The following is a 117,531-nucleotide window of genomic DNA, read 5'->3' on the forward strand; positions in this document are numbered from 1 at the left end:
GCTCAAGAAGCAGGTCCCGAGGCCTGGCCGCCCCGAGCAGGGGCCTCTCCGTCCCAGGGGTCATCCCTGGTCAGATGTGGGAAGGGGCCAGCTGGGGATACTGCTGCCCAGGTGGACACTGAGGGGGGCGAGCGAGGAGCTCACGAGGGGAAGGGACCCCCACAGAGGTGGGGTCCGGAGCACAGGGGTCACTCTCAGAGGCCGAGGAGCCTGGGACCACCCTGGAGGTGGGAGTTGAGGGAGAAGCAGGGTCCAGCTGGGACTGAGCATTTTGAATAAGCAAAGTTTGCTGAACACCCAGCCCCTCCTTCTCGGTGCTTCCTCCCCATGAAAATGAGGTGCAAGTGAAGCAATCGCGCCCCTCACCCGCATCACACGTGACTCCCTCCTCTTGGCCTTCCGGACCTGGACGAGGCCTGAAACCTCACTGACCAGCCGCCACTCCACACACCGCTGCTTCAAGCACCCCTCATCCACCAGCCTCCACCTTGCTGTCCTGCCAGGCTCCCTCCTCTGCCCTGTGCCGGGGCCTGTGGGAGAGAATGCTTGGGGCTGGAGGGCTGCTCTCAGGGGCCTCAGCTTGCGGTGCTGCTCAGGGCTTATGGCCCTAACTCTGCTCCGGCCCAGGGCCCGGCCCGGGAGCTCAGTCACAGCCCAGTCCAGCCCAGCCCACTTCCTCTTGCCTAATCTGCTCTCATCACCCTTCTTAACCCAGCTGGGGGAGCCGAGAGCTCTGCCCCGGACTTCCTTCCCCTCTCAGGGCCCGGCTTTCTGTTCCAGGTCCCACCGTGGACATTTGTGCCACCCCCTGACAACAACGGGACCCTCACCCAGGCCCTAGAACTGCCTCTGATGGCCAGTCCGGCCCAAGGCAGGAGGATGGGGGCCTCTAGGGGTTGGAGCTGAGGGGGTTCCTAGCACAAAAATAAGCCCTGGAAAAATGATTCTAAGACCACTGGGGTGGATCCTGGAGCAAGGCCTGACTGAACCTGTGGAAACAGCTTGGGAATCCTCCATGCTGCCATGCCCTGTGCCCTCAGGACTCAGCCGCCCTCCCCTCCCTCCAAGCCCTGCTGTCTCTCATCTCTCCTCCCTCATCCCTCCAGCCTTGGACCCCTCTGGGGGCCCCCCTGGCATCTCCTGCTCTTCCGATTCCCTTCCTGGGATCAGGTTCCCTCTCTGTCTGTTTGAATGCATTTTGCAAGGGAAATCCCTGTCCCTTCCCAAAGCCCCTGCACCTGTCACCTGCAGCCGGCCCTGCTCCTGTACCCAATTCCTCCCTCTGGTCCACCCTGCAGCCTTCTCTCTACTTTGGGCCTGGAAAGACAATCCCCTCTCTCTCCCTCGGCATGGGGATGGGGTAGGTGGAGGCGCTCTCATTTCACAGGATTGGGGGCGCCACAAGGAAGGCAAGGATTTCAGGGTTCTTTACTCTTTTACCCTTTCTATCTCCGGCTTTGAAGTTTGAGGCTCTGAATCCACAGAATAAAGCCTCACCCATCTTTACCCAGTGATGACACTGCCTGGACCCTGTTCTTGAGACCCCCAACTGTAGCTTCGTCTGTCCTCGCCTGCCCACATCCTGCAAAGCAGCCCTCAGAATGCAAGAAATCCAAGCAGCAAAGGGAGCTGGGAAAACCTTCATCCAACAGGGATATTTTTCTTTTAAAAATACATTTAGGTTTTTTTAAATGTGAATTGACAAAAATATTGTGTAAATAATGGTAGACTGGATACAGAGAAAATCAGAGAGATCACATGAACACACAGTTTGGGAGACTGGCTCCTGGGCTGAGCTGAAAAGAGGGCGCCTCAGACAGTCTGCCAATCTCATCCCCCCCCCCACCCCCGAGGCAGAAGGTGAAGGGCGAGGATGCCCCCTGCTGGGCGCACTGGAGAGCACGTGCCTCCTGGGGAAAGGCTGGGAACCCCGAAGGCAGACCCTTAGGGAAGTTGCCGCTGGGTCTGGATCAGTTGTGAAGATGGGTATGCTGGAGAGTTTGGCATGTCCGAGCTTTGGGCCAAGAAGGTCGTGCTGTCTCCCAGGGAGATACTGGTGGCCTGGAGCCCCGGGGGCAGGTCCCGAAGTCACTTGCTCACTTGGCACCTCTTGCTTTTTGGTTTCTCAACCTGTTCTTCAGAGAAGTTTAGCGGTGGAAGTTGAACTCAGATCTTTGGGTGGCCCAGTTACCAGACAAACAAGAGAGTCAAATGAGGTGGGTTTCTTACCTGATGCCAGCAGTGGGGTTCAGAAGCCCGGAGGCCTGTTGAGTGTCTTAGGCCAGTGGCTAGTTTACTTCTGGAATGAAGATTGGCTCAGATGTTGCATCCTCAAAGATCTGTTTCCTGGTCGGGCACAGGGAGCCAGGCTGGGCTCACTACTCTATGAACCCAGCCACTTATTAGCTGGTTTATCTTGTAACGGTCCCGTGCCTCAACTTTCTTACCTGTAAGATGGGGATAATTATGCCTCACAGGACTCTATAAGAATTAAATAATATAATGGATGTAAAGTACTTAATACCCAGCCTGCACATGAGCTCAATATTATTATTACTTGTTAGCAGACGCTGACAGGAGACAAGCAGTTTCTTATTACTTCCTCCTCGGTGTATATTGCTATTCTTTCCACAACTATCTTCACTGACTTGCTCTTTGGGTTTTTTGTGGGGTTTTTTCCAGCAGTTTGTGTGGATCAGGGCCTGGACCCACCTTCCCAGGGCAGGCTGAACTAGGGGTGCTCCTGAAGCAGGCTGTCCGCCAAGCAGCCTGAACTCGTGAAGTCACATCACGGGCAAACGCCAACCTCCCACCACCTCCACACCATCACAGCTGATGAGGCGGGCGTGACAGTGAAGACCAGGAGGTGTCCATCAGTCCGGCTGTACGTTCAGCTGCAGCTCCAGATCCAGCCACCCTCTGCATGCTGAGAGCTGAGTGTGAATGCAGGCAAGGACAAGGCTGGGTAGCAGGTGCTGAGGCTGTAATCCCTTAGGGGAAAAGGACAGGCGATCAAGAGTTCTCTGCAGAAACCCAGGAGGAAGACGTTGCCTGTCCTCCCATGCCAACCCCTCCTAGAATCATAGAAGGAACCATCCTGGACTTAGAAGTGGAAAAGAATCAGTCCCATATGTGTTTCCCTTTGAAGTATCATTTTGGATCAAACTTACCTGGAGGTGTAACTAGGGGAACACTGGATCCGTCCTCAAGAGACCTAGATTTTACTCTCAACCAGAGCAAAGTTTAGCTGTGAGATCTTGGCAAGTTACCTGAGCTCCCTGATCTGTTAAGTTTTTGATCATTTCCAAGATTCCTTCCAGCTCTAAAAATCTCTGTCCCATCAGAAGGACCAGCCTTGTCACTTTCTCTGAGAGATGACAAACCTAGAGATGAGAGCTGAAGATGGCAGGAAAAGGATCGGCTCTTCCCCCTACCGGGTGTTCTTGGACACATTACTCGTCTTCTCTGCCTCTGTTTATCTGTCTGTGAAATGGACCCATTTTCATAAGTGTGATGGAAATAAGTTAGACAACATCCTTCTCCAGGTGGGCATGGTGCATTGCACATAAGGAGTGCCCTCAGAATTGATTGATCGCTTCCCTCCTTACTCCCGTCCTGGTCCATCTGTTTATCAGGACCTGGGCAAAGCCACAGTGAACCGGCCCCTCAACTTTGTGAATAGCAGGAAGCCAGTGAGGATAGGGGAGGTGTTGAGAGACAGACTCAGGATCCCAAAACATCCTAACCTGCTGGAGCAACAGCCTGAACTTCACAAGGTAAAATGAACAGGGCTTAACTGAGAGATCCGGGCTTGGCTCCAAGGCACCGACTGTACAAGGACAGGGTGGGGAAGTAGCGGCTTAGCAGAAGCATGTGTGAATAAAACTGAGGGTTTTCACCGACAGCCAGCTTCATATGAGTCAAACGAGAAGGCTGCCAAAGAAACGGACAGACTCTTAGGCTGCTGAATTAAAGCGGAGTACTGAGCCCAGTGACTGTCCATCTTGATATCAATCAGAATCGCCTGGGAAGCTCTGGTAACACTGGATGCTCCTTGCTGTTCCCAGACCCTCTGATTCAGGACCTGGGATGGGTAGGTGGGGAGAGGGGAAGGAAGTGAGGTGTTTGGATTTCCAAAGAGCTTCAGTCTTGGTTCCAGTGTGCAGCCAGGGCTCTAGAACCAAGGAGGAGTCAGTCGCATTCTCATTCTTGGCGTGTCAGACCACATCTAATGCACTCGGGGACTTCGGTCTCGGTGGCTTTATCATGGGGAAATGCACAAGCTGGAGGGCGTTTGGTGGAAGGTGGCCAGGATGTAGGATGCACCTGACATTCTGTGAGGGCTGGTGGAGGGAACCACAGCATGGACATAAAGGTGGTCCGAGGGTCCACCTTCAAATGGATAAGACTTGTTCACGTGGGTCCTAAAGGTTGGAATCTTAGGTGACTGAGGTGACTGTCTTAGGTCAGGTTTCTCATGAAACGTTATGAAACAGAGATTTGCTTCTTGTGGGAAGTTTATTGGGAAGTGCTCTCAGAAACAACACATCTGAGGGAGTGAAGGAATCAAGACTGAGCAGAGGAAGAAATTGATCAAGGATGCAGTCACAACAAAGGACGCCTCCACAGGGAGCTCGGGGGTTGGGATGACACTTCAGAGCTGCCCCAACTGAAGTTGAACGCCCCACCCCCACCCGGCACATTGACTAGGCAGATTATCCCTCATGAAGTCAGGCAAGGCAGCTCCCTTTGAAAGCTGACGGAAATGCCCAGGGAGAGACTCAGCTGTGAGCGTTCAGCAGCCAATACTCCTAGCAACTTGGGGATAAGCTTCTTGGTCCCAGAGGCAGGATCTGGGTGGTGCACCATAGCAACCATGACAGTACCCCCTTTGCACAGCCTGGAACTCTTTGCATCATATGGTAAGCACCCTCTGCCTGGGAATAGCCCCTCCAGAATTCTAGTGATTGTTTCCTCTGAGAAACTTATAGGAAGGTAAGTAGGTTGAACTTAGCCCTCACTACTGAAGCTTGTCTTGGTGTCACACTGATATTCAGCATCCCTCCATTACCCATTCTAGATTCTCTTTACCTTCAGCTTATACCTCTCCTGGTCTAGGTGGCTTACCTGGTGGGGTGACTCAGATCCTCATTCCCCAAGGAGTCTGAGCTCCTAACCACCATGCCCTTTTCAAGCCATGCTGCTGAATTTGTCCACTTACTATCAAAATTGGGCAAGGGAGTACCAAGAGACACCCTAGAGGATCGCCTGGGTGCCAAACATCTTCTTCCCTGACCCCATTATATAGCAGCAGCCCTATCTCTTCCCAAGGATCAGGGTCAAGTACCCCTGGCAGGAAGCGACTCTTTTTTTTTTTTTTTTTTTTTTTTTGCCTGCTGGTGTCTTGGTACAAGGAATCTAAAAGGCAGGAAGCAGCCACACTTAAAGTTGATGGGATCCTTTTTCTGTGCCCTCGTGGAAGTGTTCCACCTCTGGGAACTAGATTCTCTAAACCCAGAGATCCTAGAACTGTAGGAATAGGAACCATGAGTTCCCCCCAGAGGATCACTGGGAGAGATGGTGAGTGGGGTTATTCCTACTTCAACCCCTTGTTTATTAGGCTTTTATATTCTACCTGTTGGTCATAGCACCATATTATAGTTATTGAATAGGGTACATACTTCATCCTGGAGCACGGTGTCCCATCATCTCTAAAACAGTGCTTCAGCTGCACCTTTGAAAGGCTTTTCTTTCACTCTATCAGCTCTATTCACCAGTGGATAGCGATGAATGTGATAGGCCCAGAAGATTCTACGACCGTGTGCCCATTCTTTTGCTGTAAAGTGGGACTTTTGGTCTGACGTAATGTTATGTGAGATCCCATATCTGTGAATCAAACACTCTTTAAGCTCTCAGAGAGTGGTGCTGGTTGAGGCCTTTAGCAGGAAAGAAAAAGCCGTCCAGAATACATGCTGATTCAAGTCAAGATGAATCATCGAGCCTTCCCGATTAGAACAGGTGCAATGTAGTCACCTTGTTACCAAGTACCATCAGATGTTGGTAGGTTGGAGATTTGGCAGCCTTGGTGAGCGGGAGCCCATTCTGCTGGGTGCACCCCTGCCGCCATACACTATATGCCTATGTGTAGCCTCCATCTGTGGCAACATGACCACTTTTCCATGTGCCAGTTGGGCCAGCACAAGTGGTAGATGACAGAGGCTGGCTAATGTCAACTGGCCAAGTCATTCTATCTACGTGGCTATTTAGCCTCTCCTCCATGGTGGATGCTCTCGGGTGGACATTAACATGCAATGTATAGATCTTCACACTTTGTATCCACTCCCGTAGATACATCCACGTGCCTCTTCTTCTTCCCAATTTCCCACTGTTTCCCTTTCTAGGCCTCTAACCAACTCATCAAGCCGTTTTCTACAGCCCATGAGCCTGTACATATTTTTATGTAGGGCCACTCGACCAGGCAGCCATGATGATGAGTCAGGTCTCCAGATATCAGTGTCAACTCAGACACGGCATGACCTTAAAATGTTTGGCTATTCCACTTTCCCCACTGTACAGTTACCCAAGTAAATGGCCATAGGTCCCTTTGGGGAAGGAGTAGAAAATCATTACTGTATTGCCATAGTATTACAGAAGCCTTCCTCCTGGAGACCCAACCTCTCCTTCAGTCAAAGGGTTCTGGATCTGCCACTTGCCAATGCAGGGGACACGGGTTTGAGCCCTGGTCCGGGAAGATTCCACATGCCGCGGAGCAACTAAGCCCGTGCGCCACAACTACTGAGCCTGTGCTCTACAGCCCATGAGCCACAACTACTGAGCCTGCGTGCCACAACTGCTGAAGCCCATGTGCCTGGAGCCCGTGCTCCACAGCAAGAGAAGCCACCATAATGAGAAGCCAGCGCACCGCAATGAAGAGTAGCCCCCGGGGCTTCCCTGGTGGCGCAGTGGTTGAGAGTCCGCCTGCTGATGCAGGGGACACAGGTTCGTGCCCCGGTCCGGGAAGATCCCACATGCCGCGGAGCGGCTGGGCCCGTGAGCCATGGCTGCTGAGCCTGCGCGTCCTGAGCCTGTGCTCCGCAACGGGAGAGGCCACAACAGTGAGAGGCCCGCGTACCGCAAAAAAAAAAGAGTAGCCCCCACTCGCTGCAACTAGAGAAAGCTCATGCACAGCAATAAAGACCCAACGCAGCCAAAAATACATAAAAATAAAGTAAGTAAATTTTTAAAAAAAAGTGTTCTAGATCTGAAAATTGAGTCAGGTCTGGAAACCAGACAAGGTATCGTGACTTTTTATTTGAGCAACTGTCACCAACCTCCTGATCTTTCATTCCTGATTTCTTTTCATTGTACAGCTCAGCAATTCTGTGTGTGGTCTGCAGATCGCTGGGGGGCCCTGAGACCATTTCAGGTATTTCACAATGTCAAATCTTTGCATAATAATACTAAGACATTATATGCCTTTTAAACTGTGTTGACATTTGCACTGATGGTGCAAACACAATGTTGGATAAAATTTCTGGCACCTTATCAAACCAAGGCAGTGGCACTAAACTGTTCTGGTAGTTCATTGTAAAAAAAGAAGGAAGGAAAAAGAAAAAAGAAAGACAGGACAGAGGGAGGGAGGAAAGGGGAAGGCAGGAAGGCAGCAAGGCAGGACGGCAGGAAGGTAGGAAGGAAGGAAGGAACAAAGGGAGGAAGGGAGGGAGGAAGAAAGGGAGGAGTCAGTTTCACTTAAGAATATCCTTAATGAATTTAACAAAATTTAAAATTTGTTAAATTTTATTAAATCATAACCCTTAAAAACATGTCTTTTTAATATTCTCTGTAATTAATTAGAAAGTACCGTACTGCACCCAGAAATATAATGGTTCTCTCAAGAAAAAGCAATTGTGCAATTGAGTATGAGCTAAACTAGCCATTTTTTTCACTCGACAAAATAACTGACAGGTAAACTATGGTCATTCAGACTTGGTTATCTGGCAGGTATTTTCTCAGATTCAAACCAAGTAGGCCTGTGACTTTGAGGAAAGCAACTGATAGTATTTTTTGCCAATGATACAATTTGAGCTTTCAAATGAAAATTAGAATTTTAGGAAACTTGTATGCACTATCATGAACTTGACAGATTCCCAATACTTAAAACTTTTCCTGATGATACTAACAAATATGATTTTTAGTATTGTATAATGAATTGTATCAATATTTGAAAGATCTGTATAATTCAATGAACCAATATTTTCCAAATGACCAAAGGATGTTACAAAATCATGCATAGGTAGAAGAGCTGTTCAGAATGCAAGGTAGATCAATAGATTTTAATATGATTGAGTACAAAAAGTTCACTGACATAGTTTCATATTCTACATTACAACTACCATTTAAGAAAATACTCCTTGTTGAATTTTGGTGTAGTATCAAAGGAAAATGCCCACAGTTAGCTGAAAAGTCTATTAAAATGCTCCTCTCTTTTCCAACTGTTAATACATATATTCATGAGGCTGGATTTTCTTCACATATTTTAACCAAAACAACATATTGCCACCCAAAGCAGATATGAGGATCCAGCTGTTGTCTATAAAGCCACATTTAAGTGACTTGCGAAAATGTGAAAAAAAAGGCACTCTTCCCACTAATTTGCCCCAGAGGTGCTATGACCTTTTAACCATCTGCATAGCTCTACTGTCAGGACCCTCCCCCTGACACTGCGACTTGCTGCTTATTACAATAGTATGCCAATCTCTGGCTTCTATCATTTTGCAGTCCTAACATCCCCATTGCTATTAGGGAGCCAGTTCTGTTTTGGCCTCTTGCTGTCAGCCCTGGCCTGCGTAGGACAGCCAAAACTCAGCTTCTCACCAATGCACTCCTCTTGGCTTTGATAACCAGAGTATCCTCTGGGCCCTCCTGCAGAACTTAAGTGGGTTTCTGATCTTACATAGAATACCCACTAGAGCATGCCCACTTCTCTGAGCGTTTTGAACCCTTCTTCCATCTTCTGCCATGGTACTTCTGGTATTTCCATTTCACTTGGTGAGCCTGTCTCCCAGGATCCTTGTCAGGATGTTAAATCCTGTTTCATGGGAGAGTGTTCCCATATCAATAAACTCCCCCTCATTCAACTTAGTATTCACCTCCCCCTCGATCCAGCCAATACATCCTCTCCTGCTCCTGCCAGTACATACTAGCTACTTCCGCAGCTCCTTGGGGATAGAGCCCTCCTCCTTCCCTAGCAGGAACCCTGCACATCTCTGGCTGGGTTGTGTTGCAACTTGGCCCTATTTATTGGTCTTGTAGGCCAAGAGAGAGTTACAGCTTCCTTTGGTGCCTGAGGGCAATTCTCAGGGACAGTGGCAAGCTGTGAGCCATTAGTAGCCAACATTCCTAGCAGCTGGAGGAATGAGAACCTCCATCCTGAGGGTGATGTGCGTGGTATTCCCAATATCCACTACAGAGACGAAGTTCAGCTCTGCCAGTGAGGCAGAGTAGAACAGGGATCGGTATCTAATGCTCTAGAGTCATAAAGACTGAGGTTTGAATTCTATCTAGCTATGTGACCTTGGGCAAGTTACTGAACTTTTTTTTTTTTTTTTTTTTTTGCGATACGCGGGCCTCTCACTGTGTGGTCTCTCCCGTTGCGGAGCACAGGCTCCGGACGCACAGCCTCAGCGGCCATGGCTCACGGGCCTAGCCGCTCCGCGGCATGTGGGCACGGACCAGGGCACGAACCCACGTCCCCTGCATCGGCAGGCGGACTCTCAACCGCTGCGCCACCAGGGAAGCCCTACTGAACTTTTTTGAGGCAATTTCTTCATCTCTAAAATGAAGATAAATAGTAACTACCTGATAGATTGTTGTAAGACAAATGAGACAAGGAATGTAAGTGCTTAGCATGGTGCCTAGCACATAATAAAGGTGTGGATGCTGTTACAATTGGTCAGAACCGCTGCTGTTACAATTGGTCAGAACTTTCCGAAGCCTGAAAGGGCTGCCTTAGGGAGCAGACAATAACGTACACCAACATGGAGGGTCTTTTAGCTAACGCTGGAGAGTGCTCCATAGGGATGCTGTGGGGAAGGTTCTAGGGTCCATGAGGGTATTTACAAAAGAGGACCTTTTGGGCCCATTCTATCCCCAAGCTGCCTTGATTCTCTGCTCTGACTCTGCCTACCCTTAGTCCCGGAGAGGCACTTAGAGAAGCACATTCACTTTCAGGCCACCAGGGGGCCGTTTAGTTGCCTGCAACAGGAATACACTAATGGTTTCTTAATGGCTCAGGCACGAGGGAGAACAGCCTCAATTATATCTGAAAGCATTTTGAGTTCCTAGGGTAAAAGACACTATGTAAATCCAGATAATAAATACGGCTTATTGATGACAGGTTAAAGAATCTGGCACTGTTAAGTTTGGAGAAGAATAGGGTGAGAGGAATTGAATAGGGGCTTCAAGTATATCTATTCTTCAGTATTGAAAAAAGTGACAGGCTGTTTTCCTACTCCGCTGGGAGCCAAGCAAGAAGAAAGAAGTTTAATTTGCAACAGAAGAAATTCAGAGTGCATTCAAGGAAGCAGGTGGAAGGAGGCTTTGGGTTGGCCTCACCTGGAATCTTTTAAGAATAATTCACCTTGGTACAGCTGGTATGATCGGTCCTGCCAGGAAGGCCAGAGAGTAAGGTGGAGAGAGAGTTCAACATCCAGAGGCAATTCAGGGATTTTGACTTAACAGGTCGCCCTGCTAGACAGGCTCTGGCCACCCTGGCAGCAGGTTGGGGAAGGAGTGGTTGTCTTTTCCCCATCAGACTCCAGAAGGCAATAAGCACTCCAAACTTTCAATGTCCTTAAAATCTCTCAGAAAGTAAAAAGGCAGCCTGTTCTTGGAAATAAGCATCCAGTTGGCCATTGCTAGTGGCAGACTCGCACCTGAGCTTCAGGAGTCAGGGGCTGGGCTATGGGCCTGGAGTTCCAGCCCTGATCAACACACTCAGCTCTGGTAGCCACTTGACTTCTGTGCAGTGGGGGAGGCAGGGCAGCAGTGATGGGGTGGGGCTTCTTCATCGGGGGGCATGGTGTCTGGAAGCTAAGAGTTCCTGTGGAGGAGGGGAAATGGAAAAGGCAGAGATGGTCCAGCCCCACACAGTCTGAAGCCAGGAGTCAGGAGGGGTGGTTCGCCCACAGAACCCAATTAGGACCGACCTAATTGGGCTCTCTCCCCCCCACCAAGGCAGTCTCCCACACCCACTGAGATACCCAGGAGGTCCACACACCCAGCTGTGGGAACACAGGAAGTAGAACTCAGGGAGGAGAGAACCAGAAATTCTAGAAAACCTCATAGACAGGGAATGGGGAGGAGAGAAGCCAAAAGAGAGGAGGGCTGAAGGAGGGGGAAGGCACAGGGTAAGCGGCTACTGAGAGCCCGAGCTTGGAGGAGTTCGTCAGCACCTAAACGAGGGACGACAAGCCTCACTTGGGAAGGATGGCAGGGCAACAGCCGCCCAGGCTCTGAGACCCGGAGAGGATCAGAGAAGGCAAAAGCCCTGTACTGTAAGCCGCTCCACCGGTTCAAGGGCAGCCTCTTGAGTCCATGAATCAAGCCCAAACCCGGGAGTCGGAATCCCCCCAAAGCGGGACCTGGGACCTGTTGCAAACTTCAGGACTAAGGTGGGAGGAGAAACAGCTCAGCACTTGTACTGTCCCGAAAGCTCTGGAAGGTCTGGGCAGCCGACTCGGGGATCTCCGAGGACAGAGAATCGGGAGAGCCTGAAGCACAGGCGGGATCCGGCGGCGGGTGGGGGGTGAGGGCTGGGAAAGGGCGCGACCAGCTGTAACCACAGTGCACGCTCCAGCTTCCTTGGCTGCCTACGCCAGACGACATGGTCCAGACTCGCTAGGTGTAAAGGGGTCTCAAAGCCCCGCCCGGCGGGTACGTGGAACGGGGCGCGAGTCGAGAGCACCAACGTGAAATCACTCCCACTTCTGGGGGTAAACTGAGGCCTGGGGCCTGGGAGCGGAAGCCGTTGCTGCTATACCACCTGTCACTTCGGACAGTCCGGACACAGAGGGGAGGCGCCAGAGTTGACAGCTCTGCGCTCCGACCGCCCCTCCCCGCCCCCATTCCAGTTCACCACTCCGCCCCAAACGGCGCCGTTCCCCTTTTAAAGAAGCGCCCCGGGCTCCCACCGTCGCCGCGCCAGCCCGTAAGGGGCTGCGGCGACGTTGCCCTTTTAAGAGCCAGCCTCCGTTAACTCTCTCTTAACGGGGCGTCCCGGCGGGGCTCGCGGCGCCCGCCTGCAGACCGCCTCCCCGTGCGGTACTTCCGGACCCCGCCGTCGCCCTTTTAAGAGGCAGCCCCCAGCAGCGCCCTCTCCCGCCCCTTGTTGCCGGCGCGAGAGGCGGGGGAGCCGGGCAGGAGAAGAGAGCGCTGTCCGCGCGGCCACTGGAGACCGGGCGGCCGGCGGCCGGGCAGGCGGCGGCGGCGGCGGATGGGGACTCGGAGCCGGGCGACTGTGGCGGCTGTGGCTGTGGCGGCGGCGGGGAAGCAGCTGACGGGCCGGCGGCGGCGGCGGCGCTGGCGGCGGTGACTGGTCCAGGCCCCGGCGGCGGCTGCAGCGACACGGTGGCGGGCTGCAGGCTGGCGGCGTGAGGAGCGGCGGCGGAGAGCCGAGTGTCCGGGAACCGAGGGCACCGGGCCGCCCCTTGCCCAGTCCTTGCAGGCCGCCAGGCCCCCTCCAGCCGGGGCCGTGGAGCACCGGGGCAAAGGCCGGGGCCCTCCCATGAAGGAGCGCGACGCGGCCCCGGCCGAGCGGGGCAAGCCGGCCACCTACACCGGGGACAAGAAGGCGAAGATGGCGGCCAAGACCAACAAGAAGTGGGTTCGACTCGCCACCGTGTTCGCTTACGTGCTCTCGGTGTCGCTGGCCGCCATCGTGCTCGCCGTCTACTACAGCCTCATCTGGCAGCCGGTGGGCGCCGGGACCTCGGGAGGAGCCGCCGGCCCGCCCCCCGGCGGCTCCAACGCCACCGGCCCGTCCGGGACTTCAGGGGCGGCGGCTGCGGCGGGGCCCAACACCACGGGGTCGTCCCGCCGCGAGGCGCCGCGCGACGCGCCCCCGCTGCAGGCGGCGCGGCCCGTGTCTCCTGAGCCTTCTGCCGACAGACCCCTGGCCGGGCCGCTGGAGCAGCCGCAGGGGGCCGAGGAGGACGAGAAGGAAGCGGCGGCGGCGCCCGGGAGTCGTTGAACCCCTCCGTGCCAGGGGTGGCCGGAAACCATCCTCCCCAAGCCCGGAGGCAGGACTTTGCAGCAGGACCGGGCGGGGAGCCCGCGGGAGTGACCCCCGCGGGAGTGAACGCCTCCCTTCTCCCGAAGATCGCGCGCTCGCCGCAGGGGCGAGGGACCTGAAGTCGGATCTTCAGCCAAGGGACCACGATTCTCCGGGGGTTCGGTGTTTTGTCTTCCTAGGACCGTGCTGCGCCAGGGCCCTGAGCCATAAGGGGGATGGGGGGAGCGGTGGGGAGATCCCAGCACCGAACCCTTCTGCGCCGCTAGCTCTTCGGTATCTTACGTGGAGGGGTGACTCGGGCTTTCCCCCAAGACTCAGGGGAAGGAGGGAGCTGTAGGGGCTCTTCTTTAATAAGCCGAAGCTCTCGCAAGGAGGAGGGCACCAAAAGTAGTGGAGCTCAGGTACGTCAACCTAGTTGCAGTGGCCACAGATGCATTTAATTTATAGATCCCTGTATATAGTTGTTGACATATGCACTAGAAGCTATAATTACATATAAACTACATGTATCCTCCTACACCCTGGGTAGCTACTGACTGATGGATGGGGCTAAGCAAGGGCTATTTGCTGGCCCCCAAAGTGCAGCTAGCCAGAAGGGCACAAACACTTTTTTCATTACCCACTCTTTCCCCTTTTCCCCCTCCTGTTTCAGAAAGATAGATTTATGACACATTAGGGTTAGACAAGACGAAAGTATAATCATTCTTAAACTTGTTGAAAGGACAATGGAAAACCTTTGGAGAAGTAGAAGGAGTTCAGGGAGGGTGGGGAATGTACTGCTCCCCTGCTCTCCTCTTCCCACCTTAGTCACCCCACCTAAGAGGCTTTCTGTTGCAGCCCTAAGTATCTGGATATGGGCCAGGGAAGAAGGAAGGGAAAAAGCAATGCCTCTGTGCTTCACCCCTTGGCCTTCTCACAGAGTTCTTTTAGGAAGAGCAAGCTTTTGTAAGTAGAGTGGCTCACGAGTGGTTTTTTTTTCCCTGCTCTATAAGATCTGGTCTTGTTCCAGTAATCACCTTCACCTTCCCTCTTCCCTGAGCCTGTAGTGACAGTGTAGCCCTGTGATTAGGACGAAATCCGTTGTGAAACCAGAGCTTTGAGCACACCCTCTGGTTATGAGTTGTACTGTGGAACGCAAAAGGCCGAAAGGTGGGCTTCAACCTCAGGATTGTGTTTGGATAGCCAGATAATAGACCAGCCGTAGGAAGGTTAAATTGGCTTGTCTTTACCTCTCCTGATAAGCTCTACTTATATGCAGCCTGTACTTTTATTGAGATGAGAAACATCGAGTGAAATAACATATGTAGAGCTAGCTCTGGGGCAGCAAGAATTATACATCCTCAATTTGGATTCCGTTTCCTTCCGCCACTTGCTTTTAGGCAGTTGAGTGTGGGTAGTGACAAGATATCAAACCCTTTCGTGTTTCCTTTTTGGGAAATGAGGCACTTTAAAACAATGACAACAACAACAACTTATCCACCTGAGTCCTGAAACAATTTGTCTCTCCTGTTTTCTGGCTTACACTCCAGTTAGCTCTGATCCAAGTTTACAGGACAGCAGCCTTGCTTTAAGCCATGTCCTGGTGTGGGCAAGGTAATAGCAGCTGAGCTATCATAGCCTATAGGGGCAGGCTGGTTGCACCCCCAAGGTGTCTTGGTTGAAGGAGATTTCTGAGCACTTCGGTCATTAGGAAGCCCTGAGGCCTTTTTAAATTTTTGGTGAGGGCCTGGGGGAAGAAACATAAAATGCCACTTTATAACTTAAATAATAGCCTGTAATTTATATTTACTGTGTGAATTTTTAGTCCTATATTTTAATAATTTGTAAATCGATCTCTTATTCCAAGAATCCTTTGAACTTGCAAGAGAACATCTGGGAGTCCAATCCCCTGTCCCCATCCTGACCCCTGCATTCTGGACTGTTTAATCCACGTTGGGATGGATCAGAGTCTAGAGAAACCACTCGTGTGTCCAGCTGCTGGTCTCCTGACTCTCTGACGCCTTCACTGGAATTGGGACATTAGCTCCAGCTCTAGCTGTGAGTGTGACCAGAGACATTATTTATAATCCAGCCATTTAAGATATACCTGTACTCAAAAAGTCCTGTATATTTTTTAAAAGTTTTATTTTTCAGGTGAACAAAAATACATTCTAAGAACTCTACGTCAGCCTGTGTAAGTCGATCATTTCTCTTTTCATGCTTCTTGGGGAAGGAGTAGAGGTAATAGTCTAAGGTGTGGTGGACAGGTGGTAATGAATAAGGTGTAAGAGGAAAAAGCAATTGCTCTAACGTTCTCTGTGCCTGATGGTTTGACCAAATTGAAGGGTGGCAGGAATCCATCTTATTCGGGAAGGAATCACGGGGTTGGAAGAACAGTGATATCTAGCTCAGCTACCTTTTGCCAACCTTAAAACGGTTGGGAAAAGTTCTGCCTTTAAAGGACTCTGAGCAGCTGCCCAGCTGAGGGAGCTGAGGGACCAGTAAGCACACAGATTGAGAATTATTATAAACATTGAGCTGGCTGAGAGCTGAGCTGAGGTGAGGGTCAGCCGCCATATAGCATCGCTGTTCTCGCCTTTAAACCACTGGCCCCCAGAAAGCCCAAGAAGTGCTAATACTGGGGGAGACAAGTGGATGTGTCTGCAGTGGTTGGACAGAGCTTTGTCTACAGTGGAGGATGTGAGAGAGCCACGGGGCAGAGAGAAGGTGTAGGTTGCTTCAAAGGTGAGGCTTTTTCTTCCCTAGAGCAAACAATAAAAGACATGTGGGTGGAAAGCACAAATATAAGGGATTAGTTGTGCTGCAAAATACACAGCAAGCAATTGAGCTCAGCTCATTAGACAATGTTGCCCAGTGCGAACCCGAGTGAGAGTGAGAAGCCAGTGTCGGTGGGGCCCCCTGAGGCCTGTACTTCTCAGGAGCTGTTGGGGGGTGGCTGCTGTGCTTTTCCATCACCTTGTGGTCCGCAGGGGAGCATGGAAAAAGTCCACCCTTCTTTTATTTCCCTCTTGAGCCTACACAATGGCTTTCTGTGAGAGGGCTTGGTAAGGCAGAGCAGAAGGGGAGTGAGTTTCCAAAGTTCTTCAAGCCAGCCCCTCCTTTCTGTAGACGGGGACATGTGGCTTCTGCAGTTGCACACGGCTTCACACGCTGGGCACATACAGCAGTGTGTGTGTGCAGCAGGAGCCTGCTGGCCAGTGCGAAGGTCACTGTTCCACCGGAACAGGGCCTGGTGGCAGGGAGCAGCGGTTGGAATAGCTTTATTTTCAAGGGTTAGAAATTAGCTGCAAAATTGTCCATCAGGTTTTGAGCTGGGAAGGAGAGGTCTGGGCAAAGGGGGATTATTTTCCTTTAACTGCTTTGCACTGGGACTACCTGGATCATTTCTAGGTGTTTATGTTAGAAGTGACTGTGTGCGTTTATTTCTCGACAGCCTGCATTTGATGAAATAATCCTCTTTTGAAAGCGTAGTTCTGGAGGGTGAGGGGTGAGGAGTTTGCTAAGCCATTTAGACTGGGCTTGTGTGGGTATCATTTCTTTCCCCCACTGTGCTGAGGAAGTGTTTCTGTGAAGTTTCCGGCATAAGAAATATTTTTCTTCCTAACAGCTCGAGATTTCTACACATATGATACCACAGCTTTGGAATTTTTTCTGTCTACCTTGTTTTTTGGTTTTCACTAGGGAATCCTAAGATAGTGTGTTCTTTCGTTGAGTATTTATATCCTGTTTTGAAATGCTGAGTGGAGAGCATCTACTTGTTTCTACATGTTTCTTTAAGGGGAACTGAAAGGTCACGTCCCGAGCTTTAGGGCTACCACAGCTATTTAAAAGGGATAATAATTGCCCTCCCCTTCCTGTCTGCAGAGAATGGTGGTATTTCTGGAATTGCAACGCAGTAACAAAAGGGCCACAGCTGTACATTTTGTTGTTCTCCCTGGATGGAGGGAGGGACCACAGTGGCCTTGCTCGTTTCAGAGGACCAGCACAAAGCTCAGTGCCTGGCACTGTTGATCACCTGGTTCATCACTGCGTTGGATAGCATTGGCCCTAGAGTCATCGTGGTGTCACTGTCATGATCCACTTGTGTAGCCACAGGCGAGAATCTTGGTTCAGGGAGGTGAATTGCTAGATCACAGCTGCACTGGCCGTTCTGGCTGCGGTTTCTTCACTGCCAGGTTGCGGGGCTTGGGCTTGGCCTGCCTGTTCTTGCCAGGCGCCAGGAGTCCACAGCTGTATTCCATGTGGTGCTTCAAGGAGGCAACAGAGAATATGTAACCCATTCATTGTCCCCTTTGTCCTGGCCCTGTGGCCAATTTGAGCTATAAAAATATCTGCTCTATCAACAGTTTTTGGGTCGCATCTGTTTTACTTGCTGACATAACATGTAGGTTTCTGCTGCCAGAAAACCTGTGTTATGCTCTTTGTTCCCTCCAGTAGCTAATTTAAAAATACAAAGACGAAATCTTTTTTTTAACCACACTCCCAGCCTCTACCAGGCTGTCTGTCCTAAGCGCAGAAACAGCCATGGCTCCCAGTGGCACACAGTGTCCTTGAGCCACCTGGTCAGTAAGGAGCACCAGAGCCAAACCAGCTTCCCTGTGCCGCATTCCATTCTATAAACATTTGTTAAGCTGCTCCTATGGGACCAGAAAATTACCATACAGTTCTTGCCCTCAAGGAATTTACAGTCATGCCCACAAGAATCTACCCTTGTTACTTTCCTGTTTCCTTAACTTCAGTAATCTGTTTTTACAATAGCTCATCAGTTAATCAGCAGTAAGATTCTAACCTTCCTTAGAACATTTTCTGTAAACCACTACCATTATTTCAAGAACTATTTATTTATTGCCTACAGTATATGAAGTGAGCCTCAAAAGTCCCCAAACCAACTTGTCCAAAAAAGCAGTTGCTGGTTACCAAGGATTTCCTTTTACCTCTACCTCTCTCTGCTACCTCCATGTTCAGAGGATGAGTTGAGGTCTCCTCCCACCTTGTCCTGGAGGCCACCTGTCCCTTCAGCTCCCTGCTAGTAGTCTGGGCAGTGCTGAGTCACGGCAGCCAGTCTCTGAGCTGTAGGCAGCTCACATATCACGAGGATCTGGGTTGGGGAGGCAGTGTGCTCTTCGGAGGGACCCCTGAACTGGAAGCCAGGCAGCCTACGGACTCAACGATGGCATGGGTTATCGCCCGTGCCTTCTCTCTTTCCTCCTAACCAAATGGGAATTCATGAGAGCAAATGGAGCTAATAGGTGTGACAGGGCTTCGAGATCTTGGGAATAAAAGAACAGTATATTCACATGAGGTAATTAATATATTTTCAAGGGAGGGACTGTCCCTTTGGGCAAAAATGATGCATGGAAAGGAATGTGAAGGGGCAGGGAGTAAACATTACACCAGTGCCCAGACCATCAGCATCAGCATGACCTGGGAACTTGTTAGAAACGCCATGTCTGAGGCCCCATCCCATACCGACCGAATGAGAAATTCAGGAGGAGGAGCTCTGCACTGTGTTAACCAGCCTTGCGGGTGTCGGATGCACGCTGGAATGTGAAAAGCACTGGCCCAGCCTTTCCCTCTGATTCAGTAACTTGGGGTTAGGGTATTACGGTTTGAACAGATGGTTATCCAAAGGTGACTTTTGACCCTCTTTCTTGGTTGAAGCCAGCTGCCCTGCTGAGGGAAGAGGAAACACTGTGTCCCTAGAGTTTAAAAAGCCTTCATTGTTGGTTATTCCTTTTTTTTTTTTTTTCCGGTACGCGGGCCTCTCACTGTTGTGGCCTCTCCCGTTGCGGAGGCTCCGGACGCGCAGGCTCAGCAGCCATGGCTCACGGGCCCAGCCGCTCTGCGGCATGTGGGATCTTCCCGGACCGGGGCACGAACCCATGTCCCCTGCCTCGGCAGGCGGACTCTCAACCACTGCGCCACCAGGGAATCCCCTGCCTCCTTCTTAACAAGCTCTCCTGGGCAAGCTCTCCTGCAACCTTCAAGAATAGCCAACAATGGGGCTTCCCTGGTGGCGCAGTGGTTGAGAGTCTGCCTGCCGATGCAGGGGACACGGGTTCGTGCCCTGGTCTGGGAGGATCCCGAATGCCACGGAGCGGCTGGGCCCGTGAGCCATGGCCGTTGGGCCTGCGCGTCCGGAGCCTGTGCTCCGCAACGGGAGAGGCCACAGCGGTGAGAGGCCCGCAAAAAAAAAAAAAAAAAAAAAGAAGGAGGCAGGCCTGAAAGAGTCCTCCCTCCCCCTCCCACAAAGGTACTGATGTGTTTGCATCACCTCCTGCCTTGGGGCCTGCAGCTCCTCCAGCCAGTCCTTAAAAGGAGCAGTGGGTGCCACATTTGTCCTTTCTGGTGCCAGGTCTGTGCTATTTCACTTCCCCGGCGTCAAGTGGATGCTTAACGGAAGGCTGTGACGTAGGCCGGCAGACTTGCTGAGAGAAAGCAGCCTTGGTCTGTGCCTTACGCGGCTTCTCTCATTGCCTTCCCCAGCCTCGCCTTCTCCCCCTCGGTGGGGCTGTGGTCACCCTGTGTCAGCTCTTCCTCGTAAGCCCTGATATCCCTCACTCAGGAAGAGACGCTTGCGGGGTCTGTGGACACTGATAAATGACTTAAGAGGCAGAAGTGAAGCGGTGCCTTTAGTTTCTCCTATTCCCTTGACCCCCCCCCCCGATTTAGTCCCCCAAATAAAAAGACATGTCCAAAGTGGGATTTTTGCCATTTCCTTTTTTCTTTTCAGGGTCCAGTGCCATCTTTCCCTGTTATTCCTGTCCCTGAGGCTAGGGTTTGGGGTGGAGCTGACTGGTGGTCAAACCTTCCAAACTTGGGACTTGTTAGATAGCTGGGGATCCCCTGCTTCCAGGGATCCCTAATTACCCATCTCTTGATTATAAGAAAATACCGGCATGCTGCTCCTTTGGCTGATAAAACTTTGGGAGGCATGGAGCAAACTCCACAAAGGAGTTTGTTTCTGGGGAGTGAGTTCCTGAGATTGCTGTGATGTAAACAGAAGAAAAGAGGAAACACTCTGAGCTGCAAGAGGCAGTGTGCAAAGTCGGGGGAAATGCTTAGGATATCCTTGTGATCCAGTGGGTGGATGAGGGCAGAGAACATTCCCTGTAAGAGCAGAGTCACTTCATGATGCTTTTAACCCAACCAGACTACCCCGGGGGATTAAAAGCAGCTCACTGTCCTAGAAGGCTAGGACAATCCATCCCTGTTTCCCTGAGAGTGTATTGACTCCAGTGACCATGAGACTAAAAGAGAAGACGATGGAAAAAATGGAAAACCAAGTAGACAGAGATCACAACAAATAGCTACTTTATTTATTTGACAGATATTTACTGAGTGCCTTCTGTGTGCTCCTGTGAATAGAGTGCCTATGGTGTGCCAGGTATATTTTGCATATTCTCATCTTCTTCTTAACAACCCTTCATCATAGGTATTACTAGCTCCATTTTGCAGGCAAGAAAACTGAGGCTTTTAGATGTTAAAATTGACCAGAGCCATCCAGCTAGCAGGTGGCAGACCTAGGATTCGGATTCAGTCTCTCAGATTCCAAGGCCCATGTTTGTTCCCCTCAACCATGCTGCCTATCACACAATGTGGTTACACAATGTGGTCTGCTGCTCCCCCCTGTAAGGGGATATGGGCCAGGACAGAGATGCTTTCCACCTCTTCTGCCCTCCTTGTTTTGAGGCCTTAGGTAAAGCTGTCATCTCCCTGCTGGCTCCCTACTACCCACTGCACTCTCCCTTGTCAGTTCCTCCAGCTCTGTGCCTGGGCTCCTGAAGCCGTGTCCCATGAAGAACTTCCCACCTTTGAGGAGCAGTCTTGTCTGTTGGTTGGAGAGGAGCAGGGAATCCAAGAAGAAGGCTCTCAGCCAGGCCTTTAACCAAAGGAGCCAGAAGGAAACAGAGCAGCCTTCCATGGTCCCGAGCTTTGTGGAGGGATGTCTACGCTTCCCTCCTGTTCCTTAGCTGGTTCCATCCTAGAGCAGGAGGGGTGGCCCCCAGAGCTGCTGGTTCATTGCTCCTGAAGAAGGGCTCCCCTTTTTTGAGAAAAGTTCGGTGACGCTTGCCTTGCACTACAGTCCTCCTGCAGTGAAGACGTCCTGTGCCAGACTCCATTCTCTCCAAGCCCTAGTGACTCATCCCCATGACATCCCTTTCTCCTAACACCCAGAAGGGAGAGAAGCCCTATTTCTCCATAGCCCTTTTGTCCAGCTTCCTCTCCTGCTTAGGTCTTGCTGTGAGGCCTCAACCAGAGCTCTGCCCAAGTTCTACATCCCCATCCCATAGTCAAACATGCCTTGGCACAGACCCTTTAATGAAGGCACATCTGTACACTTGGGGGCACTGGGGGCTGGGGGAAGTTTGTGAATCTTAGAATTCAAATTCTGGATCACAATTATTTGGGAGACATCTGAATTCGAGGCTGCCCGAACCTGCTCTACCCCAGCTCCATCCTTTGGGAGTCGTGAGTTGCAGAGCCAGTGCCATGTCCCAAAGCCACGCACATGTGACTGGAAGGCAAAAGGAAAGCTTGAGCTTGGACTCTTTCACCCTTGCCTTTTCATATCTCACAGGGGTCTTCTTCCCTCAGGCACAGAATGTTCCCAAGCCTTTCCAAAATTCCTCTGATCAGTCCTCACCTCTTCCAACCCCCTTCACCTCATCCCGTTCCCAACCAGCTTTCTCACTCCCCACTACAGGAAGTTGACACCACCCACTCTCAAGCATCTACCCAGTGCGTCAGTGTCCCACCCAACTCTGAGGCCAGGAAGCCCCCACCGGGCAGGGGCAGCCTGCCTCCATCCCCTACAGAGCCAGCGGCCAGCCCTCAAGGACAGTCTAGAGTCTGTCCTTGCCCCTAGCCCTCCATACACTCTAGTCCAAACCCTTACTCTCACACTGTGGTCCAGGAAGCAGCAGCAGAGGCGGCACTCGGAGCCTAGTAGAAATGCAAGTTCCCGGGCCCAGCCCAGACCTCCCGAGTTAGAATCTGCATTACTCTGCACCTTAATGTAGGAGAGGCACTGCTCTAAACAATCTGATCTGCCAAAAAGACACCCCCTCCTCATGCTTCCTCAATAGAGGGGGTGGAGAGCGGAGCAAGAGCCAGTGAGGAAGCCCAGCCTTCACACAGTTGAGCCACAGTTTAGGCCTCACTGACAGTGGAGAGATGCTGGGGATGATCCGGGCACTCCCTAGAGAGCCCAGAGAGGCTGGTGAGGCCCAGGACCCTCAGCAGAGAGGAACAACCGTGGCAGAGCCACGTGGGGAGATCCTAGCAGGGGACTGGGGGCAAAGGGTACACACGATGAGAAAGGGAGGCGCGCCTGCCTTTGCGAGCAGCGGTGGGATGGTTCCCTCTGGGCTCCTACTACCATCCCCAGCCCCTGTCGGGCACCTACAGCCAAGAACGGCTCCTGCTGCGCAGCCTGGGTCTGCCAGATGCAGGGGTTTCTTCCCTCCCTCTTGCTGGCAAAGTCACCGTCGCCCACCAGCTGCATTGCTGGTAGTGGGTGCTCAGGAAATGTTTGTTGAATTGAGAGGAAGCCACAGCTTGTGCGGAGACGTGGGCCTCAGGGGAGGGACGGGAAAGGAGACTAAGTAGGAAAGACAAGTCCTGATGTCATACTTAGCTGGAGTCGCTGTTTCTCTGCCTCTTGGGTCACTGCCTGAGACCTTGCTCTGGCGTGACACTGGGCAGGGAGGCGGTGGGAGGAGGAAGCTGGAGATGGCAGGAAACGGCCCTGGGTGGCAGGCTCCCTCTGCCCCCGTTCAGGGCGCACTCCATGTCTGACCTGGGGGTGGGGGACGAGGTCCCTGACGGCGGGCTCCTGCGCCTGCTGTGGGGAGAGGAAGCTGGCCCCTCCTTCCTCCCCCCGCCCCGCCCCATTTCAGAGACTCTCCAGAGACCCTTCCTTTCACAGAGACCTGAGCTCTACTCTTCTGTCCCCAGCTCTGTCCCTGCTGGCTGTGGCCTCCCTTTCTCTGGGCCTCAGCCTCCTCTTCCAGGAGGCTGAGGCCCAGAGAAAGGCAGGAGGCTGCCAGCTGATTGTGAGATCCCCAGGTTGGCCATCCTGTGAGTGTTGGACTGTGATTCACCTGGGTGCGAGGCAGGGGTGTAGGAAAGGGCCCGAGCCTGGGCTGGCCGTGCCAGCTGCTGAGGCTGTCTGTACCTGAGGAGCCAGGAGCCGGCAGCCGGAGGGGCAGGCCAGGCCCTGGGGGTGATGGGAGCCAGGAGAGCCAGGTGCTGAGTGCTTCCAAGCCTTGTCATCTCGCCATGGTCAGGGAGCTTGTGGCCTGGGCAGCAGTAGGCTTGGGGCAGGGCTTGCCAGCCTCACAGACCAGGTGTGGCGTGGGGCTACGCCAGGGGCTCTACCTGCAGGTGAGAGCACACACGTGCACAGGGGGGTGCCCGTGAGGTGCAGGGGTTGGTTCGTTGCCTTCACAGTGTCACTCCACCGGAGAGTCTGCCAAACTGCTCGGCCAGGCTGCCACAGCCGCCAGCCAGCGCGTGCCCAGAGCTCAAAGATTTTTGACGGTGTCTTCCCTCCTCCACTCCCCAGCCCGGCCCCCTGCCCCCGAGAGCTTTGCTCAGCATCTTCTTGCAGGGGCAGGACCCCCTGTCCTGCGCCTCATACCTCCTGTGCCCCTTGCCCTTTGGCTGCCTCCTCTGGGGGGTCTGCTTCGAGGTGCCAGGACCTGCTGGGCCCCAGCCTTGCCAGGCCTGTCTTCTCTGGGTTCCAGGGGCCCTGCTTCTTTTGGGGGCCCAGAACAAGTCTGGGCTTCTGGCTCAGCCTGGGGCTCGGTCCACCCCAGGGGCTGCTCGTGACCCTCCAGCCAGGACACAGGGCTCTCCTGGGTCCCAGGCCTTGGACTGAGCGCACACGTGCTCTCCCCGGGCCCAGGGCTACTGGCACATCCTAGAGAGAGGTCGAGGGGAAGCAAGTCCGTGTTTCGTGGAGAGCCAGGCTCAGGACTGGCTGTCGAAGCTCCTGACTCCCCTTTTGGCTCCTCTGGTGATGCTGATGCCGGAGCTGGGCTGGTTGCTGGGACACTCATGGGTCCGCCCGGCTCCATCCTGCTGGGAGTCTGCGCATGTTCCTTCTCATCTGGAGTCCTTCTGGTGCTTGGGCTTCCCTGACAACAAGAGGTCGGCTCTGCTGGTTGGTGAATTCAGGGCTCATGCCCCTAGCCCGCCCCATCCTAGGCCCAAGTACCCACCTCCTGGCTCTCCAGCTCCTCCTTGCCTCCCTTCATTTCCCACCTGCAGAAACACAGAACATGGCAGGCCCCACTACTACCCATCCCACTTCACGTCACATGCTCCATAGCCAGCAGCCCATGTCCTCCAGGGAGGAGCGAGAGCCCAAGGGTCTCAGAGGAACCTCAGAGCCAGAACGAGGCTCCAGGATGCTTCCCTTCCAGCCCAACCTTCCTCCCCAAACCCAGCCACTTCCTCTGAACACCGCCCACCGTAGCCCCGTTGCAAGTCCCCAACTGCTGTTTATGGCCAAGCCTGCAGCACCTTGAGTTCTGTGGGGACTCCGTGCGTGTCCTGGCCTGCGCTGCCTGGGAAAGGCGCGCCTGACTTCCCAGGGGAGGTAACTGCTGTAATTACCACCAGCCTCCCTGGACACCAGGCTCTCGCTGCTGCTGCTGCCTTTGCTGATGGCCTCTCCCCGCATCTCATTAACCTGCCACAAGGCAGCAGTCAGCCAAGAGGCAGAGGCCCCGGGGGCTGGAGCAGGCACCTGGGCCAGTGCTGGGCCTGACCTCCCAGGGGCAGGGGAGGGCCAGGAAATCAGGGAGCCCTGATGCCTCCCTCGATTTTGCTCCCTGCCACATGTTACCTGCGGGCCCTGCCAGTCAGCCTCTCTGTCCCCCGAGCTTTGCTGTGCGTGGCCAGCGCCACCAAAGGTCTGCTGGCTTGCCCACCCCGAGTAGTACCGCCTGCAAGAGATGGTCCACAAATCAAGAGAGAAGAGGTCCATAGCAGCCCAGCTCCTCCACCAGCCCATGGGACCTGCTCCTCCTCCTGTCCCAACTCACCTTTGCCATCAGGGGGAAATGGTGGGGGCTGTAGCTTTCGGTGGCCCCTGGGGCCTAAGTGGAAAAAGGAAATGGGGAAAGGGTGGGCATCACAAAAGACCCAAAGCAGGAACATCAGTTCTTTCGGGACCAGGAAGCCGCCAGCTGTGAGTGTTCTGGCTCCCAAAAAAGAGCCCTGGCCTGGGGGTCAGGGGAGCTGCGTCCCTGTGCTCGCTGTGTCACTCCTGACTAGGTGACCGGCAGAGCCTCTCCAGCCTCGAGCGCCCTTGTGTGTAAAATGAGGGGCCAGCGACGCAGAGTTCTGTTCCAATAACAGGCGAGGGGCAGCTGCCGCCCACAAGGGACCAACACCTCAAAAGGACTCCAGCGCTGACTTCCTGGTGAGCCCTTCTCCCCAGACCTTCTGGGGTCAGAATCCAGGACAGGGGCTGTGGGTTCGGAGGATGGGGAGTGGTGCCCTCCTCTGATAGGGAGGGAGAGGAAGGAAGATGTCCTTCCATGCTTCCTTCCAGCTCTGAAAATAAGTGGCAAACCAAGAGACAGGGAACAGAGAGGAAGAGGGGGGCAAGGGGTGAAAAAATCCAGGAAGGGTGGGTGTTGGCTCACCCCTCGTGCTGCCCACCCTGGCCGGGCCCTCTTCCCAAGGCTTGCTGGAGTCCTGTGGCCTGCGTTGCAGAGAGAGGGAGTCAGGTGGGCTGCTGGCAGGGAGCACAGAGGCTACAAGGCTGCCGGTGGGCTGACACCTCCTGCCCCAGTCCCAGCCCCAAGCCCAGCCACGGAACCAAGGACAGCATGGAGAGGGTGGGCCCGAGAAAGGTGGGAAACGCAGTGCCCACACACAGCCCTGAGCCCAGGGTGCGAACAGAGGGTCAGACAGAGCCTCACCACCCTGGGGAGGGTCCCAGCAGCCCTCCAAGAGATACCCACAGTTAGCCCGACTCAGCCCCACAAGCATGTCGACCCAGCAGGAGGCCCAGCCCTGCCACCCACGTGGGCTTGGCCTTGTCCAGGTCCCACGGGCGGCGCCAGTCACCCTGTGCGTCTCTGTGCCGCGCCAGGCGGGCCAGGTCGATCTGCTCTCGCTCCTGCTTCCACTGGGCGTAGTCCCAGCCCACCTCTGGGGGCCCCCCCACTGGCTGGCGGGGAGCTGGGCCTGGGACCAGGCCTGGACTCTGGGGCTCCCGGACACCCTGCAGGGAGAAGACACAAAGCACCACGGGGTCGAAACAGAAAGAGCCCTGAGCTTGGAAAGGGGATCCAGAATCTACTAACTCCTTCCTGTCTCAAGGCCTTGAGGTCCCCCCACCAAAAAAATTAGATCCATTCCATCTCTAACATGTTGTTTGCTATAGGCACGGTTTCCGTCCACGCGTTAGCGGTGTCTTTGGGGCAAGTTACTTAAGAGAGCTGTGTGTCATTTCCTCATCTGTAAAATGGGGATAATAACAGCATCTATCCACAGAGTTGTCGCTGGGGTGTGTGGTCAGGTGCAGGCAGGGTGGAGAGGCACCCAGCGGCTGTGAGCGAGAGCCAAGACTAGGGGCTGCTGCCACCTAGAGGTCACACCTGGCACATGGCCAGTCTCTTACACCCTCCCGACAGACCTCCAGACCCCGCCCCCAGCTTGCTACCAGATGTCCAGGTAGAGTAAGGGGCTAGGTCACACCTCTGGCTTACACTGTCTCTCACTGCAAGACCCACCCAACGTGGAGACTGGCCAGAGAAAGGAAGGAGTGGGAAATTCTTGCAGGTCCTGCCTGGGCCACGTCCTCGCAAAGGGGGACATATGTGACTCAGCTTCTATGCCTCCCCCGAAAGGGAACCACCACATTCATGTCCCCAGCCCCTCTTGAAGAGCTACCTTCCGGGCAGGATCTGAGCTGATGGCCATCTGCATGGAGGGGCTCCGGCCCAAGCCCCCTCCAGGTGACCCTTCTGCCCCCTGGCTCCTTGCTCTGGTGGGCTTCTCACTTACGATCCGCTTGGCCTGGGGAAGGTGCGGATGGGCAGTGTGGCAGAGCCAGAGAAGAAGAGGCTGCCTCCCTGGCGCCCGGCTCCCCGCACCAGCACTGCTCACCTCAGCTTTGTTTTCCATGATCACAGCCAGCTCCACCCGCTCCCCCAAGCGGAAGGCGCCCGCGTGGGCCTCTGCCTCCTCATCCTCAAGCATCTCATTGGCTGCTCCAGGTCCAAGGGGGCTCCTTGCCCAGTTCCGGCTGACCACCCGCTTCCCCTGCAGAATGAGGGGCCGTGCCGTCACGCCACATAGACAGCACTGGACAGAAGCTGGGGCTTGGGCCCTTTGGGTGGTTCCCCAGGCTGGGTTCCAGCCCTGGCCCTCCCTGGAATGCCCACAGAGGAGCTGACGCTGCGAGGCGTTCACATACCAGTGGCATTAGGTTATCCGGGCCTGGGGCCACCCAGGGGCCCAAGACTCCACAGTGGCCCATCATCTCTGAGCTGGGAAATCCAAAGCACTCAGACAATGAGGCTCTGTCCCCCAGACACTGTTCCTGGCATTCAGCCCCAACGTCTCTGTGCCCCTGGGGTTTGGGGTTTACGAGCGGCCTGTGCTTGGGGGTACGGGTGCAGAGCTCTGGGGCTGGAAAAGGGCATGAAGAGGCTTCTATCTGGTCTATCCAAAGAGCTGTGGCTATCTCTTCTATCCAAAGAGCTGTGGCTCTTTGGGTATGGGGGCCAGCAGTGGCCTGGGCTGCATGAGGTTGGGAGCTGGTAGGTATGCCCCAGAATGTAAGCGGGAGAAGCAGAGGAGCGGGGGCAGCTGTGCTCCCCTGGCACGGGCTGGGCCTCCACCTCCTTGCCACCCCACCCTGTCTGCCGGGTGGGTCTTATTCCAGGAACCTGGCTGATGGTGACAGTGAGGCCGTCAGGACGGAGGAGCTCCGGCGTGGTCCCAGCCATGCCCGCCTGCTCCGCCTGCCGACGGTCTTCCTGGATCTCCTGTGGGAGGGCCCGGGGTCAGCACAGGCCATGGCCCCCCAAGTGCACAGAGACACAGATGTCGACAGGCCTACACAGAGAGACACCAGTGGGACACCAGGGGGCAGAGGCACTACATCACAGAGTCCCCAGGACCCTCACAGAGACCCTGAGATGGAACGCACCCAACCTAACCCTGGTCCCAGGCCCAGAGCCTGCAGGGAGAGACAACTATTCAGGGTCTGCAGATCGGACAGGGAGTGCCAACCCAGTCAGTCCTCCCGGCCCATCACAGCCCACTCACCTGGTACCTGCGCAGTAAGGCCTGGTTCTTCTTGCGAAGGGCAACGATCCTCCTGTCCAGCTCTGCATCCTTCTCCTCCTGCCTGCTCACTGGGGACTCGGCCCCATGAGGCCCCTGCAGAGGCCAGGGGGCCCAAGCTCCTGACTGCTGGGCCCATCCCTTACCAGCTCCTCGACTTTCACATTCGCCCACTCTACCATACTCTTACCACCCAAGGAGCAGACTCCAGACCCAGAGCGAGGGTCACGTGGGGAGATGGCCCATGGAAGGCCCCCCAGCCCCACCCCGCTGGCCTCTGTGCCCATCTTCCTGCCACCTCTGAGGCTCAGGCCGGGGCCTCATACCCAGGCCTGCAGCTCCCAGCAGTGGCTGCCCCTCCCCCCAGCTCTCCTGGGAGCTCCACTGCAGAGCAGAGCCTGGAATGGGAGTTATAAATGGCTCTGGCAGCGGAACCTGCCGTGACTGGGAAGTTGCCAGGGTATTCAGGAGGTCGAGGGGGGTGCTGTTTGGCTCCCAGGCCAAGAACCATGGTGAAAAGAGAGGCCCCTGCTCTGTCCTCAGCTCCCAGGCCCTGGACCCCACACCCCAAAACTGTGCCCAGCCTGTGGGAAAGAGCCACTCCCACGGGCCTGGCCTCTCCAGGCCCTGAGCTGCCGACGGTCAGTCGGGGCAGGAAAGAGCCAGCTCCGAGGGCAGGCCCAGCCGGGGAGCCCCCCCGGGGCACACTGCCTCAGCACCGAGATCCCCGAGTCCCTCCTTCTCCGGCTGCAGGGACCCCGTCGTGGCTGATGCCCCTGCCCAGCCCCCCACCGGCATAGGCACGGCCCTCTTCCTCCCAGGCCCAGCTGCCCCCAGCTGCCCCCAGAGTGTGGCCGCCTGATGTCCCAGCCCCAAGAAGCCCCCCGCCAAAGGCAAGGTGCCACTCACAGCCGAGCGCATGGCAACAGCAGGCACCGAGAGATTTCCAGAGCAGCCCTGGGGGAGCCAGAGCAGGAGGGAAGCTGGAGCCACCGGAGCCGGGCCTCTGCTGGCCTCTCCCTGCCGGCTTCACCGCCCAGCACACGAGATCATGTTGTGATTACAAAAGACTCCTCTGGGCTCCCGGCCAGGAACGCAGTGGCCACCGCCCTCACCATCCACCCTCAGAGGGCGAGGATCAGGGCCCCGGCAGCCAGCTGGCCCTGCCCAGCACCTCTCCCTGCCCTGCCCCGGCATCCCCAGACGGACTGGCAGGGACTTCTCCCTGGAGGGTTGAGTCTACACAGGGGGCCCTATGCTCCAGTGGGACCCCAGCCTGGGCCTGCCTGCAGACAGATGGGCAGCCAAGTAGCCCTCTGGCCCTCTCATTAGTAGAGAAAGACCTATAGCCCAGCGCATTGTGCTCCCTGGTCCAAGGGGCCCAACTCAAATGAGCATCCCCTGTCCCCTCACTCTCCCCATCAATTCTGGTTTAAGTAATTCGAAGGGATTAAGAAGCTCCCCTCCCCTAGGCCACCAAGTACTACCACATACCTAAAATAACACCATTTGTCATTCATTCCTTTAGGTTCAACATTGTCTTCCCTGTATTTTCTTTATATATATATATATATTTTTTTTTTTTTAATATTTATTTATTTCACCTATTTTTTATTTTTGGCTGTGTTGGCTCTTTGTTGCTGCGCGCGGCTTTCTCTAGTTGGTGGTGAGCGGGGGCTACTCTTCTTTGCGGTGCACAGACTTCTCATTGCGGTGGCTTCTTTTGTCGCGGAACACGGGCTCTAGGTACACGGGCTTCGGTAGTCGTGGCTCGCGGGCTCTAGAGCTCAGGCTCAGTAGTTGTGGCGCACAGGCTTAGTTGCTCCGCAGCATGGGGGATCTTGCTGGACCAAGGCTCGAACCCATGTCCCCTGCATTAGCAGGCAGATTCTTAACCACTGCACCACCGGGGAAGCCCTTCCCTGTATTTTCAAGTACAGTTACTCCTGGGACGCTCAGCTGTCCAGGTCACCCCTTGGTGTGGGGAGCATCCCTCAGGGTCTGCGCTGCCACAGCTCAGGGCTGGCCAACAGCCTTCCTCCTTGGCTCCTAACTTGGGCCTTTCCTGGCCTTGCTCTCCAGGGATGGCCCTTTCAGCCTTTCTGATCCCGAGAAAGGAAGCAACGTTTCCTGGGAAAGTCTCTCCCCAGATCTTCCCGGTGCATCTGAGGCCGCTGTCTCTGCCCAAGGGAGCAGCTTGCCTGGCAATCCCACCCTTAGTGCCTCTGGGAGCAGGGGTGGTCTCTCCGTATCAGGAGCACCTGGGGTCTGGTTCAGTAGTAACAGATGCCCAACCTCCAGGCCCTGAAGGGCAGGTCGGAAGTCCCTGCATTTCCCCTCATCCCTGATTGACCAGGCCTATTTCTCTAATTCCATGCATGACTTGTCCCCTTCTGTCTCCAGAGCAGAAAGCCCTGCTGCCCTCTCTCCTACCCAGACCAGCCCAGGCAGTCAGAGGTCCAACCTCTGCTCCCCTTGAACTACCCCTTCCTGTCTCCCCTCCCCTCCCCCCTCCCCACCACGCTTAGCCTCTTTCCAGGCCTTGGAGCAGCAACCCTGACCCCACGGCCAGTCTCCACCACCCATAGTTCCCATCCTGCTTGGAAATGCCACTGTGCTCTCTCTTCCTTTCATGCCGGATGTTCCCACTGAGTCAGACTCGTCTACATTCCCAGTGACGGTGACGCACCCAGGCTACACACACACACACACACACACACACACACACACTTGCTTCTTCTCCCACCCTCTCCACGTGCTGCCTACTGAGCTCCAGCCTAGTCTCTGAAGGTCAGGGCAGGGCCCTGGTGGGGTGGCAGTTGGGCCCCCTGTCACCTGCCCCATGCCATGTGGTTGGAGCTGGAAGGCCCGCAGAGTACCAGCCTGGGAGGGGGAGATGCAGCTGAGACCTAACGTTCTCTGTTGTCTTTGGAACCCAGGTCCCCAGACCAGGTTTGGGGAGGGCAGGTGTAGATAGAGGAGGCTGTAGGAGCGAGGCAAGGTCTGCTGTCCCCCTTGTGCCTGTTCCCAGCCAGGGTGGGGGCAGGACAGCAGCGGGGAGCAGCAGGCACAGGTAGAAATCCAGCTCTCCTGCAGGGAGGGCGACCCAGATCGCTGGAAGGCCCTGCAGGGAAAGACTCCCCTAAACTAGTGGCAAAGGCCTCCGGACCCAGCAGGCTGGAGCCACGTGCCCAGGAGAAACCAATAGTCAGACAGCCCCACGGTTGCCGGCCATGTGCTTCCCAAGTGTTATTCACACAACAGTCACGCCTCAGAGCAGTCTCCTATTTTCCCCAGTCTCTAATGTGCCTGTCTGCTCCCCCCTGGACAGAGGCTCTCTGAGGGCAGGAATGGTGTGCCAAGGGGCTCTAAATCCCCAGGGCCTGGCCCAGTGCCCCTGCAAACTACAGAGCCTCCCTCGGTGCTTGCAGAATGAATACAGGAGTGAGGTAGCCACGCCATCCTGTGCATGGCTGTGGGTACTTGTGCATTGGCTGGGGCTGCCTTTCCCTCCACCCAGAGCACACGCAGCCTTGAGGGAGGCGGTGTCCGCTAAAGTCCCTAACCGTGAATTTCCTTTCCCTGTCTAGGGAAGGCGGGGTGTGACCAGCATTGTGTTCCCCCGGGGAGACCATGTCTCTGTTACTCTGTGTCACCACTAGGGGGCAGCAAGGTTACAAAAGCCTGGTTGGGGGGCCCTCTTCCCCTCCCTTCTGCTCCCCTCCCCTTCCCAGCGCCCCGCCCACAAGTCTCCATAACCCCCACCTCCCAACTCCGCCAGACCGGAGAAGCCACATGCGTTGTAAGAGCCTCATTTTACTGGTGATGAGACCAGAGAGGTAGCGCCCCTCTGCCTAGGCTGCTCAGCCTGTTTGTGGCTCAGATGAACCTAGCAGCCGGGCACCTGCCTCCTGACCAGCTCTTTTCCTGGCTGTCCCAACAACGCTGTTTCTCCTGATACTTCACTGTATGCCCTCCCTCTCTCTACGCAGGGATGGGCCTGTTGTCCCGGGCCGCAGGTCGGGTCGTGTCTCTTCCCTGGCTGGTCCCCCACCCTCTCAGGCAGCCTGCCGGCTGGGCCCATAGCACTGCCACCTCACTCTCAGCACCTCCCTGGATCAAGAAACTGCTGTCATGATTCCTACTGACCAGAGGTTTAGTGCAGGCCTCTCAGGTCAGGCCAGGCCTGGCCCTGGGTAGGGAGGACTCAGAGTGCATGAGGTAGGGCCAGAGGGACAAGCTCTTGGTAGGCTCCAGATGCCAGGGACGTTCTGGGCCCTACCGCTCCCAAGAACACACATACCAGAGCAGGGTGGGGCCGAAGTCCTTTGAAGCATCAGGTGGCAGAAGGATGTTTCCGGAACCCCTCCTCCATTCTGTTCTACAGGGCACACCCTGGGCTGGGGCATCCTAAGCTTTCCAGCTCCGGGCCGGCAGTGGGAGGAGAACCCTGACGTGGAACCGAACCCCTGAGCTACTTCACCCGGTCCAGTCAATGAGGGAACAAAAAGTGAAGACCCAGGCTCCACCTCAGAGGCACCTGACGATACCAGGCCACATAAGCCTGAGGCCAGGGTGACAAAAGACTCATCAATTGAGTTTTGCTTGCCGCAGGACAGGCCAATAAATCGGAGATGAGGTGTAGCCAGCAGACGGAGAAGATGGCAGACTAAAGTCTCAAAATAACCATCTTATCGGGGTTTGGATGCCAGTTTCTTTTATAGCACAGAGGGGGAGGAGAGAGGCAGTAAAGTAAAAAGGCCAGACGTTTTGCAAATATCCCCTGGAATGGCCAGCCTCCGGGAAGGGATGTGTTAAGTGTTAATTTCTTCTTTCTCTTAGCCATCCACAGGTGGACCTGGTCCGGATGTTCGCCTGAACAAAAGGCACTTGGTTTAACATTCTGGCAGAGGGGCAGAGTTCCCTGAGGCAGGCCATTATGTATACACAATATCCTTTTTTTTTTTTTTTTGCGGTACCCGGGCCTCTCACTGTTGTGGCCTCTCCCTTTGCGGAGCACGCACAGGCTCAGCGGCCATGGCTCACAGGCCCAGCCGCTCCGCAGCATGTGGGATCCTCCCGGACCGGGGCACGAACCCGTGTCCCCTGCATCGGCAGGCGGACTCTCAACCACTGCGCCACCAGGGAAGCCCTACACAATATCCTTTTACTGAACAAAAGCAGCGGAAAGCAAAGGTTAAAGCAAAAGAAGCAGATTCTACATGTAGTCATTTGGCTCTTCCCTGTTACAATTTTCCAGGAGATAACCTTGCGGGGGATGAGCAAGACTCAGCAAGGGGATGGCAGTGAGAGTGTTGCATGAAGCGGGAGTGGCATCTTACTAGTAAGAAAACGTTAGGGGACTTCCCTGCTGGTACCGTGGGTAAGACTCCGTGCTCCCAATGCAGGGGGCCTGGGTTCGATCCCTGGTCGGAGAACTAGATCCTGCATGCCGCAACTAAGAGTCCACATGCCACAACAAAGATCCCGCGTGCAGTACAACCAAGACCCGGCGCAGCCAAATAAATTTTTTAAAAAAGAGAGAGAGAGGAGACCCTTAAGTTAGGAAAGTGCAGACCAGACCAGGTAGGTCACTGAAGGGCAGACTGAGGGGACAAAGCCGTCCAGAGGGGCTCACTGAAGGTTTTACAGCAGGGGCTAAGGAGGCCATGCAGTGGTTTAGGAAGCCAGGGAGGAGGCTGAGTCCAGATCGTGGAGGGAGGGGTCTGTACCAGAGAGGGAAGAGGAGTTTCCAGGAAAGGGTGAGCAGGAGAGCCTCAGGAGGCCTCAGAGCATCAGCATGGCGGGTGGGGGGAGAGGGGCAGGGCAGCCAAGACAGCATCTAGGACTCAGGCCTGGGGTCCTCATGGATGTGGGGAGCAGGCCGGGCTTGCCTGCAGGTGCCCAGGGTGCTCCTTCCTCTAGGCAGGCAGAGAGGCTGGAAGGCTGGCTTGGGACAGACAGGCTCTCCCCATCTTGAAGCTCATCACAGGGGCCTCTCATGGGGATGAGGTGTGGGTGGGGTTACACCCTCCAGGGATAGGGAAAAGGTCTGGCACAGTTTTCAGGGGCGGGGAGGACAGAAGCCCAACAGAAGGCCGAGGGATTGCTGAGAGCTGGCCTTTGGAATGGCAGGGGGTGGATGTCCCGTCTCTGGAGGTAGTATCACCCAGCCTAGAGGCTTCAAGGCAGAAGAGGGCAACCAGGGTGAGAGAGAGCATGCTGAAATGCCTGGGACACCACAGTCATCACAGGGAAGAGGAAGCAGCCTGAGGGTGTGGAAGGGAAGTAGGGTGACCAGTTGTCCAGGTTTGCCTGAAACTGAGCCCATCTTAGCACTGAAAGTCCTGTGTCCAGAAGTCCCCCCATTCCTAGGCAAACCTGGATGTCTGGTCACTTTATGGCGAAGGAGGCTGGGGCAGGGAGGGAATCTTCACCTGTGAGTGAAATACTCTGAGTGAGGCCAGTGGCTAAAGATGTAGATGTGTCCCTCAGGAAGATCCCACTGTGAGTAAGGGGATGAACGATGAGGCCAGGAAGACAAATAGGTCGTCAGTGCTAATACTGATAATCATAATAACACCTTGCACTTACATCTAACACTGCCAAAGCCCTCACACATGTGATGTCATTTGATCTCATCAAGCTTTGAAATCTGTGGATTAGCCAGGGCTAGTGTTACTCGATTCTCTTTGGAGATCAGGGTCAGTGACCTGCCCGAGAGTCTCGTGGTCGGGTGGGGGCCTCCTGCTGCACCGGCCCCGTCCCTGCAGCACCCTCTCCAGCCCAGGTCAAGGCCGCCCACCTTTACCCTCCTGCCAGGAGAAACCTGTCCCCCCAAACCCTGCAAAAGTGCCTGGCTGTCCCACCTCCTTCCCCACCCCACCCCCCAGGACAGCCCAGGAGCAAGGGCCTTGCTGGCTCTACTGACAGGGATTGGGGGTCACAGAGAGGGCCGACATCCTGCCTTTTGGCCTTCACCATCAGTCCACACGCTCCCTGAGGCCCCCCCACCCATGGCCTCTACTGCTTCTGGAGATGCCCTCAGCCTCTCCTCTCCCTGAGCCCAGAAATGTCTCTCCTTCCTCCCAGAGTGCCTTTCTTCTCCACTTGGTGTGCCTTTCTGGCAGGGAAGGGCCACCTCTCTCTGCCAGGCAATAAACAAAAGCACTCGGTAAGCACTTACTATCTGTAAGGCACAGTGCCAGAGGGTAGAGGGGACCCACACGTGGTCGAGGCTCTGCTCACCCCCAACATCTTAGGATTGGGTAGAGGGATCCCACGGAACATCGTGCTCTGCTATAAATTGATTCCAGGACTTCCCTGGTGGCACAGTAGTTACAAATCCTCCTGCCAACGCAGGGGACACGGGTTCGAGCCCTGGTCCGGGAGGATCCCACATGCCGTGGAGCAACTAAGCCCGTGTGCCACAACTACTGAGCCTGAGCTCTAGAGTCCGTGAGCCACAACTACTGAGCTCGCGTGCCACAACTACTGAAGCCTGTGCACCTAGAGCCTGTGCTCCACAACAAGAGAAGCCACCACAGTGAGAAGCCCACGCACCCAACAAAGAGTAGCCCCCGCTCGCTGCAACTAGAGAAAGCCCGCGCGCAGCAACGAAGACCCAACCAGCCAAAAATAAATAAATAAATAAGACATTATTAAGCAAGACTAATCCATTAAAAAAAAAAACAAATTGACTCCAGTGTGCCCACCCACTGCTGTGGACATCCTCCTCACCTCCCGGAGGCTGCACCTCACCCAGACCACTCAGACTGTCCTCGCTTCTCTGTCCACCCCGTCAAGATGGGTCTACCTCTAAATTGGGACGTTGGGATTGACATATACACATTACTGTATATAACATAGATAACTAATAAGGACCTATTGTATAGCACAGGGAACTCTACTCAATACTCTGTAATGACCTATATGGGAAAAGAAGCTTAAAAAGAGTGGATATATGTATATGTATAACTGACTCACTTTGCTGTACACCTGAAACTAACACAACATTGTAAATCAACTACACTCCGATAAAAATTAAAAAAAGAAAAATGATGGGTCTACCTCCTCGGCCCAAGGCCTCCGTACCTCCTACTGCCTGCCTGCAGTGATGCAGATCCTGAGCCCAGACCCTGACTCCAGAGATGCAGAGAACCAGGGTACTGAGCCTTGAGCCCAGAGCGTGAGGCCCCACTGCCCTCCTCAGCCCTGCAGTCCCCTCTCCCCCTTGGGGGTCCATGAAGCCATAGGCCTCTCCTTTTAGCTTCCTGCCAAAGGCTGGGGCTGGGAGTGAACAGGTCATGACATCAGGGTCCCGGAAGGGGAAAAGGAGGATTCCTGGAAGAGGGGGGCTGGGAGGGCTGGGGAGGGCAGGGCGTGGTGGTCACAGGTAGTACCATTCAGGCAGCGTGGGCTGAAAGGTGTGAGCTCTGCAGACACCGCGCCTTTGTAAACCTCCGCCTGCCCTCCGTGCACTAGCTCCCCTAAGGCTCACAGCAAATATGTACATGATGGATTAATAACTCCCCATCTAGTCATAAACCAAAGTCCTTTGCCCACAGTGTTACCAAAGCAGGCGGGAATTTTTCAGAAATGCATTCCTGAAAAGAGAGACAACGTAATGTGGAGAAGGGGTCCAGGCTCTAGACTCAGATGGTCCTCGACTGGGACTAATTACACGCTGGCTGGGTGACCTCAGGCAAGTGTCTTAACTTCTCTGAATCCTGGCTTTTCCTAATCTATAAAAAAGAGGAAGATAATAACACCTATCCCCAAGAGCTTATGTGAGATAATTGGTATTTTAAAAGAAACTGACACACAAATACTTTCCTTTCTTGCGCACCAGGGAAATAAAGGAGAATCACTATTTTCCTCCCCTCCATTTTCCAAATTGTTTTCTGATGCAGTTATGTTGCTTCTGTTTTTACAGCTCTGATTGAGGCCAAAATGATATACCAGAAATGGCACAAAATGTACAATTTGATAAGTTTTGCCGTGTTTTTACCCCATGAAAACATCCTCACGATCAAGATAATGAACACATCCATGAAACCCAAAACTTTCCTCATGTCCCTTTCTAACGTCTCCCTCCAGCGCCCCCCCCCACCATGCTTTCCCCGGGCAACCACTGATCTGCTGTCATTATCAATTGGTTCACATTTTCTAGAATTTTACACCATTCTAGAATTTTATAGACACTTATGTAGTATGGATTCTTCATGTCTTGCTTCCTTCACCAGCAGTTATTTTGAGGTTCACTTATGTTTCTGTGCATATCAATAGTTCATTCCTTTTTACTGTCGTATCCAACGGAGTGCATGCACCATGATCTGTTTATTCATTCACATATTGATGGACATTTGAGAAGTTCCCCAGTTTTTAGCTATTCCAAACAAAGTTACTACATTCAAGTATAAACCTTAGTGAGACCCAGGTTTTCCCTTCTCTCCGGCAAGTCACTGTTTAAAAATGAATTTAAAGCAGTTCAGGTACATCCAGGTCAACCAGGCTTTTTATAGGAGAACCTAGAGAGAGCAGCTGCTTTAACTTCTCTTCCTCCTCCTGCATGTTCTCGATTTCACATGGTGCTTGTTCTCCTTGATCGAAACAGGACCCCTCCGAGCCCCTTCGCCTAGTTGAGGGTGGGAGTGTCAGCTGGCCTCGGTTTCACCCATCACGGTAAGCCCAGGGGTGGGCATCACGAGCTCACGTCAGCCAGGGGACTGCCATCATGGGAAAAATCCTCCTCCTTCTTCCAGAAAATAATTTTTTTTAACATGTAAAAAAGAGAGAAAAATAAACAAAATATAAACCACAGAAATGGAGACCAGTTACTACCCAACAGTAACTACACTCCAACCTTGCGTTCATTCACCAGATTTTTATTGGGCACCTGCTGAGGGCCAGGAGAGCTGCTAAGGGCCAGTCCCTGGGGATACAAAGGTGAACAGATAGTCCCACGGAGCAGGATACAGGAGAAGAAAGATGCAGGGAGAGAGGGGATGCCTTGTAACAGGGGCATCTGGTCTGTCTGCAGGGGCCTAAGGGAAGCCAAGGGGTGTGGCACAAACAAGAGGCCAGAGGATTCAGCTGGGCTGGGCCACAGGGGCTTGCAGAGCACAGAGCAAGCTGGTGGTCTGGACTGCAAAACCCCAGGCTTGCTTCCCGCTTGTCGACATTCCAACCGTAAAGTCCCCTCTTCTTTTCTTTTTTTTCTTTTTTCAGTGTCCTGGAAATTTATTAATCTTATCCCCACTTCTATTTAAAAAAAATTTTTTTACTGAAGTATAGTTGATTTACAACATTATGTTAGTTTCAGGTGTACAGCATAGTGCTTCAGTATTTTGCAGATTATATTCCATTATAGGTTATCACAAGATAATAAGTATAATTCCCGCGCTATACAGTATACCCTTGCTCCTTATCTTTTTTTTTTTCTTTTGTGGTACGCGGGCCTCTCACTGTTGTAGCCTCTTCCGTTGCACAGGCTCCGGGCATGCAGGCTCAGCGGCCATGGCTCACGGGCCCAGCCGCTCCGCGGCATGTGGGATCTTCCCGGACCGGGGCACGAACCCGCGTCCCCTGCATCGGCAGACGGACTCTCAACCACTGCGCCACCAGGAAGCCCCCTTATCTATTTTATATATAGTAGTTTTTAATCTGTTAACCCCATACCCCTAATTTGTCCCTCCCCACTTTGGTAACCACAAGTTTGTTTTTTTTCTGACTCACTCAATTTCCACTCCCAGGCGAGCTCCCTGAGCTGGGGCAGCACATGTGAGAACTCAGGCCTGGGGCTTGGTTCCCAGGGCACAGATTCCAGAGGCCCCTCCACTAGGCTCCCTGTTTCCTCCTTCACCCATGGAAGCAGGTGATAATCTCACTGTTTTGTATGCGTCAGTGGGTTCACTAAGTGTGTGAAGCACCTGGGGCCTGGCATTTAGTAGGAGCTCCATGAGTGTTTAGAGACGGCCCTCTGGGTGCTAAACAGCCTCGCCAGGGTATAGGCCCCCTGCCTTGGTTCTGTGGCACCTTGTTACCAGGCTGATGGGGTAACGGGTTCTTCCCTGCTCCTTCCCACCCACTCCACCCTTACACACACACACCCCCCACACACACACCCTGTTTCCAGCTGCTCTTTGCCCAGTTAAAGATTAGCCCAGCCCCCCTCATTCCTCCACACCTTCAGCCCATGAACCTCCCAGTGCACCTGGCCCACCCCAGCCCCTCCCCATCCTTTACAAATACACCTGAGGACAAACAGAGCCTCAGACTGCCTCCTGCCCCCTGCTCTGCGCTCCCAGGTCAGGGTCTGGCTCCGCTGGCTGTGGGCTCTGTGAGTGCTGTGGGCCTGTGTGGTCATGGTCTCCCTGAGTATGTGTGTGTGTGTACTGAATTGGTATCTGTGCCTCTGTGTCTCTTTGTGTGGGTGTCATTCGTGTGCACGCACGCGCACGTGCGTGTCTCTCATAAACGCAATGTGGGTCTGTGTGCTATGTGTCTAGGTGCCTGACCCCACCCCTGGGTCTGCGCTCTCTTCTTGAGTTAGAATTGAATTTACAGCCTCTGATGCGCCAGACACAGGGGTTTAGCTGAGGGTCCAGGAGATTGTGTTAGTTCCCTTCCAGAGCCACCAACTCCTACCCCTCAAGCACCTTGGCCTGAACTGGGAAGAGACAGTCCAAGGCCTGTCTTTTTTTTTTTAACTGAGGTATAATTAACGATAAGGTTAGATTAGTGTCAGGTGTATAGCAGCTTGTACCTTCCAACCCCCTCCGCCCATTTCACCCAGGCCCCACCCCCTGCCTCTGGCAACCACCCATCTGTTCTCAGTATCTGTGTGCTTGAGGGGTTTTTTTGTTTGGGGAATTTTTTTAGGTTCCACATATAAGTGAGATTATATGATACTTGTCTTTCTCTGTCTGACTTATTTCACTCAACATAATGCCCTCAAGGTCCACCCATGTTGTCACAAACAGCAAGATTTCATTCTTAAGGCTGAAACAATGTTGCCAAACAATATGGCTAAACAATATTCATTGTTTATAATACTCATTTTATTTATCCATTCATCTGTTGATGGACACTTAGGCTGTTTTCCTGTCTTGACTATTGTAAATAATGCTGCAATGAACATGGGGGTGCATATATCTTTTCAAATTAGTGTTTTTGTTTTCTTTGGATAAATACCCAGAAGTGGAATTACTGGATCATATGGCAGTTCTATTTTTAATTTTTTGAGGAACCAACATACTGTTTTTCATAGTGGCTGCACCAATTCACATTCCCTCTTCTCCACATCCTCGCCAACACTTATTTCTTGTCTTTTGGATGATAGCCATTCTAACAGGTGTGAGGTGATATCTCGTTGTGGTTTTGGTTTTCATTTCCATGATGATTACTGATGTTGAGCACCTTTTCATGTACCTGCTGGCCATCTGTATGTCTTCTTTGGAAAAATGTCAGGTTCTCTGCCCATTTTTTTTTAATTAATTAATTTATTTCTTTATTTTTGGCTGCGTTGGGTCTTCATTGCTGCGCGAGGGCTTTCTCTAGTTGTGGCGAGCAGGGGGTACTCTTCGTTGCCATGCGTGGACTTCTCATTGCAGCGTCTTCTCTTGTCGTGGAGCACGGGCTTTAGGTGCGCGGGCTTCAATAGTGGTGGCACATGGGCTCAGTAGTTGTGGCTCCCGGGCTCTAGAGCGCAGGCTCAGTAGTTGTGGTGAACCGGCTTAGTTGCTCCGCGGCATGTGGGACCTTCCCGGATCAGGGCTCGAATCTGTGTCCCCTGCATGGGCAGGGAGATTCTTAACCACTATGCCACCAGGGAAGCCCCTCTGCCCATTTTTTAATGGGATTGTTTTCTTTCCAAGGCCTGTCTTTTCTCTTTCTACCAAGCCAGATCCTGGCTGGCCCTAAGGTTGTCTTTGCCACTCCCTCCCCAAGCCTAGTCCCATGGATCTCTTCCATACTCATCACTCACTAAGGGGAAGAAGGAGGTAACAGGAAGGACCATGGCATAGCTCAGAGGCTGACCTCAGCTGAACATTTCTTTCATAAGTAAAAGCCAGCAAAAATGGGTGGCTCAAAAGGTGCCAGGGGGACTTCCCTGGTGGTCCAGTGGTTAAGACTCCACGCTCCCAGTGTAGGGGGCCTGGGTTCGATCCCTGGTCAGGGAAGTAGATCCCACATGCTGCAACAAAGATATAAATAAATAATTTTTTTAAAAAAAACAAAAAAACAGTGCTAGGGGCCTGTCTTGCAAGGGGCTGGGGCTGTTGTAGTACAGAAGTGTGTGTGTGAACATTTGTGCCTCTATGTTCGGCAACCATATGAGTACCAGAGTGCCCAGATGTCACGTAGTTGGTCTGTATGTCACATATTATATTCTGATTTGCGGGTCAGAAAAAAAATTAATTAATACACCACATTTGCACTGGGTCCATTCTGGAGTTGTCCATTATGACCTATGCACCAGCCCCAAGCAAGACAAGGCCAGCCTTGGCACCAGGGCACCTCAGAAGCTCCATTCTATGAGAGCACACTTATTGGCAAACGACAGATGGGCTCAGCCCCCAAGTCCTCTTCCAGTCCTGGTGGGAGGAGACAGGAACAAGCAGCTTGGATCAAGGAAGGTTTTCCATTCACTTGTGCCATGGGGGTAAAGGTCTTAGGATCCCCTGGATCCCCCAGAGGCCCCTACCCACCAACCCCATCCTCCCTGCTCTGGGTGCACCGATCTCTCCAAGTCTCCCTCCCCACCTTTATGCCAGGCGTCTACACAGGGACAAGAGTCTCTAGGGACTGAGTACTGTGACCTGACACATGGTAGGCATGCTACATGAATAATTAACATGATTGAAATTGACCCTAGTAGAAATGAATTAATAGGGAGCTTCCCTGGTGGCACAGTGGTTAAGAATCCGTCTGCCAATGCAGGGGACATGGGTTCGAGCCCTGGTCCAGGAAGCTCCCACATGACGCGGAGCAACTAAGCCCACACGCCACAACTACTGAGCCTGTGCCCTAGAGCCCGCGTACCACAACTACTGAAGCCCGCGCGCCTAGAGCCCGTGCTCCGCAACAAGAGAAGCCACTGCAATGAGAAGCCCACGCACTGCAACAAAGAGTAGCCCCCGCTCGCCGCAACTAGAGAAAGCCCGCGCGCAGCAACGAAGGCCCAACACTGCCAAAAACAAATAAATTTATTTTTTAAAAAATGAATTAATACATGATTGTGAGTCTGGGGGTGGATCTGGTGGGTCACGTGTGAGGGTGTAGGGTTCAGGGGTGCATAATGCTCTCATGTCTCTGTCTACCTACCATATGAATGAAGCCAGTGCATCCGCTCAACACCCTTGCCTGGCGCCTACTCAGTGTCCAGCTCCACAGTGAGTCCCAAGCTAAGCCACAGGGAGCAGTTTTATCCCTTTCATCCCTTGAAGGGTCTACGTGTGTACATCCTTGGGAAGAAGAAGGAGAGACCGCGATTTAGATCACAGTAAACTAAACTTTACCTGTTGACTCACAGGTGTTCTTTTTGTCACCCCCTGTGCTTGCCTCATAAAGATGGAGCCAGGTAAGTACTGCAGCGGGAGGCTGTAGGGTGGAAGAAGGAAGAGAGAAGGAAGGGGAGGGTGGTGAAGGCAGGGGCAATCAGTCAGTCACATCTACCACAAGCCGAGAGAGAGAGAGAGAGAGAGAGAGAGAGAGAGAGAGAGAGAGGGAGAGAGAGAGAGAGAGAGAGTGTGTGTGTGTGTGTGTGTGTGTGTGTGTGTGTGTGTGTGGTGGTAGGGTTCCAAAATGAAAACAAGCCCTTGAATTTTGTAATACACTCTACAGTTTAAGAAGCATGCCCACACATCCTTCATCTCACTAGATCTTCAACCTCAGGAGTAAAACAGGGAGGGGCTCCTCCTGCGTCCACATGCGCTCTGGGGAATTAGGGGTCATGCTCAGGGTGAGGCCCTGGAGGTGGGGCTGGGGCTGGAACCTTGAACACAGCTCTTGGCAGCTGTGCCATTGGCTCCCCTCAAAAGGAACAAAAGACCATGCTGCTTCCCCTCCTGTTCCCTGGTGGTCCAGTGGTTAAGATTTCGCACTACCCCTGCAGGCGGTGCAGGTTTCATCCCTGGTCAGGGAAGTTCCACATGCTGTGTGATGCGGCCAAAAGAAAAAGAGAAAAGAAATATACATCTCATCAAGGAGGCGATTCTCACCGAGGGAGCACTTCAGAACACCCAGGACCACTCAAATTGGTTACTGCAAGAATGAGCCCTCTGGGCCAGCAGCTGGGCAGTGAGGGCAGGCAGGACAGCCCAATCTAAGCAGACTTCCTGCAGGAATGCGACACAGAGTCAAGCAAGAGATAGTGCCAAGTGGCAGGAGACACGAGCAAAGGCTAAGAGCTGGGACCAGAAGGTCATTAAGCAGGAGCCAAGAAACAGCTGAGGATCTGAGCAGAGATTGGGCTGAGAAAAGTGGGATCTGGGGGGAGGAGGCAGAGGGGGAGACGGGGTGGGGCCCGCCTGAAGTTGGAAGTAGAAGAAACAGGGTTTCCACTGCAGACGCCTCCCTTAGCGTTAGGGAGTTTGGCCGAGGTTGGGAGGGCAGACAGCTGACAGAGTGAGAACAAGAACCCACACTTCCTAACTAGCCCCATCCCACCCAGGAGAACTCAGCTGGCTCTTGAGCCTTGTTGGAGGAGGGGGGTGGAAGGTGGGCACAAAATCAGCACCAGGAGGAAGACAGGATTCTTACTGCAGAACCAAATAACCAAAGCTATTTCTTTCTTTTCCCTTCCTTTCCCACAGGTCCAAAGGATAGAAAGTTCCCCAGCCGTCTCCCCCTTTTCCTCCCCGCTGCCACGTCCCCCAGACCTCCAGCCCCTTCCTAGACCCTCAGGGAGCGACCACAATGTCCCCCAGATGCAGAATAGGGAGGCCTCAGCCCCCATGGGTGGGGCGGGGCAGGGCATCACAGCGCAAGTTCACCCCCTACAGGCGTCAGCCTTCTCCTCTGCTCCTTTCCTGTTTTCCCATCTGTCTCTCTCCTTTTCTCACATCCCCTCCCTGCCCCGGCAGCCCATCCTCTCTCCTGCTGCTTCCCCTTCTGTTCCATGCTTCTCTGCATTCCTGGCTATTCACAGCCTCCCTGGATAGCTGGCTTGCTCCCAAATCCCAACCACACTGCAGGGCCCCAGTGACCTGCCTCTGCCAGAGAAGGGAGGCTGCCTGCCCTCCTCCCTGCTTCCCCCTCCCCCAGCCCCCACTGGCTACCACCAGCAGACCCAGCTCCTAGGCCCGGAACTGGCCCCACCACAAAAAGAGTCACAGAAGAGGCAAGCAGGGTGGGAAGTGGCAGTTTCCAGGCATCACTGAGCCTGGATGGGGCAGCGGCAGCCCTAACTTGGTCACAGGAAAGTCCCCTAACCATGGAGCCTGCCTCTTCCCCACTGGTTATAAGCCGTTTTCAGGCCCTAGGCGGCAGGAGCAGACTGGGGAGTTATCCACCCCCCAGAGTAGGGCCCCAGCCCTGCTCCCCCGGGGCCCCAGGTCCCCTGTGCCCAGCACCAGAAAAGCAAGGTAGCGTCTCCACTCTTCCCTAGGCCTGTGGCAAGAGGCAAAGAGACTTCTCTGGCCTTGGGGCCTCAGAAGTGGTTCCAGCCATGACAGAAGGTTAAACCACTTTTCCCAGGACTCTTCTGGCTTAGGCGATAAAGTCTTGATTTTACTTTCTATTCTTCCTGGTTTCTTGAGTCTGCCACCTCCTCAGGGACAGGCATGGGCTCACATGTACTCCCACTGTCACATACACTCAACCAGGCACATGCACCCATGCACATGTATACAGACATAGCTATGTGTATGTAAGCGCAGCACATAGCCTTGTACCTGCACACACTACCTACAGAGAGGACACGCACATCCTTACCTTGTCACCTCCTACCTTTGTCTCCTCCCACCCTCCAGCTGCCTCTCCTTCTCTTTGGCTCCCGTGTCTCCCCTCACCCTGCCTCCTGTCTCCTCCTTGCCCCTGGCCCTCACTGTGTTCCTCTGTAGCCTCCCCCAGCCCCACGTTCACTTCTAAGTAGTCAGCATGGCAAAACCTCTAATCACTCTGCATGGGTTCCTGGGTGAGGGAAGAGAGAAGATGAGATAATTCTGCTTCTTCGTTGCAGATAAAATAAACTGAGGTCCAGAGACTGGGAGTCATATCTCAGCTAAAGGAATGGAACCCAATGGATCTAGGTTCCTCCCCTTGTGTCTGCTCTGTGCTCTGGTTTCATCAAGGCAAAAGGCCCAGGGCTAGGAGCAGTCACTTGCTATCCCTGTCTCCCGACCTCCACAATGAGCCCCTGCTAGTGCCCAGGAATCCTGAGTCCCCTAGAGTAGGGGCTGGAGAGGGGGAAGGGGAAGGGAGAGGGAGAGTTGACTGCAGGTAAGATTGGCACTGACCTCTGACTCTAATATTGTTCATCCGGCTTTCCACAGGGGCCCTGCCATGGTGGCGGGCATGGTCACGGCCCTGGCCCTGGGCACTGCCATGGTGGTGGGCACCCCCTGGCATGGCAACCATCCTCCAGGTTCCCACCCTGAACCAGGGCACTGTCCTATGCGGGGCCACCCCCCAGGGCCCTGTGGGCACCCCACTGGCCCACATCACTGAGGAAGCAGAAGAAACAGGACATAAGAATGGAGAGCATGACCTGGCATGGGGCCTGAACCAGAATCTTCTGGATCTAATAAACAGCCTCCTGGAGGCCATGTTCTACCTTAAAAGAGCCTATCTTCCTTCACATCCAAACTGGCACTCAGGGGGCCCAGTGGTCTCTGAGTTCCCTAGTTGTGAAAATCGGCACCCAGTCAGGCATTCTCAATAGTGTCCATAGCATACGGTTGAATAAGGTCACCCCTCCTTTTGTTTTCACTTCTGCCCCACCCCCCATCAAAGGGTCTCAATCTCAAGTATGGTCTCATCACATCTATCCCATCATATATACCCAGACCTGGTGGGCCTTCCAAGGTTCCATCTTACATGCCTCACCCTACAGGTCAGAAGCCTTCAATGGATCCCTAACTCTCCAGATGTTATGTCTCACTATCCCCTGAAAACACATAGAAATTTCCAGCCTCTTAAACTTTGCACAGTTTCCCCACCACCACCTCCACCTCACCCCCAGGTCAGGAATGCCTTCCTTCCAAGCCAGCTGAAGCTCCACCATCAACATGAAGGCTTCCCTAAAGCCCATTAGGTTGAGTGAGGTCCTCCCTGTCTTTGCACACTGCCCCCTCCTCTGCAGCTCCTATCGACCATCACATGGGCCCAACCACACCCTACCCAGTTGGCATCAATTAACGGGCTGGCTTTTTATCTCTCTCACCAAACTAAGCTACTCAGGGCAGGGCCACCACTTCTACACCTCTAGACTCTCCCACCCTCATGCCTACTGGTCTATGCCTTGCACACGGTTTGCACACAATTTAGGGATACCCATAGTCCAATCACTCCTGGGTTCTGACTCTCCCCCCAGCCGCATGCTTCAGCCAAGGCACCTACCACACACACAGAGAGTCTGCTTACTGTAAAACCTCTTCTGCCCATCCAAGTTCCACGTCTGGGATCCTCTCCGCTCCCCAACTCCCAGGCTTCTCACAGGGCCCGTATCTGTTCTAGAGCTATGGTAACAGCCCTCTAGCCCGGCCTCTCCACCGCCCATCACACCGCCCCTCTCTCACAGCCATTCCCTAACAGGGGAAGCAGCAAGCGCCCTGGAATGAGTGGCTACTGGGTACCTTCCAGGCTAAAGTGGGGTGGTTATAAGAGAGAGTTGGGGCTTCTCTGAGTGTCTCTCTTGTCCCTCTCCCCGGCCATACTCTGCACTTGAATAACAGAATCCAGGCTCCACAACTGAGGGGCGCAGAACCAGGTCCAGACCAACGTAAAGACCCAACTTGAGCAGGTGCCTAGCCTTACTGGGAAGGAAAGGGGGGACGCTGAGCGGAGCCGAGACAAATGTGAGTCTAAAAGTAGCCCAACCTCTCAACCCCTCAGCGTCCGGAGCAGTGAAGTGCCGGCATGGAGCTGCTCCCTCTTTGGGGCTGGAAGAGTCTGTGTTACAAGTTCTGAGGCTCTTTACACGGTGCCTGGGGTCGCGTTTCCTGGTCCCTCACGGGAAGACGGATGCCCCCCAGGAAAGGCCGATGTGCGAACTACTGCACAGACTCCTAACAGCAGCTCGCAGACCTGGCCTGAGTACAAGGGCCCACAACTCCAGCCCGGGGGTCTTAAAGACAGCGAGCCTTCGGGCAGCGGCGCGGCGGGAAGCCCCTGTCCCCGCCCCCCGGTGCCGCGCCCATTGGCTGGGCTCCTCATCGGCCCCGCCCAGCGATCGACCCGCTTGGCGTCGACGCGTGCGCAGGAGCCGCCCCCCGCCGCCGCCGCCGCCGCCGCCGCCGCCGCCGCCGCCGCCGCCGCCGCCGCCGCCGCCGCCGCCGCCGCCGCTGCTACTTCAGCACCAGCGCCCGGACAGCGGCGCCGCCCACGGGCATGGACGGCGGTAGCGGCAGCGGCAGCAACGATCCGGCTCCCGGCCCGGGTCTGGAAGGGGAGCAGCGGCCCGAGGGGGAGCCTTTGGCTCCAGACGGCAGGTCCCCGGACAGGTAGGGGCGGACTGCTCCGCAGACCCAGCTCGCAAACCTTCCCAGAATCCCCGCCCCAGGTATCCCCAGTAGCCGCCATATGTCGTCCCATTCAGTCCCCAGCCCCATCTAGAGCCCCTCTGGGGCCTCCAGACTCCCTGCCCCCTGGCCACGCCCTCATTCTGCCGGGTCAATTTTCTCTCTCCCGATACCCCCTACTGTCAGCCCGCTTAGCCCTCACCGCCCCCAGGACCTGCCCCACCCACTGTTCCTACCTTTCCTCTAAGGCCCCGGTATCCCCAGCCCCTCCGGCCTCCAGAGCCCCTCCCTGTAGGCCCTGCCCCCGCGTCTTCTCTGTAAGCCCCAAGCCTGCAGCAGCCTCAGTCCAGGTTCCAGCGAGTCAATGTGGTCGAGGGTGCGCGTGTACTGTAGACGGGAGACTCGCCAAGGTGTGTCCTGGGGGGAGGGCAGACACCCGGTCTCCAAGCTAGGTAGGATCTGTCTTTGTCCATCACCGTCTGTCTCCAGTCTGCCCCACATGGCCAGCTGCGCACGTGTAGGCTCGAGTCCCCACGTGTGGCAGCCACCTGCACTCTTCTGAGGCGCTGCGTGGGCAGGCTCTGAGGCTCAGGCTGCGGTCAGTACCGTCCCTGAAGGAGCACCAGGCTGGTGGGACGGAAGGAACATCTTCCCGCTGCGGGCCCAGATCTTGGTGCCTCTCCTTTCCCTTCCTCCACCATATGTGTGAGGGAACAGCCCAGCCAGGTAGCAATATGGTGCAATTTCTGTGCCCTGCCTGGTCTGCCGCCCCCAGAATCCCTCACCTGACATGACACCGCCTCTCTCTCCTGCCTGGACTGAAATAGGAAGCATTCTTTGGGGGCAAAAGCAGAGGTGGACACATTGTCTTCAGACTGCCCCAGTTAAAATGTGCATTCTGTACCTGAGTGAAGAGGAGACCCCACAAGTGGAGGGAAATGTTTTCTTCCCACTATGTTGACACATCAGCCTGGGTAGATTTAGCCACGTTTCAGTCTGAAAGCCACAGAACTTTCTTCAACAGGATGGTACACAGGATTAATGTGTTCCCTGGACCAGGGGGCTGCCTGGAACTATGGCTTGACCAAAAAGCCAAGTATGGACAAGGCAGAGACAGTGACAGGACAGGGCAGGGGCCAGGAGCATCCCTAGAAGGGACTGGAGAGTCATTTGCTACCTTGGATATTTTGCCAAGGATCAGCCCTGTCTGGTCTGCTCACTTCCCCTGCACGTGTGGGTCATACTTGGGCACAGGAATCACTTGCTCTCTTCTAGCAACTCCCTGAGACCTCTGGCCCCTCTCTGCACTTCCCCAGAGACCCTGGACAAATCAGGCAAAGGGATTCATTTCAATCCAAGAAACAAAAATACATTCCGGCTGAACTAAGTAGCACTCTGGGGAGTGAATAAGATAGCACGTACGCGCGTGCGCGCGCACACACACACACACACACACACACACACACACACACACCCCTTTACTAATGCATTGACAACAGGGCAATTTGAAATATTTCATTCTTTGTGGTGTTTTATTTTTGTTTTTATTTTTGGGATACGCGGGCCTCTCACTGTTGTGGCCTCTCCCCTTGCAGAGCACAGGCTCAGCGGCCATGGCTCACGGGCCCAGGCGCTCCGCAGCATGTAGGATCCTCCCAGGTCGGGGCACGAACCCATGTCCCCTGCATCGGCAGGAGGACTCTCAACCACTGCGCCACCAGGGAAGCCCCATTCTTTGTGTTTTTAAAATTACCTTTTTATTTTCCTAGTGGCGTGAATTGCTCCCTCATCTGTCCTGGCCACTCCGCAGGGTCACATGGATGTCCATATGGCTACGTGTCTGTGGACTTGGGGGCATGGTTAATACACATGTACATTTTCCGCTCACGGGGCTCCCAAGAGAGGTGTCTGGGGCACTATTAGCCAGGCCCTGACTGCTGTGACTTTGGCCATGAGTGAGGCCTGTGTCATCACTTTCCATTAACCTACCTGCCTGCCTCAATCACTTAGCTTACAGACCAGTGGGCCCAGGCAGGTGGCCCAGGAAATCGCTCATCCTAGTCAGAGCCATGGAACTGAGAGGGTGAGAATGAAAGCCCCCCGGGGAGGCAAGGCGAGGGGTGCTTAACTATTACTAGGTCTTCCGAAAATAGAGGGCAGCAGCGGCTGGCAGGAGAAAGCTTTTATTCTGAGAACAGTTTGCCTCTTCTCCTTGGGAGGGTCAAGACAAACTCCCGGTTCTACAGCAGTCGGAATGTGGAAAGTTTCAAATTCTGCCACATTCACAATGATGGGCACGGTCATGAAGGGTGAGATTTGGGAGCAGCTGATCCTAGGTCCCTGGAGAGGGATAGAAGGGATTGAGAGGAAGGGGCTGGGGCCAGGGACACCCCAGTAGAAGCAAACCAATGGTGGATGCTGGAATCCCCCTTGAACAGGAGCCTGCTAAGGAAGGGGGTGGCTTATGAGATTTGGTAGACTGGTTAAGGACAACTGGAGTTCCTGTTCTCTGCCAGCACGGCCTGGAGTGCTGGCTTCCCTTAATGAAAAAGAAACTGACACTCCAAGTGGGGGCCTGGCTCCTAGGATAAGCCCAAAGCTCAGTGAGTGCTCTAAGACCATGCGCAGCTGAAATAGGCACCCTGGCTGCCCCACCCTCCTGACTGCGGAAAGCAGGCCCTGCTCTAAAGAGGGAGACCAAGACTAATGGGTCACCTTCATGCCTTCAGGATCCAACCCAGGCCAAGCACAGTGCCCAGCATGTGGCAGGTGCTCAAAAAAGACCTGCAGAATAAAAATCTTAAAGAAGTAGATGTCCACACTTATACACATGAACCCCGGTCATTTTTCCAGCTTCCCTTTGGCCCATGGTGATGGGCCCATAAGCTATTTTATCTGCAAGGACACTGGTTGCTGTGTCATTAACTTTATGGGGAATTCTGAAGTCTTGCTTGAGAACAAGTTTAGTCAAATTCCTATTTTTCTAAGTGTTGAGTTAGTAAGAAAAAAAATCAGTGGTTTATATCATGAAACAAATTCTGATGCTGCTTCTGGATAACAAAAAGAAAAGTACTTATAATTATATATGTAGTGAGATTCTCAAGGTGTGAGAAGTTCTCAAATGGAGATATATTATCTGAGGTGCCTAAAGAGGTCGAATTGTAAATATAAATATACTTCTTAAACTGCACACTCCCTGCAGCACTGAGTGTGGGAAGAGGCAGGAAAGTAAATGTCTTCCACATGCCAGGCTCCACGCCAGGCACCTCACATGTGTTACCTCAGTTAATGCCCATACTAAACCTGAGAGGGAGGCGTTATCATCGTACCCTCACTCAGCAGACAAGGACGCCAATGCTCCAAGAATTGTGTGTCTTTCCCAAGACCCCAGAGTTAAAGGATGATGGAGCCAGGACCCCACCTCCACTGCTCCCCTATTTTAGTCCAAGCATGAGAATTATACCCCACCCCCTGACTGTCTGCCATCCAGCCTTCTGGGAGGAAGAGGAGGGGCTTGCCTATTCTTTCCAGGTCCTCTACTTGGTCTCTGGGCCGAACCCAGCCTCTGTGGGCAATGTCCATGTGCCACCACAGCCAGGACTCTGGCCCACGGCCCCTTCAGCAGTGCAGCAGGCAAGACTGGAAGCCAGGGTTTGCTCGGCATAGACCTGGCTCTCCCATGGGAGCTATGCAAGTTGTAGCAGGCGGATGGAAGAAAGGAGACTCGCTGGAGGGCCCAGAACCCCTTGGGAACCCGCCATGGCCCTCAGGCACTCTGTTCTGTGGCCATCTTCTCCTATCCCAGGTCTGGCAATCCTGCCCCTGGGGTGGGACTCCACCTCTGCCTGCACCCAAGGAGTGGGGCTGGGTCCATGCACAGAGTGCTGCCCTCATGCATAATTTGGAAAGAGGAATCTATTGCTGACTCCTCCCTGGCAAGCTCCTTGGGGGTCCCAACTCCCTCTCCCAACTGTGTACACTGTTGCAGAGCAAACCTCCTGCCCCAAGGCCGAGGCTTGGTGAAAAGGAAGTGGTTGCCTCTGCAAAGCTTTCCCTGACCCCCCCACCCCTGTCAAAGTTGGGCCCTCCTCTGGGCGCCTTCAGTCCTGTGTGACTTCCCCTCTCACAACACTCAACATGGTGGCCCCTGCACATCGCCCACCTACCATGAGTGCCTGGAGGACAAGGACTGGGCTTTATTCATCCTGGTATCACTATTAGCAGCCCGTCCAGCACTCAGCCTTCACTCAGCAAACATCCCTGGGGCACCTTCGGTGTGCAAGGTGCTGCTCAAGGCACTGGGGACACAGATGAACAAATGCACGAGGCCCTGCTCTCCCGGAGCTCACGTTCCATAGGAGAGACAGGCAGTAAACATGACAATACATAATACAACGTCCAGTTGTGGAAAATGCTAGGAAGAAATATAGAGTAGGTAGGGGGATAGGAGTTGGTGGATGATTATTTAGAGAGGGTAGTCAGGGAGGGCTTCTCTAAGAAGGTAATGGTGTGAGCCGTGCAATTATCTGGGGAGGAACATCCCAAGCAGAGGGCAAAGAAAGCTCAAAGGCTCTAAGGTGGGAACAAAAGTGCAGCAGGTGCTCAATAAACGTCTGACAAGAGGATGAAGAGACAACTACAGCAGGAAGAGCACAGGTCTGCAAGTCAGAACTGGGTTCAAGGTCCAGCTCTTCAGGGCTCACTGAACCTCAGTTTTCAAATCTATAAAAGAAAGAAAGTACTTCCCTGGTATGGTTTTTAAAGGAGTAAATAAGATCATATGTGTTTTGAGGTGCATGGGCAGATGAGTGAATGAGACAGTGAACCCCAAGAAGTAGGCTGGGGGTGTAGACCCAGAGCCTCCACCCTCCTTGCCTCTCCCCAGGCCTAGGAATAGAACAGCCTGAGCTCCATCCGTCTCAGCTCACTGAGCAAGGCTGCTGCACGGTGTGGACCACCGCTGTCTCCCACCCCCTTTTTCCCTGTCTCCTCTCTCCCCAGGTCCCAGAGCAAGGCTGTGGCCCCTGAGGCAAGCCCAGAGAGAAGCGGCACCCTCCACAGCTGCCCCCTTGAGGACCCTTCCAGTTCTTCGGGACCCCCACCAGGAACTTCCACCCTTCATCCTGTGGGCCCATCCAGCCCCTTGGCCCCTGCCCACTTTACCTATCCCCGGGCACCACAGGAATACCGGGGGGGCAGCTCCCTTCCAGGGCTTGGGGACCGGGCAGCGCTGTGCTCCCATGGCTCCAGCCTCAGCCCTTCCCCAGCCCCCTCACAGCATGATGGGGCCTGGAAGCCGGCATCTGTGCAGCACCATGTGGTCAGCGTCAGGTAAGGAGGGGTCCAGCAGCCTGCCAGCTGCCCTGGAAGGTGGGGCAGGGCTTAAAAGTGGGGTCGACACCCCCCCCCCCGGACTCTGGACTCCATCACTAGGAGGCAGCCCAGGATGTCCCCTGCGTCTGATGGAGGAGGCAGCCTGGATGGAAGATGAAGGAAGCGTTGGAGCTTGGGAGTGGGAAAGCCTAAAAGGGTTGATGCCATCTTCCTCTATCCTCCACCCCCATCCCAACCTCCCACCCTACAAGAGGACTCTAGCAAGCAAGTGTCTTTTCTTCTCTTCCACAGGCAGGTACGGGCCTTCCAGATGCCAAAGAGGTAGGCCTGGCCCTTCTCTGGAGCCCTAGGGGTCACCAGGCCAGTCCCCAGTTTAGCCCCACCATCCCTTGTTGGTGGCTTCTAAGCCCCCGCATTCCCTGCTATCACACCCAATGCTAATTCATGTGGGATCTCTTCCTCTTTCCCAGCTATTCCCAGCTGATTGCTGAGTGGCCAGTGGCCGTGCTGCTGCTGTGTCTGGCTGTCATCCTCCTCTGCACCCTGGCTGGACTGCTGGGAGGCCAGCTACCCGATTTCTCCAAGCCCTTACTGGTGAGGGACCAAGGGGAGGGATGGGCCCCCAGGCCTGGCCACCTCAGCTCAGTCTGGGGCAGAAAATGGGAGTGGCGCAGCTGGGAGTGGGGAGGCAGCAATGGGCTCTCCAGAGAGAGCTGGGAGATGGTATAGAGGTGATCCTCGTGTCCAACAATCCAGGCAGGCGGGCCAGCCTTCCCTGCTCCAGGGACCCAAAGGGGCAGAGCCGAGAAGGGAGAAGGAGAACTCCCCCTCCTGCCGGCCTGATCTTCTCTGCCCTCCTCCCTGCAGGGCTTTGAGCCTCGGGACACGGACATTGGGCGCAAGCTAGTGGTCTGGAGAGCACTGCAGTCCCTCACAGGCCCCAAGAAGCTGCTTTCCCTTTCTCCAGACCTTGAGCTGAACAGGTAATGGGTTCCCATCTTTCCACTGCTGGGGGGAACCAGGGAAAGAACGAGGCCTCCAGAGAGCAGCCGAAGGCAGGTCAGAGGGCCTGGCATAGATTTTCTCTCTGCCTCAGCTCAAACCCCCATACCACTCTGAGCCCCACACCCTGGAGCAGTGCCCAGGAGGGCATGGTCCGGCCTCGGAGGATGGTGGAGCCCCTGGAGGCCAGAGGGCAGGAGAGCTTCTTCTGTGGCCCCCCTGGTAAGCTGCAGCCTGGCCAGTTCCTGGCTTTAATGGTGGTTACCCCCTCCCCACCTACGAGAACAGGAGGGCCCAGGAGAACAAATTTGGGCAAACAAGGGGAAGGAGCCTGGCCAGTCACATTCAAGCCAAGGAAGTTGAGTTACAGCTGGGAGGATGAGGCAGGTCTCAGGTGCTCCAGCCAGGTAGGGGCAAGCTGGATGGGGGTGTGCCACAGGGGAGGGATGCAGGCCCAGGATCAGGCAGGCAGGCACAGGTTTCAGGCTCCTGGGAATCTAAACCTCATATGGCCCTGGGTAAGCATCTTCCCTTTGGTGGGCCCAGGACCTGGGGCCAAAGGGTGAGCTCTGGGCGGTGTGTTGCAGAGAAGAGCTATGCACAGCTGGTGTTCATGTCCACCTCAGCGGGCAGCCTGTGGAACCTGCACGCCATCCATTCCATGTGTCGCATGGAACAGGATCAGGTGAGCTGGCTAGGGAGGTGCCAGGGGCTGGGTGGGGGAACCAGGGACACCAGGGACCTGATCATAAGGAAATACAGCTGAGCCAGGACTCCCAGCCTGGACTAGGAGAGAGCATTCCCTGCTTAGAAAATTACTGCAACCCTGCTGAGAGGTTCTGGGTTGGCAGGGAGAGAAGAGTCAGCTGTTTCCAGAAGAGCCAAGATACAGGTGCTGGAAGACAGACCCTGCAGAGCCTGGGGATTTTCGAAAGGTCCTGAAAAGGAGCCTCAAGAGCTGTTGAGGAGGCCCCGGCCCAAGGCCCCCAGCCCCCATCAACCCAAGCGCTGCAGATCCAGTCATGCTAACTGGAGAACCATGTGCTATAACATCTGCAGAAAGTTTCGCTACTAAAAACAGTGTGAACACCACTAGGCTTAAAGAACATGTGCTCTGGAGTCAGATGCCTGAATTCAAGGCCAGCTCTAATACTCCTTGGCTGTGTGACCTCAGACACATTTCTCAACCTCTCGGTGCCTTGGTCTTTGTATATATAAAATGGGAATAATGGTAGTTTCCTCATAGGGGTGTTGTGACAATGAAACAAGGTAGAATTTGTAAAAAATATAGCATAATCACTGACAATAGTGATCTCTCAATAAATGTTACTATTGTCACCATGATCTCAGGCCCAACGCCATACATCCAGTTGATGGCAGTACAGGGCCTCTGATTCCCAGGCTAGCATTCTCTGTAACTACACCAGCTATTGTAATGTCAGCATCAGGGTGGGAGAGAAAAACAGGCATGAGGTCTGAAAAAGAAACAGCCCTATCCCTCACAAGGTTTAAGCAGACCACTGGACAGAGATAGGGGGCTAGGGTTTGGCAGTGACCCTGATCCTGGAATGTTTTGGCCTCCACTTTTCCCACCTGTCCAGTTCCCTGGACACTTGGCCCCATTCCATCTGTGGCTGCCACTTCCACTCCTACTTCTGTCTCAGGCAGTGCAGAGTTGGGGTGTGTGACCTGCTGGGGCCCTTAGGGCAAGACCTCTCAGGCAGAGGCCTGGGGCCGCATTCCTGAGGCTCCTCTTTGACAGAGTCAAGACGTAGCTGCTGGAACCTGGGCCTGACCAGTCAGGTTTTGCTGGGCAGTCAAGATACCTCTCTGCCTCTGCCCTGCAGCCTGAAAGGAGGTGAGAGGGCCTCGGACAGCGCTGGGGAAACCTGGGCCCCTGCACTGCCCCTGAGCTCTCTCGTGCTGTGTGTGTCCTATAGGTCCGCTCCCATACCAGCTTTGGGGCTCTGTGCCAGCGTACAGCAGCCAACGAGTGCTGCCCCAGTTGGTCCCTGGGCAACTATGTGGCCGTGCTCTCCAATCGTTCCTCCTGCCTGGACACTACTCAAGCCGACACAGCCCGCACGCTGGCCCTGCTGCGGGCCTGTGCCCTCTACTATCACCGTGGTGCCCTGGTGCCCTCTTGTCTGGGACCCGGGAAGGACAAGCCCCCGCGCTGTGCCCAGGTTCCCACCAAGTGCTCCCGGAGCAGTGCTGTCTACCAACTCCTGCACTTCCTGCTGGACAGGGACTTTCTGAGTCCCCAGACGGCTGACTACCAGGTGCCCTCCCTCAAGTACAGCCTGCTCTTCCTGCCCACCCCGAAGGGTGCCTCCATGATGGGCATCTACCTGGACCGCCTAGCCGTGCCCTGGGGGCTCTCCGACAACTACACATCCATCACTGGCATGGACCTGGGCCTCAAGCAGGAGCTGCTGAGGCACTACCTGGCCCAGGATACGGTGTACCCCTTGCTGGCCCTGGCCGCCATCTTCCTCAGCATCGCCCTCTACCTGCGCTCCCTCTTCCTCACACTCATGGTGCTACTGGGGGTGCTGGGCTCCCTGCTGCTTGCCTTTTTTCTTTACCGAGTGGCCTTCCGGATGGCCTACTTCCCCTTCGTCAATCTGGCGGCCCTTGTCCTGCTGAGCAGCGTCTGCGCCAACCACACCCTCATCTTCTTCGACCTCTGGCGCCTCAGCAAGAGCCAGCTGCCCTCCGGGGGGCTGGCGCAGCGCGTGGGCCGCACCATGCACCACTTCGGCTACCTGCTGCTAGTCTCGGGCCTCACCACGGGCGCGGCTTTCTACGCCAGCTACCTGAGCCGCCTCCCCGCCGTCCGCTGCTTCGCGCTCTACATGGGCACGGCTGTGCTGGCGCACCTGGCGCTCACGCTGGCCTGGCTGCCCTCCTCCGCGGTGCTCCACGAGCGCTACCTAGCGCGCGGCTGTGCGGCCCGGGCGCGCGGCCCGTGGGGCGGCAGCGCGCCCCGGCGACTGGCGCTGGCGCTGCACCGGCGGCTCCGCGGGCTAAGGAGGGCGGCCGCCAGCACCTCGCGCCTGCTCTTCCAGCGCCTTCTGCCCTGCGGTGTCATCAAGTTCCGCTACATCTGGATCTGCTGGTTCGCCGCGCTGGCGGCGGGGGGCGCCTACATCGCCGGCGTCAGCCCCCGCCTGCGGCTGCCCACGCTGCCGCCGCCCCGCGGCCAGGTCTTCCGGCCCAGCCACCCCTTCGAACGCTTCGACGCTGAGTACCGTCAGCAGTTTCTGTTCGAGCGGCTGCCTCAGGGTGAGGGCGGCCACATGCCTGTGGTTTTGGTGTGGGGCATCCTGCCGGTGGACACTGGCGATCCCCTGGACCCTCGCAGCAACAGCTCTTTGGTGAGTGACCCTGCCTTCTCGGCCAGCGGTCCTGAGGCGCAGCGCTGGCTGCTGGCACTCTGCCAGGGAGCTCGGAATCAGAGCTTCTTTGGGGCCCAGCCAGAGGGCTGGCCCACGCTGTGCTTCGTGGAGGCCCTCCGGCGCTGGATGGAGAGCCCTGGTTGCGCCCGCCTGGGGCCTGGCCTCTGCTGTGGCCACTCGGGCTTCCCCTGGGCCCCCCAGCTTTTCCTGCACTGCCTCAAGATGATGGCTCTGGAGCAAGGCCCCGAGAGCACCCGGGACCTGGGAGCCCGCTTCAATATCCAGGGCGGCCTGGCTGCCCTGGTCCTGCAGTTCCAGACCAACTTCCAGTATAGTCCAGACTACAGCCAGGCCCACCACTTCTACACTGAGGTCAGCTACTGGCTGGCAGCAGAGCTGGGCAGGGCACCCCCCGGCCTGCGCCGGGGTTGGTTCACCAGCCGTCTGGAGCTGTACAGCCTGCAGCACAGCCTGAGCACCGAGCCTGCTGTGGTGCTGGGCCTGGCCCTGGCGCTGGCCTTTGCCACACTGCTGCTGGGCACCTGGAATGTTCCACTTAGCCTGTTCTCTGTGGCAGCCGTGGCAGGCACCGTGCTGCTCACGGTGGGGCTCCTGGTTCTGCTCGAGTGGCAGCTCAACACTGCTGAGGCCCTCTTTCTCTCTGCCTCTGTGGGCCTCTCGGTCGACTTCACCGTCAACTACTGCATCTCCTATCACCTGTGCCCACACCCTGACCGCCTGAGCCGCGTGGCCTTCTCGCTGCGCCAGACCAGCTGCGCCACGGCGGTGGGGGCTGCAGCCCTGTTTGCAGCCGGTGTGCTCATGCTGCCTGCCTCGGTGTTGCTCTATCGCAAGCTGGGCATCGTCCTCATGATGGTGAAGTGCGTCAGCTGCGGCTTCGCCAGCTTCTTCTTCCAATCTCTCTGCTGTTTCTTTGGACCAGAGAAGAACTGTGGACAAATCCTCTGGCCTTGTGCCCACCTGCCATGGGACGCCGGAACTGGGGAGCCTGGAGGGGAGAAGGCAGGCCGCCAACGACCAGGGCCAGTGGGAGGGGCGCCTGGGTCCTGTCCAGAGCAGTACGAGTTACAGCCCCTGGCACGACGCCGGAGTCCCAGCTTTGACACTAGTACAGCCACCAGCAAGCTGTCCCACCGGCCCTCAGTGCTCTCTGAGGATCTACAGCTGCATGATGGCCCCTGCTGCTCCCGGCTCCCACCAGCCCCTACCTCCCCAAGGGAGGTGTTCCTGGACCACCAGGCGCTCTTCAGCCAGTGCCCAGCCCTGCAGACCTCCTCCCCCTATAAGCAGGCTGGCCCCAGCCCCAAAACCCGGACCAGGCAGGACTCCCAAGGGCAGAAGGCTGAGCCCGTGCAGGCATCACCAGAAGCCCCAGCCCACTCCCCCAAGCCCAAGCCCCAGGTCGCAGAGCCTCCTGAGTGCCTCTGCTCCTCAGCCAGCACCCTGGAGGGGCTCAGTGTCTCTGACGAGACCTGCCTAAGCACCTCTGAGCCCAGTGCCCGTGTGCCAGATTCCGTGGGTGCCTCTCCAGAGGACCTGGATGAAACTGAGCAAACAGTACCTGAGCGGGGCCAGCTGAATGGGAAGCGGGACACGCTGTGGCTGGCGCTGAGGGAGACCGTGTACGACCCATCACTGCCCGCCTCCCACCAGAGCAGCTCGTCCTGGAAGGGCCGTGGCGGGCCAGGGGATGGCAGCCCTGTGGTGCTGCCCAACAGCCAGCCAGATCTGCCAGACGTTTGGGTGCGCAGGCCCAGCACCCACACTTCAGGCTACAGCAGCTGAGGGGGGCCCCGAGAGGCCGGACTGGGGCTCAGAGCCTGTCGGGGGTGACAAGGCAGGGGCAGCAGCAGGCTAGAGCCTGTTGGTGTTTCCTCACATCAGCGGGGAGGGGTCTCACTCTCCAGCTGTGGATTTTGAACCTGCCAGATGATCCAGCCTTGGTAGGGGCTTCTGCTTCCTCCCCACATCCAGAGGATTCAGTGGGGGGTGTGGGGGGGTGGTCTTTGGAGTGAAACGCCAAGCTCTCCTTGTGACCCGCTAAGGGCTCGTCTGCCCCACAGTGCCAACCAGGACCCACCCTCTGGAACGGGGAAGGCCACAGTCGTAGCTCCGTATATCAGGGGAGGCTGACCTGGCCCCCATGCCAAGTGACAAGAAGGTCAGTGGGACTAAGGGACCCAGCCAGGGCACCTCACCAACCAAAAGAGCCCTGGGAAGCCTCAGCAGCCTCCTGGACCTCACACCTTTCAGAGGCTTTTTATCAGGACACTTCCTTCTCTTTGGGGATCCTCTCTGGGCCAGAATTGGGCTGGGCCCTCTGTCCTTAACTACCTGTGCCCCTCACAGTCCTCAGTCTGACCAGGAATTTGTCAAGACCAGGCAGAGATGGCTGCTGGCAGTGAAGTGGAGGAGGAGGAATGGTCGGCCTCTGAGCACCCCTAAATTGCTGATGGTCCCTGATGGGGAGCTGCATTGACATGGAAGGGTCCTCTCCCCTGTTAACAACAATAAGAATCCTTTACGTCCTGCATCTTTTAGTTTGCAGAACACTTCTACACCCATCGTGTCCTGGGAATCTCACCACTTCTGTATGGGGTAGCCTACAGTTGGTCAGGTCCTTTTGCCGCCAGTTTACAGGTAAAGACATTGAGACTAGGTAAGGTTAAGTGATTTACACAAAGTCGCGTAGATAGTAAATGGCAGAACAGGCTTCCTGACTCATTCCACCACAACTGCCACTCTCCTCCTGTCTACCTGCCCCAGGGACGTTGGCCTGTGGCTGTCTTGATCTTTGGTCTCTGACAATCTCTAACAACCTGCCTTCGCAGATGCCTCTCGGTAAACTCCCCTCCTTCCTCGCTTTAGGCCTCCATCTCCAGAAAGAGCTACGTTCTGAGCAAGCCTGGAGTTCCTCCCCATCTCCCTCGTGCTTCCCTCCAGCTCCAGCTGAGAAGCCTACCATCCATAAGGCATCCTGGCTGTTCTGATTCCCAGGTTCAGGGTCAAGAGGAGGAGGCCTCTTCAGTGGCCACAATGTGTGGAGAGTCCCTGCCAGGAGACTCACTGAGGGCAGTAGAGGCTGAGAAGAGTTCAATTAAGGCAGGAACTCAGGGCTGCCCTCTTTAGGAGTGTGTAAGTCTGAAGCTGTTTTGCAGGTCAAGGTCCCAGCTTCCTAAGGACAGGTCTCTCTAGGGGCACTCAGCAGACCAAAGGCTGACTGCCCCCTCCCCAAAGCAAAGGGTCTCTCTGGAAGGTATTATCCCACATGAGAGCTCACGACACCTGGAGCTTCAGCAAGTTTACTGAACACCAACTCTGCCTATGGCACTACACGAGGACAGAGGCAAGGAGGGAAAATCAGACATCTGCCCTAAGGAGCTCACTCTCTAGCTGGGGAAACAGCTCACACACACATGCAGGCATGGATGGGTCACTGATAGTAGCATGCAGCACATGCTGAGGGCCATAGGCCTGTCACCATGACTATTGCTGGAGCTCAAGTACCCAGGAATGGTAACCAGGAAGGCTTCCTGGAGGAGGAACGACTTGAGCTGGGCTTTAGAAGTCCAAGTATCTCAAACTGGAAGGGACCTTAACAATCATTTATTCCAGCAGTTTTCAAACTTTGGAGCCTCAGGATCCTTTCTTCAAAGAATCCTTGTGTGGAAACAGTATATAAAGCAGATGAAAAGCAGCCATTCTGGTGGGTGCTGGGGGTGGGGGAGTACAGAGCCAGGTCAGCCTCCCTTTCTACTGTGCCTCTCAGGGGACCCTGGGGAACCCCTCAAGCTCCTGGTGGCTCTGAAGAATGTGATGCGAAACCACTGATGCAGGTCATTTTATGGACGAGTAGCACAGAGAGGAAGGACTTTTCTAGGGCCAAAGAGACAGTCTGTGGCAGAGCTGGAGGCAAATCAGGGGGTGTTTGGGTTTTTTTTCCTATATTGTTGAGCCCTACCTCCCACTCCGAGTAACCCATAAGAAGTGAGACCAGAACCCCAATGAAAATATGGGCGTTGTGGAAGAGAGAAGACCGTGGGCAGAAATGACCGGTTATGTCGGCTCCTTTGCAAGATAATGATACCCATTTGACTCCCGACACCAGGAAGGAGAGACAGTGACTAGGACTAACTTGGACCATCTCCCTGGAGGTCCACTGGGACCTCTCTCTCTTCATGTCCGAGTAGAATTCAGCCTCTCTGGCCTGGCTTCTCTGCACCATGGACTATATCCTTCTGTTATCACACAGCCAGGCTGAGAGAGCTCTGGTCTCGTCTGGGACCGTCAGCCAGAGGGAGGGCAAGGTGAGCCCTACTTACTGAGCACAAGCAGAAGTCTGGCCTTGACTCAAAAGCGAGTCCAGCGTCTTAGTGGTCTCTCAATGACGCACCGCGGCTCTTCTGCCCTGTGTTGTAGGAAGGCAGCAGGGCCCTGGATGAAAAGGACCGGCTCCTCTGCGCCCTCTTTCGTGTCTTGCAGGGGGAGACGTTGATGTCTGGGACTGGAGCTTCAGGAATCTGGCCTGAACACAACCAGTGAAACGTTCGAGAGAGCATGAAGTGGTGGCTGGGGTGGGCATCAGGGATCTGGGCACAACTGAGGGCCCTCCGCAGGGTCCCCTTCTGGCAGGCTGTGGCCACACAACCCTTCAGGAAGGCAGATGAGTCAGAGCAGCCGAGGCACCCACTGGATTTGTTCTTTACACCAGTGGGCCCAAAGGACTGGAAGAACCCAGTGGTAATCCAAAACATCACTTCACACCCAGAGTGGCCCGAACGAAGAGCAGGCTTCCCACAGCAGTGGGTAATCCCGCCCGCCTCTCTAGCCCCAACTTCGGAAAGCGGGATTTGAAGCACTTTCTATTTCCTTTGAGTTTCAGCAGATCTATTATTATCATTATGGGTGGTTACAGTGAGTGTACAGCCCTGGACACATGTGGGGAGAGGCTTAGATGCATGCTGTGAGGCAAGGGAAAACCAGTCAAAGCATTCACGATGGCTCTGGAAAATTCAAGAAATGCTTTCTTAACACTGAGACACTGCATGAACACTCATTTGGGACTTGAGGTCATTTCTCCTATTTGTGCCACAGGTCCTTGAACTCACACCCAGAGCATGAGTATGTGTACCGTATGTTTTAAGAATGTAACTTGGAATAGTTTGTCACTATGGGGAAACCCATCTTTCCATGGCTGAGGCACTTTGGTGACAATGTTAGAGATTGAATTGACGGGCAGAATCTTAGATTTTACAGGCACATCCCATACCATGATATTTAGGCAATATCTCAGCTTGAGCCTGATTCTGAAAGAGACATCTCACAGGAGATTTATAAGCCAAATGCCCTCAGCCCCTCCAACTAACTCCTTCTTCTCCCAGCGCATGACAGGACAGGGAGGTGGGGGAGGGGTACCAGGAAAGAGGACATGTTGGAGAGTTTCTGATCTTTTCTTCCATGGTGGCCTTATCTTGGCCTTTGATAATACACGTGGGCAATGACAAGCTCTCTGGCACCCATGCCATGCATCAAGATTTGCTTGAAAAAAAAAAAAAAGATTTGCTTGGGGGTGGGAAAAACAGACATTCCTTATACTTTCTAACCTCACCCTTGTTCACAGGGACAACAGTAACTCAAGGTGTAGTGGTGTTTATGCTTAAGAGAAGAAGCTGTAACTCAATTCACTGGGAAGATGAGAAACAAAAGAAAGCCACTGTGTGCTGTGTAAATGGCTGGCTGTCCCAAGCCACCTTGCACTGAAGAGCCCTGGAAGGACCTTGATAAACTTGTTATCGTGAGGCCTCTGTGTGGTTATTCATGTTAGACCTTAACATAGGGAAAAGATCAACATTTTACCAAGTTCACAGACATCAAACAAGAGCTTCAGGATTGCTAACGAATATCACTCAGCTGGGCAGACTGACGTAGATTTGAATCCATGACCTCCAACCTCACCTGCAGTCTCCGCCCTGCCTAGCTACTTCCATTCCAGTTACTAGTTTCCATTCTTTGCAATGATCATTTCATACTTTCTCTACCTGCTTCAGACATCAGATGCCCTTCACCTCCCTGCACCCCGACTTTCAGTAGACAAAAAACTCATTATTCATGAGGAAACCTGGAGGCATCAGAGTGGAATGTGCTCACCTTCAAGGCACCAAGTCCCCAACTCACCTACCGTGCTCCTACTGGCTTCTCAACCCATCCCTTCTGTTACAAAGAAAGAAGCAGTAATGGCCCCAGCAATGGCTTCACACACTTTGCATGAGAGGCCTTCAACTAGGGCTTGCATTCCCACAGAGACATGAACACTTTCTAGAAGGTAGGTGGGCACAGATAGTTTTAAGGGAATCAGTTTCAAGAGTTTCCTTCTTCATATTTTCCTCTCCTCATATTCATCAGCCTAAGAAGGAGCCTTAGGTCTGCAAGTTCGCCTCCCCAACCTCCGCTTTCCCAGTTGACCCTTCCTTCATTCTGACTCCTACTCTGGCATCTCCCTCTGCAGTATTTTCTGAAAAACAAATAAAAGGACTACTTGAGAATGCTCTGCTTGAGGAAGTCCTTGAGAGAGCAAAGCCAAGAACATACAAACATTATTATAACTGTATTCCATATGTTCACATAGCTAAGTAGAGACTTAGAAAAAAAAAATATATATATATATTTTAAATACCCAAATTGAATTTGTAGAGATGAAAACTAAAATGTCTGATTAAAAAAAAGAAAAATCCCTGGATGGAATCAACGGTTTAGACGTTTTAGAAAAAAAAAAAGGATTAGTGGACTTGAAGACATAGCAATAGATATTATCCAAAATGAAACACCAAGAGAAAAAAAAAAGTTTAGAAATGAATAAAGAGCATACACAATATACAACAAGCAGAAAATAAGTCCTTTACAACTATTTAAAATTATGAAATAATTTAGGCATCAACTAAAAATGAAGAGGGTGCATTTTAAAAATATATTCTTTGTGAGGGTACATGCACAAAGGAGTTTGAAAATGCTACCTAGGTACCATCTCCCTTGCCTCTTTCTCTATGACTTTGCTCTTTTGATCATCCCATCTCCCTTCTGAAGCGTCCTTTTCTTCCTCTCAGCTGGCTCACTCCCATAGGCACATGTACCCACTATTATCTACATCTTCAAGAAAACCCTTCCTTGACCCCCACAACCCACCTTCAGTTATTGCCCAATTGTTCTAACTCCATTCACAGACACACTCTTCTGCACCTGCCATCTCTGCTTCCTCGTCTCTCATTTACTCTTCAATTTGTTCCAGTGTGGCTTCCACTCCAGCCTCTCCACCAGAATTCCTCTTCTGATACTCAACAGTGACTTTTGTGTGTGTATGAGAAAACATATGCATGAGTTTATTCACTGCAGGATTTTGTACACACCAATGACTTCTCTGTTGCTAAATTAAATGGGTTCTTTTAAATTCTCATCTTGCTTGCCCTTTCAGTTATTTTCAATGGTTTATCACTCCCTTTTTCAGCAGTTTACCACTTCCTTCTTCCTAGCTTCTAAGACACCACCCTTTATTTATTTATTTATTATTTTTTTTAAGATGTTGGGGGTAGGAGTTTATTAACTAATTAATTTATTTTTGCTGTGTTGGGTCTTCGTTTCTGTGCGAGGGCTTTCTCTAGTTGTGGCAAGCGAGGGCCACTCTTCATCGTGGTGCGCGGACCTCTCACTATCGCAGCCTCTCCCGTTGCGGAGCACAGGCTCCAGACGCGCAGGCTCAGTAGTTGTGGCTCACGGGCCTAGTCGCTCCGGGGCATGTGGGATCCTCCCAGACCAGGGCTCGAACCCGTGTCCCCTGCATTAGCAGGCAGATTCTCAACCACTGCGCCACCAGGGAAGCCCCTCTTTATTTTCTTCTCACCTCTCTGACACCTCTTTATCAGATGTCTTGGCTGGCACCTTCTAATCACTGCAGCTTCTAAGTACTGCCATCCCTGTCCTTGGTCCTAAGGCTCTCTGTACACTTCTTCCCTGGTGATCTCATCCAATATCATAGCTTTAAATACATATGTATACCCATGACTCCCAAGAGTATATCTCCAACCCAGACTCTCCTCTGGGCTCAAGGCTTGTATTTCCAACTGCCTACTTGACAGCTCCACTTGAATGTCTCAAAGGCATTTCAGGTTTGCCGTGTTCAGAACTGAAATCTAAATCCCTCCCCAACACAAAATAATGACTCTATCCACACAATTATTCAAGCCTGGGAGTCATCCTTAAGATCTCCCTTCCCCTTATTCCTCCTTCCTCCACATAGAGTCTAGCACTAAGTCCTGAGATTCTGCCCTCAAAAGCTGTCTAAAATGTGTCCGCCTCTTTCCATCTCCACTACCACCACCACCATCCTGGCCAAGCCCCCATCATCTCTCACTTGAACGATGAGAGTAGCCTCCCAATTGTCTCTCTAATTCTGCTCTTGCTCTCCTTCAATCCATTCTCCTTGTAGTAGCCAGAGTGAACATTTTAAAATATAAATTGGGGAATTCCTGGCAGTCCAGTGGTTAGGACTTGGCGCTCCCACTGCCAGGGCCTCGGGTTCGATCCCTGGTTGGGAACTAAGATCACACAAGCTGCGCAGTGTGGCCAATATATATATATATATATATATATATATATATATATATATATTGAATGACACTCTCCTGCTCTAATACTTCAGTGATTTCTAATTACCCTTAAGAATAAAAATCTAAAAAAAAGAGAAAAAATCTCATTACGTTTGGACTACAAATCTCTTTACCTTTGGCCTACAAAGAATGCCATTTGACTTATTTCTCCAGCTTTATCAGTACCATTCGCCTCCCATCTTTCAGTCCCTCTAGGAAAAGCCCATTCCTACCTTGGGATTTTGCATTGCTCTCCTCTTCCCCATTGCTCATCTGATTAACTCCTACTCATTTTTGTCAGTCAAACATCACTTAAGATGTCTTCCCTGGTACTTCCCTGGTGGCACAGTGGTTAAGAATCTGCCTGCCAATGCAGGGGACACGGGTTTGATCCCTGGTCCACATGTCTCGGAGCAACTAAGCCTGTGTGCTACAACTACTGAGCCCGCACGCCATGACTACTGAAGCCCGCGCACCTAGAGCCCGTGCTCCACAACAAGAGAAGCCCCCGCAATGAGAAGCCCACACACCTCAAGGAAGAGTAGCCCCTACTCGCTACAACTAGAGAAAGCCCACGTGCAGCAGCGAAGACCCAACGCAGCCAAAAAAAAATGACTCTGCAATTTAAACTAGGTTTCCCTGCTTTTCTCTCATAGCACATTGTACTTTCCCTTCATAGTTTTACTATAGTTGATGAATATATATTTATTTGGGTTTTTTCCAGCTTAACTGAGATACAGTTGACAAGTTTGTGTGACTATTTGTTTGCTGTTTCCTGGATTGTAAACTCCAAGAGGGCAGAACCCAGGTTAGTGTTGATACTTGCTGCCCTCATCCCATCTGCCCACTTAGAATTGTGGTCTGGCACATAGCAGGTGCTCAATAAATATTTGTTGAGCGAAATGAATTAGTGCACTGCTTAAGAACCCTGCCCTGTTCCCTAGGAGTAGCTTTGAATCTCCGCTTAAATTCTGGATAAGTGTTATTAAAGTTAGGACTGAGGGTAGGTGTTGCAGGTATTTCAGCTCACAGACCCTCTCCAAACCTCACCTGCCACTCTCCACCCTGTAACGTGTAGTTTCCTGCCCATCCCTCTCTGTGTTCCTGGCTATCCGGTATCATGCACCATCCCTAACAATCATAGACCAAATAAAGAGAAAGATTGTGACATGGACTCTAAACGTGACTGCGTTTGCGTCCCAAGGCCGGAATAAGACGCCAATGACTCATAGCTCCGTTTAGGCCGGCAAAGCGCATCACTCCCCTCCCCCGCCCAGACCTGGGGGATTCCACATCCACCGCCAGGAAGCTCGCGCTCTTGCCTCGATTCGGATCTTCCGTACAGCATGGCAGCCCCCGAAGGCGTCGCCCACGGCCGTGCATTCCGTACAACATGGCCGCCTACAGAGAGCGCATCGCAGCCCTCCCGCCCGGCCACCGGAAGTTTCCGTTTGAAACCCGGGCGGCAGACCCGGTCTGCGGTACGGCAGTTATTGCCGAGCATCTTTCGAACCAGAGCGACGAGGCCTGCGGGCAGGAGCAGCAGGCGTCTGGGTTCGGCTCTCCCGGGGCGGGAGACTGGGCTGGATGTGGGAGGCCGATGGGATGGGCTGAGAATGGAGGATTTTCTCTCTCCCGAGTCGCGCTCTTCTGGGGCCCTCCGCCTGGCTCGGGCACCCTGGCTCACTCCTGGGTAACATTCGCCTTGTACCTTCCAGGCCCCAGCCGTGCCGCCTCGTTACGATGACCAGCGTGGTCAAGACAGTGTACACCCTGCAGCCCCCCTCTGTGCTGAGCAGCGGCCTGTCCGCAGGTGGGTGTCCACGCCCCCCCTGCCCCCGGGCATTGCGAACTGGCCCCGGGTGGTCAAGCCAGGAGTATGGGGGATCAAATCGGTGGCTGGGAGTGGAGGGCTGCGGCAAGGGAGGGGGTTCTATCGGCTCTGACATCCTGCTCTAACTCCCCTAGAACCGGGCTGTCTAGGCTTGTGATGGGAGTTAGGGGAAGGGCCACGTGGTGGGAATTTAGACTTGACCCATACCCCTGCTCCCCCAAACCGAACTCTGCTGCATTCACCAAGTAGATTTAAGTTGTTGATTATTCTACAATATTATTCCCATTAAGGTAGGAATCCCTTTTTAAACATTTACCTGTTTTATTTCCAGACGAGCTATCTGGAAGGACTGGGTTTATTGTCAGGGAGAAGAGGAGAGAGTCATATGAAAAGCAGGATACTTAGGGAGCACTAGGGTTCACACTGTGTCTGGTTCACATTTGTAACGGCACAGTGTCTCTTATATAGTACATTCTCAGTAAACATTTGTTGAGTGAAGTGAGAGAGAAGGGTCAGGCCTAACTAGTATTCGAGAATCTTGGGAGAAGAGAGATGGTTAAAAGTAATGATTGGGACTTCCCTGGCGGTTCAGTGGTTAGGACTCCGCACCTTCACTGCCAAGGGCCTGGGTTCCATCCCTGGTCGGGGAACTAAGATCCCACAAGATGCTCTGCGTGGTCAAAAACTAAAAAATTAAATAAATAAATTAATTAATTAAATAAAAGCAGTGTTTGATTGCTTTGCCATTTGCTTTGTGTTACTGGGCTTGCGGCTGAAAGTCATCCCCTAATGTCTGCAGTTGCTGAGCTGCCTAATCTAGAGATTATAGCACAGAATAGGCTTCAAACATCAGAACCTGTGGTAGGAGATTTTGAAGCAGCTATTTAAGATCCCTTCCCAGATGACTCCATGCAGTTGACTGATGGGCAGTAGCAGAATTGACCTTTGAAGTAAATAGGCTTTACTTCAAAGGCTTCAAAGGGTTCTGTTTGTCCTTTGTTGCTTCAGAACACCTGAGTGGCAATTCTGGCATCAGCAACACCTAGGAGTTGATGGAGGAAATGGAGCCGGTCTTAGCTGCCTTTCCCTTAGAAAGCAGTCTCTCGTTCAGTGGGGAGCGACTGGCATCTCCCCAGCCAAGTTGGAAGTTTTCATCTCTTTGCTTTTTTCCTTGTCCCAGCTTTATGATCATATGTAACTTCAATAGTTTAACATTTTTAGGCTGCCTCTCAGGATTTTAGATTTTAGGCATGGGTTGGTTGTTTTTTAGTTTTTTGAATAGGTAACATTCAAAATAAATAAATATCCAAAGTGGGGAAACGATATACGGTGAAAAACAAGTCTTCCCTTCCTTGACACCAGCCATCCAATTCCCTCCTTCGCGTCTCTCATTTTAAGGAGATAGTCTTTGTTAAATCCTGCTAAATTTTTCCTATGATGCAGTCCTTAGGATCTAACAAATATGGGTTATTGAAACCAATTCCAGTCAATGAAGAATGTTAATTTTGATCAATTTGCTATGGACACCTTTTTGCATGAGATAGATTTCTTATTGTGTGTAACTTATTAATACTTGAGAGAGGAGAAGGTAAATTTATGCACTCAAAGTTACCTTTTACTTCCAACAGAGACCTCAGAAAGAACCTTTTTAATACTTGTTTTGTGGGTAAGAGGGGAAAATAGGATGTAAGTGCCGATTGAGTGTACCTATAAATGAAGTAATTTGTTAGCCTGAGAAATCATATTTATTCCAAACTGTTGTGCAGCTAGAGTCATCAAAATAAATCTTTATCAAACACAAAGTTTCCTAATCCCTGTGATCCAGTGCTTTGTACCTCATTTCTTCAGCTTGATTTAATTGTTATGGCTCTTAATTTAGGTCAAGCTTAAAGGAGCCGTTTTACAATGAACAAAGTGAAAGTTAGTATAAACTAGAAGAATCCTGTGCATGTGCTGGGGGTGCGTGCTTAACTCCAGAACAAGTTACTTGAATTTGCTATCGAATGTAAGTGGTAGAAAGATTCGATAGAGGCTGTGTGGTAGAGGTCTGGCATAAGGGCTAGGGGGGAAATGCTCTCCTCTGGCGAAGAAGAATGTCATGTCAGGGCCATTTCTCTGGTTATCTGGCAGTAGCCTAGCAGGATCGGAACAGAATACCAAACAGGGAACCTAACGAGCCTCTAAACTTAACGATGGATAAACAGTTTAAAAGGGCTGGTGGTAGGGGCTTCCCTGGTGGCGCAGTGGTTGAGAGTCCGCCTGCCGATGCAGGGGACACGGGTTTATGCCCCGGTCCGGGAAGATCTCACATGCCGAGGAGTGGCTAGGCCCGTAAGCCATGGCCACTGAGCCTGCGCGTCCGGAGCCGCTGCTCTGCAACGGGAGAGGCCACAACAGTGAGAGGCCCGCATACCACAAAAAAAAAAAAAAAAAAAAGGGCTGGTGGTAAAGGCAGTCAGCATGGAAGAGGGAAAGAAGAATAGAGGAGCTAGTTTAGAGATGGTCTGTGAAATAACTCATGAAACTGTGACGTGTTTCATTTATTCAATAAGTAGGTTTTGAACCTCTGTTAATATGCCAGATACTCTCCTAGATGCTGGGGCACAAAGATGTCTCTTAGAGTACTAGTTAGGGAGCCAGTCTCGTCAAAACAACTAAGCAACTGCCGAAACTCGAAGCAGCTTGAGTGTAGCCTTAGGAGAGCGGGCAGAGTGCTTAGGAGCTGAACGACATAGTTCCTTTCAACTGCTGTGTGACGAAGGACTCAGCTGTGTTCTGCCTTGCTGACGGCCACACTGCCTCTCATCCTCTTTGCTGTATGAATCTCCACTTTCACATCTATACCCTCTGGCCATTCAGTTTGCTGTATCAGCAAGCTTTTGGCTACCCTCAAACACACTGTACTGTCACATTTAAAGAATTTTGGTTTCTATTCCCAATTGGTCTAGAGGTCTTATTCTTCCGAATTTATAGAGTTGCACTGTTGGGTCATGATGCGTGGGATTCCACCCTCTTGTTTTCCTTTGCAGATGCACAAGCTCGAGCCACTTCTAAGAGCCTATTACCTGTTAGGTCCAAAGAAGTCGATGTTTCCCGACCTCACTTAGGAGATTCAGAAAATGATGTTACAAAAATCATCAAACCAAGACGAGACAATGGGTGAGAGTCAGAGCATCGGTATCCAATTAGAACATTGGGCTAGAAATTGCTCAGTACCAAGAATTAGGGCTTTTGAGGGCACAGGGTATCTGAAGGATTGGCCTGTAGTCAGTGGCCTATAGCAGTGCAGCGTTGCTGACCTGTTTGTCAGAACCCTCTGTGTTGATCAGGTCAGAAGAGGCACAGCCAGGGTTACAATAAGAGATATTCTTTCCTCTCTCAGCATTTGCTCTGAGTGTACAAATAGCAGCAGTGCAGTCAAACCAGCCTTAAGTGGTAGTCGTGGCGGGTGGGGCCTAGTTGTTAGCCTAGGTTGCTGCTCTGAGCAGTCCAGCCCAGTGTAGTGTGCATGTGTGTCCCTCCACCCGGTGTTCAGCTCCCATGTGAGTGAGGCTGACATGAAGTAGCCACACTGTCTTGAGCCGAAGCAGGTCTGTCAGGTTGTTGAGGTGGTCAGGAGGGGAGCCCGTGCCCTATTCATAAGCTCTTTTCAGTCGTCTGGGCTGACACACAAGTGCATGGGCCCTCAGAGCTTCTCAAGCTTGTGCTGTCTGGGATTTGCCTGGCAGTCCAGTGGTTAAGACTCTGTGCTTCCACTGCAGGGGGCACGGGGTTCGATCCCTGGTCAGGGAACTAAACTCCCACATGCTGCACACGGCCTGGCCAAAAATACAAAAAAAAAAAAAAAGTAATAACAGTACCGTGATTCTCTGATTGATTTCTTTGTTGTTGTTATTGTTTTAATTGAGGTATAGTTGACATACAACATTGTGTTAGTTTCAGGTGTACAACATAATGATTTGATATTTGTATATATTGCAAAATGATCACCGCAGTAAGTCTAGTTAACATCCTGATTTGTTTTTGCTTCTCTAGGCAGCTGAGAGCTACAGACACTGCCACCAGGAGGAACATCAGGAAGAGGTGAGCGTCAGGGTAGATGAAACCTGGCCACCGTTTTAGGGTAGTGGAGCTCAATCCTGGTTGTACATCAGAATCAGTCACAGGACTTGTTTTACTGTGTTGGAGTCTGATGCCACCCCAGAAATCTAGATGGGATTTTCAGGGCTGAGGCACAGCCGATTTTGAGAACCATTGTCAGGGCAAGAATCAGTGATGCTACCATCTTGAGTACCAGACAAGAGTTTGGGGGCTCCATGCCAGGACCACTGCCCGAACCTAGCTATGGCCCATCGGCAGGAGCGGGAAGCCCTCAGGATGGGAGAGCCTGCGTGTGGTTAGTGAGTTCAAGATGAGTGTTCTGCTGCCGCTGCTGCTGCTGTTGAAATTCTGGAGAAGGATCCATCTTTCTCTGCTTGAGACTTGCTTGGACATTTTGCAATCCTGCAGACAGAAATAACATGAGCTGAAAAGTTTGTAGACATAGGTTTTAATTCCACATCTGTTATTTGGGCATGACTTAAAAGTTCTGAAGACAAAATACTATCAAGGACTCAGAACTTTGAAAAGGCTTAATATTGATGATGATAATGGCTATTACTTTTTTTGATTTTTTGCATTTTATTTATTTTTTTATACAGCAGATTCTTATTAGTTATCTATTTTATATATATTAGTGTATGTATGTCAAACCCAATCTCCCAATTCATCACAGCACCACCACCACCACCACCTTTCCCCCTTGGTGTCCATACGTTTGTTCTCTACATCTGTGTCTCTATTTCTGCCCTGCAAACTGGTACCATTTTTCTAGGTTCCACATATATGCATTAATATACAATATTTGTTTCTCTCTTTTTGACTTAATTCACTCTGTATGACAGTCTCTAGATCCACCCACGTCTCTACAAATGACCCAAGTTCGTTCCTTTTTATGGCTGAGTAATATTCCATTGTATATATGTACCACATCTTCTTTATCCATTTGTCTGTTGATGAGCATTTAGGTTGCTTCCATGACCTGGCTATTGTAAACAGTGCTGCATTGAACACTGGGGTGCATGTGTCTTTTTGAATTATGGTTTTCTCTGGGTATATACCCAGTAGTGGGATTGCTGGGTCATATGGTAATTCTATTTTTAGTTTTGTAAGGAACCTCCATACTGTTCTCCATAGTGGCTGTATCAATTTACATTCCCACCAACAGTGCAAGAGGGTCCCCTTTTCTCCACACCCTCTCCAGCATTTGTTGTTTGTAGATTTTCTGATGATGCCCATTCTGACTGGTGTGAAGTGATACCTCATTGTAGTTTTGATTTGCATTTCTCTAATAATTAGTGATGTTGAGCAGCTTTTCATGTGCTTCTTGGCCATCTGTATGTCTTCTTTGGAGACATGTCTATTTAGGTCTTCTGCCCATTTTTTGATTGAGTTGTTTGTTTTTTTGATATTGAGCTGCATAAGCTGTTTATATATTTTGGAGATTAATCCTTTGTCCGTTGATTTGTTTGCACATATTTTCTCCCATTCTGAGGTTGTCTTTTCGTCTTGTTTGTAGTTTCCTTTGCTTTGCAAAAGCTTTTAAGTTTCATTAGGTCCCATTTGTTTATTTTTGTTTTTATTTCCATTACTCTAGGAGATGGATCAAAAAAGATCTTGCTGTGATTTATGTCAAAGAATGTTCTTCCTATGTTTTCCTCTAAGAGTTTTATAGTGTCCGGTCTTACATTTAGGTCTCTAATACATTTTGAGTCGATTTTTGTGTATGGTGTTATGGAGTGTTCTAATTTCATTCTTTTACATGTAGCTGTCCAGTTTTCCCAGCACCACTTTCTGAAGAGACTGTCTTTTCTCCATTATATGTCCTTGCCTCCTTTGTCGTAGATTAGTTGACCATAGGTACGTGGGTTTATCTCTGGGCTTTCTATCCTGTTCCATTGATCTATATTTCTGTTTTTGTGCCAGTACCGTATTGTCTTGATTACTGTAGCTTTGTATTATAGTCTGAAGTCAGGGAGTCTGATTCCTCCAGCTCAGTTTTTTTCCCTCAAGACTGCTTGGGCTATGGCTATTACTTATTAAAAGTTTTGTGTCAGTAGCTGTGCTAAGAATTGTACATGTATTCTCTCTTATCCTTCATGGTAATATTATGAAATGTGTGTATTAATTCTAGAAATGAGGAAACAGCCTCAGAGAGGTTACACAACTCCCTGAAAGTCATATACCACTATGTGATGATGCCAGGATTCAAACCAACCGGACTCCATAGCCCATACTCTTTTTTTTTTTTTTTTTGTGGTACGCGGGCCTCTCACTGTTGAGGCCTCTCCCGTTGCGGAGCACAGGCTCCAGACGCGCAGGCTCAGCGGCCATGGTTCATGGGCCCAGCCGCTCCGCGGCATGTGGGATCTTCGGGACCAGGGCATGAACCCATGTCCCCTGCATCGGCAGGCGGACTCTCAACCACTGCGCCACCAGGGAAGCCCAGCCCATACTCTTAATCCCTCCACCACTTCATCTAAGTACGATTATCATTACAGCTATAAGCCACTGAGTAAAGAGAAATCAGAGGAAGAGCTCAAGGATAAGAACCAGCTCTTAGAGGCCGTCAACAAGCAGTTGCACCAGAAGTTGATTGAAACTCAGGTAAGCGATCCACCAGACCTGCCATCAGCTGCACTGGGTGATGCATGTGGAATCCTGAGGGACCACGCCAGGTGCCTGAGCGCAGGAGAAGATGCCAGGCTTGCGCTGTGGCTGCCCCTGAGGAATGGGGCAGGCCTTACCTGTCTGTATGGCACCCCTACAGGGAGAGCTGAAAGACTTGACCCAAAAAGTGGAGCTGCTGGAGAAGTTTCAGGACAGCTGTCTGGCAATTTTGGAGAGCAAGGGCCTCAACCCAGGTAAGAGATGGCACACAACTGCCTTCAAAGGAGTCAGTGCATGTGCCCCTTCCTGGGTGATTCTGGACTGTGCATCAGGGGTCTGGCATGGTGTCAGCTGACCCAGTCAGTGCAGGGGTTGCCTAGCAAAGCCCTGAAGATTTGGGGGAGCTCCACTCTGTTCTGTTGTGATGTTGACTTTGCCTGCCCAGCGGAGTTGCAGATGGTTGTGCAGAGAGGATTCTCTCTTTCTTATCTGAACACTTTATACCATTAGTTTGGTGCTGACAGGTATGATCTTGCAAATACATCAGAAATATTTTCTTTCTTTCAAGGGATATAGCATACAGGTAACCTTCACAGGTAGAGAGAGAGATAATACTGTTGAAAGGGTTCCTAAAGCTGGCTAGTTAGCAGAATCACGGTGTTTAAAATGTGATTCCTGTTCTGAGCCTGTCCCTAGAGGGCAGAGTCTGTCGCAGAGAGGAAGCGGAAGAAGGGGTTACCCCAGGACTGTAAGAGAGCCTGAATTGAGGAGCCTGAGAATGCCCCGGGAAGGAGCCCAGGCTTGTTTGAATGAAGGAGTGCTGACTTTGAATGCTGCCATTAACCTGTGCATTTTAGGATATATTCTTGATAGTCACCATATACGTTTTTGGATGATGTTAATTTCCTACATGTATGCACTGTTTTTACCAAAAATAATAAAATTTTTTAAGGCCTGAAAAGCTTTTAAAAATAGTTTTGTGTATTGTTAACGAAACCAAAAAATACAACCTATACATTTCTTTTGAACAAATTTTCCGCTGAGCTGAGGAGAAAGCAGGATGAAGTTTTGGCCATATCCATACCTAGAGAGGAAGGGGAGATAAAATCCAGCTCTGGAGGGCAGGCGTGGGTGACCTTGCCAAGGTGAGAACTCAGGGGAGAGAGTTTTCAGATGCTTAGAGAAGTTTCCCTCGTGAATACTCCTGTGGAGGGATTTTAATTTTCTTTTAAGTTGCAGTTCCCTAGGCAAGGCTGACTTTGTTGTATTTACTGGTTTTAGGCAGTGAGACCCTGGCGGCACGGCAAGACTCCACCATGGATCACATGGACTCGATGGTGAGGGTGTGGGTGTGAGTGGGCGAAGGCCCCGTGAGCGTGAGGCCCTGCAGATCTAAGCAGGTCTCTGCCGTGTGCTCGGCAAAGCCCACGAAGCAGCCTTCGGTTATCCAGGGTAGTGGAAGAGGGTGGTGGATGTGTACTCAAAGTAGCATATTTTACTTGGAAGGTGACTTTGTGCTTACAAATATGAGGGAGTCTAAGTTGAGAATGTACTAGTTTAAAACCCATAGCAGGGTGGACCGTAGAGACAGCTTTCTGGTTTCTCTATTCTTTGCTTTACCAAATTTCTCCCCTTATTCCTTTGCTGAGAACTGTGTCTTACAAAGGTCCAGCCTGAATTAAATCTGTCTTCTCTTTGGTTCCCTCCCTAAAGTAGAGGGCAATCGTTTGCACTTAAAGCCTTTTGAGCTTCTGTGATCTATTCCCCAGGAAGATCAGTTGTCATCTTAGAATCCTAGAATACTAGGTATGGAAGCCTTCCTCAGCTCCCCCAGGCGATTTGTCACCCCTTTAGTGGCTACTGCCTTTCGTTCATATTACCTGTGTAGCACAGAGCACGTGGAGGTGGGGTTCTCTGTCCATGCTGTGGACTCAGTTCTTCCAGGCCCACGAGAGAGCCCAGCACGTTTGCGGACACTCAGTCAGTGACTGAACAGATGGGATATTAGCAATCATCTAATTCAACTCCCATGAAGAGATTAGTTTATATGAAGAAAGTTCTCACATTTCAATAAAGATTTGTTACTACCTTGTACTTTTCTCTTAGCTGCTGTTAGAAACTTTGCAAGATGAACTGAAGCTTTTTAACGAAACAGCCAAAAAGCAGATGGAGGAGTTACAGGTGAGAGGCAGACATCTCCGCAAGGCAAAATTACCATTTCCTACCACAATAGGTGGATCTGTGGAGGGCTCTTTCTTATTTATCTCTTTATTCGTTTTTTTTTTTTTTGTGGTATGCGGGCCTCTCACTGTTGTGGCCTCTCCCGTTGTGGAGCACAGGCTCCGGACGCGCAGGCTCAGTGGCCATGGCTCACGGGCCCAGCCGCTCCACGGCATGTGGGATCTTCCCAGACCGGGGCACGAACCCGTGTCCCCTGCATCGGCAGGCGGACTTCCAACCACTGCGCCACCAGGGAAGCCCTCTTTATTCATTTTTAATAAACTATTTTGTAATAATTTTAGATTGCAGAAAAGTTGTAAAGATAATGGAGAATTCAACTCCCCTAATATTAACATCTTACATTATCATGCTGTATTTGTCAAGACTAAGAAACCAATATTGATGCCTTACTATTAACTAAATTCCAAGACTTTATTTGATTTCACCATTTTTTTCAACTAATTTTCTGTTCTAAAGACTCTTAGAAATGTTCACATCTGCAGGGCATGAGGCAGTGTGCAACACGCTAGGTGGCTCCAGGTTGACAGTTGACACCTGTGTGAAATCCATGCTGTAGAAACTTGATATCTCAGGGAAACCTGTAATAGGAAACCCCGATTCTTGGGTCTGGACCACTTTGGATTGCTTGGATGAACCATGGGATACTACACGGAATCCTAGAGGATTTCATTGCTCCAGTTGAGATAACAGACTCTGTAGTAGAGAGAGACAATTCCTAAAACCAACACAGATAAACAAACCTAAGATAGAAAAGACAATGTCTGTCAGTATCCCAAACAGAAGCATAATGTTCTGGTTATGGTATTGTCTTTCCTGTGAGTCAGAGTTTGGTGGTTTTTTGTTTTTTGTCTTTTTTAATGTCTTTCCATGCAGGCCTTAAAGGTAACGTTGAAGATAAAAGAAGAAGAGAGGGCCCAGTTCCTAGAACAACAGACCTTATGTAACAGTCAAGTAAATGATTTTACAACAGCCCTTGAGGAAATGGAGCAGCTATTAGAAATGTGATAAAAAGCATGTGGCCACATGGCTCCCTCTTGGGGATGAACTCTCAGAGGAAGCCCCTTAGGACATCTGCTTCTTGGCCATGACCTTCTAGGACTCACCATCCCCAGAATGAAAACAGTTTCTGCAGTTTATGCTGGAATGGCAATTCCTCCTTTAAGCAAGCATTCCCAGCCTTCAGATTGACCAGCTCTCCTGAACCTCACAATACGTAATTGAGGCCTACAAGAGAGGGGGCCTGAAAGCTTGGATCAACCTCCTAGGCAACAGAGCGGCACAGAATTAGTATCAGGAGACTAAACCAGCCACAGCCAGAGAAGCCAAAAGGTCACATTCAGACGTGTGGGAAGAAACAGTGGTGCACAGGTGCTTCACGGGAGACATCACTGAGGAGCCCTGCGGTCCCCTTGTAACTTGGAATGCATTCTGTCCCATCCTGGTTGGGCTCTATAACCTCACTGTAAATTTACAAACTGGAAGTTACCTGAAATGGTTTAATAAATGGGGTGAAGGTATAGATAGCAATAACACCTATGAAACAATACACCTTGGAGCTTTTAATCTAAATCAGTTCTGTTTTTGTTTTTATAAAGTGTTACTTTAAAAATAAATATTTCTGTAACTATTCAGACTGCAACACTGGCAAATGAAAATAGCCTTTTAACCTAAATACATCCACTGAATACTATTGAACTAATCTAGGTAACAAGTTCAAGCCTCCAGTTTCACCCAGAATATTTTTCTTCCACTCATTAGGTGCTCTGTAGCTAGTGCCCCCCCCCACACCCCCCAACCCCATCTTCCAGGAACATTAGCTAGTCTTCTGTGGTGTTCCCTGTTTGTAGCAGTGGGTGCCACACTCCGTCCACCAGGTTTGTGTCACTAGCTGCCTGCATTCCTAAGTATGCGTGTATCTCTGCTCTTGCTTTGCACGGCCAATCCTGGACCTGGCCCCCTGGATCCTTAGTCAACTGAAGTCCACAGCAGCCACACCCCACCCCTGCAACCGCCAGTCCACCAAAGGCACCGCCATATTTCATAGTCAAACTAGGCACACTTTGGCTTTGGCCAGCTCCCATTTTTTTCTGCACCTCTCCCAACTTCTTCAGCAACTCCCCCTACTCTTCAGCATTATTGGGGCTGCCCAGAGCCACCCAATCAAGTCAGGTAACGTCCCACCCTAACTTATAGGGCTAAAATTCTTTTCCTTCATACACATGCAACATTCACACAGTTGGTTATGTCCCAAATATTTTGATAGGGAAACCCAGTTAAATAATTCTCACTGGTGACAAGGGCTGAATATTTTCTTCTACCCATTTTCAGGATGTTTATCGTTTAAAAGATTTTTACCCAAGTGAATTTGTAATTGGCATTTCTGGTCCCCCCAAAAGTTCTACTTCCTTCTTGGAAGGAAAGGGTGGGAAACTCAGCTGTGAGATCCTTTCCTCCTTGTCATGCCTCCCTAGTTAACTCCTAAGAATGGAACTCTCCCAACTCCTCCATTACTCATCTTGCCCAGTGTTGAGATCCTGTTTGCTCAAGGTCTGGCCTCACAAGGGACCTTCACCTCACGGTGCTGCTTTGCACCACCAGCCAGCATTTGTGCAGTCTTGCCTTTTCTTGTCTTCCCTCTGACCTCTGCTGCTCCATCTGCCTTTTGTACGTGTGGAGGTGTTGTGCTTATTCTGATCTACAGCCTCAATGAATTCCTGCATTACGTGAACCAATGTGATCTGCACCCTCCACTTTGCTAGACGCTATAGGAAACTTTAATGTAGCATGACATTCTTAACCTCAGAAATGCTTACAGTACCTGTGGTGAAACATTGCACAGGTGATACACAAGTTGAATAACAAAGGCAATAGTTTACTAAACAGTGGGTTGTGTGATATAGTTGTGTGCTATAGTAGTTAACTCTGAGCTAGTTCGGTTGGGGGAGGCTTGATGGAAGCGGTAAACTGGGGTTGAAGGAAGAGTAATATTTAGGGAGGCTAGCTAGAGGATTGAGAACTTTCCAGGTTGGTGAACACATGGAATTTGGGGACAGTAGCGCACTCAGAGAGGGCATGGAAGCTTCACGCCCTTTCCCCATGCATCTCTTCCATCTGGCTGTTCCTGAGTTATATCCTTTTCTAATAAACCAGATCTAGCAAATAAAATATTTCTCTGAGTCCGTGAGCCATTCTAGCAAATCAGTCAGACCCAAGGAGGGGATCGTTAGAACTTCCGAGGAGAAAATAAAATTATGAGAGACTGAAGAAAAAAAAAAAAAGTTGAGGGGATATCCAGATGAGTCTTGAGGAACTCAGTAAGAACACTGGGCTTCTTCAGAAGGTTCAAGATGAGAGGGGAGGAATTCCCTGGTGGTCCAGTGGTTAGGACTCTGTGCTTCCACTGCAGGGGACATGGGTTCGATCCCTGGTCAGGGAACTAAGATCCCGCAGGTCATGTGGCACGGCCAAGATATTTTTAAAAAAAAAAAGATGAGAGGGGATTATATCTGACACTTAACCGAGCACTTGCAATATGCCACATGTGATGTTTATGTGTGTTCCTCCTTATGTTCATTCTCATTACAGTCACACAAGGTAAGCACTATTAACCCTTTTTATAGCTAAAGAAAAAGTCTCAGAGAAATTATACGAAATTAATCCATATAATTAATTAATGCAATTAGTTAATGAAATGAAGTGGATTTGCCCAAGGTCAAACAACAGGCAAGTACTGGAGAAAGATTTGAGCCAGGGAATAATGGGAGTGGAAAGTACATGGTGCTACTAGACGTTTTGAAGAAACTTAAATGCAAGCTAGGAGGTGTGGATTTTTATCATCCGGGCCAGAAGTTTACAAACTGTCTCAGTTCATGATGCTCCTGGTGTCTCAATATTTTATGACACACCAAAAGAAATACCTAAAAGTTCTAAATACCTAAAAGTTCTATTTTTAGTAGGTATTTGAAAAAATAATACAAATAAATCTAAAGAAAATATTTTTATTTTTAAATAACTACAATTATTTACTAATGGGATGTGGGGCACAGTTTAATTTCTCAAGCCTTGGAATCAAATTGGACACTACCACCTTCCTATCCTGTTTGACACTGAGAGGAACACAGCATGACCTAATGTTGAAACTGACCTACTTTGGGCTAGTACTTCACATGTTGTCTAACATGTCATGTATCACTGTGATTCCCCCAGAAGTTTATCCCGTGGCATCCCAGTGAGCTTGCTGTCTAGGGATGCCTTTCACAGTCTGAGAACCGTGAATCTAGGCAATAAGGAATCACTGATACATTTTGAGCAGATAATCACCATAATGAATGATTTAGAAAAAATGAAAGATGTGTGAAAGATGGATGGCTTGCAGGATCTTAGTTCCTGAGCCACTCCTTGGGCAGGCAGGAGGTCATGGGGCACCTTTTTTTCTTTCAGTTTTATTGAGATACAACTGACATAGCAGTGTATAAGTTTAAGGTTTACAACATAATGATTTGACTTACATACATCATGAAATGATTATCACAACAAGTTTGTTATTTTGTTTTTGGCCATGCAACGTGGTTTGCAGAATCTTAGTTCCCCGACCGGGGATCAAACCTGGGCCCCCAGCAGTGGAAATGCAAAGTCCTAACCACAGGGAATTCCCATTAATTTACTGTTCTTTTTCTAGGTTCTTAAAATAGAAGATAAGGTAATTCCATTTCAATTTTTATCTTTTCCAGTATATGCATTTACAACTATAAATTGTCCCTCTAAGGGCCAGGTAGCAGCATCCCAAATTTTGCTATGTCCTATTCTGATTATTTGTCTTTCTGTTCAAAATATGTTCTAATTTCCATTGGGATTTCTTCTTTCACCTGTGGATAATCTGGCTTCCTGTCTCATGACTCTCCCCAAACAATTTTTGATAAGGTGTGTGAAATGAAATTCACATTTTATGGCAAGACAAGAAAAATTTAAATATAAAAAAATTTCCTCTGCCCTTTAGCCTCCTGTCTCCCCTCTACTGTGCATCGTGTATCTGCATTTTGCCTCAACAAAACCTCCCCGCTGGCAGAAATACCTGCTCAACCATAAACAGCAACATCCTCCTAGCAGGAACAAGGCAACGCCTTAAAAGACAACATTTCTTCCTGATCTTGTAAAGGGGTCACAACGACCCATCAGTTTGCACTTGCCGATCTGGATTGTGTAAACTGTCAGTGATACGTCATCTAATGTACGGCTCTGTCTCACAAAACTTATGTAACTGTGTTTTGACTTCTAACAGGCAGAACAGTTCTTGGAACACAAATTTGAGGGTTACAGTACTCAGATTTGGCTCAAATAAAATTTTCCATTTCTTTCATAGATTGGCTATTGATTAATTTTTCATCGAAATATGCTTGGTGTAGTCAGCAGGATACCAGAGACAGCCACCAGAGGACACCTGGAAGATGCCTCAAACCGGCACTCAGTACCAGCATGGGTACTTTGAGCCTCACCAGCTTCTCAGCATCTCTCAGGTGTTCTGGTGAGTTCTCCTAATACCCAGATCTTGTGGTTTTTTTTGTTATGATATGCTAGTATTTATTTATTTATTTTGCGGTACGCGGGCCTCTCACTGTTGTGGCCTCTCCCGCTGCGGAGCACAGGCTCTGGACGCGCAGGCTGAGCGGCCATGGCTCACGGGCCCAGCCGTGGAAGGTGGAAGATGGACACGAACCCGTGTCCCCCGCATCGGCAGGCGGACTCTCAACCACTGCGCCACCAGGGAAGCCCCTGAGATCTTGTTGTTTTGGTGATGATCCTGAAAATTTTATTTGGGCTGGTTTTTACTTGTCTTAAGGGGCACGTAGGAATTTCCTAGGCAGGGTCCTAGGGGGATCTGGACAGGAAGTCCAGGGAAACATAGGTAGCTGGTTTTTGTTAAGTTCGGCTTAAATCAAGGGAAAAAAAGGGGTAAATTGATATCAGGTCTTAACAAAACTTTTTTGTTAGTGAAATGAGAGACTGAGTTATTCAGCTCTGAAGAATAAAGGGACATTTTGCTCCTGGCCACAAGGCATCCTCAGGTGACTGAGGACCTTGCAGAAGTGTCTGAGGATCAATCCTTACTATGTGCAGTGGTCCTACAAGGGAACCCCACTACGACCATTAAGTAAATGCTGCTTATCTGTGGGGCACAACAGAAGCTGATAATTTAGCACTCCCCGCACCCATGACAGTCTTAGACTGTCACAGGGAGAAACCGAGACACATAAGAGTCAAACCGACTGCTAGACTCAGAAGCAGTGCACATCGAGTCCACCACACTGTCCTCAGAAAATTGTTCAGATCATATCTCATACCTGAACCAGACTACCAAATTAATAATGGGAAATCATGCCTCACGGGCCAAACAGCTCCCGGATGAATAGCCACCTATGGGAACCCCAGCTGGGTTTATGTATAACCCCCATGAAACTGACACTTGCAAGCGTTTAACTTAATGGGAAGGTCTGACCAAAAATCATTTGTCCCTGAGATGGCCAAAATGGGGCACTTTCGACTTACCTAAGTTGGTAAATTTTATTTGCACACTAAATTAGAAAAAGCCGGCTTAAGATCAAACAGCTAGAATGGAGACATTTTAATTGGTACCTGGAAGCCTCAAAACGAGAGAATGATAAAATGGCTTCATTGTGAGAGACAAATCAGAAATTATCAGAAATGGTGACTAGATTAGAAAAGACCTCAGAAGTCATCACTGCTTCTCCTCCTCTCTCTCCTCCTTTGGCTCCTTCGTATCCTCTTCTTTCTGAGCTCCCCTATGCTGACCTCTCTGCTCTTCCACCTCTAATCTCAAAGGAAGAACTTGTTGAGTCTAAGGGAAAGGATAAAGACAGCCCTAAGGTAATAGCCACCCCCTTTAAGGAGAAACCTGCTCTTACCTATACACCCTTGGACTAGGACAGAACTTAAGGCCTTAACTAAGAAATTTCCAGATTGTTCACAGGATCCCTTGGGGTTTGCTAAACAATTTCATCTTACAGTAAGAACTTATGAGCCTGGATATTCAAACTTGTACCAGCTTGTACATTTACTAGTCCCTGAAAGTAAAGCAAAGGAATGGCTCCAAGAGATAAATTGGAAGGTGCCTATGGAAGATTTTCGCAAACATGAGGCTGCAGATCATCAGAAATGTAGAGAACTTGCCCACAATCTATATTAGGTTATTCCGAAAATCTTCTCCACCTGGGGGTGGGGGAACCTTTGATATGAAAGGCAGTGAGCTGAAGAAGAAAACATTTTGGTCTGGACAAGCTGACAGAGCCTGGCTCTTGTCTTAGCTGTGTTTGAGACCTTGGACTAATGAATGGGGCACTGTAAGACGGAACACCAAGTGTTGTCATTAAATATGTAACCTCCTTTATTCCTCCTTGCAATGGGTAGTATTGTTTTCATTTAAAGATGATGAAAGGGGGGACTTCCCCTTGTGGTCCAGTGGTTAAGAATCTTCCTTCCAACGTAGGGGACTCTGGTTTGATCCCTGGTCGGGGAACTAAGATCCCACATCCCACAGGGCAAATAAGCCCGCTTGTGCCTCAACTAGAGAGCCCACGTGCTGCAAACTACAGAGCCCACGCGCCCTGGAGCCCGAGTGCTGCAACCAGGGAGAAGCCCGAAGGCCACAACAAAAGATCCCATGTGCCACAACTAAGACTCGATGCAGCCAAAAATAAAATAAAATAAATAAATATTTAAAAATAAATAAATAAAGATGATGATGAAAGGGAATTCCCTGGTGGTCCAGTGGTTAGGACTGTGCACTCTTACTGCAGAGCACCCGATTCAATCCCTGGCGGCTTGGCCAAAAAAAAGAGGATGAAACAGAGTCTGAAAAGATCCAAGAAACTTGCCCGAAGTTCCACATCTAAGTAGCAGGATTGCAATGGTGTCCCTGGATTCAGGGCGCTAAACTACCTGAGATGAGTTCTTCAAGGGCATTGACCACCCCACAGAAAGGGAAATTAGCAAAGCAAGGAAGGGGATAGAAGCCGAATTCTATCAGCTCTCCTCTTTCCCCTCATATACCATTCTTCCTTTCCTGTCTCCCTGAAATGGAGCAGGACCCTGTGAGGCTCTCCTGTGTACAAATCCTTTCTGTGTCCCCATTTATTGTTTGTAGGAAAGAGGCATCAGCCTCCTAGACCTTCCCTGAGTGCCAAAGGGCAGATTCAAACAGTTGCTAAATAGAAAAAAGAGGGAATGCAGAAACAAAGGAGGAGCTGTCAAGAAACTATAGTACAACAATAAAGCAGGGTCCTGGTTCCTCCAGAAACCAGGAATATACCTAACAATATCTTTGAGTTCTTCTGCTAGAACTAAGGCCCCACCTAGGTGGAAGATGGTAACTTCAGGCTGAGCACCAGATTCCTGAAACAGCACCTTGTTACCCCACCACCAACCAATCAGAGGAAAGTCTGCACTTAGTGGAAGATAAGGAAGACTCTGATCCCCCCTCCCCAAATGATTAACTGCGAATGGCTTCCCCCCTTTCTCCCTTTAAAAACTTTCATGGTGGAGCAGACTCTTCAGAGTTGGTTCTTTGACACGACTCTGCCTTCCCCCCAGGTTGCCTTCTGAATAAAGCAACCCGTCCTTTCCAGCCAACACTTGTCTTTCCAGCAGGAAGCAGCTGAACCCGAGCAGCTGAGTTCGGTCCACCATCACCCCACCCCTGTTAAAAATAAGTCCTGACTCTTGTTCTTAGGTACATTAAATAATTTGGAAGACAGCAACTCCTTAACAACCCCTTTCCCATAAAACTCAATCAAACTCAACAAACCTTGTTACATAATAAAGCAAATTCACTGAGTTATAACCAACGTGTACCCTAGAGCAAGCGCTCTTTTCCCCGATTTGCTTTAACAATGTATTGCTAAGCAAGGGGCATTAGGAGCTTTTCCTTTTGCTTTTTTAACACTTGCTTTCCCACAGATGTTTGCAGGTAGGGACTGCTATTTTCAACGCAGGGGGAATACTTATCCTCAACTCAAAAAAGAAGACACTCTTCCTACTCGTCCACTTTAAAAAGACCCAAACTTGACATGACCCCTGCAGGTCCAGCTCCCCCAGCAAGCACACCAGCCTCGCGGGGCGTCGGTCCGCAGGCGGTCACCGCTGATTGGCTGGTGCAGTGGCCGGGGGAAGCGCGGCCTTCCTCGGACAGGGGAGGGTGATTGGCTGCTGGAGACCCACCCCCTCGCCGATTGGGTGGCGGAAGCGAAGCCGGGGATTGGTGGAGCGCCGTAGGACTCGCTCACAGCTGCTGGGGCTCAGGTTCCCAGGACAAGGCCGAGATGGCGACTGTAGCTTGGATACTGGGTCGACGCGTGGCGAGCTGGAGGCCGCGGCCGCCACTGCAGCCGCTCGCCGGCCTGATTACCCAGCGGGCCAACTCGCTGTTGCCCGTGGACGATGCAATCAATGGGCTAAGCGAGGAGCAGAAGCAGGTAGGGAGCCTGACCCCCCTCCCGGCCCATTTTCCGTGCTCGGTGGTCTCCCTGGCGCTCTTCTACCCAGCGCCCACCCAGCCGCGGCGTGTGATCCGGGGGCTGTAGGAGCGCCAGCGCGGGGGCGGCCGCGGGCCCCAGTCTCCCCTCTGTGGCGGAAGCAAGGCCCGGTTGCCGGAGTTAGACGAGGAGTCGAGGATAGGAACGCTCCTGGGAGACCGGGGATGGTGGGGCGGGGGGTGTTTTGGTGGAGGATTGGCAGGACTACCCGCGTGCGGCAAAAGGGCCCTCAATCTGTCTGAAGTCTTCTTACACCTCAATACTGTCTACGGCTGTGGTTCTCAAACCTGGTTAATCATCGCCACGGAATCTTTCAAATAAACACCTTGGGGGTGGAGTTGAAATTCACAGTGTATATAATTCTTCAACCTATCGGGTCAAACCACAAAGTTGAAAAAAAACTTGAAAGATGTTGTTACGAATGGGGCTGAACCAGAGCCATTCCTGGAGGAAGGAGACTGTTCACTTGGACACTGGCTTGGAGTTCCCGGGGAATGTGATTCTCCTGTGGCTCTAAGCAAGTGCCTGAGCTTGCCCAGAACCCCAAAGTCCACTTGTATTTACAGTCAGCAGACAGAGCTTTGAATCACCTCAGGCAGAAAGTGTTCAATCCTAGTTCTCAAACTTTCCTGCCAAAAGGAGTTTCTAATCTCTTTTGAATAATCCCTTTTACCCAAAGGCTCAGGGACAAAAAGGAGCCTGACACGTGCCAGGAACTGAAGGGGGCGTGGCTGGAGCACAGTGAGTGGGGGATGAGAAAGGTACTGGGGAAGGTTGGATAGGCTGCAGGGGTCACCTCACACAGGGCCTTCCAGTCCTGGGTAAGGAGTTTGTCTTAATTTTTTTTAAATGGTTAAAAAAAAAAAAAAGCATAGTTAATTTACAATGTGTTAGTTTCAGGTGTACAACAAAGTGATTCAGTTATACATATACATATATAAGGAGTTTGTCTTTTTTTTTTTCTTGCGGAACGCGAGCCTCTCACTGTTGTGGCCTCTCCCATTGCAGAGCACAGGCTCCGGACGCGCAGACTCAGCGGCCATGGCGCACAGTAGCCGCTCCGCAGCATGTGGGATCTTCCCGGACCGGGGCACGAACCCGTGTCCCCTGAATCGGCAGGCGGACTCTCAACCATTGCGCCACCAAGGAAGCCCAGGAGTTTGTCTTTTAAGGACAGTGGAAAGCCATGGAATGATTTATGTAGGGGAGTGACATTTAAGAAATAATCTTCAGGGACTTCCCTGGTGGTCCAGTGGTTAAGACTCTGCACTCCCAATGCAGGGGCCCGGGTTTGATCCCTGGTCAGGGAACTAGATCCCACAGGCTACAACTAAAAAATCCCCTATGCCGCAGCCAAATAAATAAATAAATAAGAAACAATCCAAATAAATAAAAGCCTAATAAATAAATAAAAGCCAAATAAATAAATAAATAAAAAGAAATAATCTTCAGAAAGAGAGGGGAAGATCATCTCTGAGGAAGCATAAACTGGTGGGGCCTCTAAGTTTCAGTTTGCTGCTCTTTGGTGAGGCTACTTGTGTCCCGTTTCCCTGAAGGTGTCCTCAGTAGTGGAGACGCTGTCCTCAGGGGCAATTATGTACCGTTTCAGCAGCATCTGTCCACATCTCTCCCTCTAGCTTCGTCAGACCATGGCTAAATTCCTTCAGGAGCATCTAGCACCCCATGCCCAGGAGATTGATCGGAGCAATGAGTTCAAGAACCTGCGAGTGCGTAGTGGGGCCCACTCTGAGGGGCACGGGGGGCAGACTGGGAGCTGGGTGGGGATGGCCTGGGAATTGTACTGCTGCCTGGCAGAGCTCTCATAGTCTTCTGGTAAATGAAAGCCCCCTAAGAATGCAGCCCCTTTCTGTGAAGCCCTTGGGTCTTGTTGTTCCAGATATGCCAGGCCCCCGTGACTGTCTGCTTTCTCACAACCCACTATACTCACTCCATTCTGTTGGCAGGAGTTTTGGAAGCAGCTGGGGAACCTGGGGGTCTTGGGTGTCACAGCCCCTGGTGAGTATGGTTTCTTTCCCTACAGAGAACTTGTCTTGCATGCCCTTTAAAACCATTCCCAAAAGAAGCAGGAAAGGAGAAGAAAGATCATACTCGGAGAAACCAGAGTCTCTTCCCACTTGGAGCTGAGAAAGTGCCCAGTGACTGTCAACCCAGAGAAGAGTAAACTCTTCTGTGTCTTTAGGCAGTGATGTTAACAAGGCAAAGAATTTAGGTCTGTGTGGTTCACTTGGGTCACCCAGTGCATGCTTAACAAGTTCCCCCAGGTGATCTGGGGAGTTTAGAAAACTCCAGATCAAGCAGTGGTCTGAGTACCTCAGTCTTACTGCCTCGCATAATCCCTAGGCTCTGCCCTACCAGTAGCATCGAGGCAATACCACTCAGGACAGTGTGTTCCTATGGGGGACGCCTGTGTTCTCTGCCCACAGCTGGGCCCTAGAGCTCATCTGGAAGCAGACGGAGGTAGAGGGGAGAGGGATGCCTGTCTGAGCCTCCACAGTGAGGTGGCCAGATGATGTATTTAACAGGTTGTCCCTGGGCCTGTCCAGAGTCCCCTGTGGGTCTTGCTACTTGTTTCCAGGGGGAGAGGGCAGGGAGCTGGTGGGCTTTGTCTCAGATGTTGGCCTCTAGAGCAAAGGCCAGGCCTGGCTTGCGGTCCCTTGTAAAGAGGTGAGCCTATGGCCTCGCCAGCCAAAGCCTGAACAGCCCACCCTACTTTGGCCTGTGTTCACTGGGCATTAGAGTAGCGGTGGACCACAGTATTCTCTCCTTACATCCTCCCCTCACCACTTGGAGACAGTTCCTGGGATTTAAGCTGATCGTACAAAGTTACATCGTGAATAATGATGTAACCACTTAAAAATTAATTTAGACTATCTTAACGTACAATAGTAGGGGGAAGGTTGCTGGGAACTCTCAAACAAGACTCTTTCTCCCCTTGTGTCTTGGGGGTTTATGAGCCCCCATAAAGAATATTCTTCTGAATCAGATGCTAGTTAATGGAAGAAAGAGGCAGTTAGGAATCAGATGAAAACCCTATCCAGGGACAACCTTGAAAAGAAAGCCAGATATGAGTTCTGGTTTCCACATGGTGTCCTGGTAGCAGTTTCTAACGTTACCCGCCCTTGGGCTTTCCTTCCTGGAGTCGTGCGGGTTGGGCTAACCCTTCCCTAGAGCCAAGGACCAGCCTGACTTCTTGGTCAGAGTGAACATACACAGAGGGCCTTGCCAGGGTTTACCCAGACAGCAGGGCGGAGGGAGGGTAGGCTGGCACCAGCCTCTCTGATTTTGATGTTTGGGATAAAGCAGGAGTTGCAATGACTGTTTTCTGAACCATGCCTCAGCTGACCAGAGGCAGCAGCAGGCAAAACCAATTCTGTGAGCTTGCGAGCAGGGTCCACAGCATCCGCCTGTTGACCTTGCTAGAGGGAACTTGGAATAGGTGCTATAAGAGTGTTCCTCTACTGCAAATAAATGTAAGATTCCTCTCAGTGTCCTCATTTAACCAGGCTGCCTTTTCCACTCCCCTGCGCCCCCCACCCCAACCCCTAGTTCAGTATGGTGGCTCTGGCCTGGGCTACCTGGAACACGTGCTGGTGATGGAGGAGATATCCCGAGTCTCTGGAGCAGTGGGTCTCAGTTACGGTGCCCACTCCAACCTCTGCCTCAACCAAATTGTTCGTAATGGAAACGAGGCCCAGAAGGAGAAGTACCTCCCCAAGGTGAGGAAATGGGGATGGAGAAACACGCTGATCGCATGGTGCAACCACCAGCCATGAGGCTTCTCCCCCATTGGGGAGGGCTGGTCAGCCTTGCTTTCTGTAGCATGCTGCTGCCCTGAAACTGATAGGGGTAGGAAGGGGTCAGGGATTTGTTTTAAAATACTTCAGTCAGGGCTTCCCTGGTGGTGCAGTGGTTAAGAATACGCCCGTCAATGCAGGGGACACGGGTTAGAGCCCTGGTCCGAGAAGCTCCCATGTGCCGTGGAGCAGCTAAGCCCGTGTGCCACAACTACTGAGCCTGCGCTCTAGAGCCCGCGAGCCACAGCTACTGAAGCCTGCGTGCCTAGAGCCCGTGCTCCGCAACAAGAGAAGCCACCGCAATGAGAAGCCCACGCACTGCAACGAAGAGTAGCCCCCATTCTCCGCAACTAGAGAAATCCCGCGCAGCAACGAAGGCCCAACTCAGCTAAAAATAAATTAAGAAAATAAAAAACTAAAATATGACACTAAAAAAAGAATAAAATACTTCAATCAAAAAAATTAAAAATAGGAACTTCCCTGGTGGTCCAGTGGTTAAGACTCCGTGCTTCCAATGCAGGGGGCGTGGATTCCATTCCTGGTCGGGGACTCTCAAGCCGCATGGCACAGCCAAAAAATAAATTAAAAATAGGGCCAGAACACCTGAGTCAGTCACTGGACAACATTTACTGAGCATTTTAAGAAATGAAAACCTAGGACTAGCTTCCCTTGCAAAGGGAATGGGCATAGAAGAGAAAGCTTCAGGCTTGTGGCTATGGGGCTTCTCTTCTAGGACTTTACCTATGCCTGGATCTGAAAGAAGTTGGAAGGGGTGTCATGTGACCAGGCAAGACATGGTATCAGTGAGCCCCTGTAGGGTATTTCTGAAGTCATAACAAGGCCCTTTGGGGTTTTCCTTGCAGCTGATCAGCGGTGAATACGTCGGAGCCCTGGCCATGAGTGAGACAAATGCTGGCTCCGATGTTGTCTCCATGAAGCTGAAAGCAGAAAAGAAAGGTGAGGATCCCCTTGATTTGAGAGCTGGAGTGGGCAGAGGGACAGACCTTCGAGGTGAGGGAGCAGTGACTGGAGGTGGCCTCTGCTGGGTTTCTAGAAGCACTTGCCAGCTGGACAGCTTTTTGGTCAACAGAAGGTCTGGAGAACTGACTGGTTGAGACAGGCCCATACAGCTTATGCAAGTAGCCAACTTCCTGTCCTTAGGAGACCACTATGTCCTGAATGGCAACAAATTCTGGATCACCAATGGCCCTGATGCTGATGTCCTTATTGTCTATGCCAAGACAGATCTGGCTGCTGTGCCAGCTTCTCGGGGCATCACAGCCTTCATTGTGGAGAAGGTGAGTGTAGGGGAGTGTATGGCGGGAGGCTTTTATCTCCTGAAAGTGGCACCAGAGATGACCTCCTTCAGGTGATTGCAAAGACCAGCAGGGTTGTGTGCTCTGCTGAGGCTCCCTCCTGGGATGGGGCTGAGGCGGGAGTGGAGACTGAAAGGAGGGTGGCCAAAAAGTGGAATTCAGGGAGGAGGGGTCAAGTCTGAGGACGGTGGAGCCATCCACAGAGCCGGGCTGTCCGGAGGTCCAGGAAGATGAGGACTGAAGGGAGGCCGCCAGCTTTGACAATCAGGGTGTCACTGGTGGACTTGGAGAGAGCAGCCGCGGGAGCCCGAGGTATGAGTGAGGATGCAGGTGGAGACCGGAGACCGCACCTTCCAAGTCTTGTCAGTAAAAGCACAAGGGAGACAGCAGGAGTTCGAATGAAAAGTTGGGAGTTTCAGTTTGCTTTTAGGAATGGGAGAGAACTGAGCAAATTTTTTGGTAAAGAGAAAAGAAAATAGGAGAAGGAGAAAGTGAGATGCATGAGAGAGAGTGAGCAAAGCACAATGGTGAGTTGAGGGAGAAGAGGCACGGGTGGGGGATGGCGATGGTGATGGTGGAGGAACCATCCGCCTAATGGTCATGAAGTAGGAGTCCAGGGCCCCTGGGAGGGCGGGGGGACCATGGGGGCAGGGGAGTTGGTAGAGAGTTTCGTGAATGAGTGTTTTAAAGATTTGCAGTACCCTCCATAGGAAGAGGGAGAGAGTGTTTCAGAATGGGACTGGAGGACAAGAAAAGTGAGTAGCCCAAAGGGCGTGGCTGAGATGGGAACTCTCCAGGTTGAGTCACGCTGCTCTCATCTCCTAGAGGAGAGGGAAGCAACACCTGGCAGTGCTCTGATGGGCATATGCCAACGCGTTCTGCATCTGATTAGTCCAGGTCAGAGCACACAGGTGGTTGAGTTGAACCCTGCGTGGGACTCCATTAGGTACAGGTGGCAGAGGAACAAGAGGGCAAAGGAATTGAGTGGGCTGGGGAGAGTGTCTTAGAAGTGATTTCCTGGGGCTTCCCTCGTGGCACAGTGGTTGAGAATCCGCCTGCCGACGCAGGGGACACGGGCTTGAGCCCTGGTCCGGGAAGATCCCACATGCCGCAGAGCAGCTAAGCCCATGTGCCACAGCTACTGAGCCTGCGCTCTAGAGCCCGCGAGCCACAACTACTGAGCCCGCGTGCTGCAACTACTGAAGCCCACGCACCTAGAGCCCGTGTTCTGCAACAAGAGAAGCCACAGCAATGAGAAGCCCACGCACCGCAACGAAGAGTAGCCCCCCTCGCCGCAACTAGAGAAAGCCTGTGCGCAGCAACAAAGACCCGACACAGCCAATAAAAATAAATTAAAATTTAAAAAAATCTTTAAAGAAAAAAAAAAGAAGTGATTTCCCCCAAGGAAAGGAACCAAAGCCAGGAAGGGTCAGAAGGGCGCCAGGGATCTGGCATTTCACTGGGAAAGAACCGGTCTCTCGAGAACTGGGGAGAATGCAGCCAGCAGCAGGGGAGGCTGGGGTGGAGTGTTAGGGCAGCGCCTCCAGAAATGGGGTGGTTGCATTCAGAGTGAGTAGACGCTGGTGTATCAGGCAAACACAGGGACTTGATGGAAAGATGGTTACTTCCCAGGGGTTTCCCTTTTCTTGGCCCCCTTGGGGACTGCTCTGTAATCAGGGCCACCTTTTATTCCCATAAAGGGTATGCCAGGCTTCAGCACCTCCAAGAAGCTGGACAAGCTGGGGATGAGGGGCTCTAACACCTGTGAGCTAATCTTTGAGGACTGCGAGGTTCCTGGTGAGTCTCTGAGAACGAGGGAGCCCCTGTCCTGACCCCATCACACGCTGAGAAAGCCCATCTCTGGCTTGGAGAGCCTCACCATCGTTAGCTCACCCATGGTACGTGGCCAGACAGTGGGCCTGCCGCTGTGCCCTTGCCCACTGGCCCATAGGTGTTGGTCTCAATCTGGACAGCTGTCCTTCCCGGCCAGAGCTCCTGCAGCTGTATGCCCTACTGTGGCTTCAGGGAAGGGTGGTGTTCCCTATGTGGACCACACACTGTGCCCGGGGCTGGTATGCCAGTATCTGGAGTAGAAAGGTAAGATCTGCCCTTACCCACTCATGTCCTTCAGACGTCCTTGTATGTACATTTGCCTGTACAGCCTGTGTGAGGTATTCATTAACAATGCTAAAAAAAAACATCTAAATAAACTGATGGAAGCTGGACTTGGTGAAGGGAAGGCAGTTCAGTTTATAGGTATTTCTCCCCTGAAGTGTAAGTGCAAGTGTGCTACATCATGAGAGAACCAGCACGCCTGTCACGCGCTGATGAGACGGAGGGCACAGATTTGATCACCAGTTAGGATGGTTCTGTGTCTCAGCCGTAAACCATCCCTCTGCCCCACGATCCGCCACCTGAGAAAAGTGTGCTCTAGTCATAAGGAGCATCTAGGGAGGGACGATCAGTGCAGAGCCTTCTTTGTCGGCAAGGAAAAAACTCCACTAGCATTAAAGACAGGTCAGTGGTGTCAACTCTTTGCACTCAGCTTCCTGCCCACACCTCCCCAGGCCATCCAGTGTCCTTGCTTCCTGGGTGGGGAGGTGTTCAGCAGTTTCTGTCACCAGCACCCAGTGGCCCATCTCCTGGACAGGCTCTTCCATGGACCACCCAGGGGAGGGTGGAGGGTAGTATTAACCAGAGCAGACTCAACCTGGGGGAAAGAGTAATTCTCTGGTTCCTTTATGGGCACAAATGTGTTAAAAAGAAAAATTGGGAGAGGTTGGATGACTTCTAGACCAAACTAGCTTTTCTTCTTTCCCATCCAAGGCAGCTCAAGGAGAGAAGGGGAGGATGTAAGGATTGGGCCTGTGTGTCTGGTCTTGGGGATGGTGTGTGTGTTGGGGGCAGGGTGAGGGGAGCATGTCCCCACTAGCAAACTCCACTTCTGACTGGAAATGGTAAACTCCATCCTTTTCCTCACCCGGAGCCCTAGTTGAAGGTCAGGTAACATATTTTAATGCCTTGTGAGAGAGCCACGTTACTAAACCCAGCAACTTCTCTAAAAGCGAGGAGGCTGTGGACAGCCCCCTTGCCCCTGACCAGCACTTTTCCCTGCAGCTGCCAACGTCCTGGGCCATCGAAGTAAGGGCGTCTACGTGCTGATGAGTGGGCTGGACCTGGAGCGGCTGGTGCTGGCCGGTGGGCCCCTCGGGTGAGTGTGAGGCTCGGGGCGGGGGGTGGAGGAGCTGGGCTCTTGTAGCCTCCTCAGCAGGTGGTGCCGCAGCCCTCCCCTCAGGGCCGATGGGAGCCTGTACCTTATCTCCTGGAGACAAAAAATTACCTTTCCTCTCACGTTTACTTTCTTTGCACTGAAGGCAAGTATCACTGGGTGACAGACACAAGGCCTGAGGAGCCACCCTGCTTAGTTACTCAGATGTGAAGCAAGACGCCTGAGCTCTAACCATCTACGAAGGGTCCCGCCACTCCGCCTGGTCTCAGGGGAAGGGGCACTGACTGCCAGCCAGTCAGTGCAGTGACTGAGCAGGGCTGACAAGGGTCCTCACGCTCCTTTTCTCCTCCCTGGGACGCCAGCTCCTTGTCTTGCTGGGCTGCCCCCCAGGCCTTTCCACACTAGCATTTGCCCCCCAACCAGCAATGGGGTAACAGCGAGGCCCCTCGCCAGTGTTCTCTCCTTCCCGCAGGATCATGCAGGCCATCCTCGACCACGCTATTCCCTACCTACACGTGAGGGAAGCCTTTGGCCAGAAGATCGGCCACTTCCAGGTGAGTGGAATGGTTTTGTTAAGATGTACTCTTTCGTTGGGTTCAGCTTTTCTTTAACAAATGAACGAATAGGGCACTTGCTGTGGGCATTTACTATCCTTCATCAAAAAAATGAGTTTGAGGGACTTCCCTGGTGGCACAGTGGTTGGGAATCCGCCTGCCAGTGCAGGGGACATGGGTTCGAGCCCTGGTCTGGGAAGATCCCACATGCCGCGGAGCAACTAAGCCCGTGTGCCACAACTGCTGAGCCTGTGCTCTAGGGCCAATGAGCCACAGCTGCTGAAGCCCGCGTGCCACAACTACTGAAACCCCAGTGCCTAGAGCCCGTGCTCTGCAACGAGAGAAGCCACAGCAATGAGGAGCCCGCACACCACAATGTAGAGTAGCACCCGCTCGCCCCAACTAGAGAAAGCCCATGTGCAGCAACGAAGACCCGACACAGCCAAAAATAAATAATAAATAAATTAAAAAAAAAAAATGAGTTTGCGGGAATGCCCTGGCGGTCCAGTGGTTGGGACTCCGTGCTTCCACTGCAGGGGGCCCAGGCTCGATCCCTGGTTGGGGAACTAATCCCGCAAGCCTCAAGCCTCGTGGCGTGGCCAAAAAAACAAAAAAATGAGTGAATGCTTGGGGCGCAGGCTTCCTCAGCATGCTACTGGCTTTGAAAGCTGTCGGGCAGTTCATCTCATGTCACCTCCCTTCCTGTTTGAGATGAATGAATGAGGCATTGTAGGGTTGAAGGGTGAAGGGAGCAGATTGTGGGGAGGGAGTAGCATTTTGAGTCACACTTTCTGGGCTGCGGGACGGTCGGTAATGAGGGTCGTGTGAGTGGAGGGCCAGGTCCACAATGCAGCAGCTGCTCTCTGGCCTTGACTCCAGACCTGCTACCATGTCTGTCATCCTAAGCAAGTCCCACCACCTCTTCTCTGTGCCCCGGGTCCCCATTCCTGGCTGTCAGGTTGCTACTGCTGACCTACTTTTGGTAACTAGGGAATGATTCTGAGAGGAGCGTGTCTCCACCACACTGACCTGTGGGCTCCCTTTGTGTGCAGTTGATGCAGGGGAAGATGGCAGACATGTACACCCGCCTCATGGCCTGTCGGCAGTACGTCTACAATGTCGCCAAGGCCTGTGATGAGGGCTACTGCACTGCCAAGGTAAGGGCTGGGCCCAGAGGAGAGCGCGCCGGGTCAGGGGTGGTTGCTGGGCCCCCTCCCCTCCGTGTGCCCCTGGCGGGGACCCTGCTGACACGGAACCTCCTCCCACAGGACTGCGCTGGGGTGATTCTTTACTCAGCCGAGTGCGCCACACAGGTAGCCCTGGACGGCATCCAGTGTTTGGGTGAGCGGCCCCCACTCCTCACCCTGTGCTTCAGCTGAGCTGCACCCTTAGGTTCCTCCTGCCCCAGTTACTGGGAGGACATGGAAAAGCAAAGAAGAAAACTGCCAGAGGCCACAGGTTGCTACTGTCTCCAGTAGTGCCCCCCTCTTACCCTCCCAGCCTCGTCCTATGGGCACTGGGGAGTGGGGAAGAGGAGACGCCTCAGAGGTGGAACAGCCTCACTTCAATGCCGCATAGTGGTTGAGAGCACAGGCTTGAGCCAGACGGCCTAGGTTCAAATCCTGGCTCTACCACTGACCAGCTTTGTGACTTGTGCAAATTACTTCACCTCTCTGGGCCTGGCCCCCAGTAAGTGCTATGCAGTAGTTTCTTGTCCCCCTTCTCCATGTTTGCCAGTGGTTCTCCCCTACCTTTGCCTGGCATCCTCAGCACTCTGAGTGGACTTCCGGCCTCCTGTCCACCCTCCCCACAATTAGGTAATCCCCACCCCATCCCTCTCACCACCTTTTTTTTTTTTTTTAATTTATTTTTGGCTGTGTTGGATCTTCGTTGCTGTGCGCGGGCTTTCTCTAGTTGCGGTGAGCGGGGGCTACTCTTCGTTGCAGTGCGCAGGTTTCTCATTGCGGTGGCTTCTCTTGTTGCAGAACACGGGCTCTAGGCGCATGGGCTTCACTTGTTGCAGCACACGGGCTCAGTAGTTGTGGCTCATGGGCTCTAGAGCGCAGTAGTTGTGGCGCATGGGCTTAGCTGCTCTGTGGCATGTGGATCTTCCCAGACCAGGGCTCGAACCCGTGTCCCCTGCATTGGCAGGCGGATTCTTAACCACTGCACCACCAGGGAAACCTCTCATCACCTTTTGCTGCTTCTCTTCAATCAGTCTCTCCTCCTAGCCCATTTCTATGTATTTGATCTTCTGTTTGCTTTCCTCGCTTTGCCCACTGCCCATCACTTTTCCTGTTGTCCTTTCTTCTGTGCCCAAACCATGGCTGCAGGTGGCAATGGCTACATCAATGACTTCCCCATGGGCCGCTTTCTGAGAGATGCTAAGCTGTATGAGATCGGGGCTGGGACCAGTGAGGTGAGGCGGCTAGTCATCGGCAGAGCCTTCAACGCAGAATTCCACTAACTCCAAGACACTTCATCCCCTTTCCCAGCACCTAGAGGCCTTTCTCTGGAAGGAGAGACGCGGCAGCTCTTCTCCAGGCAGGCCCTGCCCACCGGCCCAGGGAAAGTGTGCAGCAGCTTAACATGGACTCCTCAGGAAGCATGCTGGCTTTTCTGGGGCTCAGTGGGAGGGCTTTGGTGACTCTGCGCCCTTGCTCTCTAACTTCAAGCCTGATGCCCCACCCCCGCTCCCAGGGTGGGCACCTTTTTTCCTGGTGAGCCTCTGCCAGGGAACTCTGCTCAAGTACACAAGAAGCGTTGCCCCTCTCCTTCATTTGAACTTGGTAGCGTCTTTTCTTTCTGGGGAAAAATACCCCCCAAACCTAGCCTCTGTTTCTGCCAATTTCTAGAGGCATCAGCTCTCAGCAGCTTGTGAGTGGGCACCCCCTCTGCAGCAACCCCTCCATCCCTCATTCTTTAAGCTGAAATCCTACCACTGGGGTAGAGGTCTGGAAATAGGCATCTCAGAACACCTGTGCCACCCAGAGTCCACGGTGGGGCAGAGGTCAGCGTGCTCGTGAAGGACGGGGCTCAATGCCTCCAGCACAACGCTGCCACCGCCACCGTCCAGTCCTGGCCATGTGACAGCCCACAGCTGACTGGGCAGCAGGCCTGGGTTGGCTGGCTTAACTCCAGCCAAGGCTGCCTGCATACATTTCTCTGGACACCCTATGGCTAATTTTGTTACAACTGCACAGTGGCTGCTGCCATTTTGTATTAAACATTTCGTGAAGCAAACCCATCTGCTTCTAAACTGGTGTTTTGGGGGAGAAGCAGTCTACTTGCTACTGCCTTCTGTCTGGCTCCAGCCCTATGTCCTTGGAGAGTGGCTGGTCCAGGTCCTGCTTCTGGCCCTTCAGCCTGCTCATTGGTGATAGGGGACACAGTGGTGGAATCAGCCCTTAGGATATAGGAGTTCTCAACCTCCCTTTTCCAGATCTCCCAGTGATTTTTTAAAGAAAGGAGGGAGCGGTAAGAGTCTTGGAGCTAGAAGGAAGCTCGTAAGTTTCTGGAAACCATCCCCATGTTTAAGATCAAGACAATTTGATTTTCCCAAGGTCAGAACTGGAGCTAGAATCCAGATCAGCAGAAATAGGGGTTCTGGGAATGCCAGGCTGGGGCCCTACTACATGGCCGCCTGGATGGAGCACAGCGAGAGTGGGACAGTTTTGGGTTGTCCCACCCCATCTAATTCCCTAAAAGAGAACTGGTTTTCTTGGCCCTCAGCCCAGCAGCGCCTGTTCTGACTTTCGGTCCTGGCCTATAGCCAAGAGCTGTTCCCAGCCTGATGCTTGTGACAGGTGGAGCTAGCTCCTTACCAGCCCCAGCCCAGTCCTATCCTGAGGGGCTTGTGGCCCTGTCCCTTCACTTCCCCACCCTGCTCCCTACTACGTTGGAGATGAATGTGGCTAAAATGGTGGTCTTGCTGGTTATAAAGTGTAGCTGGAACGAACAGCCCGAAGACGTTCAGAATGGGATGCTTCATCCAGTCAGTGTGGGTAACAGAGCTCTGCCACCAACTTGGGGAGGATGATTATTCTCCCAATGCTATATGTGAAACAGAAATGTTATAAAATAAAGCCACAAAAGTGTAGCCTGAGTCATGAATGATGGGAGAGCAGGGGGCACTGGTTCTTGGTATTTGGGGTTGTTCTGTGCATTGCGCAACTCTGCAGTACCAGCTCCCAGCACCACTCCTTCCTGGGGCTGCCTCGTTCCACTCCAGTTTTAGGCAGGTCATTATCAGCCCAGCTCCCCTGTTGACTACCATGCCATTCTTTGTTCTCCTACTGTTTGCCCCGTCGGATGGCAACAGAAGCTAAGAGAATGGTTTTCCAAGTGTGGTCTGGGCACACCCTTTATCAGAATTTAGCAACCTGTAAAAAACCCAGATTCCTGGATGGGCCCCAGACCTAATCACATCCCCAGGGGTAATTATAAAGCACAGGCAACCTTTTAGAACAGCTGATCTGGGGCCTAGAGGACACACCTCCAGAGGCCTGAGTCCTAATTCTAAACCCATATAACCTGGTAATGACAATCGCTCACCTATATAGACCTCTCAAGTCTCATACTGACATATTAGCTCCTTTATCCCGACAACCCGGTGCAGGAGACAAGGTTGCGCAGGGCCCGCTTCCTGAAGACCGGTGAGTTGCCCACGGTACCCGAAAAAACGCTAGGTGAACCGGCAACGCCCAGACGTGGAGCCAGCCCTGGCGTCAGCTAGGCGTTGGGGCTGAGAAAGGGCGCCTCTTTTTTATTTGGGGGCGGACGCCCAGTCCACGCCCCGCCCGGCTAACCCAGGACCGTTAGCCGCGACCCCCAGCCTAGGACAGGTCCAGGGTCCAGGGTCCTCCCTCTGTCCCCCTCCCCCGAGGCGCCGCACTCGCGGCGGACCCCAGCTCGGGCTCGGGCGCGGTTCCGTGGGTCCTGCGTGGAGTTCGCCTGACCCCTGCCGGCCGCCCGCCGCAAAGGCAGGGTGCTCTGGACTGGAGGCTCGCAGTCTTGTATTTCAGGATGCACAGGGCTCAGCGACGTTTTCTTCTGCCAAATGAGGACATTAACGGGGGGAAAAGCCGGCTACTCTCCATCTGTATCGTTTCATACAAGAAAGGCCACTTTTAGCAATTTAAAAAGTAGAAAGGACAGAAATTCAGAACAAAGGCCAGGATTTTTTTTTGCTGGTAGGGGTGTGTGTTTGTTTTATGTGCATGGGTTTTAAACTAGGATAGTTTAAAGGCTTGTTTAAAATCAACAACAGCAACAAAAAAACAAATCTGCAAACCCTCCCCTACGCCCAGTTCCAGGATGAAACTCCTTTTGAATCTTTAAGAGATTTCGTTTGGTAATTCACTTCATGCCTTTAAGTGATATGCCGACTTATTGATTTAACTGCAGATGGATCTTTCAAGTGCACACATTTAATTTATAAGAAGCCCACTACATGCCTCATGTCCACAGGCCAGCATCTGGGGGTCCTGGAATCAGAGAGTTCAGAGCCCCATCCACATTCCTGGCTGTTGCTGCCTTTGCCCACACTCCTCATATCCAGAACCCAGAGCCACACTAGTTCCAGCGCCCTGTGGGACACACCTGGTCACTCGGCAGGGAGCTGTTTGTGAAGCTGGCCTCTCCTCCACCCACCCACCCACCGACTCTCAGACACAGCTAGCCTGTCAAAATAGTTCTCGGATCCACAACAACCTGACAACTTGCCTGCCTCCTTCCAATCCACGCACCTCAACCCTTCCTCTATACTGAGCCAGAGTGAACTATCAAGCCCCTAAATACTTTGGTGGCTCCCAACACCTATAAGATCTAAGGTTTTGCAAGGCAAATATGACCCTGATCTGCGTTGGCCTTCCCCTCCGGCTGCTCCTCTCCGCATCCCTGCTGAGTACTTGTGTTCTGGTTGCAAACAGTCCTCGTGACATTGTTTCTTACCCTGCGCCTTTGCCCCAGCCGATCCCTCTGTGGAGGATGTCTTAGCCCTTCACCTTGTTCTTGCTTCCTCATCCCTAAAGCCTCAGTTCAGGGGCTGCTTCCTTCAGGAAGGCCTCCCTTCTCCAACCTTTCCCACTCGTCTGTCCCCATCTCACCCATCCTGAGTGGAGCCCCTTCTTGCTTCTCCCTGGGCATATTTGCATCAGTGGGCTTTCCCCGCTGTCGTTTATTTATTTATTTATTTATTTTGTGGTACGCGGGCCTCTCACTGTTGTGGCCTCTCCCGTTGCGGAGCACAGGCTCCGGACGCGCAGGCTCAGCGGCCATGGCTTACGGGCCTAGCCGCTCCGCGGCATGTGGGATCTTCCCGGACCAGGGCACGAACCCGTGTCCCCTGCATCAGCAGGCGGACTCTCAACCACTGCACCAACAGGGAAGCCCCCCGCTGTTGTTTTTATCTCATCTGTGTCTGTTTCCCATGCACCAGGCTAAGAACATAAGGGTCAGGATTGTGACTGAACTGCCTTTATATGCTCACCATCCAGCACAGTTTCTGGCACATAATAGCTGTTCAACAAATGTTAATTGAAAGTGCAGATGGGAGGTCATGTGATATTTAGCTCACATTTTCCAGGTACCATAGTTACTTGTATACGTGATTACCTCTGTATACAGTACAGATCTTTGAGGTCAAAGACCATTTCTCACTTATCTGAACACTCCCAACAGCACCCAGTGCTCACAGTAAGTGCTCAGTGCCTAAGTTCATGCTGAATGAGTGAAACAACAGGTGGGCCAGAGCCCTGGCCTAATCCTCAGAGTTGGCAGAGACAGCAGAGCCAGCCGGCCTCGCCTGGCCCTGTTTCCCCCAGGCCTCCCACTCTGGAGTAGCGGGGCCCAGCTGCAGAGGGGAGGCCCTCACCTCCCATAGTCCTCTGGCCCCCCTCAGAAACAGAAAGGAACTGTGATGAGGGACCCTGGCCCCCTCTCTGCCAGCTGAGGACAAGTGCAGGGATTGGATACAAAAAGAGGGCAGAGTCGGGGCACACACCATCCTTTTTTTTCTTGTATAAAACGTAGAGTATATTTAGAAAAGTATATAACATGCATGTATGCAGTGTGAAAAACAGTAACACAAACTCCTGTGTACCCAGCACCCAGGCCAACGAAGAGAACATTCCAAGTACCTTAGAAGCCTGTGTGCCCCTCACTGACACGTTCCCCCCAGAGGAACCATGACCCTGAATTTAGTGATAATCCTCTCCCCGCATTTCTTTATAGTTTCCTACCTCTGTGTGTCTCCCTAAACACTATTATTTCGATCACCTGTTTAAGCTTTGTGCAATGGTACTCATCCTAAATATATTCTTCTGTGTCTTGCTTCTCTGGCTCACCTTTGCATAGTTTTAAAGAGTCATTCACGTTAATGAGTGGAGCTTTAATTTGCCTACTTTTTTTCTTGTATAGTATTCCATTCTGTGAAAATACTACAATTTAAGTATCCATTTTCGTGTTGATGGACATTTGGGTTGGTTCCAGTTTGGGGCTACTCTAAAACATTCCATATGTGTCTCCCAGTTTATGTGTGCAAGTCTCCAGGTACACTCCCAGAAATGGGATTTCTGTGTTGTAGGGTATACATGATCAAGTTTACTAGGTAATTCCAGACTGTTTTCCAAAGTTGTTGCGTGGCCTATATTTTTTAGAATGATGCCACCAGAAGTGACCCAGGGCAGAGGTGGCACGCCAGCCTCAGGGCCAGCCCCACGAGCTTCTTTTCAGCAAGGGGGAAAAATCAGACAACAAAAGAGTGTGCATTGGGGCTTCCCTGGTGGCGCAGTGGTCGAGAGTCCGCCTGCCGTTGCAGGGGACACGGGTTCGTGCCCCGGTCCGGGAAGATCCCATATGCCGCAGAGCGGCTGGGCCCGTGAGCCATGGCCGCTGAGCCTGTGCGTCTGGAGCCTCTGCTCCGCAATGGGAGAGGCCACAACAGTGAGAGGCCCACGTACCGCAAAAAAAAAAAAAAAAAAAGAGTGTGCATCACTGCTTCCCTGCCCAGGCCTATAAGCCACAGTCAACAAACCTTTATGGACAAGCTGAGAACCATGAGCTGGGCCAGCATTGAGTTAGTATAGACCAGCCTCAGAGAAGGACAGTTTTGTTTCCACTTACTCTTCCAGGCAGCCCAACACAGCTTTGCCCTGGAAGACATGGAAGAGTATGGGCTAGACAGGTAAGTGGGAGTTTTCTTGGAGAGAGGAACAATATTCCGAGCCCAGGGATATCTCAGCACAGGCAGTATCCTCCCCCCACAGAGGACAGGGGATCAGTGGAAGAAGTACAGTATTGCTGCTTTTGCCAGCAATAGACGGAGGGAAGAAAGAAGAGAAAACTAGGGCTATGCAGGGAACCACAGAGATAGGCACATCTCCATCCAAACACACCTGTGCCCTGTGCCCACTGGGCAAACACGGGTGCACACATACAGACACGTACACGGCTGCACGCACCAAGAGACAGGTTGTTAGGCATGCCGCAGGAGCGGAGGCAAGGAGCGTGAGCTCGCAGCTGCCAGAGGGAGATGAGCCCAGCACTGGGGGCCACCTGCCTGGCCCACCTTGAGAGTCCCCCCCGGCGCATCTGCCTGGGCTCCAAGAGGCAGCCTCTGCAAAGCTGAGTATTTTCAGGGCAACGCAGGGCCCACCCCAAATGCTTGTTCTATTTATGGGAACGGAGTAGCAGAGTCTCAGTCCATACCTGAGTACCTTACCTGATGCTGCCAGGTTGGGCAAGGTTGGGTAGACAGTAGGTCCCTTTACTTGCTGAAATAAAATTATTTACTTAAATTTATTATGAGATGAATTAAGATCTAAAATCGGAGGAGGAGGAATCTGAAGTGAGAAGAGGCTGGGAAGGTGAGACCCGATGTCCTTCATAACTGGCCTGCAGCCTACCCAGCCCTTTCTTTCTTTCCAGACTCCTGCTGTTGGCCCAGAGTGCAAGGGTGGGGTTGCGGCCATTGCAAAGTTGTTCATTAAGACTGGAGGGATGGGAATTTTGTATGACTTCAGTTACCTGGGAGAGCAGGGACCTGCTCTCCAATGTTGAGGCTACTTCCAAAGTCCAGAGCTGGCAACAGTTCAAGCTAAAGAAGCACCACCTAAAAAAAGTCTATTTTACTCTTTTCCACGAAGTTTGAATCCTGTTTTATCTCTGATTATAATTAAAACTTGTTTCTGCAAGATTAGCAAAATGATGACAATTGATGAAGTTCTGTAATGGGCACATGGATGTGTATTGCGTTATTCTCCTTTGTGTTCGAAAATTCTTATAATAAAAAGTTAAAAATTAAAAAATTTCAAAATAAAATAAAAAAAGAATCACCACCCAGATATGCAGACCCGGCCCCTCTCACTACCTCTCTCCCTGCCCCCGCCTCCTGGGTGCCTCTGGACAGAGTACACCTTGCGGTAGGTCCTGCAAGGCTGAGAAGAGGGCAGATGGGAAGCAGGTTGGCCTTTGGGATCTTCATCTGTCCCGGGTACCCCTCCTTTCCTGGGAGGCTGCCTGGCTCCAGAGTGAAGGAAGGTGAAGTCCACACTGGAAAGCGAGTGGGGCCCTGCCTTGTCTTCTCCTGTGCAGGATGCCCGGGTGCTTGGAACCCTGCCCCACACACCCCTAAGCCCCATTCACCGACCCCCGAGGAGCCTTTCGAAGTTTCATGCTGCAGTTTTTCTGCTCTCCCCACCTGATCACCCAAACTTCCAAGTGGCCTAGAGACTCATGTCCTGGACTCCTCAGCCTGGGAGAGGCCCCGGAGGTGCCTCAGAGTATGTGGAGCCTTCTGTCAATAGGCAACAGGACAATCTGTAAGTAAGGCTGTGAGCCTTCCCCAAAGAAGGCTCCCCGGTGTTAGCTCTGAGGTATCTCCCTCACTAGTGTACCCTTCCCTACTTCCCTATCCCATATTCTGCATTCCTTAAACTTCCACATTCCCCTCTGCCTTGAGGATGGGAACCCCACGTGGCCACTCCTGTGGGCTCAGGCTTCTTTCTTCCCCACAAGGTTCTCTGAGCTGTCCCTTCCCTCCACTCCCTGCCGCCCCAGCCTGCCCCACTCTCCAGGAAAAAGCCACCCAACTCATTTCCCTGCAGCCTCATAGAAACTTCATCACTCTGCACCTAGAGAGTATGCAAGGGTTTCCTGGGGTCCACCACCCAGTCACACCGCCAGTCAATGGATGGACCAGCTTATCCAGCCTCCTGCCCCTCAGCTAGAGTACCCCAGACACAGCCCACTTGAGTGACCCACCTCTCCACCCCGCCCCCAATCCCCACCTTGGTGAAGAATGACCGGCATTGAGGGGCGCCAGGATTCAAAGGCGAGGAACAGTTATGGGGCCAAAGGAGCTTACAGTTTAGTTGGGGAAATAGATGTGAAACACTGATAGACATTTAATCACGCCAGTCAGTTCTAATGTTATCCATTCTTTAAGACCCAGCATGAGCACCGCTCATCCAAACATTCTCTGTCTGGTTTGCTGCTGAATCCCCAGCATTAAGCCTGGCTTAACGGAGGTACCCACCATTAAATACTTGCATAATGAATGCCTTCCCTGGGGGGCTACAAGAGGGGACCACCTGTCCTCCTGTCACCCTTCACCAAGCTTATTTAAATGAAATCAGATTTAACTAAAACATCCAGGGCGGACTTGCAGGGGGAGGGGTATAAGAGGACAGGGGAAATCCCAAGGCTTCTCCTTGAACTAAATTCTCCGATCTTTTTAGTAGCAGCTAAAAGAGCAGGGTTCTGGGGCCACAGATTCTAGCTTCTTGGAGAAGCCATCTGGACTGTCAAAGCCAGCACCGTAACTTTTATGTCTTCAGATTTCAAAGTCTGCCCTGTCGAACCCACAACTGTTGTAATCTAGTCACTGAATTAAAGTCAGAAAATTTTATAGTAAAAATAGCAGCAGGGCCTGGTAGGCAGTGTGGCAGCAGGAGGTAGTTTTCTAAGCGGATATGGAAGGTCCAGTGCTGTGCCCACCTGGCAAAGCAGGCAGACTGCAGAGCCGCTGCAGCACAGGCAAAGGCTTGCTTTCTTTGCCAGTCATTCATTTATTCATTCATCATTCAGTAATTGCTACTGAGAACTACCGTGTGCAGGCGCCCTGCCAAGCTGTGGGGAAACGGCAGGACCCAGTGCAGGCATGGGTCTTCACCCCAGCCTCGGGTGTCAGGCCTTACCCTTGCTGGCCTGGCTTGGCTTGGGAGGGAGGGAGTATTGCCGGTTCAGGAGTGCAATTGTGGGGGTGGGGGGGCGGTGGCGCTGAGTAGGGATCAGGGAGCCTCCCAGCTAGGGCAGCCTCACTTGTCTGTCCCATATTCGGATTTTTATCCTGACAGCCAGCAGGAGCCATAGAAGGGTTTAAGCAGGAGAAGGTTGCAATGTGATCGGTTTTGGGAAGATCCCTCTGGCTGCTGCGTGGAGAACAGGCTGCAGAGTGGGGATGGGGGGATGGGGTGGGCAGGGCAGATGCAGGTGCTGGGGCTGCTGTTCTGGGGTTGGGAGGAGGTGTGAGGAGTGGAGGTAAATGACAGTCAGGCTGTGGTGATGGATTAGATATGGGTGGTGGCTGAGGAGGGAGAGCGAGGTGCCAGGGATGACTCGCAGTTTCCTGGCTTTGGAAAGTGGGTGAGGGCTGGTGCCTTTACCCCCAAATCGAAACACTGGGAGAGCGCTGGGTTTGCCTGTAGTTGGAAGTTGGTTGAAGTGTATGTGATGTCCCTGAAAGACCACATTATTTCACTGTCAACATGAGTGCAGAGGGTAAGCAAAGGGTACTTTTGATGAGGGTTTGCAAAAGGAATATTCTTTTTATAAAGAAATATGAAAATACACTCAAAACATTTTGCTTCCCTATCTAATAGTGAGATGAATGTTGCTCACAGCAACTTCATGTGTAAAATCCAAACTACTTGCTAACAGACTTTTGGAAAACACAGAAATGGAGGTTTGGGGAAGCTCATTTAGGAACAAGAGATGAAGGAACAACTAAAAGTGACAAGGCTGAGGGCTTCCCTGGTGGCAGTGGTTGAGAATCTGCCTGCCAACGCAGGGGACACGGGTTCGAGCCCTGGTCCGGGAAGATCCCACATGCTGCAGAGCAACTAAGCCCGTGCGCCACAACTACTAAGCCTGCGCTCTAGAGCCCGTGAGCCACAACTACTGAAGCCCGCGTGCCTAGAGCCCGTGCTCCGCAACAAGAGAAGCTACCACAATGAGAAGCCCATGCACCGCAAGGAAGAGTAGCCCCCACTCCCCGCAACTAGAGAAAGCCCACGCGCAGCAACAAAGACCAAACTCAACCAATAAATAAATAAATTTATGTTAAAAAAAAGTGACAAGGCTGGGATCTGAATCCTGGCTCCTCTACTTATTAGCTGTGTGACTCTGGGTAAGCGATCGAACCCCTCTCTGCCTCAGTTTCTTCATCAGTAAAATGGGAATAATAGCTACCTGTTTCATAAGACTGGCTGAAGATTAGAAGAGAGTGTATAAAGGACTCTTGTATAAGTGTATAAACCCAGTTCTGAGCTCATGGAATCTCTCCGGGAATGTTATCTATCACCACAGAACACACTCTGACAGAGAGAAACAAATGAAAAACAAAATTGCTGACTTCCCCATATGCATTTCAGTAAAGAAGAAGCATTGCCCATATAACCAATCATGATTTTTGCAAATCCCCTTGTAAGATTTTTAAAAATTAGGATAATATTCCCAAATCAGGGGAAATGATTTGTCAGACCTCATGCCTGACTCCTGGTGTCACCTGACCAGCTATTTATTCTCTGACTCAGTCTTGCCTGGGTCATATACTCTTGGCTGGGGGTTCTTGAGTGTCAGAGGGGCTCTCCTCTGATGGGTGGAGGGGTGGCTGTCCAGGTCAGACGCAATGTAATCAGCATCACCTTTCAGGTCCACTGGTGCCTGAACAGTGCCAGGTGTCAGTGGCGCTGTGGTTGGTTAGCATGGCACTTGTGGCCCAGACTTTAGTTTGGGGGCCTCTCCAGGGGGTGTCTCTGCTGGGAAAAGCTGATCTTGGGCTCCTGTTCATTCATTGAGGTTGAAGGAAGACGGCCAAAGAGCCACCAGTGACTCTCTGCCTCTGCTCTTGGTTTCAGAAGACTGGGGAGGTCAGTGGCTATGGCTAGAAGCCTGTAGGAGATGGAGGCTTGGGGAATGTGATTAGCGATGCCACCGAAAATCTTTCCAAATGCAGACGAAGATGGCTGGGGTCATGGAGACTGCCCTGGTGTTGGGAGGGTGAAGTGGGAAAGCCATGGGGAGAGAGGCTGGCTCCTCCCCCAGACGTAGCAAAGAGAGGCATCCAGCCTGACTGAGGCCAGAGGGGGACACACTGCAGCTGGGTGGACAGAATACAGCCACGGGCACCACGTAGTAGGGGCTTCCAGTGTGAGACAGGGGTGCAAACAGGGCTTGCAGGACTGGATTCCAATACCAATACAGAAACAGGGCAGATTGCAGGCATGGCAGAATGGGGGCATGATGAAGTAGACTCATAACTGCTAATGCTCTGAGGGCATTTGCTGTGGGTCAGACACTGTTCTAAGTACTTTGCATGTTTTAAGAAGCTATAGAGCCAGGACTCCAACTCGGGGAGTCTGGCTAAAGCTTGTATTCTTTAACTACTACACTACATGACATGTGAAAAGAGCAAAGGTTTTAGACCTACAAAGGGTGAGACCTCTGTTAACCCTTTACGCTAAGTGCCATATTTATGTTTTTACATTTTATTTATTTATTTATTGGCTGCGTTGGGTCTTCGTTGCTGCACGCGGGCTTTCTCTAGTTGCGGTGAGTGGGGGCTACTCCTCATTGTGGTGCGTGGGCTTCTCATTGCAGCGGCTTCTCTTGTTGCGGAGCACCGGCTCTAGGCGCACGGGCTTCAGTAGTTGTGGCACGCGGTCTCAAGAGCGTGTGGCACACGGGCTTAGTTGTTCCTGGCATGTGGGATCGTCCCGGACCAGGGCTTCAACCCGTGTCCCCTGCATTGCGCCACCAGGGAAGCCCTAAGTGCCATATTTTAAAAAGCAAAGGTAGGAACCACTCCAAGCCTGTGTGATCTTGAGCAGTTACTTAGACTCTTCAGGTCTCAGTGTCCTTATTCATTTGTAAACTTAAGAATAATATTAACCTAAAAGGGCTGTTGAAGATTAAAGAAAGAAATGCGTGTTGAGTGCCTGCCCAGGCCTTCTGTAAGACCCCTGGCTTTGGAAGACATGGCCCATTCCAGATCTGGGTTTCCTCATGGTCCCAGGAGTCTGCGGGTCTGGGTTCAAGGAATCACAGTGGGTACACTCCTGGATTTCCAGTCCATAGCCCCCTGGGTTCCTCAAAGGAGGGATCCCCTTAACATACTCCTATTTTGATATCTGAGTGGACAAGTGTCTTGATAGCAGTGACCCCAAGGAAGCTGAGGTCCCAAGCGACCCACACCCAGATCATCACAGACGTTTCGCGTTTCTTGGAACCATCCTCCCCACTCCATTAATTTATTTATTCAGTTGCCATTTACCATTTACTATTCAGCTCATCAAACATTATTAGGCACCTACTATTTGCCAAGCATTACACCATGTCACCCAGAAGAGCCCACACACTCTGGACCACATTTCATTTCCCTTTTCATCTGCAGCCTGGGCCCGTGAATCTTGGAGCATGCTCAGTAAACAATAATAAAGGTATTATGAGAAATAGGCTATGAGAATGTAATGAGGATCTCCAAGTAAGGCCCAGGGAGGCAGACACTCCAAAGGCCTGGACCATGACACCCATCTGTGTCTCTGAGGCCAGAGTGCAAGGATCACAAACCTGAAGACCTTCAGGGGTCAGACACACATAAATGGTGGAAGAGGGCAAGGTGGAACCACGGCACACTGGAGCATGCCTGCCATGTAAAGATGGCATTTGCTACTTGGCACCAGCCTAACTGTTGCACGTGGAAACATGGGCCAAAGGTAGCCAGATCTTCTGATTTTTCAAGAGAAACTGTAAATCTGGATTTTTCTTTTAAATTTCCAAACATTTCAGCATTGACTCCTAATTTTAATCTTTTTTGAAAGCCCTGTGAGAAAAAAAGCTTGTCAAACAGAACTTGTCTGCCTGCTGAATTCTGCTCAGAGGTTGCCAAATTGGGACCCCTGAGTGGATCTGTTCAAGGAGAGAGGTAGAGGGCTATCCTGGAGCTAGGTTCTGAGGGGCCTATAATGCCATCCTTCCTTGGATCCAAGGATATGCGAGACACACAGGAAACCATAAAGAGGAAGTTGAAGCCACAGTCCTGTCTTCCAGGGTTTACAGACTCATCACAGAGACCCAGGCAAAGCAGGAGATGGTCAGGAAGGCATAGCAGGAGGCTGTGTGGGACCCCTGGGAGTCCATAACATCAGGGAGTGAGGTGGACCTAAGCTTTGGGAGACCTTCACCTGAGCTTCAGAAGACCTTCCCAGGAAGTCAGGCTTGAGTCTCTGAGGATGAGGATTCCGGAGACAGAGAGCCCAGGGAGCTCCAGGAACAAACAGGAATGGGTATGACCTGTGCTGGAGACCCCAAAGAAAAGCCCTGGAAAGTTTGCTTCCAAGTGTCTGGGAAAAGGCTAGAAAGTGCAGGGCGATCGTATGAGGCTTCACTGATACGTTCCCACCCTGTCCTACTCGACCTGGCAATACCAACAGTGGTCGTGGTCCAAAGGGGCAGACAGTGGGGCATGGCTGTCCAGGCTCATAGAAATCAGGGCTGTGGGCTGGGTCCAGGGGATCCAACCCTGACCTGAGAGTCAGGCAAGCTGGGGTATAAGTCTCACCTGTGTGACTTGGGACAGGCATTAACCGTTCTAAGCCTCAGTTTCCTAACCTGTGAAATGGCAACAGTGATCATGCCTGCCTCCTGGGATTGGGATGAAGACGAAACCAGCTCTATATGGTTTTTAATCATCAATGTTCACTGCCTGAGAATTCCAGTCCCAAGTGGAGCAGAGAAAGAGCACCTGGAGGGCAAAGCTGGTCCCCCTGCTTGCCGACTTCTTTCTTGCCACTGCTCCAGGAAATGGCAGGACGGCTTAGAAGGGGCGAGGGAGGAGACGGAGGAATTGGACCCTCCCCATCCCTTCCCCGGGGAGAGAGAAGGTAGAACCCGTACTTGGCGGTGGGAGCCGCGCTGAGAGGGGACTCTTCCCCAAGGATAGACCCTTTTTGCCCAACCCACCTGGAAGGAAGGGCGGAGACCGGAGGTAAACCGTCCCTCCGAGAAGCCAGCGTTGGGTGGAAACCAAGGGGCAACAGGCCCCCTGCATGAGCTATACCCCTCTGCTCCCCCAACTCGCCTCCCCAGATCTCTGTCACGCCCAGATCTGACCAGGACCTTCCTTCCCCTTAAGAGCCTTCCGTGAGCGATACCTTGGGATGAAGCCCCATGGCAGGGCTTACAAACCCGGGTGGCTCCAGTCCCGCTCCAGCCTCAACTCCCGACTCACCGCCTACTTCACAGCTCTGCGCCTTTACTCAAGCGAAGACCCCTGCCCGGGGCGTCCTTAACTTTGCCCCTACCGATGGCAGGTCTGCGTGGAGAATGCCTGCGCCTTCATAAAGACTTTGCTCACTGCTTAGCCCCTTCTCGAACGTTCTCGCACCTCACCCCAGCTCCACACCAGAGGCAGACCTTGGCACCCCTCCTTTGGCTTCCTCAGCAGCCACTGCGTGTTCCTGTCAAGAAGTTATGTTTGTCAAGCTGTTTTCTGTCTACTTGTCCTTCTACCCCGAACACATCCCAGCCCCCGACTGGAAGCTTCTTGAGAGCAAAAAAAAAAAAAACAAAACAAAAAACTCACAACAAAAAAACCCCAGTCTGGTTCCTCGTGGTAACCCAAGGGCTGGCCCTTTGGCCGGGGGCATTCTGACCCCTCCAGAATCCTTCCGAGGATGGACAGCTGGGCGGGGGCAAGGGCGAGTGGGCGGCTGGATGGAAGAACTAGAGAGGCGGATGGGGCCGCTTTTGCAGAACCGGAGCGGGTGGGGGTGGGTGAGGTGAGTCCTCGACCTTCTGCAGCCGGCTCCCGCCGAACCCAGCCCACCCGGCCCCGCTCCCGCTCCCGCTCCCGGGGCCGGTGCCCACTGGGCCAGGTGATCTCGAACCTTCTCCCTCTCACACCCCAACAACAAACAACCCTCGCGCTCTCCCTCCGGAGAAAGGAGGTGGAGCCTGACCTCAGCCGGAGGCTGCAGCAGCTGCGGGAGGTGCGGGGGGAGGGCTCGTAGCTCCGGTCCTTGGGGGAGCCTCTCCTCCAGGGAGTGGCACGGGTGGGGGCCTTGGCGGGTTCCCAAGCGCCCGGGAAGCCCTCCGGCGGCAGCCTCGACCCTCCACGGGCGAAGGGAGGAGGGGCAGAAGGGGTGGCTTCATTGGAAGCCTGCTTCCGACTCTCCTTCTCGGTCTGGAGTGCCCTCGTAACCACCTCCCCCCTTCACACCCACCCTCCTCGAACCCTGCGGCCGCAAGGGCCGGGTAGGACTGAGGTGCCGCGTTAGCAGGAGGGCGAGGATGCAGCTCCGCCGGGCTCCCGGGAGCCGAGGTGTGCCCATCCCCCACCCTCTTGGCTGGGAGGGGGGTTGGAGGGCCCACGAGGGTGAGACGAACTCCGGGGACTCAACGACAAGGACAGGAAAGAGCCTGAAATGGGGTTTAGTCTGCAGTTGTTGGGGCCTCGGTGGAGGCAACTTGGGTAAGGGGCAGAGAGGGCACCCCAAGGGGAAGGCCTGAGGCCCTAAGAAGGGTGGGAGTTGGGAGTTGTGAGAAGGAAGGAGAACGCAGAAACAGCTTTTTCGGGGGTCGGGGGGAGGCAGGCAGCCTGCAAAGACTTCCCCTGGCCAGCAATCTGGAGGCTAGCACTGGACAGATGGGGGTTTTGGACACCGCGCCATGGACATGTGTTCCCCAAGGTCTGAGTACACGTAGCCCCCCTTGTTCCCTCTTATGCAGAGACTGGGCCCACACAGGCTCCTGCCTCAACTTGACCTCCCCCTCATCCTGTGGCAGTGGGTGCCATTAGAGGAAAGAGAGGTCCTGTTCCGTGCTGGGCGCTCAACAGCTGGCTCCTTGGCGGCAGGAGGGGGCTTTGCCCCTCCAGCTCAGAGTCACAGGGAGAGCACTTCTGCTTCCCCCATCCCTAGGGAAAGGGGCCCCAGCAGGTAAAGACCAAACAGACGGCTGCACTTGGATTTGCCTGGGGGCAAATAATTTCTGGAGATCCCTTTAAGCAGGGGGTTTCGATCCCTTTAAGAGGGAGTGGGTCAGATAAAAGGACTATAAAAGTCCAGCTTTCTTTATTCCCCAACACCCCCCTTCCTGCGACGGGGGAGGGGGGCAAGTGCTGCAGCCGCATTTAATTGGTGTCCTGGTATCCTTGCCCCAAGGCACCGTAACCTCCAGTTTGTCCAGTGGGGATGAGGGACCAGGTAGCTCAGTCAGTGATCTTGACACCTAGAGTTCACGCACTCTTGGGGGGGGGGCAAGAGAACAGCTGCCCCACTCCCAGGAAAGACAGGACCAGGGCGTGGAATGGAGGAAGGGGAAAGTGGTTACCGCCACCACCGCAAGGACTGCGCTTCCCCGCTGTGGTGCCCTGCCCTGTGCCAGGTGGCTGGACCCGAGGGCAGGCGGTCTGCAGGGACTGCGGCGGGCAGTGGGGGAGGTGCCTGGCGGCTGGACTGGAGATGACGGAGCAGCCAGTCTGTCCCGGCTGTCAGTCTGGTCGTACGTGGTGGGGGAGGGGTGTGCAGCGTGTTTTCTCTCAGCCGCATCTCTCTCTCTTTCTCTGCTCTCCCGTTCTGAGGCAGTTAACCCTTCCTGATGGGTCTGGTGGCGACTGGGTAGAGAGAGTCCCCTGCCTGGAGGCAGAGAAGGGGTGGCTCTGGAGACCTGATGAATCCATTCCTCTCTCCAGATGAAGCAGCAGATCCTTTTCAGTGGGGGACCTCTGGGCTACTGGGTGTGCCAGGGTGAGGAAAGGTGAGGGCCCCAGGCGTTGGCACAGCTGCCTTGGTGGAGTGGGGTGGGGGCAGCATTCATTCAGGAAAGGTTTAGAGGAAGAGGTGGAGCCCTTCCACACCTGGAATCGGCTCTGGACTGGAAAGGAAGGAAGCCCAGGTGAAGAGGTCCCTGGAAGTGGGGTGAAGAAGAGAGACCAAAAGGTCCCTTGGGGAACAGGCAGGGTGTGCAGCCTCTGGTCTCTTTGTTGGCTCATTGACCGGCACTAACAAAATGGATGGGGAACAGAGGTAGATCAGTGCGCTGGAATAGGAGGAACATCAAGTGCCTTCAGCCAGCCTCTTCTCCAAACCATAGTGAGAGCTTCTTGGGGCAAAGGAGACAGCCACCCACATGGGGGATGCTCTGAGAGTAGAATTCCTCCAGCTGCTGGGCAGGCTGGAATGAGCTCTCATGACCACTCTGCCTCCTCGCCAATCAATGTTCCCTTTTTTTCCTCCCACCAGGGCCCCAAATAAAGACAACTCTTTCCCCACTCCCCCAGCCTAGGGCCATTGGATCTTCACTCCTGGATGTTGGGGAGAAGTCCAGTCCTCCAACCTCACCCTGCAACCACTTCCTAGGCCGAGCACGGGCTTCCTGCCCTTTGGGTCTCCTTTTCCTGTGACTAGGTACATTTCTTTTTTGACCCTCTTGGCCTCAATCCCTGCCCATTAGTGGGCATGAAGCCAAGGTCACCATAGGCTGGGCTGCTGACAGGGGCCCCTTCCCCTCTTCTGCCTTGGCTCTAGTCTGCCAGACGGCATGGCTCAGCACCAGCAGCCACCTCTGCTGTTACCCTCTACCACCAGTCTCTTGATGAGGGGTGGGGGACATCAGCTCACGGGACAGACAGGTGGAGGGGGTATTTTCTGAGGTGGGGGTAGGGCTGGCCTGATGGTGGTGGGGTACTGCTAGGAATCTTTGTCCTGGGAGGCTCAGGGAGGGGAGAAATCCTTTAGTGTTCTTTTATAGGTTTGGGGATTTTGCTTTCCCTAAGAGTGGGAGGTGGGAGAAGTAGGGGCAGTTGTCTTAGGAGACCCTGGCCCTTTGAGAAGTTGCTGTGCCACAGTCTTAGTGTTCAGCTTCCATTCACACCCTCCTGGGTGACCCTCTCCTTTAAACATGTCCCCCAACACAGCTAAGACTGTCTGGGCCCCACTGACAGCTCCAGAGGCAGATGGCAAAACGTCTTTTAGGGTTCTATTTCCCAGCCATAGGGGCTCACAGCCCTGATTTTCTTAAAGTACTGAGTCTCAAGGTCTAGGAAAGGCTAGGCATTATGTGTGGTGCAGGAGGAGTCCCTCAGCCACACTCCAAGGCTGGGTTTCTCCTCTTGCCTAGGCAGCCCCAGCACTGGGGGTGCTTCTCTCTGCCAGAGGTGTTCCTCCACTCAGCCCCTCCCTGGGCTGCTCCCAGGCTCTGGTGACTTGACACTACCCTTTTTGCCGCTCCTCCTTTTACTTCCCAAAGCTCCCCTCCCCCGCCTGAATTGGGAATGAGGCTTTGTTCTAGGCTGGACTCAGCATTTCTCAAGAACCTACTATGTGCGCATCCAGTGCATGTTGAAGTGAAGCCCTTTGCCGGCTCTGGCGATACAAGGTGCCGAAGACACAGCCCCTTCCCGCACCTCACAGGGACCTCCCACACCTCCGGGTGACCTCAGCCTGCTGTGCCCACCCACCCCGCTGACCCCGCGAGCGTGCTCGGGCTTGGAAAGGCACGTCTGTGGGTGTGAGACGGAGCCACAGCATTCGGTGACTAGGGGGAAGCCAGGTAAGTGTCCACACTTGGTCCCATCCTGGCTTGGGGACGCGAGAGAGGGAGTCCAGCCTGGGCTGTCAGGCTGCCCACCCCCTCCTCCCTCCCCCGGAGAGCTCTGATGTTCCCCGCGGTGGTGGAAGAGGGTGTGTGGGTGTCAAGGACTCACAGACCAGGCTCTGCTGTCGGCTGGAAATGGATGAGGGTTCCACACTCTGCTTCTGAGAAGGGTGAATTAGGAGCTGGAGTGGGGGGCGGTAGGTGAAGGGGAGAAAGAGGAAAAAGAGATGCGGGTGAGGGGTTACCGAGCCAGGACCGACCTTGCTTGAAAGGAAAGGAGACGTGGCAGGCAGGGAAGTCGGAAAGATGAGGCAAGGGCGGGAGGGGCTTCTCAGCAGTCGGGGCCCTTTCGTTGGAGTCTGGGGCCCTTTCTGCAGGAAAGGGGGGTTGTCCTCGCTTGATTTTCGGCTGGTCTTCCCGAAGCCTTGCCCTGGGGGCAGCAGCCGCTGGCGAGCGTGGGGGTGTTCCTTGGCTCGCAGTTCTCTGCACTGGGTGCTGGAGAGAAGGGGGACGAGGGATGTAGAGAGGTGACGGCCAGGGCGGGGGTGAGATTAGATTTCTCGGGGGGGGGGCGCGGGTAGCAGCTAGGGGATTGGGGCTCCAGGGTCGGGTCACCATGGGATACGGGCTCATGTTCTGGAGACGAGGAGAAAATCCAAGAAGCCGGCAAAGAAAACCGCCCCCTCCACCACCCTTGGCATCGTACCCCTCCCCCCAGGCCCCA

The 117,531-nt window shown here is 52.5% G+C and overlaps 5 protein-coding genes across 6 annotated transcripts; 4 read left to right on the top strand and 1 right to left on the bottom strand.

Annotated features, from left to right (window-relative positions):
* The first annotated feature begins 12,411 nt into the window (after positions 1-12,411).
* INAFM2 (InaF motif containing 2) lies at positions 12,412-15,453 on the top strand. Its single transcript, XM_060004989.1, has one exon. The coding sequence runs from the start codon at positions 12,785-12,787 to the stop codon at positions 13,247-13,249; it is 465 nt and encodes a 154-aa protein (XP_059860972.1). The 5' UTR covers positions 12,412-12,784; the 3' UTR covers positions 13,250-15,453.
* Positions 15,454-20,595: 5,142 nt separating this feature from the next.
* CCDC9B (coiled-coil domain containing 9B) lies at positions 20,596-29,617 on the bottom strand. The gene is made up of 10 exons (XM_060004990.1): positions 29,519-29,617; positions 28,592-28,705; positions 27,425-27,580; positions 27,209-27,334; positions 26,338-26,537; positions 25,954-26,012; positions 25,348-25,401; positions 25,149-25,248; positions 24,520-24,562; positions 20,596-24,435 (listed from the first exon to the last, which is right to left on the bottom strand). Exons 1-10 carry the CDS (start codon positions 29,528-29,530, stop codon positions 23,890-23,892), a joined length of 1,410 nt encoding a protein of 469 aa, XP_059860973.1. The 5' UTR covers positions 29,531-29,617; the 3' UTR covers positions 20,596-23,889.
* An 18,546-nt stretch (positions 29,618-48,163) lies between these two features.
* On the top strand, positions 48,164-59,837 carry DISP2 (dispatched RND transporter family member 2). The gene is made up of 8 exons (XM_060003554.1): positions 48,164-48,276; positions 53,296-53,625; positions 53,920-53,949; positions 54,099-54,222; positions 54,496-54,611; positions 54,725-54,852; positions 55,218-55,315; positions 56,571-59,837. The coding sequence occupies exons 1-8, from the start codon at positions 48,164-48,166 to the stop codon at positions 59,835-59,837; spliced, it is 4,206 nt and encodes a 1,401-aa protein (XP_059859537.1).
* An 8,197-nt stretch (positions 59,838-68,034) lies between these two features.
* On the top strand, positions 68,035-79,088 carry KNSTRN (kinetochore localized astrin (SPAG5) binding protein). Its single transcript, XM_069540401.1, is given in 10 exon segments — positions 68,035-68,110; positions 68,113-68,242; positions 68,407-68,501; positions 71,552-71,681; positions 72,558-72,605; positions 75,122-75,227; positions 75,391-75,484; positions 76,512-76,567; positions 77,337-77,411; positions 78,345-79,088. Coding segments are annotated over 10 exon segments (942 nt in total). The 3' UTR covers positions 78,477-79,088.
* Positions 79,089-86,764: 7,676 nt separating this feature from the next.
* Positions 86,765-99,173, top strand: IVD (isovaleryl-CoA dehydrogenase). 2 transcript variants are annotated; one of them, XM_060004992.1, is made up of 13 exons: positions 86,765-86,956; positions 88,654-88,743; positions 88,981-89,032; positions 90,584-90,753; positions 91,695-91,788; positions 91,993-92,129; positions 93,848-93,944; positions 95,265-95,358; positions 95,849-95,930; positions 96,983-97,087; positions 97,199-97,271; positions 97,668-97,747; positions 98,264-98,394. In XM_060004992.1, the coding sequence occupies exons 1-12, from the start codon at positions 86,804-86,806 to the stop codon at positions 97,706-97,708; spliced, it is 1,188 nt and encodes a 395-aa protein (XP_059860975.1). In that variant the 5' UTR covers positions 86,765-86,803; the 3' UTR covers positions 97,709-97,747; positions 98,264-98,394. The 2 variants fall into 2 exon arrangements, with proteins under 2 accessions (XP_059860975.1, XP_059860974.1); XM_060004991.1 differs by lacking the exon at positions 97,668-97,747 and having other exon boundaries at positions 98,264-99,173.
* Positions 99,174-117,531: the final 18,358 nt, after the last annotated feature.

Source organism: Delphinus delphis, chromosome 2 (assembly GCF_949987515.2).
Source record: "Delphinus delphis chromosome 2, mDelDel1.2, whole genome shotgun sequence".
NCBI classification, from domain to species: Eukaryota; Metazoa; Chordata; class Mammalia; order Artiodactyla; family Delphinidae; genus Delphinus; species Delphinus delphis.

Excerpts from the sequence above, each read along its gene's own strand:
- INAFM2 (XM_060004989.1), top strand. The coding sequence starts at position 12,785 with ATGAAGGAGCGCGACGCGGCCCCGGCCGAGCGGGGCAAGCCGGCCACC.
- CCDC9B (XM_060004990.1), bottom strand. Across the intron at positions 26,538-27,208 it reads GCTCAGATCCTGCCCGGAAG|GGTGTCCGGGAGCCCCAGAG; the intron begins GTAGCTCTTCAA and ends TTCTCCCTGCAG. Across the intron at positions 24,436-24,519 it reads AGGAGCTGGAGAGCCAGGAG|GGAAGCCCAAGCACCAGAAG; the intron begins GTGGGTACTTGG and ends TCTTGTTGTCAG.
- DISP2 (XM_060003554.1), top strand. The coding sequence starts at position 48,164 with ATGGACGGCGGTAGCGGCAGCGGCAGCAACGATCCGGCTCCCGGCCCG. Across the intron at positions 48,277-53,295 it reads GACGGCAGGTCCCCGGACAG|GTCCCAGAGCAAGGCTGTGG; the intron begins GTAGGGGCGGAC and ends CTCTCTCCCCAG. Across the intron at positions 54,853-55,217 it reads CTTCTTCTGTGGCCCCCCTG|AGAAGAGCTATGCACAGCTG; the intron begins GTAAGCTGCAGC and ends GGTGTGTTGCAG.
- IVD (XM_060004991.1), top strand. The coding sequence starts at position 86,804 with ATGGCGACTGTAGCTTGGATACTGGGTCGACGCGTGGCGAGCTGGAGG. Across the intron at positions 89,033-90,583 it reads CTTGGGTGTCACAGCCCCTG|TTCAGTATGGTGGCTCTGGC; the intron begins GTGAGTATGGTT and ends CCCAACCCCTAG. Across the intron at positions 97,088-97,198 it reads AGGGCTACTGCACTGCCAAG|GACTGCGCTGGGGTGATTCT; the intron begins GTAAGGGCTGGG and ends CTCCTCCCACAG.